Source organism: Mirounga angustirostris, unplaced genomic scaffold, assembly GCF_029215605.1.
Source record: "Mirounga angustirostris isolate CCGP_5_RB_7025 unplaced genomic scaffold, mMirAng1.0.hap1 SCAF_1, whole genome shotgun sequence".
Lineage (NCBI taxonomy): Eukaryota > Metazoa > Chordata > Mammalia > Carnivora > Phocidae > Mirounga > Mirounga angustirostris.
The window spans coordinates 162,558,065-162,676,958 of record NW_026991709.1 but is presented as its reverse complement, the minus strand read 5'-3'; the positions used below and the strand labels follow the sequence as shown (position 1 = coordinate 162,676,958).

Here is a 118,894-nt window from a genome sequence, read left to right as displayed (position 1 = left end):
CTTGTGCTTCATTTTGGTTTCATCATCGAAGTGTGCATCCATAGACACTATGGTTGAGTCTTAGCCATTTAAACATTTTTGTTCTGTATTTTAAGTTTTGGTTCCTTTTCCTTCCTCTGATTTTTCTTATCATGTATCTGTGAAGCATCCAAATCATTGGACCTGTAGCGTCTCCCACAGTCTGTTGCCGACTGCTTACTCAAGGTTTAGTTCAACACACTGCTGGGCCCTCTGTACAGCCTTCAAAGTTCCAGCTGGTTCCAGAGACTGGATCAGACTTAGGTCCTATGCTCTTGGCAAGACCATGGCTGGTAATGTGTTCTCTCATCAGAAGCACATCAAGTCTGGTCTTCACTCTTTTTTTATGTTAGTCCCCATTATTCTCAGTGCTTAGAGATCCATTCATTCACTGGCAGTGGTACAGTGATGATATTCTAAGTCCATCATGTTGTTTTCATACATTAGTTGGAATAACAGTATGAGGAGACACTTCCCCTGAGCTATTACTTACTTACACAGTGGTGCAGGCATACTGGAAGGATTGGATATGTGCCTGATTCTTTATTCACATTTCAAGATAATGAGGACATCTCTGACATACTCAGAAAGTGCCCAGTTGGTTTCATATCTGTTTTACTCTAATGCCGCTTAATGAACTCCTAGGTGTGAACATATTAGCTAGATTTCAACCCACTGTGGTTTTTATTCTTGTCAAAGCTCAGATTGTCCCATTTTGACCTCTTCAATTGGCTCCTGAGTCCTTTTCACATGAACCTACTAGTCACTGTTGATTTCCTTATTATCTAGTCCTTCGAGATGTTCCGGGTTCATCTCAGACCTTTCCCAAACCCAGACCTGGAATCGGCCATTTCTCCAAGAAGCCCTGATTTCTTTTTTTCAGTGGGAAATGGTATTTCAAGAGTACAGTCTGCCCACTAAGGATATTTATTGGTTATTTCTCCACCTTTTCAGTAAGCAGAGCAGGGTAAAAAAAAGTACACACTTGCATGCCCACACATGAAGATAAAACACTTCATGAGTTCATATGGCTATTTCTAATTCAAATTCAGGACTACAGGGTTTTTACGTATGGTCTTCTACATTACATATGCATCTCTTTTCTTCCACACTGAAAATTTTCGTTCTCAACGATACAGGGGATTATGGAATTAGAATGTTCCATAATTAATCATTTGCTTAATCCCACTTTACATATACAGTAGTCTCAGGGTAAGAATAGTAATACCACGCCTCCAATTATGATTACTAAATAGAGTTAAACATTGTGTTTGCATGTACTCTCCTCACCTTCTCTATTTAAAGGGTTGTTCTATATCTTCATTGTCAGAGCATCTACCATTGTAAATAATAATCCCTTCAATCCTCACTGAGGATTAGCTTTACACACAAACTTATATTTAATGGTCACTACTTGTCTTTCCCTCACTCTCTAGTAATTATGGTTGTCTGAAGTTCATCCTCTAGAAAATTCCTTAGGGCTTATAGGAAGAATATTCCCTGAGTTGTTGCATGTTGATAACAATTTCTCTCTGTCCTTTATACTTGGAAGGTCAGTTTTGCTGGATGTAAAGTCCTTGGCTGCCATTTTCTTTAATGTGTCATTCCATTTTCTTCTGGCATAAAGAACTGCTGTCCAGAAGCCTAATGACAAACTAATATTCTTTCTCTCATAAGTCATGTGTTCTTTTTTTTTTTTTAAGATTTTATTTATTTACTTGACAGAGAGAGAGACGGAGGGAGAGTGCACAAGTAGGGGGGAGGGCAGAAAGAGGGAGAAGCAGACTCCCTGCTGAGCAGGAAGCCTGATGCGGGGCTGGATCCCAGGACCCCAGGACCATGAACTGAACCAAAAGCAGACACCCAACTGACTGAGCCACCCAAGCGTCCCCCCATGTGTTTTTTTTGCCAATATGGCCAGATGATTTGTTTCTTTCTTAAGATTCTATTTATTTGAGAGAGTGAGAAAGAGAGCGCAAGTGGGGGGAGGGGCAGAGGGAGAGGCAGAAGCGGGCTCCCTGCGGGGCTCAATCCCAGGACCCTGAGATCATGACCTGAGCCAAAGGCAGAGACACTTAACCTACTGAGCCACCCAGGTGCCCCAATTTTTTCTTTCTTTTTAAGATCAATACTTTTATCACAGTATGTCTTGATGTTGGTTATTTGACATTGATTTACTCAGGTTTGTGATGTGTGCTTTGAATATGTAGTTTCACATCATTTTTATTTCAGGAAATTTTTCATAAATTGTAATTTTGAGTATTTTTTCTGTTTTCTTTGTTCTGACTTTCTTCAAGAAATTCTATTATCTATGTGTTGGATCCTTTGCCTAGCTTTGGTATTTCTCACTTCTTCTAAAAATGGAGGTAAAATATACACATCATAAAACACCTATTTAAAGTGTACAGTTCAGTGATTTGTATCTAATCTAAGTTTAGAACATTTGCATCACCACCAAAAATAAAGCTCCTGCCTATTTGCAGTCATTCTCTACCCCTCACTCCCCACAGCTCCTGGCAACCATTAGTCTGCTTTCTGTCTATGGATCTATCTGGACATTTCATATAAATGGAATCGTACAATATGTGGTCTTTTATATCTGACTTCTTTCACTTAGTATCAAGTTTTCAAAGTTCATCCATGTTGTAGCATGTATCAGTTTTTTATAATAGTACATTGTATGTATAGACTACATTTTTTTTTAAGGATTTTATTTATTTTTAGAGAGAGGAGAAGAGAGTGTGAGTGGGGGGCGGGGCAGAGGGAGAGGAGATAATCCCAAGCAGACTCCCAACTGAGTGCAGAGCCCAAGGTGGGGCTTAATCCCACAATCTCAATATCATGACCTGAGCCGAAATCAAAAGTCAGACTCTTAACTAACTGAGCCACCCAGGGGCCCCTGTGTAGACCACATTGTATATATCCATTCATCAGTTGATGGGTTGTTTGGGTTGTTTCTGCTTTTGGCTATTATGAATAATGCTGCTATAAACATTTCATATTCATGTAAAAGTTTTTATGTGGATATATGTTTTCAGTTACCTTGATTATATACCTAGGAGGGATTTCTGGTTCACATAGTAATTCTATGTTTAACATTTTGAGAAACTACCAAGCTTTTTTTCAAAGTGGCTGCATCATTTTGCATTCCCACCAGCAATTTATGAGGGTTCCAATTTCTCCACATCACCAACACTTGTTATTGTCTGTATTTCTTATTTTCATCATCTTAGTGTTTTTCAAGTGGTACCTTTTCAGCTAATGCCTAATGATGACTAATGATGCTGAACATCATTTCACGTGCCTATTGGCCATTTGTAGGTCTTTAGAGTAGGGTTTATGCAAATCCTGTGCCCATTTTTTAAATTGCATTATTTGTCTTTTTATTTTTGAGTTGTAAGATTTCTTTATATATCCTGGATATACATCCTATATATTTTAGATACTGTCTTTTGGGGGCACCTGGGTGGCTCTCTCTATATAATAAACAAATAAAATCTTTAAAAAAAAAAAAAAGTAAAATACTGTCTTTTCATTTTCCTGATGGTGTTACTTAAAAAAAATTTTTTTTTTTGTTAAAGTAGAATTTATCTGTTTTTCTTCTTTTTTTGCTTATGCTTTTGGTGTCCCATCTAAAATTTCACTGCCTAATCCAAGGTCATGAAGATTTATGCCTTTGTTTTCTTTTAAGTTTTATAGTGTTAGCTCTTACATTTAGGTCCCTGGTGATCCATTTTGAGTTAATTTTTGTTTATTTGAGAGAGAGAGAGAGAGAGAGCACGAGTGGGGGTAGGGACAGAGGGAGAAGCAGACTCCCCCCTGAGCAGGAAGCCTGATGCAGGGCTCAATCCCAGGACCCTGAGATCATGACCTGAGCTGAAGGCAGACACTCAACCAACTGAGCCACCCCATTGCCCCAAATTTGAGTTAATTTTTATATATGGTCTAACTTATTCTCTTGCACATGGATATCCTGTTTTTCCTGCACGATTTGGTGAAAATACTATTCTTTCACTGTTGAACTGATTTGGCACCCTTTCCAAAAATTAATTGAAAAGCAACATGCAGAATGTGAGAAAGTATTTGCAAATCATATATCTAATAACAGGTTAATATCCAGAGTATATAAAGAACTCCTACAACTCAATAGCAAACAAAAACAAACCAAAAAAACCACGAAACAATCCAATTTAAAAACAGGCAGAAGAACTGAATAGACATTTTTCCAAAGAAACATGCCAACAGGTACATGATAAGGTGCTTAACATCACTAATCATCAGGGAAATGCAAATCAAAACCACAATGAGTTATCACTTCACACCTGTTAGAATGGCTGTCATCAAAAAGACAAGAGATGATTGTTGACAAAGATGTAGAGAAGAGAATCCTTGTGTAAGTTGGTGCAGCCACTATGAAAAACAGTATGGAGGTCCCTCCAAAAATTAAAAATACAACCACTGTATGATCAAGGAGTCCTGCTTTCTGGGTATATAGCTAAAGGAAATGAAAACAGGATATCAAGGTGTTATTTTCTGCCTGAGTGGCTCAGTCGATTAAGCGTCTGCCTTCAGCTCAGGTCATGATCCCAGGACCCTGGGATCAAGCCCCACGTCGGGCTCCCTGCTCAGTGGGGAGTCTGCTTCTCCCTCTCACTCTCCCTCTGTGCTCTCTCTCTCTCAAATAAATAAATAAAATATTTTTTAAAAAATTAAAAAATAAAAATAAGAAAAGTTACCTTCACTGCCATGTTAATTACAGCATTATTTACTATAGCCAAGTTATAGAAACATCTTAAGTGTCAATCAACAGATAAATGGATATAGACGATGTGGTATATAGATATACAATGGACTATTATTCAGCCCTGAGAAAGAGAAAGAAGGACATCTTGCCATGTGTAACAACACGGATGGAGCTTGAAGGCATTATGCTAAGTGAAATAAACCAGATGGAAAAAGACAAATACTGCATGTTATCACTTGTATGTGAAATCTAAAAAAAAAAGTCAAACTCACAGAAACAAAGAGTAGAGAAAGTGGTTGTGGTTGCAGTGAGGAGGATGGATGGGGGAGATAGGGAGAGGTTGGTAAAAGGATACAAACTTTCAGCTATAAGATGAACGAGGTCTCTGGGTGCCTGGGTGGCTCAGTTGGCTAAGCGACTGCCTTCGGCTCAGGTCGTGATCCTGGAGTCCTGGGATCAAGTCCTGCATCGGGCTCCCTGCTCAGCTGGGGGTCTGCTTCTCCCTCTGACCCTCTTCCCTCTCGTGCTGTCTGTCTCTCATTCTCTCTCTCTCAAATAAATAAATAAAATCTTTAAAAAAAAAAAAGATGAACGAGGTCTGGGGATGTAATGTAAATCATGGTGATTATACATTGTTATCAACAATGTATTATATACCTAATATTTCCTAACAGAATAGAACTAAAATGTTCTCACACAGAAACAAAAGGTAAAAATGTGTGGTGAGGTGACAGATGTGTTAATTAAATAGATGATAGAAACCCTTTCACAATGTATACATATATCAAATTACCATGATGTACACTTTAAATACCTTACACTTTTGTCAATCATACATCAATAAAGCAGGGGGAAAAAAAACACAAAAATTAACTAACCACAATGTGAGGGTTTATTTCTGGACTCTCAAATCTATTTCATTAATCTCTGTGTCTATCTGTATGCCAGTACCACAGTCTTTAATAATGTAGCTTTCTAGTAAGTTTTAAAATTGGGATGTGTGAATCCTCCAAATTTATTTTTCTTATTCAAGAGCTTGTTTGGGTCCCTTGCATTTCCATATAAATGTTATGGTCAACTTCTCAATTCATGCAAAGAAGCTAGTGGGAAATTTGATGGGATTGCATTGAATTTGTACCATCAACTGGGGAGTACTACAGTCTTAACAAGTGTAGATCTTCCAATTTGTTTATTTATTCAGGTCTTCTTTAATTTCTTTTGATGATTTTTTTTTCCTTTTCAGTGTCTAAATCTCACACCCTTTGTTAATTTTTTTCCTAAATATTTTATTATTTTCGATGTTACTATAAATTGGAACTATTTTCTTAATTTCTTCTTCAGGTTATTCATTGCTAGTGTATAGAAATACAATTGATTTTTGTGTATTGATCTTGTTTCCTGCAACCTCGCTGAACTAATTTCTTTAATGTTTTTTGTGGATTCCTTAAGATTTCCTATATACAAGATCATGTCATCTGCAAATAAGTATACAAGATCATCTCATCTTCCTTTCCAATGGAAACCTTTTATTTCTTTTTCTTGCCTACTTGCTGTAGCTGGAAACTCTAGTACAGTGTTGAACAGAAGTGACAAGAGTGAACATCCTTACCCTGTTCCTGATTTTAGAAGGAAAACTTCCAGTCTTTAACCATTAAGTCCAATATTAACTGTGAGTTTCTGGTAGATGATCTTATCATGTTGAGCAAGTTCCCTTCTTTTCCTAATTTTTTGAGTGTTTTTGTCATAGAAAGGTATTGGATTTTTTTCAAATGCTCTTCCCACATCTACTGAAATGACCATATGATTTTTTCTTATTCTATTTACCTGATGAATTACATTGATATATTTATTTTTTTAAGATTTTATTTATTTGACAGAGAGAGTACAAGCAGGGGGAGTGGCAAGCAGAGGGAGAGGGAGAAGCAGGCTCCCTGCAGAGCAGGGAGCCCAATGCAGGGCTTGATCCCAGGACCCTGGGATTATGACCTGGGCCAAAGGCAGACACTTAACCTACTGAGCCACCCAGGCGCTCCTACACTGATAGATTTTTGTATGTTGAACCAATCTTGCATTCCTGGGATAAATCCCACACGGTCATGGTGTATAATCCTTTTTATATGCTGCTGGATTTGGTTTGCTAGTATTTTGTTGAGGATTTTTATGTTTTCATTATTAAAGTATACTGATCTATAGTTTTCTTTGGCCTCAAAGAATGAGATGGGAAGTGTTTCTTCTTCCAGTTTTGTTATTGTTGTTGTTGTTGTTTGTTTGTTGGTTTGGTTTGGTTTGGTTTGGTTTGCAAGAATTTGTAAAAGATTAGTGGTAATTCTTATTTAAATGTTCAGTAAAGGGGCACCTGGGTGGCTCGGTCAATTAAGCATCTGCCTTCTCTCTCACTCTCACTCTCTCTCAAACAAATAAATAAAATAAATGTTCAGTAAAATTCAACAGTGAAGCTATCAGGTCTGGGCTTTTCTTTGGGGGAAGTTTTTTGATTACTAATTCAATCTCTTGACTTGTTCAAGGTCTATTCATATTTTCTATTTCTTTATTTTTAATGTTAGTCTTTCACATTTATCTTATTTTATTTCAGAGAGAGAGAAAGCACTTATGAGCAGTGGGAGAAGGGTGAGGGAGAGAGAGAATCCAATACACAGGGTTATCTGTTATATGAGATCACAGCCTGAGACAAAATCAAGGGCCAGATGCTTAAACAACTGAGCCACCCAGGTGCCCCTTTCTATTTCTTCTTGAATCAGTTTCACTAGTTTGTGTCTCTCTAGAATTTGTCCATTTCATCTAAGTCTAATTTGTTGGCATACAAATGCTCATAATATTAGCTTATAACTTATTTTTGTAAGGTTGGTAGTAATATCCCCTTTTTCATGCCTGATGTTAATAATTTGAGTCTTCTCCATTTTTTTCCTTGGCATTCTAACTAGTTTGTCAATTTTGTTGATTTTTTCAAAGAACCAAGTTTTTGTTTTATTGATTTTCACTATTGTGTCTTTATACTCTATTTCATTTCTTTATGCACAGACCTTTATTATTTTCTTACTTCTGCTTATTTTATGTTTAGTTCCCTCTTCTAGTGTCTTACAGTAGAAGATTACATTATTGACTTAAGATATTTCTTTTTTTTTTAGTTTTTATTTAAATTCCAGGTAGTTAACATAATGTGCAATGTTAGTTTCAGGTATACAGTATAGTGATTCAACACTTCCATACATCACCAGTGCTTATCACAAGTGCACTCCTTAATCCCCACCACTTATTTAAATCATCTCCTCACCCACCTCCCTTCTAATAACCATCAGTTCGTTTTCTGCAGTTAAGAGTCTCTTTCAATGAATAAAATCTTCCAAAAAAAAAAAAAAAGTCTCTTTCTTGGTTTCTCTCTTTCTCCCCTTTGCTCATCTCATTTGTCTTATTTCTTAAATTCCACACAGGAGGGAAATCATATGGTATTTGTCTTTCTCTGACTGACTTATTTCACGTATCATAATACTGTCTAGCTCCATCCACCTCGTTGCAAATGGCAAGATTTCATTCTTTTTTATGGCTGCGTAATATTCCATTGTATATATATACCACATCTTCTTTACCATTCATCAATCGATGGACCCTTGGGCTGTTTCCATAATTAGGCTATTGGGGATAATGCTGCTATAAACATCAGTGCGCACATATCCCTTTGAATTAGTATTTTTGTGTTCTTTGGGTAAATACCTAGTGGTGCAACTGCTGGATGGTAGGGTAGTTTTATTTTTAACTTTTTGAGGAATGTCCATACTGTTTTCTAGAGTGGCTACACCAGTTTGCATTCCCACTAACAGTGCAAGAAGGTTCCCCTTTCTCTGCATCTTCACCAACACCTGTTGTTCCTTGTGTTGTTGATTTTAGCCATTCTGACTATTGTGAGGTAATATTTCATTGTAGTTTTGATTTGCATTTCCCTGATGATAAGTGATGTTGAGCATCTTTTCATGTTTTATTTTTGTTTTTTTTTTTAAGATTTTATTTATTTGAGAGAGAGAGAATGAGAGACAGAGAGCATGAGAGGGAGGAGAGTCAAAGGGAGAAGCAGACTCCCTGCTGAGCAGGGAGCCCGATGCGGGACTCAATCCCGGGACTCCAGGATCATGAGCTGAGCCGAAGGCAGTCGCTTAACCGACTGAGCCACCCAGGTGCCCCTTATTTTTTATTTTTAACAGAGGCATTTGCAGCTATAAATTTCCCTCTAAGCACTGCTTTCAATGCATGCTCTATGTTTTGGTATGTTGTATTTTTATTTTTATTCATCCCAAAATATTTTCTAATTTCCCATGTAATTTCTTATTTGAACCATTGGTTATTTCTGGAGTGTGTTGTTCAGTTTCCATGTATCTGTGAATTTTCCAAATTTTCTTTTATAATTGATTTGTAGTTTTATTTCATGTTCATCTGAGAAAATATTTTGTATGATTTCAATCCTTTCACATTTATTGAGACTTGTTTTATAGACTTATATATGGCCTATCCTGGAGATTGTTCCATGTGCAGTTCAAAAGAATGTCTATTCTGTTTTTGTTGGGTTGGAAGTTCTATAGATATTTGTTAGGTCTAGTTGGTTTATAGCATTGTTCCTATATTCTGTTTATCTTTTATATAGTTTTTCTATCCATTATTGAAGATGGAACATTGAAGTCTTCAAATACTGTGATCTATTTTTCCCTCCATTCTGTAAGTTTTTGCTGCTTCTGTTTTGGGTGCAAATATACCTCTAATTGTTATATTAATGGATTGACATTTTTATCATTCTAAAAGCTTTGTTTTTAGTAAAAAATTTTGTCATACATCTATTTTATCTGATATTAGTTCTAGCCACTCCATTTCTTTTTTGGTAACTCTTTGTATCGTATATCTTCACCATCCTTTTACTTTCCGTGTATTTGTATTCCTACAAATTAGGTTTGTTGTAAACAGCATGCAGTCAGATCATAGTTGTTATCTTTCATTCTGCCAACTCCTGCCTTTTAATTAAAGATTAATCCATTTACATTTAATGTAGTTACTGATGAGATAAGATTTATGTTTGTTGTTTGTGTTCAATATGTCTTATGTCTTTTTTTGTTCCTCTTTTCCTCCATTACTGCTGTCTTTTGTGTGGAATATATGTTTTTTCTAAGTACCATTTTATTTCCCTTGTTATTTCTTTTACTGTATTTTTTGAAATTTATTTTCTCAGTGGTTTCTATAGAAATTACAATTTTTTTAAAGATTTTATTTATTTATTTGACAGAGAGAGAGAGCAAGAGCAGGAACACAAACAGGGAGAGTGGGAGAGGGAGAAGCAGGCATCCCGCCGAGCAGGGAGCCCGATGATGCAGGGCTCAATCCCAGGACCCTGGGATCATGACCTGAGCCAAAGGCAGACGCTTAATGACTGAGCCACCCAGGAGCCCCTGGAAATTACAATTAACAAATTATAAACAATATAGGTCAGGTTAATACCAGTTTAATTTCAGTAGCATACAAAAACGTTGCTTCTATATTGTGCCATTCCCTTCCCCATCCTTTGTTGTCATACAAGTTATATCTTTATATATGTGTGCCCATCAACACAGATTTTTTAATTCTTTTTTTGTTTTATCATAATGTTTATTTATTTATTTTTAATTATTGTTAACATATAATGTATTATTTTTTTCAGGGGTACAGGTCTGTGATTCATCAGTCTTAAACAATACACAGCGCTCACCACAACACATACCCTCCCCAATGTCCATCACCCAGCCACCCCATCCCTCCCATCTTCCTCCTCTCCAGTGATCCTCAGTTTGTTTCCTGAGATTAAGAGTCTCTTATGGTTATATGTCTCCCTCTCTGGTTTCGTCTTGTTTGGGATCTTTTGTGGTTCCATACAAATTTTAGGATTATTTGTTCCATTTCTGTGAAAAAAGTTGATGGTATTTTTATAGGGATTGCATTGAATGTGTAGATTTCTCTAAGTAAAATAGATATTTTAACTATTTATTCTTCCAATCCATGAACATGGAACGTTTTTCCATTTCCTTGTGTCTTCCTCAATTTCTTTCATGAATATTCTATAGTTTTCTGAGTACAGATTCTTTGCCTCTTTGGTTAGATTTATTCCTAGGTATCTTGTGGTTTTGTGTGCAATTGTAAATGGGATCAAGTCCTTGATTTCTCTTTCTTCTGTCTCGTTGTTGGTGTATGGAAATGCAACTGATTTCTGTGCATTGATTTTATATCCTGCTACTTTACTGAATTCCTGTATGAGTTCTAGCAGTTTTGGGGTGGAGTCTTTTGGGTTTTCCACATAAAGTATCATATTGTCTGCAAAGAGTGAGAGTTTGACTTCTTCTTTGCCAATTTGAATGCCTTTATTTCTTTTTGTTGGCTGATTGCTGAGGCTAGGACTTCTAGTACTGTGTTGAACAGCAGTGGTGATAGTGGACATCCCTGCCATGTTCCTGACCTTAGGGGAAAAGCTCTCAGTTTTTCCCCATTGGGAATGATACTCACTATGGATTTTTCATAGATGGCTTTTATGATATTGAGGTATGTTCCCTCTATCCCTACACTGTGAAGAGTTTTAATCAAGAAAGGATGCTGTACTTTGTCAAATGCTTTTTCTGCATCTATTGAGAGTATCATATGGTTCTTGTCCTTTCTTTTATTAATGTAGTGTATCACATAGATTGGTTTGTGGATGTTGAACCAAACTTGCAGCCCAGGAAAAAATCCCACTTGGTCATGATGAATAATCCTTTTAATGTACTGTTGGATCCTATTGGCTAGTATCTTGGTGAGAATTTTTGCATCCATGTTCATCAGGAATATTGGTCTGTAGTTCTCCTTTTTGGTGGGGTCTTTGTCTGGTTTTGGGATCAAGGTAATGCTGGCCTCATAAAATGAGTTTGGAAGTTTTCTTTCCATTTCTATTTGCTGTGACCAAGCATTTCTATCTCAGGCACACAGTCCTGTTTGGAGTCTCCAAACCCAGCAGATTCCTGCACTGCACTCCCATGCCGCTCCTCCCAGGGGAAGAAGGGGAGTCTCCCCAGATCTGCTGCTTGTTGGGTCCCTGCAGATCACAGTTTATGGCAACCCCGAGCTGAGAGCCCACTCCTCGGCTCACTCTTTGCAAACAACTTCCCCCACTCCAATACCTGGGAGCTCTGCTGCACTCAGGCACCCCCCAGTCTTTCTGTGACCCCGAGGGTCCTGAGACCACACTGTCCCAGAGAGGGTTCCACCCCCCCACCCCTGCTTAGCCACCAGAGCAACATCCCTCACCAGAGCAGACTTCTAAAAGTTCTGATTTTGTGCTCCTCTTCTCTATCACTTGCCGGTGCCAGCTGATGGAGGCTCCCTCCCCCCACGGTCTATCTTCCCATATATCGCCTCTGATTCACTTCTCTGTACCTCCTATCTTGCAGAAAGTCATCACTTCTCTGTTCATAGAGTTGCTGCTATTCTTTTCTTCGATCTCCTGTTGAGTTTGTAGGTGTTCAAAATGGATAGCTATCTAGCTGAATTCCTGGGACTAGAGGAGATTAAAGTCTCCTACTCCTCCTCCATCTTGGACCACACCCCCAGATTTATAATTATTAATGTAGATGTCTTTCTTTTTTTTTTTTTTAAAGATTTTATTTATTTATTTGACAGAGAGAGAGACACAGCGAGAGAGGAAACACAAGCAGGGGGAGTGGGAGAGGGAGAAGCAGGCCTCCCGCAGAGCAGGGAGCCCGATGCGGGGCTCGATCCCAGGACCCTGGGATCATGACCTGAGCTAAAGGCAGACGCTTAGCGACTGAGCCACCCAGGCGCCCCTAATGTAGATGTCTTTCAAGCCAGATGGGATACATTTTTTTAAAAGTTATAAACAAAAATACGTATTTATGTTGCCTTTTATATTTATCTATGTAGTTACCTTTACTTGCTCTCTTTATTTCTTCATGTGAATTCAAGTTACTGTGTAGTCCATTTTCACTTCTGCCTGAAGGACTCCTCTTAGTATTTCTTGTAGGGCATGTTTTCAAGTGAGGAATTCTTGCAATTTTGTTTATCTGGGAAGTTCTTATGTTTTCTTTCATTTTTGAAGGAAAGTTTTGCTGGATATAGAATTCTTTGTTGATAATCTTTCTCCTTCAGATCTTTGAATATGTCTTTTCATGCCATATGGCCTGTATGCTTTCTGATGAGAAATCAACTGTTAATTTTATTGAGAATCCCTATACATGATAAGTTACTTATGTTTTGCTACTTTCAAAATTCTTTGTCTTTCATCAGTTTTATTATGCTGTATCTACATATGGATCTCTTTGAGTTTGTTCTATTTGTAGTTTGTTGAGCTTCTTGGATGTGTAGATTAATATTTTTCATCAAATGGGGTAAGTTTTCTTGCCATTATTTCTTTAAATACTCTCCATGCCTCTTTCTCTGTCTCCTCTCTTTGGGACTCCCATATGTTGGTATGCCTGAATGTTCCAGAGCTCTCTGAGGCTCTGTTTCGGTTTTTTGTTTTTTGTCTTGTTTTGTTTTTCTTAACAGGTTTATTGAGGTATGGTTGAACTACAAAACAGTGCACACATTTAATATATAATTTACATATAATATATACATATGTACGTATAAATTATATACATACTTTACATAAATTATAATACATAAATAAACATTTAATATATACAATTTGATGAGTTTGGACATATGTATACACACATGAAGCCATCACCACAATCAAAGTAATAGTTATAGCCATCACTGCTAAAAGTTTCCTTGTGCCTTTTTGTTTTTTTATTGTTGTGTTGTTTTGTGGTAAGAACACTTACCATGAGATTTACTATCTTAAAAAAAATTTAAGTGTACAATACAGTATTACTAACTATCAGCACTATGTTGTACTGCAGATATCTAAAACTTACTCATCTTGTATGACTGAAATTTTATATCCATTGAATCTGTTCATTTTTTTTTTTAAGATTTTATTTATTTATTTGACAGAGAAAGACACAGCAAGAGAGGGGAACACAAACGGGGAGTGGGAGAGGGAGAAGCAGACTCCCTGCCGAGCAGGGAGCCCGATGCGGGACTCGATCCCGGGACTCCAGGATCATGACCTGAGCCAAAGGCAGTCGCTTAACAAACTGAGCCACCCAGGCGCCCCGAATCTGTTCATTTTTATTTACTCTTTTTTCATTATGTTCCTCAGACTAGATAATCTCAGTTGACTCATATTTCAGGTTCACTGCTGACTCTTTTTCTGTCTGCTCAGATTTACTGTTAAGCTCCTCTAGTAAAATTTCCATTTCAGTTATTGTATTTTCAACCTCAGAATTTCTACTTAGTTCTTTTTTTTTTTTTTAAGATTTTATTTATTTATTTGAGACAGAGAGAATGAGAGAGAGAGAGCACATGAGAGGGGGGAGGGTCAGAGGGAGAAGCAGGCTTCCTGCCGAGCAGGGAGCCCGATGCAGGACTCGATCCCGGGACTCCAGGATCATGACCTGAGCCGAAGGCAGTCGCTTAACCAACTGAGCCATCCAGGCACCCCTACTTGGTTCTTTTTTATACTTTCTATCATTTGATATTTTCTATTTGAAGAAAAATAATTCTCATACTTTCCCGTAGTTCTTTAGACATGGTTCCTTTTTAGTTCCTTGAATATATTTAAAATAGCTGACTTTTAAATCTTTGTTAAGTAAATCCAAGATCTGGGCTTCTTCAGGGAGAGTTTCTGTTGTTTTCCATATTTTCTTGTTTCCTTGAATGTTTTGTAATTTTTATTGACAGCTGGGCATTTTAAATAATATAATGTGACAATTCTGGAAGTCAGATTCTCTCCATTCCCTGTTTGTTAGGTGCTATGTGCTATTCTAGAACTTCTTAAAACCTCTGAAAAGCATCTAGAGAAAAGGAACACTTTGCTTCAGGGATGTAAATATAAGATTGATGGATGCCTTATAACAAAAAATTGAGGCCAGAAGACTAGGAAATGACATTTTATTTTATTATTTTTTAAAGATTTTATTTATTTAATTATTTATTCATGAGAGAGAGAGAGAGAGAGAGGCAGAGAGAGAACCAGGCTCCCCATGGAGGAGGGAGCCCAATGCGGGACTCGATCCCAGGACCCTGGGATCATGACCTGAGCTGAAGGCAGACATGTAGCCAAATGAGCCACCCAGGTGCCCCAGGAAATGACATTTTAAAGTGTTTAGGGGAGAAAGTATCATCCCAGGGCTATATATCCAGGAAAAATATCCTTCAAAAACAAAATGGATACATGAATTAGTACACACACACATATATTTGCTTGCTTTGTCAGCTGAGATGGCTGAGAAGCAATGACATCCCAGTAGCAATGAATATACCCAGCACCTGGATCTTGGTTTTGAATAACATTCTCCAAAAGAAGTAACTTGGCTTGAAACAATGGCTGATTCTAGAATTGAAGTAGGTGATATACAAGATGAGCCTGGAACATCTTGTAGTCCCAGATAGTGCTGAAGTCCTCAAAAAAGAATAAAACTCAAGGGAGTATTTTCAAGAGCCAACTGAAAAAACTCCCAGTGGCCAGAGACAGAACAATTTGAACAATAAAGTAAATAAATTAGTATTAGGTTATAAGCCAAAGTATAAGATAAATATCCATGAGTCCATATTGATATACATAAATTACTAAATAAATAGGGGAGCAATGGATAAATCTCCCATGCAGAAAAACACCACATAACTTATGGAGATACTCCACTGTCAAGGAGTTGGAGCATAACTCCCCACTCCTTAAATGTGGGCTGTGCATAGTGACTTCCTTTGAGAGAGGACAGTATGGAAACAAGGAAACTTTACAGTTCAAAAACCTGACAAACACTACCTCATCCAGGTGACCAAGATTAACATCACTAGTGATAAGGTATCTTGATCATATGTACCCTTTATTATTTTAAAGATTTTATTTATTTATTTATTTGAGAGTGAGAGAGAGAGAGCATGAGCACAAGCACAAGAGAGAGAGCACAAGGGGCAGAGGGAGAGAGAGAAGCAGACTCCCTGATGAGCAGGGAGCCTGATGTGGGGCTTGATCCCAGGACCCCGGGATCATGACCTGAGATGAAGGCAGATGCTTAATGGACTGAGCCACCCAGGTGCCCCTGTTCATTTATTTATTTAAGTAATCTCCATACCGAATGTGGGACTCAAACTCACTACCCCAAGATCAAGAATCATATGCTCTACCAACTGAGTCAGCCAGGCACCCCTAAAAGAATAATTTTTAAAATGTATACTTAGGGCGCCTGGGTGGCTCAGATGGTTAAGCGTCTGCCTTCGGCTCAGGTCATGATCTCAGGGTCCTGGAATCGAGTCCCGCATCGGGCTCCCCGCTCAGCAGGAAGCCTGCTTCTCCCTCTGCCTCTCTCTCTCTCTCTCTCTCTGTCTCTCATGAATAAATAAATAAAATCTTAAAAAAATAAAATAAAATAAAATGTATACTTAAAAGTGTGTAACCAATGAAGAAAAATGTAGAATAATGGAAAATACTTAATCTAAAGGAATACAAGAAAGAAAAAATAAAGAACAAATAACAGATGATATAAATGGAAAATTAATAACAAGATGGTAGATTTAAATATAACTATATTACATATAATGTAAGTGGACTAAATAATTCAAAAACAAAGATTATCCAACTTGAAAATTAATCAACTATATGCCATTTATAAGAAATATAGTATAGATATAAAAACACCCAGTAAGTTGAAAATAAAAGTATGGAAAAAGATATACCACACAAACACTGTCTGAAAGAAAGTTAGTATGATTATGTTAATATCAGACAAAGTACACTTTAAGATAAGAATTTCTTGACATTTCCTTTTTAAACTAGCACTCTCAGGAACATCTTTTATACATGTGTCTTCACACAGTGTATTACATGCATTATAGTGTGGTTGACACATTCTTTCACTGAAAACAGTACCCTGATGCAACAAACTACTAGCATTCTTAGAAACACCTTTTATACACATGTCTTACATGTACAGTACTGTAGTGAATACTGATGTAGCACTGTCCTTATTCACATGTGCAACTAGCACAAAGAGGGACATTTCTTAGTCATATGTGTTGGCCAAACAGAAAATATAGCAGTCTTACATTTGTTTGAACCTAAAAACATAGCTTCAAAATATATAAATCAAATGTTGACCAAACTAAAAGAAGAATAGACAATTCCACAGTGGGATTATACTAGAAATGAAAATGAATCAATAAGAAAAAGATAACTAGAAAATCTTCAGTAGTTTAGAAATTAAACAACATACTTCTTTTTTTTTTTTTAAAGATTTTATTTATTTATTTGACAGAGAGAGACATAGCGAGAGAAGGAACACAAGCAGGGGGAGTGGGAGAGGGAGAAGCAGGCTTCCCGCTGAGCAGGGAGCCCGATGTGGGGCTCGATCCCAGGAACCTGAGATCATGACCTGAGCCAAAGGCAGACGCTTAACGACTGAGCCACCCAGGCGCCCCTAAACAACATACTTCTAAATAACTTATGGGTCAAAGAATAAATAACAGTGGGAATTAAAAATATTTTGAACCAAGTGATAAGGAAAATATGACATAAAAATTTGTGGAATACAACTAAAAGTTGCTTAGAGAGAATATTATAGCTTTAAATACATAAAAAAGAAGAGCTTTTGAAAATTTGTAATCTAAACTTCCATCTCAAGAAGGTAGAAAATGAGCAATTTGAATGCAAAAACACAGAAAAAGGAAATAGTAAATATAAAGCAGAAATCAGTGAAATAGAAGATGCATGTACAATAGTGAAAATGAACAAGGCCAAAAGGTTGTTTATTGAAAAGATTAATAAAATTGATAAACACCTAGTCTGATTTTTAAAAAAGAGATAAAACATTAATATTAATATCAATACTGAAAAGGAGACATTGTTACAGATCTAATGGACATTTTTTTAAAAGAAGATATGAACAACTCTGTGAAAATAAATTCAACAATTTAGATGAAATGGACTAATTTGTCTGGGGGCAAGGGGAGAAGTTTTCCAAACCTGCCACACTAAGAGAGACTCTGGAGTCCTATATATAATACATCAATTAAATGTTTAATTAAATATCTTCCTATAAAGTAAACTGCAGGCTGAGATGGCTTCAGTGGTAAATTCTTCCAAATATTTAAGGAAAAAATTAATACATATATTACACAGACTTTTCCAGAGATGAGAAAAGAGGGAGGCAACCGAATTCCTTTTATGCATATCTCAAATACCAAAACCTGACATGGACATTACTAGAAAGGAACATTACAGACCAACTTTATCTCTCAAAAAAGGATGCAGAACTCCTAAACACAATATTAACAAATAAAATCTGATGATTTATAGAAAGAATAATATGCCAAGTGGGGTATGTCTGAGGAATTCAAGGTTGATTTAACATTAAAAAATTAATATAATTTACACAGAAGACAGAATAAAACTATGTTTTCTCAATAGATGGGAGAAAAAAAGAATTTGATTTAAAGCAGAGACACATTCATGATTTAAAAAAAAAAAAAAACACTCTAAGAAAACTTGAAAGAGAAAGAACTTCCTTAATTTGAAAATGGCTTCAAAAACCCTTGGGCTAACATTTTAATTAATGGTGAAATATTAAAACTTTCCCAGGATTCAGGAACAAGACAAGGATGTCCACTATTACCACTTCTATTTAAGGTTACACTGAAGGTTCTCAACAGTGCCCTAAGGCAAGAAAAAGAAATATAAGATATAAAGATTGAAAACTGTCATTCTTTGCTGATGACATGATTGTGTGTGTAGAAAATCCAAAACAGTGAACAACACACTAGAATTAATATATGAATTTAGTATGGGGCAAGCAACAAATGACTAGGACATTTAAAAAAATAATTTAAGGGCACCCGGGTGGCTCAGTCCTTAAGCATCTGCCTTCGGCTCAGGTCATGATCCCAGGGTCCTGGGATCGAGCCCCACATCGGGCTCCCTGCTCAGCAGGAAGCCTGCTTCTCCCTCTCCCACTCCCCCTGCTTGTGTTCCTGCTCTCACTATCTCTGTCAAATAAATAAATCATTTTTAAAAATCCATTAAAATAGAATCAAAAAACTCATCTAGATACCTAGGAATAAATCTAATAAAAGTCGTTGAAGACCTATACACTGAAATACTAATTTTCCAATATACTTCCTAAATTTCTGAGAGAATTTCAAGTTTGAAGTAACTCGAAGTTTATACTATGCTCATTCATTGGAAAATTTAATCGAAGCGAAAGAAAGACTAACATACAGCTACATACAACAACACGGATAGATCTCATAGACATAATGTTGGCCAAAAGAAGACAGACGAAAGAGTACATATTGAATGATATCATTTTATATCAAGGTCAAGAACAATCGAAACTAATTTGTGGTGACAGGTGAAAACAAGCAGTTACCTTTGGGAGGTATTGACTGGGAAAGGGCGTTAAGTGAGCCCTCTGGGGTGTGGATAATGTTCTTCACCCTCATCTGGTGATGATTTTATGAGTGTATACACAGGTAAAAAGCTCACAGAGGCATGTATGTGTTTTGTATATTTTAGACTGTTATTTCCCAACGTTTAAAAAATTTAAAAAGAATATTTTTAAAAAGCAACGGGAAACCACTGAAAGGGTTAAAGGAGGTGAATGACATGATCCTGTTCATGTTTTAAAAATACGTTTTGGTGATAACCTACTGGAAGAGGGCGGGAGCAGAAACAGGAAAACCAGGTAAGAGGCTATATTGCACGGGTCTAGGCAAGACGTAATGGTTGCTTCGACTGGAGCCTTGACGATGGAAACCAGAGGACGCACTGGAGAGAAGTGTGGGAGCAGATCTGAAGGATATAGAGAAGCAGAGGTAAGTGTCACGAGTATCTTTTTGGGTATCCACCCTAGGAAATGGAAGACAAACAGCAGCGGAGTGCCGGAGGGGGGGAAACGGAACTAAAACTTGGGGTGGGAGTAGACCTCTTGAAAAAGATCAGCTGGGGGCCCCTGGGTGGCTCAGTTGGTTAAGCGACTGCCTTCGGCTCAGGTCCTGATCCTGGAGTCCCGGGATCGAGTCCCGCGTCGGGCTCCCTGCTCGGCAGGGAGTCTGCTTCTCCCTCTGACCCTAACCCCTCTCATGTGCTCTCTCTCATTCTCTCTCTCAAATAAATAAATAAAATCTTAAAAAAAAAAACCATTAAAACATCGCCCATATGGGGCGCCTGGGTGGCTCAGTTGGTTAAGCGACTGCCTTCGGCTCAGGTCATGATCCTGGAGTCCCGGGATCGAGTCCCACATCGGGCTCCCTGCTCAGCAGGGAGTCTGCTTCTCCCTCTGACCCTAACCCCTCTCATGTGCTCTCTCTCATTCTCTCTCTCAAATAAATAAATAAAATCTTTAAAAAAAAAAAAGAAAAAGATCAGTTGGGAGGGAGCTAAGGAATTCCTAAAGTGGGAGGCGAGGTCTGTCGGGGACAGCTGAGGCGGGGCCTGAGAAAGGGGCCTAACGGGTGCAAGTTTGGATAAGAAAAAGCTCTTGGGATTAGGGCGCGGACTGGAGAGGCGGGAACTTGGCCTCGTGAGGAGTGAGGCGATTGTAAGGACCCGACGGGGGAAGACGGCGAGGGCTAGGGTGCCAGCCGGGCACTGCCCGGGAAGCTCGGAAATGCCTGGCCTGGAGCGCGGGGGTGGGGGCGGGGGTGGGGGCGGGGGCGTCGGCCCGGCCTCAGCCCCCAGGCGGAACCAATTATGACGGCGACGAGGTTTCCCACCGGCGCTACAAAAGTGCCACACGGGAGGGGCGGCGTGCGCCGGCGTGACGCGGCCTCGCGGGATGGGCAGGGCCGAGGCTGAGGCGGCGACGGCGGCGGCGAGTGCTAGAGGCGGCGGCACGACGAGGGCCCTCAAGCCCGACCACCATGAGCACCAAGCAGGTCACCTGCAGGTCAGTGCGCGGCGCCGCGGGGGCCGGGAGCGTCAGGCCTCTTCGCTTCCCCTCGGCCCCCCCAACCTCCCCCGGGCCCCTGGCGGCCGGTGCACCCCAGCCCCACCGCCAGGGATACTGAGGCTGGAGCGGATTCCTGAGAAGTTGCTCAGCTGTTCGCGGTCCCGCTTTTCTGCGTGGAGCTCGCGCTGCGGCCGGAGCCGGGCACCCGGCGTGTGGGTGGCGGTGTGTTGCGGCCGAGCCCCCGGGCGACGCCAGCGCGGGGGCCTGTGGGCTGGAAGGGCGTCCTAGCCAGGGCGGTGCGGGGCGCTGGGGCCCGGGGGTGGGGGTGGGGCCTTTGGAACTTAGAGTTTAGCTGGAAAAGGAGATTTGGGTAAAGGGAAGCTGAGTGGTCGTTTACTGATGGGGATATCACGCAGGAATAGGTTGTTGATCGATGATAAGGGCCTCGAGGAAGCTGGGGTCCCGAAAGCGGGCTTCGTTTCCTAAGAGTTTTTAGAACTCCTGTGCAGCCTGAACTTGCGGAGTCGGCAAGTAAGAATTGTGCGGAAAATAATGGCGGGTAGCATTTACTGGAAGTTGGTGAAGTGCTTCGCATATTTCCAAGTGCTGTATATTCATTGTCACTACGCTTCATAGTAACGCTACTAGGCAGAAATGATGCCCATTTTACAGTGCAGGGCATTCAGCCTGAAAGAGATTACGTGATACTCTTACTGAGACACCCATTTACGTGGAGAAATACAACGGTAATGGATGGATGGTGTAGAAAATCCAAAACCGGATGCTGCGCTGTGACTGCTCCTGTGAGGCAGAACGAGCTTGGTTGTGTAACACCCTCGTTCCTTGGCGAACCTGTGGCTTAGCGGTACTGGGTGCCTAGTCTTACTGAACTGATACTTGGAGAGTGCAAATTTTATTTTAATAATTCGTTTCAGGAAAAACTGTGTGGGAAACATTGCCCCCAAAAATCAGTCGTATGGTTTGATTATGTAATAAACAGTTTAAGTATCATCTGTGTTGTTACTGTTCTTCATTAGCATGAATAATTGACTATGTAAAAAGTTTTCTGTTAGTATTAGTATATATTAACTGTTCAAACAGTTTATCCAAAGCCCAGTTGGCATATATGAAGCAGTTGTCAGAAATTTGCTCTTAGTGTCTATAGGAAATAGTTTTACTTGGTATTTGTGCTAGAAGAGCTTTTGTGAAGACCTGTGTGTGTTCATTTTTATTTGTATGAAGCAAGTATTCTAAGTAATTGTACAGCACATTCTGGTTACTCCTCTTAAGATGTGTCCACAAAAAAGTACACATTTATATAATGCTTTATAATTGAATCTCAACTCTGTGTAGTATCTAGTTTTATAGACAAATCTCGTGTTCAGAAGGACTTGAGACTGGCCCCTAACTTCACATCTAAATGCAGGAGCAAAAATTTAAATCAGGATCATCTTGGCTTTTTCCTTCTGCACTGGGAGATGGCCTAACCTGGAAGCTTTAATTCTGTGTTTCCCAAACAGAGGCATCCTGCAGGATGTCATTGCATATTAAGTCAAGAGTGGGTTGGAATGTTGGAGAGGGATCACTTCTGTTTAAGTACTAACTTGTTTGTTGGGGCCCGTACAATGTGCTGGGTGCTCTTTGAGGTGCTCTACCAGCCATATCACATGTAACCCAGCAACCCTCACTGTTCTACAGATTGTGAAATGGAGTCTCAGCAGTGAAGTGATTGCCCCAGGTCATTCAGCTTCTAAGTGGCCAAGGTGTGGCATCAGAGTCTATACTTTGATTGACTGGATGGCCTCCAAATAAATTTGGGAGATGCTAAAGTTTCTTCACTGCAGGAATTTTTAAAGCTTTTCACATGTGCATTTGAAAGGAAAATGCATGCAGAAACATAGAAAGTAAAAAAAAGTTTACTTGCAAAAGGGTCTGAAGGAGTCAGATCTCACAAGGATTGCCTCACCAAATAAAAAACAGAACACTTTTTTTTTTTTTTTTAAGATTTACTTATTTGAGAGAGAGCGAGAGCATGTGAGCGTGTGTGAGCATGAGCAGGGACAGGGGCTGAGGGAGAGAATCTGAAGCAGATCCCTGCTGAGTTCAGAGCCTGACATGGGGCTTGAATCCAGGACCCTGAGATCATGACCTGAGCTGAAACCAAGAGCCCCAAGAGGCGAACGCTTAACCAACCGAGCCACCTGGGCGCCCCCAAAACAGAAGACATTTAAATGAAAAAAACTGCAATATTACCTAGAGTACCAAGTTTACATTAATATTTCATGGTGGAAAAGCTTTTCTCACTTTATTATCTTATTCACTAAAGTCTTACTTCCAGACATTGGTAACTCACAGGAAATATTCAAGATATGATTTATTTTCGGGACCGGACCTTAACAGGGTGCTCAGCTGGTGCAGATTGGTTCTTTGGTTTGTTTTCCTGGCTGTGGGATGTGATGTACATGCTTATTCTGAGTAGCAGCAACACGAAGTGTTAGTTTTGCTTCTATTCTGATACACAGATGTTTCTCCAAGAGATGGATGTGAAATGCTAGGATTCCCAAATTTAACGACAAAGACATTCCACATATTTATTGCTTGGAATGGCAAGAATGGCTACTCACACAGTTGTGCTGTCAGTCAGCTCTCCTGATATCTCAGCATGCCACTCTAACTAGAATCTCAAGTTGGGGGTTATTTTTTGCTGATTCTTCTTGCTAACCATGTCCCTGTGTCTTCCAATCTGTTTTCAAAGCGCTGGTGAAGGCCTTTATGCCTGCTTTCTTTTCTTCCTCCTCTTGTGATAGAGGTCTCTTTGTCTTATCATCACTAGGTGAAGACCTAGAACTTGTTTCCTTAGACCATCAAGCTTAGAGCTTTTAAATCTCTGGAAGTCACAAAACATAAAGGACCTTATCAGCTAGTAAGTGGTAGAAGAGCTTGAGTTCTGGAGTTGGGCAGTTCTGGATTCTGATCCTGGTACCACCTGTGCCACAACTTCCTCATCTGTAAAATGGACTTGGTAATGCCTAACTAACAGGGTTGGCTAACAGATTAGACAGTAATGACAAATGATCGCATTTGTGTGGTAGGCTAAGCACTTACGTGCATTGTCTCAGCCAAACCTTAGAGTAGTCTACCACAGCAGTCTATGAAGTACAATTATTATATTATGGATGGGGAAATTGGAAATTTAAATAACTTGCTCAAGGTCATATAGCAAGTTCTCTGATTTCAGAGTGTTAACCACTACACTGTACTTCATCCCTACCTCTCATACATTTATTTCAGGTCTACCACTGGGTCCAGCATTAACGCCTTTCCCCCTCAGTAGATCTGTTATCACATGCAGTACAGCCATAAAATTTAAGTCTGAAAATATGTAGAGAAATATAAAGAAAAGTGACACTGAGAATGCAAATTACCCATATACTCAGATATGATTTGCAGAAGCATTTCGCTAGAGATATGCCCTGTTGAAAGGCATGTAAGAAACTAGATTGATTTTGACTCAACCCTCAGCTGCAGCTAGAGCTGCTAGTGGTTCTGTGGCTAGAAGTGAACCCAGTGTCCTTTGCAACATATAATAGCTACACTGTCTGAAACAGTCCTTTGGGGGTCACCTAGCATAAAAGGCCCTTTTGGAGTGTCCCCCAGAAATCTCCTGACTCTGGGTCTCCAGCTATGCACTTCCCCCTTCATTCTGTGCACCGCCCCCACCCCAATTCATGTTTCATTCTTCTCTAGGAAGATAGAAGGGATGGTTTGACCATCATGAAGATTGAGCTGTCGGAAGTTCATTACAGGGTGCTATATGAAAGAGGCCTGGATTAAGCTTAGTGTAACATAGATGAGGAGGGATATCTCTAAGCGGTTGACAAAATGCCCTAAAGGACAAGCAAGGTATGTTCAAGCTAGTTTTGTGTTTGTCACTGGGGAGTGGAAATGATGACCTATACTACAAAAATAGGACTGGGCTGGTTTCATCTCTTATATAACGCTTGTTTCATGCTCCCCTTTCTTGAAGGCACTGATGGTGGTCTAGAAGTTTTTTTGTTTTTTTTTTTTAAAGATTTTATTTATTTATTTGACGGAGAGACAGTGAGAGAGGGAACACAAGCAGGGGGAGTGGAGAGGGAGAAGCAGACTCCCCGCTGAGCAGGGAGCCCGATGCGGGGCTCGATCCCAGGACCCCGGGATCATGACCTGAGCCGAAGGCAGACACTTAAATGACTGAGCCACCCAGGCGCCCCTCTAGAAGTTATTTTTGAAGCTGTTTAAATTTCAGCTTAATCACTTAAAGAAGTGAAATGCCTTGCATGAAGTCACCAGCTTATAGGTGGCAAAACTAACTAGAAGCTCTAGTTGATGGTTAAATATTTGTTTTCTTAATGAGAAAGATAGTAGAGTTTGAAAGGCAGGTTGTCTGAATAGGACTTAGGGGAGGCGGTAGAATTATAAAAGGCACCCTTGAAGGACCACCACTAAGAATCTGTCCTTTTGCATGCTTGGTTAACAAATAGTGTTTGGTAAAGAACCTGTGGTAGTCTCCTACCCCCACCCTCCCCCACACTTTTAAGGAACTATTCTTGTTTAGTTTCCCCAAAATAAACTATTAATGAAGTATTTGTTAGATCTTACTTTTGTGGAGCTGTTCATATAGCCACTTTGAGCCTGTTCTCTTCCAGTATTTATGAGTTTACTAATCCTGATACCCTTTGCCATTCAGAGTTGGCTCTTGGTGCTGAATGTTTTTTTGCACTTTTATACCTTCAAAGATTGCCATATTTAAGGATTATTGAAATAATGTAGTCTTACAGCATTTCTCAGAAGAATTATTCAACTCTGTAGAAGTATAATATATTTTTGTGCCCAGGATTCCCCAGGACCCACCCCTACGTCCAGAGATTGGCTAGAAAGACTCACAGGACTCAGCGTGTATAGTTGTACTGCTGGCTAAGATTTACTACAGTGATACAGTAAGAAGTCGTGGCTAGATCATATGGGAAAAAGGCACAGGTAGCATCTGGAGGAACCTATGTGCAGGCTTCCTACCTTCACTCCTTCCCATAAAAGATCACATAGCATACTCTTCCCCCAGCAACAAAAATGCAGCAACATGTGCCCAAAGAAGCCCATTAAAGATTCAGTGCCCAGGCTGGTGACCCTCTGCTTAGCATCTACCGAAATTCCAGACGCCCAGAAGGAAAGCAGATGTTCAGCATGAACCATATATAGAGTTTAAGGACAGTGAGCCATTCTTATCACTTTGGGAAATTCTCTAACCATGTAGCAAACTATTAATCAGTCAAGCTCCAGAGGCTAGGCAGGGGCCAGCTTGTAAATAGGCTTTTCTAAGGATAACAGGCTCAGACTTGCTGTGTTAACTCTTTTCTGCACACTTTTAAAGTCAGTACTGTGAATAAAAATATCCTTTTGGTATAGGCCTTTTTTTTTTTTAAGTTCCTTTTAAGTTTCTAAAAAAAAAATACTCTTTTGTATAGTTTGTCAGGTTTTGTGCCCTTTTTTTTTTCTTTAGTTAACCTACAGCCACCTTAAAGCAAGTTACTGTATAACCTTTGACCTAGTGGAAGACCCCCAAGGGGGTGTTACCTGGAAAAAACCTAGCTGATCACCTAGGAAAAACCCTATAGGATGGCGCCTCTATATAGTCGCTTAAGTCATAGGGTCCTGTTCTCATCTTTGTAGGCTCAGAAGTTTGATTCTGTTGGTGTACTTGGAGGTGGCTCCACTAGCTAAACTCAAGAGAGACCTAAAAACTAGATACCCTTGTCCCATTTTCCTGAGAGAAAAGGAACTGTTAGGGGGCCTGGCCAATACTTCCTCCGCTTTTGGGAAGATGAACAGGTAAGGAAAGTTGGAAGTATGTTTAGTGAGTAAGGAGGGATTGAAGGTCTTCAAATCTTGTGGCCTCCAGCTGAGGCAGCCTCCCAGGCCCATCGCAGAGGCTGAAGTACAGCATGAATTGTCACTTGTGTTATCTGGCATCCTTTCTCTGGAAAGGGCAGTCTGGGTCTCTCAGGCCTTCCTGACTTACCTTAGAGACCATTGCCTGCCTTCCGTTGCTAAGCCTGTCTCCAGTTCCAGACACAGCCAGGTAATTGGTTAGGTTTAGGCTTTCTGTGTTCAGTCACATTTAGTGATGTTCCAGCTGTGCCTTCCTGAAGCTGTTCCCAGGCTTTCTTCACTAGAGACCAGATGTTCCTGACCGTATGTTTAAGAGCACTAGCTCTCTCTGGTCAGAGGCCTCGGACTGGGAAGCACCATAGTGTGTGCCTGCCACTAGTGAGTCTTCTGGGTTGAAGGGGCGACAGTGCACAGTAGGCTGGAGGGTGAGAAGTCTTCCTGGGCTGGTCCACGAAGGAAGGCGGCTTCTAACAATTCAGTGCACTGAAAGATGGGGTGCAGTGTTTTTGACAGGGGCCACAGCATGGGCAAAGGCAGAGTGACAGGGAAGTCAGTTGTGGTGGGAGAAGGTCAGGCCTATCTGGGAAGCCTAGAGTTGGGGTCCCCATCCTAGCATTTGACCTTCTGTATTTAAGTCATCGCTCCTCTTTGAGCCTCAGCATGGGACATCTTGAGAGTTCATTCTGCCCTTTAGTTTACTTTTGTATATGTTTGAGATTTTCCGTAATATGTTTTTTTAAATAAAGTTAAAACATAGGTTCACAGATAAAGTTCCTTTACAAAGCAACCTCCTAATAGGCTCTTCCCACTACACTTTCAGCCCTCCCCAAATCTGTCTTCCACCCTGCAGCTCAAGTGGCTTTTTCTGAAAAAAGCATGGGAAAGGGTGTATGTAATAACTATATAGCCACGCTTCCGAAGTGCACGTTCGGTTCCAGGCCACCTCGATGTAGCAAATTCTGCAATAAAATGAGTCCGATGAACTTATTTGGTCTCCTAGTGCATATAAAAGTTAACGTTTATACTGTAGTCTACTAAGTGTGCAATAGCATTATGTCTAAAACCATGCACATACCTTAATTTAAAAATACTTTCTTGCTAAATTCTAACCATCATCTGAGCTTTCAGCAAGTTGTAATCCTTTTGCTGGTGGAGGGTGTGGCCTCGATGTTGTTGGCTGATGGATCACGGATCACAGCGGTGGCTGCTGAAGGCCGGGGTGGCTGCAGCAGTTTCTCTAAATAAGACAGTAAAAGTTGCCACATTGATTGACTCTTCCTTTCACAAACAATTTCTCTGTAGCCTGCGATCCTGTTTGATAGCTTTCGACCCACGGTAGAGCTTCTTTCAAAATTGGAGTCTATCCTCTCAAACCCCGCACTGCTTTATCAACTGAGTTTGTCGTATTCTAGATCCTTTGTTGTCATTTCAACAGTCTTCACAACATCTCCACCAGGAGCAGATCTCACAAAACCACTTTCTTGGCTCATCCATAAGAAGCCACTCCTCATCCGTTCAAGTTTGATCATGAGTTCACAGCAATTCTGTCACGTCTTCAGGCCCCACTTCTGATTATAGGTCTTTTGCTGTTTTCACCACATCTGCAGTTGCTCCCTCCAGGGAAGTCCCGAACCCCTTAATGTTCTCCATGAGAGTCAGAATCAGCTTCTTCCAAACTCCTATTAATGTTGATATTTTGACTTTTTCCCACAAATCACGAATGTTCTTAATGGATCTAGAATGGGGAATCCTTACTGGAAGGTTCTCAATTGACTTTGCCCAGCTCCACCGGAGGAATCATTATCTATGGCAGCTATAGCTTTACACAGTGTATTTCTTAAATAAGAAGACTTGAAAATTGAAATCACTCCCTGATCTGGCTGCAGAATGGATGTTGTGGTAGCAGGCATGAAAACAACATTAATCTCGTACATCTCCACCAAAATTCTTGGGTGACCAGGTGCATTGTCAGTGGGCAATAATATTTTGAAAGGAATCTTTTTTTCTGAGCAGCAGGTCTCAACGGTGGACTTAAAATAGTCAATATACCATGTTATAAACAGATGTGCTCTCATCCAGGCTTTGTTGTTCCAGTTACAAAGCATAGGCAGAGTAGATTTAGCATAATTCTTAAGGGCCCTAGGATTTTCAGAGAGTAAATGAGCACTGGCTTCAACTTCAACTTCAAGTCACCAGCTGCATTAGGTCCTAACAAGAGAGTCAGCCTGTCCTTTGAAGCTTGGAAGCCAGGCACTGACGTCTCTTTTCTAAGCTATGAAAGTCCTAGATGGCGTCTTCTTCCACTAGAAGGCTGTTTCGTCTGCATTGAAAATCTGTTGTCTAGTGTAACCACCTTCATTAATGATCTCAGCACGATCTCCTGGATAACGTGCTGCAGCTTCTACATCAACACTTGCTTCTTCCCTTTGCTCTTTTATATTATGGAGACGGCTTCTTTCCTTCACCTCAAGAACCACCTCTGCTAGCTTCACACTTCCCTTCTGCAGCTTCCTCACCTCTCTCCACCTTCACAGAATTAGAGAGAGTTAGGGCCTTGCTCCCCATTAGGCTCTGGCTAAGGGAATGTTGTGGCTGGTGTTCTCTTCTCTCCAGACCTTCTCCTGCCTTCTCCATATCAGCATTCAGGTTGTTACACTCTCTTATCATTTGTGTGTTCACTGGAGTAGCACTTTTCATTTCCTTCAAGAACTTTTCCTTTGCATTCACAACTTGGCTAACTGTTCAGTGCAAGAGCTTTTGGTCTGTCTCAGTTTGCGACATGCCTTCCTCACTAGTGAGAGGCTTGTGACTCTTTGTTTCACTTGAACAGCTAGAGGCCACTGTCGGGTTATTAATTGGCTTGATTTCAATATGATTGTGTGTCGGAATGGGGAGCCACCCGAGGAGAGAGAAGAGAGATGGGGAACGGCCTGTTGGTGGGGCGGTCAGAACACACATTTATTGGTTAAATTCTCCGTCGTATATGGACAGGGTTCATGGTACCCCAAAACAATTAAAATAGCCACATCAGAGATCAGATTACAGATCACCATAACAAATATAATAATAATGAAAAAGTTTAAAGTATTGCAAGAATTACCAAAATGTTACACAGAGACATGATGTGGGTAAATGCTACAAACTCCGATTTATAAAACGTAGTAGCTGCAAAGCCCAATAAAACAAAGTATGCCTGTAAACAGTTTTCTTTATGACAGGACTCTCAAAACCTTTCCTCTGCTACTGTCTTTCGTAAATCTCTGAGAAAGACTAGACTGCCATTTCCTAAGTTGACTTGACTACGGGCCCTTTGTTATCCCTTGTTTTAAGATACACTCATATAAGCATGTCAGCGGACACCAGGGTAATTTGGAGCACAATTAAATGATACGCCAGCCTCATCCCTCGGCAGGCCTGTTTGCACTCCCTCCCAGTGCCTCCCTTCTCTGCATTTTTCTTGCTGTCTTCTCTGTCCTCTGTCCCATTGGCACCCCCATCACTTTGCAGACTGTGCTTGGGCCTGACCTCCTCTGGGATGTTGCCCTCTCTCAGTTCATGGTATGTGTCTCCTCAGCACTCTGCCTGCTTTGTGATAAGGCACGGGTCCCTTTTGTAATGGTCAGCTTAATTGCCATTGTGCTTTACTGGACTTTAATAAGAGCTGAACTTTCGGGGGTACCTACTGTGAGATAGGTACTGAGCTGAGCATTTTATTTTTTTTAACCATACCTTCACCAGTATGTGTATTTTTTTAAAACTAAAATCATTTATTATTCCAAAAGCGGTGTATGTTCATGGTGGAAATGTTAGAATGTACAGGTCAGCAAAAATAAGAAAATAAAATTACCATATACTTTACCCACAAGGATTGCCTTTCTTAACGTGCAATTATATATCATTCTAGATTTTTAAAACTCATGTATGTATGTGTGTATGCATTTTTAAAAATTGGTTTTTCCAAAGTGAGAATGTAATGTGTTCTTTTCAGAGTTTTTAATTGTGGTAAAATATACATAACAAATTTACCATCTTAACAATTTTTTAGTGTACAATTCAGTAGTATTAAATATATTCACACTGCTGTGGAACCATCATCGTCTGTCTCCAGAACTTTTTCATCTTCCCAAGCTGAAACTTTGTCCCCATTAAACACTAACTCCCCAACCTCATCACAGCCCCTGGCAGCCACCATGCTGCTTCTGTCTCTAGGAATCTGACTCCTGTAGGAACCTTACATAAGAGAGATCATACAGTATATGTCCTTTGGTGTCTGACTTATTTTACTTAGCACATTGTCCTCAAGGTTCATCCATGCTGTAAAATGTGTCAGTTTCCTTCCTTTTTAAGGCAGAATAATCCATTGTATGTATGTGCTACGTTTTGTCTCTCCATTAATCCATCGATGGACACTTGGTTGTTCCTACCTTTTGGCTACTGTGAATAATGCTGCTAGGAACATGGGTGTGCAAGTACTTAAGTCCTTGCTTTTGGGGTTTTTTGTATATGTATCCCAAAGTGGAATTGCTGGGTCATATGGTAATTCTATTTTTAATTTTTTGAGGAACCACTGTACTGTTTTCCATAGTGACTGCACTATTTTACTGTAAATGCTGTTTTATAATCTGCTTTTTTCAGTTAATCTTTTAACTTCCCATGTCAATAAGTTTTCATTTTATCTAATGCCCAGTTCATATTCAGATTTTCCCATTTGTTCCAAAAATGTCTTTTCATCTGGTTTGTTCAAACCAGGATATAATCCTGGACTAAATATTGCACCTGGTTATTATGTACCTTATGTAATGTCTACTAACCTAGCACAGCTCCCTCCTTTTTAAATTTTTCTTTTTTCTTTTTTTTAAGATTTATTCCTTTGAGAGAGTTCGAGGGGAAGGCAGAGAGAGAGAGGGAGGGAGAGAGAAGCAGACTCCCTGCTGAGTGTGGAGCCAGATAGGGAGCTTGATCTCACACCCCTGAGATCATGACCTGAGCCGAAATCAGGAGTCAGACACTTAACTGACCGAGCCACCGCAGGTGCCCCTAAATTTTTCTCAACAGCTTTATGGAAGTAGAATTTATATACCATAAAATTCACCCATTTTAAGCATACAAGTAAAAGATTTTTAGTAAATTTAGAGTTGTACAACACCACACTTAAATTTTAGAACATTTTCATCACCCCAAAGTGACCCCTTGTGCCCATTCACAGTCATTCCCCATTACCCCTTCTCCCAGTCTGGGGAACCACTTATCTACTTTTTGTCCCTACAGATTTGCCTCCACCCCCACCGCCCTTTTAATGTAAGCTCTACACCCATCGTGGGGCTTGAACTCACCACCCCAAGATCAGGAATCGTGTGCTCTACTGACTGAGCCAGCCAGGTGCTTCTGCCCCCTTTTTTGACATTACATATAAATGGAATCATACGAAATGTGGTCTTTTGTGTCTGGGTCATTTCACTTACCATAATGTATTTGAGGTTCATCCATGTTATCGCATGCATTAGTACTTCATTCCTTTCTATTGCCAAATGATATCCCATTGTATGGCTATATTACATTTTACTTACCCATTCACCAGTTGATGGAATTGTACAAGTTGTCCCTTTCTGGCCATTATGAATGATGCTTATATGAACATTCATGTACAAGTATTTGTATGAACATATGTTTTTATTTTTCTTGGGTAAACACCCAGGAGTGGAATTGTTGAGTCGTATGGTAAATTTAAGTTTTTAAAAAAACACCCATCTGTTTTCCAAACTCAGGTTCCCCTCCCCACCTTCCATGACACTTGTTAAAGAAACCTGGTCCACATCCCACCTCTTCTTTTGTATTTATCTGATTGCTTTCTCATGATGGCTTTTAGCTTGTTCCCAAACTGTGAGTTAGATCTGGATTTTCGTTGGATTTGAGTTAAATGTTTTTGGCTAGAATGTATCACAGGCTATGTTTTATACTTAATTCATATTGGATCACATCAGCAGACACATAATATAATGTTTGAGCTTCGTTTTTTTTCCATGTGGATACTGCAGTGGTCCAGCATTTGTTGTTGAAAAGTCTATTCTTTCCCCTATTAAATTACCCAGACACGTTTATCAAAAGTCTATTGATTGTGTGTCTGTGACTATTTACAAGCTCTATATAGAGCTTACCTCAGCCTCCTTGAACTCCAGTCTGTCTCTTCAGCTCAGCAAGACTGCTGTGCTCTGCTCAGGGTTCACCTCCTTGCATCAAGGTCCAGAATACACCTCCCAGCAGAAACCAGGCTGAACCTGGGCTCACATCCCTTGTTTCCCTTCTCTCAAAGACTGGTCTTGTGTTGTCTTTTGTCTCTGTCTCAGAGCAGCTTTTTCATATATATTGTTCTGTTTTCCAGTTGTTTGGTTTTGTTTTTTGTTTTTTTTTTACCTTGAAGGGCGAGTTCCATGCTCCTTCATAGCTAGAAGCAAAAATCTGTCCTTTTTCTTTCTTCCTCTCTGTGCTTCAGTTTGAGTAGTTTCTATTGCTGTGTCTTCAGGTCTTCTGAGATTTTCTTTTGTCCTGTCTAATTTACAGTAAGTTTGTCCAGTGTAGTCTTCATTTTAGATATTGTACTTTTCATTTCTGGAAGTTCCATTTGGTTCTTTTTTATATTTTCCATTTCTCTTCATGCTTAGCATAATTGAACATACTTATAATAGCTGTTTTTAAAGTCCTGTCTAATGATTCCATCATCTGTCATTCCTGTAATGGACTAATTTTTCTCCTGGTCATGGGTCACATTTGTCTGCTTTTTGGCATAGCTGCTAATTTTTTATTGGATGCCATTGTGAGTGTTTTTGAGCATTTGGATTTTATTGTCTTCCTTCAAAGAGTGCTAAAGTATGTTTTGGCTGACAGTAAGTTATTTGCTATCTGCTTGATCCTTTTGAAACTTGTTTTTAAGCTTTGTTATGGTGAGTCTAAAAATACTCTTCAGGCCTCTTTACCCTTAATACCCAGGCATGTGCCTTTGAAATCTCTCTGCTGTTTGCTCTGAGTATTCAGCCAGGTTTCTCTACTCTAGCTGGACAGAATCAGAATGCCTCCCAGTTATTTCTTCAGGATCAGAACTTGACACCTCAGTGGAACATTCTTACGTATATCTTTTGGTGTTGCACTATCTAATTTGATCCTCACCACAACCCAGTAAAGTAGATAATGTAATTTTCATTTTATAGATGAAGGTAATGAGGCATAGGGAAGTTTGTTTTGTGACTTGCTCTTATATGGCAGGGCTGGATCTTGGGCCCAGGTCTCTTGATTCCTTTACAACCATACCCTTTAAGCTCCATGAGAACAGAACAGTTTTTCAGAGTATTTTCTCAGTTTTGAGTCTCACATTTACATATGTAACATCTCAAATCAAGAGGGTATATCTTAAAACAGAAATTTATGGGATTTTTCTTCCAGAAAACTGTCGTTGAATTAGTTGTGATGTATCAAAAATCACTATGGCTTAGAAAGGAAATAATGTGTGTATCTCCAGTGCCTAATAGAGCCTTGATACATAATCCATGCATAATAAGCATTTGTATGCTAGATTCAAGAATATGGTGATTTTTATAAAGCAAAGTGTGCCTCTAAAAGTTTTATGCCTCTGCTTGTCTCTTCAGGTACTTTATGCATGGTGTGTGTCGGGAAGGAAACCAGTGCCTGTTCTCACATGACTTGGCGAACAGCAAGCCATCCACCATCTGCAAATACTATCAGAAGGGCTACTGCGCCTATGGGACTCGTTGCAGGCAAGAGCCCCACAGCTGCCCCCAGCTGTTCTATCAGCTTAAATACTCTCGGGGACTCAGAGCCTTCATTTGGAGCATGCATGGGTGTCAATGAAGGGAACTCTTTTCTTTAAAGATTTTATTTCTATTAGAGAGAGAGCGTGGGGGGTAAGGGGCAGAGGGGGAGGGAGAAAGAGATTCCCAAACAGGCTCCACGCCCAGTGCAGAGCCCAAAGCAGGGCTCAATCTCACGACCCTGAGATCATGACCTCAGCTGAAATCAAGAGTCAGACGCTTAACCGACTGAGCCACCCAGGCACCCCAATGAGGGGAAAATTCTAATTTGAAAGTAATTAACAATAAAAAGTACAGCAGATCGTTTTGAAATCTCAGTTTCATTACAATAAAAGTAATTTTAATTTTTCAAAACACTTTTCAGACCTTATTCTTATGAGTCTTTTACAAAATTGCACTCACAGTATATATATCTTGCTTTTTTCCTCACTTAACATGTCACAAGTTTTTCCCTAAGCAGCTACTTTACTTCCTAACTGTAGTTTTATGTTTCATAATGTTAACATACCATCATTTTATTAACTATTCCTCTCTTAGATAGTTAAGTGGTTTCCAGTTTGGTTTTTGTTTGTTTGTTTGTTTGTTTTTTGCTATGAGTACCCTTGCAGTGAACATTTATATGCATATAGAGTCTGCCTTTTTCCCACTCACATCTATAGGCAAGTTTTGTAAATTCTAAACAGGAAAACATCCCAAAAACCTGTTCAAGCGCTTTTATAGTGAAGGGCTGGTATGTTCTTTCCTGTGCTGACTGGAGGCTGTAGAAGTTGCCCGCCCCCCGCCCCGCCAGTGCGTGCCCCAGAGAGACAGTCCAGGAAAGGCCGGTCTACGGCTCTTACACTGGCCATCATTAACTTTTGGGGGACTCCTGCCAGAAGAGCACTGGCTTCGGTCTCAGGAGATTTCACTTCCAACATCTGGCTGGAATGTTCAGGATTTCTGTACTCTGTCCCACTCACGTCCCTCAAGGACACTGAAGTGTGCTGCTAGACGGCATTGTACCTACCACTCACTCTGAATTACCAGGCATTTCTTACTAACTGATAAGCCTTCTATCATTTAAAATATGGAAAGTGGAGCAGAGGAAAAGATGGTCCACGTCTAGGGAGTGTGGGAGGCACTCAAGGTAGTGTTTCCCTAATGCATTTGCTGTGCGCTTTGTTTAGATACGATCACACGAGGCCTTCTGCTGCAGCTGGTGGTGCCATGGGCACCATGCCCCACGGTGTGCCCTCCCCGGGTTTCCACAGTCCTCACCCTGCTTCCGACCTCACTGCATCTATTGTGAAAACGAACTTACATGAGCCTGGGAAACGTGAAAAGAGAACATTGGTACTTAGAGACCGAAGTGAGTGAGCAGAGTCATTTCATTGCCTCTTTTGGAATAGCAGTCCTGTTTGTTCGTGATGTTCCTTTCTGGCCCCTTTTATCATGGGAGTCCCTAACCTAGTCCCCCTGCCAGGTGTTCGAGTGTAGACACCAGACCTGTCCTGAGGACAGCTTCATTTGGCTGCAGAGCATTCAGGTGATGTGTTCTGCCTGCAGGCTAGGCTCACTGCCAAGTTTGGCCTGACAAGACATGCAGAGGTACCTTTTGTCAGCGTGTAATTGCTGTCTCCACGGGGTGGTTCCCCAATGCTGAGAAGCACCAGGTGACTCATTTCAAAGCTACATATTTTAATAAAGAGCATGTTTCACTGTTTTACTTCTAGGTCAGTTCATAGTCTTAGTTATTATGCTTAGCCAGTTTGGTATTTCCAGTAGCAGCTTTGGTAATAGAGCAGTATATTGGGGTTTGGGGAGTGGTTTGTACCCTGGAACAGGGTTTGGGGAGGAAGTAGGCTACAGATCATAAAAGTTATTTTTATTGGCTGGTCCTCAGCAAGTAAAGGGATTTCTGGGTCTTAGAATTGTGTGGGATAAGATAGGTAGAGTCCATCCTAAGCAAACAAGTAATCGTGTCCTCTCTAAAAAGGCCGTAAGTGCATGCGGCGGGAGGGCTGTAGGGGAGAAGGGGGCCATAGAGGGGTTCAACACTGGCCTTGGGACCCAAAGACTCACTAGATTTTCATTCTAGTTTACTTTATAATGATCGGTATCTTTACTAATATAAAGGAAAGCACTGTATTTTATTGACTTCATTTTCCCATTGACTTATATTTTGGTGTTTAAAAAAAACTATCATTATTACCATTTTTTTAGTGTTTATTGGTCCACGGGTTGACATTTCCGTATTTGTCATTTTTAAACAGCAACTTTACTGTTCTTTTGTATATCGTGGTCTGTTTTTGTGAATTTCCTGTGTTGCCAATTATGTTTTTTCCTTTTTAAAACAAAATCATGATTATAGTAATGTCACTGTGAGCATTTTATACTATTCCTTCTGTTTTTCCCTCTTGGCCTATTTTTTTCCTATATGGAAAGAGTGGAATTTCCAAGGTCAGAGTTACTTAATTTGTTAGGTTTTCACTAACTGCTTACCAGAAAGTTTGGGCCAAGTTTTCTTTTATGTGTGTGCTATGTGTTTTGTATTAAGATCTCTCTGGCCTGGCTGACGAAAAGACTTCCCCAAGTCTTGTGAGTAATGCAGGAGGCTGCAGTGAGCCCCAGAGTAGCCCAGAGATGAAGCCGCACTCTTACCTCGATGCGATCAGGAGTGGCCTTGATGACGTGGAAGCCGGCAGCTCCTACAGCAGTGAGCGGCAGCTGTGCCCCTACGCAGCGGCTGGGGAGTGCCGATTCGGGGACGCTTGTGTCTACTTGCATGGAGAAGTGTGTGAGATCTGTAGGTTACGAGTCCTGCATCCCTTCGACCCAGAGCAAAGGAAAGCTCACGAGAAGGTAAAATTGCAAGCCTTTGTGTGAACTTATTTTAAGAAATGCACTAAGTGACAAAATTGTTGGTGTTCCTGTAATCATCTCTCTGCGCATAATGTCCTCAATATGTACCTGGCATGTTTATAATCCTATTTTCAAGTCCTTTTTCCTGTTGTCATTTTGAGAATTTTTGATTATTTAGAATAAAGAAAAAGGGAAGAGGCATTGGAAACATAAAGCAGTGCAAAGTTCAGAGAATGAATAACTCAGGAGTGGTGTGTGTTTGTGTGTGTGTGTGTGTGTGTGTGTAAGAGAGACACACACACACACATCCTCCGTAGGTTTACTTATCCTTGTGCCTGGGGTCCAGCCAGGCCAAGTTCTAGAGAATTTGAGGAGCCAAGTATTGGAAGGGACCTTTCAGGCCATTAGGTCCCCGGTGTTTATGGAGGCGCCGCATCACGCTAGGCTCTGTGCTTGGTATGAAGATGGGTAAGAGAGACCGAAAGGAGCCCACAGCCTCAGTGTCAGAGCTCATGATGATGAGCAGGCCATGGTGTGTGAAGGCTGAGTCTCCACTCTCCATTGTCTTCCCGGGGGTGTTCAGGTGAGCGCAGAATGAGAGCTTTCCTCTGCACCCAGGTGCATTGAGGTCTTTGTGCTGTACGTGTTGGTTTGTCTCGCATCTGTATCCATCGTGAGCTCCCAACGGCAGAGCCTGGGTCTTCAGGCTCTTCGCATTGACACTCATGCCTGATACATGGTGCTTCACCTGGGAGTATTGAGCACCTGCTTACTGAATGAATACATTCATTAAATAACTTACTCTTTTGAGAAGTAGTGCTGCTTCCCTCTGACTCGTGACGACCAGCCTAATGTTTCAAGTTAAGGATTGTCCAGCATTTCTGATATTGATGTAGTTCAGAGTGGGGAAAGAGTGCCCAGAAGAGCCAGGAGACTGGGATTGCAGGTTCTGGGAATTCTGTGATTCCACATGGGTCCTCGAATCTTTTGGGACCTCCATAGTCTCAGCTCTAAACTGGAGGTGACCATACCATGCTAGGAAAGCAAAGGGCTGGGCAGGTGATGGTGTGAAGTCCTTTCTGTGGTCTGAGAGAGCTTTGTGTCCAGCAGCCCAGAACCTAACAGTGTGGCCCTCCTTTCTCTCCGTACTTTAGATCTGCATGTCGACATTCGAACATGAGATGGAAAAGGCCTTTGCCTTCCAAGCAAGTCAGGACAAAGTGTGCAGTATCTGCATGGAAGTGGTCCTTGAGAAGGCATCTGCTTCTGAGAGGAGATTTGGGATTCTCTCCAACTGCAATCACACATACTGCTTGTCCTGCATCCGGCAATGGAGATGTGCCAAACAGTTTGAGAACCCAATCATTAAGTAAGTCCAGCTAGAGGGTCTCAGCTGTGGAAGCTGGGGAGAGCGTTAGATTGGGGGCCTTCTTCTATTTACTCTTAATCCCTCCCCTTGTCCTCCAGTGTGAAGATAACTAGTGAGTCCAAGCCCATGATTGCAGGAGCCTGGGCACATCAAGTAGCCTTCTTGAGCCCAAGTACTTTTCCTTTAAAAAAAAGTAGGTAACAACTCCTGCCAACCATCAGGATGTTTGGGGACACTCAGCGGGGATCATCTGTATGAGAAAGTGTTCATGGCACTGGCCTATTTGACTCCAGCACTATCTGTAAAATAGGGTTGTTTGAGGATTAAATGGAATACATCTAACACATTTCACATAATGTATGATACACAGCTTGTGCTCCATGGAGCCAACACAGGATTCTTTTTGTCCCCAGCTTTATTGAGATATCCTTGACATATAACAACACAGGGTTCTTAAATTCTTCAGAGGGACGGGGTAAGAGCTTACTCATACTGAAAAGTGAATGTGTGCTGTGTACTGTTAGAAACTCTTCACACACATTAACTCATAATTCTCTCAGACCCAGTGACCATTCTCATTTACAGATAAGAAAACTGGGGTAGAGTGAAGTCAAGTAATGTGCCTGAAGTCACACATTTGGGTGGTAAAATAGCAGGTTTATTGAGATAAAAGTGTGCAGTTCAGTGGTTTTTAGTCCTTTCACAGTTGCTGCCACCGTTACTTCAGTCTAATTCTAGAACATTTTTATCATCCCAAAAAGAAACCTCTGTGTACATTCACTGCCCATTTCCTCCCTGCTCCTTCCAGCTCCCGGCAGCCACTCCTCTACTTTCTAGCCTCTGGCTTTGCCTGTCCTGGTCCTTGATTGTAAATGGAGTCCTACAACACATAGCCTTTCTAGGCCCAGCTGCTTCCCCCGAGCTTCCCCCCAGCTGACGGCTCTCAGCCTTGGCCCGTGCTCGCGGGCCCATGCAGAGACCTGAGGAGCATGGCCCCGGGTGGATGTCCACAGTTAGTGGGGTCCTTGGTTGACAGGCATTTGGATTGTTTCCTTCTTTTGGTTATTATGAATAATGCTGCTGTGAATACTCATGGACAAGTTGTCTTGTGGCCTGTATTTATTTCTTTTGTGTAGATAGCTAGGTGTGGGATTCCTGGGCCTTATGGTAACTGTTCAGCATTTTGAGGAACTGCCAGGCTGCTTTCCACAGTGGCCACACCAGCAACGTAGGAGGGGTCCAGTTGCTCCCCAACCTTATCAACTCTTGTTACTGTATTTCTGATTGTAGGTGTGAAGTGGTATCTTCTTATGGTTTTGATTTGCATTTCCCTGATAACTAATGATCTTGAGCATCTTTTTTATGCTTTTTGGCCATTTTGCAGAAATGCCTACTCGAATCTTTTGCTCATTTTAAAATTGGGCTGGTTTGTTTGTTTTAAAAATTTTATTTTTAAGTAATCTCTACACCCAGTGGGGGCTCATACTCACAACCCCAAGATCAGGAGTTGCGTGCTCCACCAACTGAGCCAGCCAAGTGCCCCAAATTGGGTTGTCTTCTTATTGTTGAAAAGAACATGTTTTTAACAGTAAGTAAGATTCTACACCTGAGACAAATATTATACTATATGTTAACTAACTGGAATTTAAATAAAAACTTAAAACAGTAAAGAAGGTTCTTAGAGGATTGTTATTGTACCTTGTGGAATTTTTGGTTAGGAAACATTTGGAGTGCTTATGCATTTGAACAAGGGGTTTGGTGGTGCAGTGTGCACAGGATTTATAACTACATCTCTCCCATACTAACCTTGATTCTAATTTCAGGTCTTGTCCAGAATGCCGTGTGATATCAGAGTTTGTAATTCCAAGTGTGTATTGGGTAGAAGATCAGAATAAAAAGAACGAGTTGATTGAAGCTTTCAAACAGGGAATGGGGTAAGTACTTTGAGTTCAGATAGGATTCTGGTGCCTGCCTGGCAAATGCATTATATTTACATACCTTTGAACCCGACAAAGTAATGTAATTTTTAAAATTTCAGCTTTGAGGTATAATTAACAAATAAAATTATAAGATATTTGAAGTGTCATCATGGTGATTTGATCTACATTGTGAGAGGATACTCCCATCGTGGTAATTAACATCCATCACTTTATTTTTTATTTATTTATTCATTTATTTTTTGGTGAGAACCTCCAAGTTCTTCTATTAGCAAATTCCAGTTTTATGAAGTGTTATCACCTGTAGTCACCATGTTTTACACGAGATACTTACTCATCATATAGCTGAAGGTTGGTACCCTTTCATCAACTTTTCCTTATTTACCCTCTCCCTTAGCCTCTGGCAACACTTTTTTTTACTAAATGAGTTTGACTGTTTATGTTTGTTTGGGTTTGTTTTTAGATACCACATGAGTGATCTCATACAGCATTTGTTTTTCTCTGGCTTATTTCATTTTTTTTTTAAGTTTTTTTTTTTTAAGATTTTATTTATTTATTTGACAGAGACACAGCGAGAGAGGGAACACAAGCAAGGGGGAGTGTGAGAGGGAAAAGCAGGCTTCCTGTGGAGGAAGGAGCCCGATGCGGGGCTCGATCCCAGGACCCTGGGATCATGACGTGAGCCAAAGGCAGCCGCTTAACCAACTGAGCCACCCAGGCACCCCTCTCTGGCTTATTTCACTTAGCATAATGCCCTCAAGGTCCATCCATGTTGTCACAAATGGTAGGATTTCCTTTTTTGTCATGGCTGAGTAATATTCCATTGTATGTATATTCCACATCTTCTTTATCCATTCATCTGTTGACAGACCCTGAGTTATTTCTGTGTCTTGGCTATTATGACTAATGTTACAGCAAACATGGAAGTGTAGATAATCTCTTCTAACAGGCATGAGGTGCTATCTCATTGTGGTTGTGATTTGCATTTCCCTGATGATTAGTGATGCTGAGTGCCTTTTCATGTGCCCGTTGGACATTTGGATGTCTTCTTTGGGAAAATGTGTATTCAGTTCCTCTGCCCATTTTTAAATGGAATGTGGTGGTTGTTTTTGTTCTTATATAAATTCTTTATGTATTTTGGATATTACCCCCTTATCCAGATAGATGATTTACAAATATTTTCTCCCATTTAGTAGGTTGCCTTTTCATTTTGTTTGGTTTCCTTTGCTGTGCAGAAACTTTTTGGTTTGATGTAGTCCCACTTTATTTTTGCTTTTGTTGCCTTCGTTTTTGGTGGCAAATCCACGAAGAGCATTGCCAAGACCATTGCCCAGGAGCTTAACCCCTTGTGTTTTCTTCTAGGAATTTTTATGGTTTTAGGGCTTACGTTCAGGTCTTCAATTTTGAGCTGTTTTTGTGTATGGTGTAAGACAGTGGCCCAGTTTCCCCAGCATCCTTTATTGGAGAGATTGTCTTTTCCCCGTTGAATATCCCTGGCCCCATTGTTGTAAATTGACCATACCTGCATGGGCCTATTTCTGGGCCCTCTATTCTGTCTGCTGATCTATGTGTCTGTTTTTCTGCTAGTACTATACTGTTTGGATTACTGTAGCTTTGTAGTACAACTTGAAATCAGGAAATGTCTCCAGCTTTGTTCTTTCTCAGGATTGCTTTGGCTATTTGGGGTCTTTTATAGTTCTATACAATTTTAGAATTGTTTGTCCTATTTCTTTGAAATATGCCATTGGGATTTTGATAGGATTGCTTTCATTCTGCAGATTGCTTTGGGTAGTGTGGACATCTTTACAGCATTCTTCCAATCCATGAGCATGGGATACTTTCCATTTATTTATGCCTTTCATTTCTTTGAGCATATCTTATAGTTTTAGCGTACCAGTCTGTTTCACCTCCTCTGCTAAATTTAGCCCTGCTAGTTTATTCTTTTTGATACAATTGTAAATGGGGTTGTTTTCTTAATTTCTCTTTCTGGTGGTTCATTGTTGGTCTGTAGCAAAGCAACTGATTTTTTATATATTGATTTTGTATCCTGCAACTTTACTGTTATTAAGACATTGATATAATATTTACATACATTAGAACCCAGCAAGGTAGGGCGCCTGGGTGGCTCAGATGGTTAAGTGTCTGCCTTTGGCTCAGGTCATGATCCTGGGGTCCTGGGATCGAGTCCCGCATCAGGCTCCCTGCTCCTTGGGAGCCTGCTTCTCCCTCTGCCTCTCTCTCTCTCATGAAGAAAATAAATAAATCTTAAAAAAAAAAAAAAAAGAACCCAGCAAGGTAAATACTATGATTTTTTTTTTTTTAAAGAGGAAAAAAAAGTTTGTATTTACTAAGATATTCGCTATTTCCAGTGCTCTTTGATTTGGTATATAATTCCTTCCAGTTGGTATAATTTACCTTCAGCCTCAAGAACTGCCTTTAACGTTTATTGATCTGCTGGTGATGAACTCTTTTCTTTTTAGCAGAAATAGCTTTTCTTCTCATTCTTAAAGGATATTTTCATTAAATATACTGCACTAATCAGTTCTATTTACATCTTTGTCTCCTTTTTCAGTGAATACAATTCTGGGTTATAGTTCATTTCTTTATTTTCTTTTAGTATTTTGTGAATGTTGTTCCACCATAGTCTGGCCTCTAGTTTCTGAGAAGTCAGTGGTAATTTAGATTGTAGTAGGTCATTTTTCTGCTGTCAAGATTGTCTCTTTATCTTGGTTTTCAGCAGTTTGCTACTTTGCCTGGGAGTGGTTTTCTTGGAATCTGTAAGGTTTTGTCATCCCCAAATTTAGGGAAATTTTGGCCATCCAGTTTTTTTCCTGCCCCGTTTTTTCTTATCCTGGGACTCTTCATAACATGTAATAGACTTTTTGTTACTGCCACACGGGCATTGGGGTCTGTTCATCTGTTCATTTCTTTCCGATTTTTTTCCCCCTCACTGTTCATCTTCCCCAGGAGTAGCTGCTTTCAACTCCTTGTCATCTTGAAGTTGGTGTCTAAGTCACGTTTTCCTGATTCTTTGTATGTTGAATCATTTTGAATCATAGCCTAGACACTGCCAGTGTTATCTTGTCCAGATCCTGGATTCTCTTAAGTCAAACAATAAAGCGTTGATGTTTTTATATGCAGGTAAAGTCTTTAAATTTTAGCTCTTGGGCAGCAGTTCGAATCTGTTTGGTTTCTTATCCTCAGCTAAGTGGCCGTGAGCTTTTGCTGCACTGATGTCCGGGCCAGCCCTTTGGGCTGAATTAGTACATAGTATTTGGAGTTCTCCCTCTCGGGCCCTTCTCTGCGGGGACTGCTCAGGGACTGCTTCCCCGCTTTCCAGTGGGTGCTTCCCTCCGAACCCTGTTGTCCTTCAGGCCAGGGAGACTGTGGATTTGCCCCTGGAGTTTTAGACACCTGACTTTGGCTTGCTCTAGGCTAAAAGCTATTTTTTCTGAGAAAGATAACTCCCTTCTTGCCATTCTGTTCTTCCCAGTGTCTTAATTTCTTGAGGAATCCTCCTGCTGTTCATTCTCCAGTGCCTTCGGGTCTTTTAAAAATTAGTATTGCTAGTTAACTGCCAGAGGGTCGGCTCTGGGAGAAGTGTGCTTGGCCGTACTAAAGGGCACTGCATGTCACCTTTTTTAATGGTTCCTTGAGATTGCCTGTGAGCAGTTAATAAAGGCTTAATACTTTCCTGGTTTACCCGGTCCCCTCCTGCACGTGGTGGAATGTGTCCACCAGAGGGCAGGAGTGGCAAGGCAGAGGGGCCAGCCTGTAGGAAGCAGCTGTGCTGGCGTGGTCTGGAAATTCTCATGTTCTTTCTGTTTGGGTCTTTCCTGGCCTTAGTTTTCATTGATGATGGTGCTTTTAGGCATTTCACACACATTTAATGCACGCCTACTTTGGGCTTGGCGCTTTCAAACTAAGCACCAGTGGGGGACATAGAGTATAGATTAGTAAGATAATTTCAAGGGAAATTGCAAAAGGGCAATTACGATCCATGTTTTCTGGTGACAGATTCTTCCTGAGAGGCCCAAGCCACATGTCCCAACAGAGAAAGCACTTGGATCCACCTGGGAGCATCAGGGAAAGCAGCATGGGGACCCTGAGCCATGAAGCATGAACAGCTGTGTGTGTGTGTTGGAAGTGAGGGGGAATGGAATGGCTTGGGTGCAGAATGGTACAGATGTTGTGTGTGGGGAGCAGTGGGAGTGGCCCTGGGGTTAAACGAGGTGTGTGGAAGGATGTGGTAGGACCTATAGGATAGACTGGAGTGAAATCTAAGGGGGCAGAATAAGTGACACACTTCGGCAGGCTCCCCAGTCGTAGTGTGAAGAGGCTGGAAGCCGGTGGGAAGGCCAATTAAGAAATGACTGTGGCAGGCAGGTAGCCGGGGACAGTACCCACGTGGCTTCAGCAGTGTGGGGACGGAAGGGACTGGGTGACTGGGGAGGTGCTCTGTAAGCAGGAGTTAACAGTCGCATGGGAGAGCTGAGAACAAGGAGGCAGTCTGTGTGCACCGGAGGCTTTTGTCCTTGGTGACCAGGTAAGGCTGGGGAAGGAAAAAGCAAGTTATTTGGGAGGCAGGACTAGAGAATGATTTCTTGAACCTGTTGAAGTTTATTAAAGCCAGTGTCCAGCAGTCTGCTGAGACCTCCCCGCTTGAGCAGTCATTTGGGAACTTCTGCTCAGAGCCTCAGGGGTGGAGGCCATGACGGGTGGACACACACAGCTCTGCTTGGACCCACTCCCCAGCCGGCGCCAGGGTCAGACCTGGTGGGAGCAGGCGCCCGGGCAAGCACGGTGCTCCTTCCTGCAGTGGACGGTTGTGAGGGAACTTGGTCAGAGCCCCCTCATCACCGGTCTCTGCCATCCACTTGTCTGAGAAGACAGGAAAAACAGTGGCATCAAGGAGTCCCCCTTCCTTGTCATCTGTCACTGTCACATACCCCAGCTGCCCCTGGTAGCAGCCTGCCCTTTCTGCTGCGATTTGGCTTTCGCGGTGCATCTTCCCTTCCTCAGCACTCCCAGATGCGCTCTTGCCTTCTTGGGCATCTCCACCTCTTCTTCACCATGGGACCATTTACGATTGTAGAAGTCAAATTTCATTTAAGTAAAAAGAAGCAGGAATTTTCTATTTGGTTGTGTTTTTCCTCAGGAGCAGGGGTTAACATAGGGGTCTATGAGTAGAATTTGAAGATAGGCCTAAAAAACACAGCAAAAAGTTAATTTTTTTGCCCTATGTGTTTTATTTTATCCATTTAAAAAACACTGCTCTGAGAAGGGGTCCACAGTTAAGAAGCCCTGCGGTAGATCTAGAGGGTGGAGACCAAGGAAAATTGGAATGAGACCTGTAACTTTGGGCAGCTGCTAATATTCACCGCTTTTCTGTGCCTCCGAAGTCAAGGCTCCCCCTCCCTCGACATCATTGCTGGCCAGGAGGAAGGGAAATTTCCCTGGGGGGGGCTCCTACTGGGACTTCTAGCTGAGGCAAGGAGCCCAGCTCCAGAACCCTGGAGCCCGGACAGCCGGCCCAGAGGAGCTGCCAGGCCTGTGCTCTCCTGAAGGCCTCTTTGGAGCCCTGCGAGCTCAAAAGACTGGAGTCCCCCATGCAGGTTCAAGTCTGTGTGAGGCTGCATGTCACCATGGCAGTATGATTCAGCTTGGAAATCATCCTGACCTCGCTGAGCCTCAGCTTCCCCACATAGAAAGTAAGGCTCATCTAACTCGGGCATCACAGGCAGGGATGGAGGAAGGCCTTGGTCCTTCTGGGCCCCAGGTTCTCCCACCATCCTCCTGACCTTTTCTTTCTACTTTTCAGGAAAAAAGCTTGTAAGTACTTTGAGCAAGGCAAGGGGACCTGCCCATTTGGAAATAAATGCCTTTACCGCCACGCTTATCCTGACGGGCGGCTGGCAGAGCCTGAAAAACCTCGGAAGCAGCTCAGTTCGGAGGGCACCGTGAGGGTAAGGATTTTGCCATCTCTGTCAAGGACACTCACTTGGTGGCATTTCAGGTACTGCTCCTGGCCCCTTGTCTGATAGCTTTGGCAGCAGGGAATGGGGTAAGCAAGAGAAAAATAAACTGGCCTTCATGTTGCTGTTAATAATAACCAGGCATATCTGCTGGCTGTTTTTGCAGTTCTTTAATTCAGTACGGCTCTGGGATTTCATTGAGAATCGAGAAAGCCGGCATGTCCCCAACACTGAAGATGTCGACATGACAGAGCTTGGGGACCTCTTCATGCACCTGTCTGGAGTGGAGTCGTCAGAACCCTAAGGAGTAGACGGTTCCCTCTGCATCTTGGGCTCTGCCGGCCGAGCCTTCCCAAGCTAGGGTGTGCAGAGCTTCCTTTACTGCAACCCGACGTGGCATGTGGCTTGGACTTGATTGGGGTTGTACTTAACATTGGTCTCATCCCCTCTCCATTATTACAGCCATGGGAGGAGTGAAGGATATAAAATAACCTACTAAGTATATGGAATCGCTAATTTCCTAGTTGCTCTCTTTAGGTGCACCTCAGGCTCCTTAGGGGGACCAGCTAACCAACCTGGCTCCTGTCCTTGAGCTTTAGCTCCCTAGAAACAGTCACCTTGCAACTGCCCTTAAAGCAGAGTTTTCTTGACAAAGGCTTCTTCACCCCTGTGGGACGATCCCTCTAGTGCATTTCCCCTCACGTACTTCGTGTGTCGCCAAAAGCTGTTTCTCGAAAAGCTCCATGTAAATCAAATCAACGTACAGTGGGGGCACCGACCGCACACCTTAGCATAGAACTTGTAGTGCTCTTCGCGGCCCCATCAGAGCAGGGGCCCTGTTGCCCGTGTGTTCGGCGAACAGAGTGTGAACCTCCCTCCCTGTACGGGCGGCGGCTCTGGGCGCAGCAGAGGTACAGCCCCTCGTTTCTGGTTGGTGTCGGGGCCACACGCTCCGGGGAAGCCCATCCCTGGCTGTCACCTGTGGGCTCTCCTTGCGCTCAAGCCCCAAGGGTCATTTTACTGAGGGTCCAGCACACGCATGCTCTTACCGTGTGCCCCTGCTCAAAGCCACTCATTCAATCTGTAAAGCCTGGCTTTGATTTCAAATTTTGTAAAAAGTTAATGGCACCCAACAAAGTTTCTAGTTCTGACCCAGCAATGGTCCTAAAAAAAACAAGTCCTCTGTCCTAAGTTGTGACTTTAATCGAAGGACCCTAACATTGTGAATCAGAACTCACCCCAAGCCTGAATTAATCTATTTTTATAAACTGTTATAGATACCAAATATTTTATAAAATGCATTGAAGTGTGGGTAGAAAAAGGTCTGCTCTTACCTGAGTTGAGAGTGCTTTTTGCATAATTTTTATAGTTAATGCTTTAGTGAAGGGTGACAGTACAAAGGCTGATTTAGACTCTCTCCCAGCAGAGGCTCTGGGCCCATTTCCTGCTGCTTGAGTTCTTGCTCCAGAGGGATGAACAGATGGGGGAGAGTTCAAGCTGTGAGCTCAGTAGAAGGAAGAAACAGCCATTAAACCTACATTTAATTTATTTTATTAAAATAACATAATTGAGGAACCATCAGATAACTGTATTTTGTCAGGCGCAATAAAAACAAAATTAAAACCCAAATCATCAAGAAAACCTGTATTCCTGGCTTCCTTGCATCCGCATGATGTGACTGAAGAGAAAGGCTGGCCCGGCGGCCCCGCCCCACAGGGGCAGCTCCTGGAAGACAGATTCAGTGAGATGGAAGACTGCTCCCTGACAGGGCAGGAGGAGACGGGCAGGGGTGGGCCGAGCGCCTCTTCTGGAAAACCGTCCCAATGCCCTGGAGGCCTCCAAGGAGAGGAAGTGTCCCCAGAAGTCAAGGTCCCTAGTACCAACGCCCCTTCAGGCGGCCGTGGTCTCTCGACAGTCCTGGGCTGTTTGGTGTGTTATGTGCAAAACTCCGTGTCTGACGCCACACCACTCTCTGAAGAGCAGTCCTTCCCATAAGCATTCCCCTAGGAGCGGATACCCACATGTCCACGTCAGGGCTCATTTGTCTGCTACCTTCATTTCCCCTCTGAGTGCTTGTTTTTGCCCTAAAAAAAAATACTCATTCAGCCAACAGCTGGGGCCCCAGATCACGGATTGGCATCCGGCAGCCGCAGGCGCATCTGGAGAAGGCTCTCGGCTCAGGAGCACAGGGGCTGCAGGGAGGGCGCAGGACAAATCAGCGTTTCCAATGGCTTCCTTCTCCCAGGGCCAGAAAGGGTAGAAAAGAAGGCAACATGAAGTTAAGGCCCTTGAGTAGTCTAGAAGGTCCTTAGCAGCAGCTTCTCTGAAAACGAGCTCTCCGCCTCCATCAAAGGGGAGCGAAAGCTGGTGCCTGCTGGTGCCTGCTGACTTCCCTTCCCGCCCCGGCGGCCTGAGTGCAGGTGCAAAGTCCGCTAGAAGACAGGCAGTCGAGGGGACGTGGTCAGTGTGCAGGCGTTGATGTCCTCAGTGTGGGCCGCCCGGTGCAGGGATGGCTCCGAAGCGCTCCGGTTGATCTTCGGCAGAGAGTGTTGGAGCAGCTCGATGGAAGACAGGATCTGCAACAACGCAGTGTCATTAGGTGGCCTTGGTGTCACAGCAGGAGCTGCAGCTTTGGGGGAGGAGCCCAAACGCAGGCCCTTCCCACCCCGCCTGCCGCACCTGGTGGAGACCCGGAGCCCACCTCCCTGCTCCTTTCCATTTAGGAACTCCTCCTGGAAGCCGGCCCTGCGCCCCTGCGCCAAGTCTCACCTGGGGGAAGAGAGGCCTCTCCTCCTTGACCTTCTTGACGCAGTCGGCCACGAGCCTCTTCATCGCCTTGGGGCAGTTCTTATAGAGCTTACTGAGGTCTGGGGAGGCATACCCTCGGCCCACCATAAAGATGATCTAAGAGCAAGCACACAGTCGGGGGACTGGGGGGAGGAACAAAGCAGACAGCGGCGGCTCCCACAGCGCCGTCCGGCCCTCGCACGCCAGTCTGCACCAGGGCACGTACCTGATCGCGGTTATTGATGTGGGAGTAAGGAAGCTCCCCCGTCATGAGCTCATAGAGCACAATGCCGTACGAGTAGACATCAGACTGGAAGCTGAACGGGTTGTTATCCTGCATTCGGATCACCTCAGGGGCCTACGGGGACAAAATGCATTCACTCGTCACCATCTGGGCCCCACAGACATCCAAGCGCCAGGCTGTCCCTCCCCCTGGGCAGGAGAGGCCCTTCCTCAGTTCTCCACTCTTCCCCGCTCGGGCTCAGGCTAACACAGGCTCAGGAAGCCTAGTCTCTGGGACGCAGCCCCTATGCCTCCGCCTGGTTCTGATCACCAGCTCCCGGGAAGCCCACGTCTGCCTCAGGCTGTCTGATGTCCCTCAAGGCCTCACTGAGGTATCTGAACGTTGGGGAGACGTCAAACGCTCTAAGTGTGCACACACACCTCCAGGCACCCCTTCTGCCCTGCACCCTGCCAGTGGGAGCCTCGCCTCTTTCTCACCATCCACAAGACAGAGCCAGTGGGTTGTTCAACCTGCTGAGAACCGCTCCAGCGCGACTTCACTGTTGCCAAACCAAAATCTCCAATTTTCACCGTCAGGCCTTCATGGAGAAATATATCTCAATGCTTGTTAAGGACTCTGGTTTCAAAAGAATGGTCAAGTTTATTTTGAAACACTTCCCCCAGGTCTTAAGAGCACAGCATCTCTCGGCCTCCTGTCTGTCCCCAGCCTTCTCTGCACTGGTTTGCTTGGATTGCTGAAGTTTTAAGAAGTGCTTCCTCCAGGAGGCACGCAGCCATTGTGCTCAGGGTGCCACGTTATTTGGCTCCAGCCCCAAATCAGGCAGTTTCCCCATGCTGCTGCTCCCCGTTGCCACTTCTAGGTGCCAGGTCCCTGGCCTTCTGACCTTCCCATCTGACACAGGTGCCTTAACCCCCAAGATTTCTAAGAGCACAGCGTGCCATCTGCAAGGAGCGGGCCTGGCCCGTGATGGCTTACATTTGTTTCTGCCTGCTTTGTGCCCTCAAATGCCTGAAACATGTGAAGAGCAAATGGCACATCCCTCACTGAGCACTGTCCTGTGAGACTTCTTACTAGAATAGGGACCGCTTGGTGACTTCAAATCAGGACCAAACTCACCTCATTTCTGGATAAAGAAGTCAGGCAGTTTAAGGCCGACTTGGGATCTGCCAATGCCCAGTAACACATACCGCCTTCAAATCTGTGGGCTCTGCTCTCATGACGGGACGTGTCACTCCCAAAAACGTAGTGGCCCAAATAGGCCGCATCCCACAATCTGACTCAGCCCAACTGTGGCTCCTCTCACTGGCCACGAAGCAGAGTAGGGCCGTAACGCCATCCACACTCCTCTGAGAGGCAGAAAGGCTGCAGGCGGGAGGCACATGGACAAGGGTTACATTTCCTGCCCTACAGCACGAAAACTCTGTGTTTAGTCCCCTTCTGCAGGAACAGTCTCAGAAAGGGGAAGGGCTGGTTCCGAGAGTGACCTCTAAAGAAACCACTTCTGTACACTGAAGTAAGACAATTTTTAGTCATCACTTTGACAATCTTGAAACATCTGGCCTGCAGCTACTTTCTGACCAGGCACACGCTGTCCCACGCGCTGGACATACACATGAAAGACAAAAGCCCCATCCCTCCAAGTTAAATTTAGTAACGAAGAGCATAATAAAACGTTCAAGCATAACCCAAACATGTATCGCAAATCTTTCCAAAGTCACTTTTGCTGGGATAAACTAAAAAGTCTCCTTTGTTTTTCTAAATTTAGAACTGAACAGTCAAACAAAACCACCGTCAAAGGATACTGTTGGATTTCATGTCTCTGTGGATGATGTTCTTAGCATGCAAATAGCTGTGAAGGAAAAATAAATCATTAAAAACAGTCTGAGGGACATGGGTAGAAAGCAGCGTCAAATAGTGGCTAGGAAGGAAGCCACCTGAGCGCCTGTCGCCCAGTGAGGGGCTACAGGTGGGGCCTGGCCAGGCGCTGATGCAGGCTGGACCACATCGTGCCTTACCTGGAAGTGAGGCCACAGTGCCCGAAGCATCACTTCTACTCAAAAAGTAATTCTGACCACCCAAATGTCCACCCACCAATGGCCGCATAAATAAAATGTGGCCTACCCATACTATGAAATACTGTTCAGCTGCAGAAAAGAATGAGGTACTGACACGTGCTACAGCATGAACGAACCTCCCAAACCCGTTAATGCTAAGCTGAGCCAGACAAAAGACCTCATCTTCTATTTGAGAGAGTGAGTGAACAAGGGGGGCAGGAACAGAGGGAGGACAAGCAGACTCTGTGTTGAGTGCAGAGCTGGACCCGGGGCTCAATCCCAGGGCCCCGAGTTCATGACCTGAGCTGAAACGACGAGTCAGACGCTCAACCAATGAAGCCACCCAGATGCCCCAACCTCATCTTCTATCATGACAAATGTTCTACAATTAGACAGCGGTGACGTCTGCACAACTCTGTGAATGTACTAAAAACCATTAAGTTGTATGCGTTTAAAGGGTGAATTTTATAATATGTGGATTATAGCCGTAATTTTTTCTAAAAAGTAATTCTATTTTTTTTTTTTTTAAGATTTTATTTGAGATAGAGAGCAGGGACAGAGGGAGAAGAGAAGCAGGCTCCTCGCTAAGCAAGGAGCCTCGATGGGATCATGACCTGAAGGCAGACACTTAACTGACTGACCCACCCAGGCGCCCCTGGCTAGTTTATTTCTTAAAATGTATAGAATGTAAATTCCGTATGAATTTTAAAAGTAGAATGTTGAGATTTTACATAGCACTTGCAAGCACAGCTCGGGCTATGAGGAATTGCCGCTCTTCCACGTAAGAGGTACCGCAGAGGAGAAGTGTGACTCACACACACACCACATCACACACACCCCTTTCACAGAGAAACGTGTTCAAGCACAGAGACTCAAACGGGTGGTGTTCCGTGCACGTGCTAGGGAGGACTCGGGCATTCTCCAAAAGGAAAATGAATTATCCAAAACCAGCCCCTCCTGTGGAACAAGCACACGTGCTGGTGGGCCACGGCTCAGAGCACACATTCCTGCAGAGGCCAGTGCCACGGCTGTCCAAGCAGAAGGTCTGGAGGCCACACTACACTCTTCGGCATCTGGGTGAATTCTGAGGGCAGTGGCTCCGACCTGAATCTAAGCCCCACGGCAGGTGGCCTCAGCCTGGGCGAGGAACCTGGAGTTCTCCCTCCCTCAGCCCACCACTTAGCAGACTTGGCTTTCTCCTAACCCAGGTCCCGATGGAGGGCAAGTTGATGCCTGGACCCCAGACTCTCCAGTCGTCAAGCCATCTACTCACTCCATTCCCTGAGCAGTCTGGCGGGCGATGTCAATCAACTGGAACATCTGGAATTTAGTCTCCTGGACATGCAGGTGTTTGTAGAGGCTGCTGCCTTCGCACCACTGGGTCACAATCGCCAGGTTATCCTTCGTCATGTACCCCATGAAGAGCAGGATGTTCACGTGCCGTGTTTTGCTGGAGGGGGTGGGGGGAAGAGAAAAAAGGCCCCGATTCTTCAGTTGCTGCAGAACAGAGAGATCTACCCTGCTTTCCCACTGACGCCGGATCCTATGTGTCCCTGACGCCACCGTGCTTACAATCTGGGTGGCTGGCAAAGCAAACACGCAGGATTGCTGATCATCAAGTTGGTGTTGTGACAAGGAACCCCACTGTTATTCGCCTCAGTGCTGGCCTTCAGAGAGAGGACACTCTCTCCAATCAACTTGCACTCGTGATTCCTCCCACAGGGGTCACGGGACCCCAGATCTGTGGGATCCACCATTATTCACCTTATTCTTACAAGTCTAAATAATGACTCAAGGACTTAGAAGCTGAAGGTTTTGAAGTCCAGAATAAGGCAAACTGGCCATAAAAAGAGCTCTTGGAAATAAATGCGAAAAGAGAACCTGTTTCTCCCTATCTCAAACCAAAACCCAGAGAAGAACCGCTCTTCTGTTGAGCGTAGTGCGCCCACAGGCCTGGAGGAGTGGAAGGGGGGTGTGCTCATCACAGGCGGCTTCTAGAGATGTGACAACCAGGTGAGCTGGAAGGAAACCTTCCACACCCTTTCACTTGTAAGGAAAGAGTTCCAGCCACAGGACTCCGCAGTGAACACTAAGCACCAGTCCCAGCCGTGGGCCCTCGGAGACCTGTGCACATGCCCTGCATGCCCGTGCCCCACCAGCCGCGCCCACCCCTGCCACTCCGGGGAGGCTGGACAGGCTGGCGCCCTACTCACCGGAGGACAGCCACCTCGTTCCTGAAGGCCTGGAACTGCTCTGGTGTGGGGTCGACAACCTTTAGGATTTTTACTGCAACATCTCCTGCAAATTAGTTTGTAGTCAGTGCAATCAGTTGAATGACCTTATTTTGTTGTTTTTCACATACCCTAGTTTTGAGAAAGATAGCGAATCACTTATTCAGATATCACGTTACCTGCACATATAGAACAAATACACAAATTTCTAAATTGCCCAAGTGGCTGAAAAAAGTTAAATATGTTCTACTACTATCCTTTAAATAACACCACACAGGCCTTGAACAGGTTTGGTTTCAACTCTTCCTATGAAGCCTGGCCTCCCCAGCGGCGAGGTCACACGTCTGAAGGGTCGAAGCCAGAACTGTGAGGGAGGCAGTGGTGGGCAGACACAGAGGGGGCCAGCAGACACAGCGTCTTTTGGGCCAGGAGACCGGCCATTTAGCAAGCAGGTGATACCAAACTCAGCAGCCACATTTTTTTTCTTTTTTGGTTCCAATGGATTTTTTTTTTTTTTTTTTTTAAGATTTTATTTGACAGCGAGAGAGAGCACAAGTAGGCAGAGCAGCAGGCAGAGGGAGAGGGAGCAGCAGGCTCTCTGCTGAGCGAGGAGCTCGCTGCGGGGCTCGATCCCAGAACCCTGGGATCAGGACCTGAGCCGAAGGCAGATGTTTAACCGTCTGAGCCACCCAGGCGCCCCTCAGCAGCCACATTTTAGTGAGCCCTGAGATGGTGCCTTATACAACTTCATTAAGCTGCTTTGCCTTTAATACCATGAAGCTCTAACCCTAGTGATCCACACCGCCTGCTGACTGTGCCCTGGGACGGCGTGTGTCCTCGCCGGCACTGTCGCCTTCAGGCCTCCTAGCTGCCCTATGACATAAGGGCCGTCATGTCACCCTCAGTTCACAAGCAACACAGAAGCTCAGTCCCCATCCAAGGTCATACAGCCTCAAACCAGAAGTGCCGGAGCCGGGATCAGAACCCCAGTCTGACTCCAGTGGCTGACCTTCTAACTTCCACACTGACCACAGACTGTGCCACACTGCGAGCCTCTTTACATAACCTCAGAAACATCCAGAGATCGAGTCTACTTTACGTGTGCTACACTTTCTGAAGTGTTTCTATGCTGTATTTAGCATAGTAATTATAATAAATGACACAAAGCCCTATAAGGACCTCAGATTTTCTTGGCAAATGAATTTTACTAGAACACAGACTTCTGAGGATCAAACAAAGTAGGAGCTGGCTGATGGCACCTCGGAGGTAACAGAATTCCCCCACTTACCAAACACGCCCCCTCGGCAGGGCCCCCTTGCAAGCAGCCTCCGTGGGAACATTCCTCACTTCACTTGAGAACTGGTAAAGAGATGGTTCTTAGGACAGGTCCCAAACTGTTGCCCTGTGGTCTCTGGTTTTATCATCTGAAGCTGAAGTCCCCACTTAATAGCAGGAGCTCATCCAATTCACTAGCACATGGGTTTACCGAGGGCCCAGAGCTGCCCTCTATCCAGGAAGACAGAGCTGGTAAACCATGCAGCCCCACCTAAAGTTCCTTATGACTGAGGAGGAGGATAAGAGTCTCCTGCAGAATTGCTCATTCTGGAGCAGTCTGAGCCAAGATGAGAATGCTGGGGGCAGGTGACAGGAGAGTAAGACAGGAGAGTAAATCTGTTTGCAGAGAGGATGTAGAAAGGTTTTCTGAAACAAACAGGATATAAGCCAAGGGAAGGATTTAACTAAATGGGACAGGCTGTCCCAAACTAGATATACCAGGAATAAAGGGAAGGAAAGGGGGATGAAAAAAAACATGAGTATGTTTAGGGAACTCTAGTGTGTGATCTGGGCCCCTGCAGACTAGGACAGAGGCCAGGGAGGAGTCTTGCCCCAAGAGCCTCGCATCTGCAGACAAGATACAGGCAACAGCAGTGACACTAGTGACAGAAAGGAAGGCTGGAGGCAAGAAACCCCAGGAAGGTGGGCTGGTCTGATATGGCTGAGGGTGGGGCCAGGAAAGGACAATGCTGGTGGCCCAGGCACTAGGCAGGGTTTTAAAGGGATAGGCCAGGGTGGGTAGAGGAAGGCTTGGGGAGATGCTGGATGGGCCCTCAGGAGGGGGTGCTCCTTGGGACCTTTCCCTTTTTACAGCTCTCGCAGGGGCGCACTTCAGTTGTCACCAAACTCACCTTCTGTGTCACCCATTTTGGACCTGATCATAATGTAACCTCAGAGCTCAGAAGACTCACCAGCAGCCAAAGCCCGCTTATAGTGACTCTCTGACCTTGCAGTCAGACGAACATCTCCACCTCCGGCCTCTACTTCTTGGCAGAGTGAGCAGGACTTACTTTCCCTGCTCAGAGTTCATAATCTCTTTGTTCCATCACCAGAGCCAGTTCAAATTCTCTCACCTTTCTAAACTCTATTACCCAAATCTGCACTATGGCTCCGTGTAAGTCATCTGCTGTCTCTACCTGTGACTTCACACAAGTCACTGGTGGGAAGACTGAACAGGGTCAAACCAAAGACAGAAGAGCCCCTATGGCGCCTACAAGGACCCATCCTGCCTGCCAGCTCACGGTTTGTAGTTAACAGATTATATGCAATTTTTTACTGAAACCCAGAGACTGTATACTATATAGCATTCCTTCATTTTCATGCAAATACTCCAAGCATTGCCGTAACAGGAATTCAATCTGCTAGGAGCAATGGGCAAACATTATAGGAAAATGGATTTCAACTCCTATAAAGAACGAACGGTTTTGTACGGGTAGGACTGCCCCGAACTAGAATGAGTTCTCTGGTAATAAGCTCCCCAGTATTCTGAATTTCAGGCCAAGGCTCACCCAAGCCTCCTGAAGGTCTTGCATAATCTGACTTCCAACATCTTTTCAAACAGTCAGGCGAGTGGACCACTTCAAACCCCGTGTTGCTGCTTCCTCAGGAATCTGCCCGCCCCTGCAAGTGCTGCTTGCATCATCCAAGTGCTGCTTCCTCAGCAGAGTCCTTCCCTATTAACCCACCAAAACTGCACGGGGCCTGACATTCCATACCAGCTTTCCTCCATTTTCTTCTCTTTAGCACTTATTACACACTTTCTACTTTACTTCGCTTAGTTATTGTCCCCACCAGAACAGAAAACCCATAAGAGAAAGAATTTTTATCTGTTTTGTTCACTGCTTCACTCGTAGCCCCTAGAAGAATGCTTGATACTAGAAGAATGTTCAGGAAACAGCGGATAAAGAAATGAATGAATTCTAAGGTGCAACTGCCCGCAAGGGCTGTTATGAATGGACAAGCTGTCCGAAGTTCTGGCGTGGTCTGTGTGGACAGCCGCTGACACGGAATACTAGGGACCCAGCCGCTCACAGCACAGGTCAGGAGTCCGTTTCTGGCGGGGAAGCTGAGACTCGGTGCCCAGCTGGAGGCCCCCAGGTGCACACAATCAGGTCTGGACCTCCAACAAAGGCTGTTCTCCAACCTGCCGTGGAAGTCCTCAGGGCCAAGCACACCACCCAAGTCCACCTCTCCAGCATTCCATGCAACAGATATTTAGTAATACTGCTTATTGCTAATCTCTTTCTTTTGAACATGTTTCTAAGATGACTAGAAAATTGTATAGTATTAACATTTCTTTTCCTTCTGGAATTATCCACACACCCTTATAGTTGGCAATCTTGCAACATCTAAAGGATGGTACTTCCTTCCTTTAGCAAGTAATATGTAAAATGACCAAGGTAAATGACCAGGGAACATGTTATAGAGGGTAGCTCAAAACAACTGCGGGAAGTAGTTACTTTTCCTGACACCAGGGCTCCTTACTTTCCCTTAACAGTGAAATCAGAGGCAAATGTACTACAAACGAGTTATGACACATTCCTATTGATTTTATGTTTTTGGTAAGATACTGGTATCTCATTCAGCTACCACTGAAGAAGGAAGAGCTATTATCAGTTGGTAAATATGGTATGTTTTACCTTTTTTAAACACCCATTTCCTGTTTTAAACATTTAGGGTTACCTAAAACCTATTAGGTACACCCCTGCTTTCTAGAACAGAATAGAATGAACACCACTCCGGCTCTTCTTACTGATTCAAAAATTATAAAGCTCAGCGCTAGGCTGGGATGGGGACCTGGACATGGGCTCCACGAGGCTGGTGGCCTCAACACTAACGCAGCCCAAGACTGAGGGCTTTGCTGTCTTCTCCTCAGGCCATCTGTGACAGCCCCGGCTACCATCAGTACTGCTGGCTGCATCCCTTTGACTGTATCGTTTATCATCTGCAGAGGCTGGCAAATCAGATCCCAAACTTAGGCTCTGTGTGTAAGCCTAAGGACAGCTTCTTACACGAAATAAGTGAGCTTTAGTTCATGGATCTGAGGCCTCCATCTTGGCTGCTCTGAGGCTCTGTCTACTTTCACAGTTCCTAGGTAGAATCAAAAATTTTTTAAATCACCACCACAACTGTAATTTTTAAGAAACTGAATAAACATTTTATTGTATACAGGAACCAGAAAAACAGCAACAACAACAAAACACACAAAGAAGGAAGTATAGCACAAACAATCCAGAAATTATGGTTTCCCTGGCCCTCTTGTTTTATTTCATTCACAGACCACGGCTTGCTTTCTGAGGGGCTGACATAAAAGCCCACTGCTCCTTGTTCCTCTGACTTTTGAAACTTAAAAAAAAACTAGAATCTTAAAAGTATTAGACATGTTGGGGCACCTGGGTGGCTCAGTCGTTAAGCATCTGCCTGCGGCTCAGGTCATGATCCCAGGGTCCTGGGATCGAGCCCCGCGTCGGGCTCCCTGCTCAGTGGGGAGCCTGCTTCTCCCTCTCCCGCTCCCCCTGCTTGTGTTCCCTCTCTCGCTGTGTCTCTTTATGTCAAATAAATAAATAAATAATCTTAAATAAATAAATAAATCTTTTGGGGCACCTGGGTGGCTCAGTGGATGCCTCTGGCTCAGGTCATGATCCCAGGGTCCTGGGATCGAGCCCGCGTCAGGCTCCCTGCTCAGCGGGAAGCCTGCTTCTCCCTCTCCCTCTGCCTCTGCCTGCCGCTCCACCTACTTGTGCTCTATCTCTCTGTCAAATAAATAAATAAAATCTTAAAAAAAAAAAGTATTAGACATGTTATCTACATTCTAACAGAAGTCTTTCTGGAAGTAACACTGTAACAAATACATCCCCTTACCATAGTCCAAAAGCTTACAGAATTAAGAGAAAACACAAGCTCACAGGCAGTAGTGTGGCAAATGTAACTAATGCTTTGAAAAATTATGAATCCCCCCAAATAAAAATGCTCAAGAAGAGGAAACTTAAATTTGAGCACCACTTAACTACACATCTACTGGCTTTCAGCTGATGCTTTAAAAATGTGGTATAAAAATTATTAAGTGCAGGGGCGCCTGGGTGGCTCAGTTGGTTAAGCATCTAACTCAGGTCATGATCTCAGGGTCCTGGGATTGAGCCCCACATCAGGCTCCATGCTGAGCACGGAGTCTGTTGGGGATTCTCTCTCCCCCTCTGCCCCTCCCTGCTCTCTCTCTAAAATAAATAAATCTTTTATAAAAATGATTAAGTGCTCCTAATGGAAGCATTAAAAGCAATATGTACTGCTCTACCTCCTATAATTACTAACAGCCTTGTCTCAGATACAAGCACTTCATCCCACAAGATTACATTCTTTTTCCATGGGACTATACCAAAATAAAAGCGTTTGCACAGCCAAGTAAACCATCAACAAAAACAAAAAGAAAACCTACTGAATGGGAGAAGGTATTGGCAAATGATTTATGTAATAAGGGATTAATGTCCAAAATATATGAAGAACTCACACAACACCAAAGACAATCTGATTTAAAAATGGACAGAGGTTCTAAAGAGACATTTTTCCAAAGAAATACAAAAGGCTAACAGGTACATGAAAAGGTGATCAATATCACTAATTATCAGGGAAATGTAGATAAAAACTCAAAACTACAATGGGACATCACCTCACACCTGTCAGAATGGCTAGTATCAAAGACAAGAAATAACAAGATCTGGAGAGGATGTGGAATAAAAGGAAACCCTGTGCACTGTTTATAGGAATGTAAATTGGTGCAGACACTGTGGAAAACAGTACAGAAGTTCCTCAATAGATTAAAAATAGAACTATCATAAGATCCAGTAACTATACTGCTAGGTGTTTACCCAAAGAAAACGAAAACGCTAACTTGAAAAGATATCTGCGCCCCCACATTCACAGCAGCATTATTTACAATAACCAAGATATGGAAGCAACTTAAGTGTCCATCCATAAATGAATAAAGAAAGATGTGATATATATACACAATGGAATATTACTCAGTCATAAAAAAAAAAAGAGAGAGATCTTGCCATTTGCAACAACATGGATGGACTTAGAAGGTATTATGCTAAGTGAAATAAATCCGTGAAAGAAAAATATCATATGGTTTCACTTACATGTGGAATCTAAAATATAAAACAAGGGAACAATCAACAAAAAGGGCAGAAACAGACTCACGAATACAGAGAACTGGTGGTGCTGGAGAGGAGAGGAGTAGGGGGATGGGCCAAACAGGTGATGGGGATTAAGAGGTACAAACCTCCAGTTATAAAAGAAATAAGTCACAGGAACTAAAAGTACAGTACTGGGAATACAGTCAATAATACCATAACACTGTACGGTGACAGAGATGGCAGCTACACTCCGTGTGGTGAGCATGATGTACAGGACTGTCAAATCATTATGTTGTACACTTGAAACTAAATGAACACCGTATGTCAACTATACTTCAATAGTAAAAAAAAAATTAATTGTTTTCCTTTCTAAGGGAATTGCCAAGACATTTATGACATCTATTTGGGAAATACCCTGCAAGAGCATAAACTCTCTGTGACCCGGGGAGGCAGGCCGGTAGTACACTAGATACAATCTTCAAAGGAAAAGGAATCACATATTCAGTCCTGTGCCAGTTTCCTTAAAGAACAAGACATTTATCAGACGATTAGCTAGCTACAAGTGGCAAACCCATATATTTATTAACATAAGGTACTCAGAAGACTGGAGATGTTTCTCAGTTTTCAACACCTTGATTTTAATGCTCTGTTCATTTGATGTTCTTAACTTCTCTCAATCTCTGCCCCTGTATGTATAAAGATAAACATGAAACCATCCAAACTAGAAATATAGCTAGGCACTTTAGGCTATTTTTTTCTTCATTAAAATGTGAATTCAGAAGGACAACTTTTGGGGAACATGGAGCATTTTCAAACAAATGTTCCCTATATTTGCTAACATCCTAAAGCCAGAGGCATTAAAAATCTGAGGGAAAAATGTTAAGTATGTTGCCAAAATACATAAGCTGTGTCCACAGATTTTAAAATTGTACCTTTCTTCCAAGTGACAAAGTGTTTCCATTACAATAAGAACACTAACACTCCACATAGATTCAAGAATGAAATCTGTGCGTTCCCTGCTTGATGGGGGTTCCCCACAACCGAGCCAGGGCAGCGCAAGAGAACCTGCTTCATGAGGCTCCAGGCTTTCCTAAGCCCAGCTGTTTGACCATGGGCATGTTAGTTCCCCTCTTGGGACCTCAGTTTTCTACATGCCAATCTCTAAGGTTTTTTCCAGCTTTCTGTTTTAGAATCCATGCCCCCCTCATAGCAGTGGACTCTTACTCATCTAAGGAACTTGAAAGCACATCCCCCGTGCAGCCTAGATTTAATCAGTTCCTGACACTTGACTAGAGGGCTCAACTCTTGTTCACCAATTTCTAGGTTCACCTGGAAACCATACCATACCAATTACAGCATCACTGAATCTAAGACCAATGCTGTGAAATGTCACTGAGATATGAAGTTCAAGCTTCAGATGTAATCAGTTGTCCCTGGAGAGCATGACCGCGAGCGGCACAACACAGTGAATCGACAGGACCCCCTCCTTGGCCCTCTGTGGGCCTTGCGGTAGAAGGCGTGCCCCAAACATACCGTGCCACTTGCCCTTATACACCGTGCCAAAGGAGCCTGACCCAATCCGAGTGGACAGCATCACTTCACTGGCTTCTATTTCCCAGTAATAGCTTGAATCTCTCTGTCCACGAGGCCTCTGAAACCAGCAGAGATCATTAACACACTCCATGCAATGGTAAAGCTCTGTTTAATGAGGGTGTCAGAGAAAAGAGCAACCCAAATCCACCCATTCTCCTATCTTTTAAAGGTGGACACTACCTGTACTTCCAATTTTGATATTTTGAAAAAAATAGCATTTTAGTTCTGCCCTGCCTTACAACAAGCCACCAAATTCTTCAACACGAGCAGGCCAAAAACGGCACTGATGTTTATGATACCCTTCATTAAGTGTTTTTTTATTAGAGCCCCCACCCTACCCCAATTAAAAGTACTCTCAATCCTGACTAGGTTTTTCTTAGTAAATCCTCACACACAGGAGGTACTGTAAGCCATACTCACAATTTTGTTTTTCTCCTGGGTCCCAGATCCTGGTGCCCGCTCTCTCTGTGCTGGCACAGGGGTTTTGGGCTGTGACCAGCCTGTTGGGCTCAGGTTGTTAGGGCTGCTGGACAAGGCTGAAGGTGAGGCTTAATAGACAAGACAAACAGAATACACACATGGATAAGCCAACAGAAGATACATAGCATAAAGAGAAAAAGCCCATTATTATTTGCTAAGTAACTTTGGACAAGTACCTGATTCACTGTGGCTTCGAATTGCATCCTGAAATAGAAAAGGAAAGCTGGTCAATCTCTGCACCAGAAAAGATGTTCTCTGGGGGAAGGAAAGGGGAGGAGGAGAATTTACAGAAACAAAGTAGATTATAAAACCTCTAAAATACAAAAGGTCTAATTATATATTCTAACATTCCTTTGATTAAATTTACCAAATGTCAGTAGCCAATTATCTCCAAGATTATCACCAATTATTTGGAGAACTGATGTTAGCTTTTTCATATACCACATTCACTTGGAATGGAAACTACATTCCTTTTCTCAGGAGAAAGCAATGCATATAGCAAAGTGACACTCCTGCAGGAACACTAGCAAAGTTACTATCAGCTGAGATCTTTCCAATGATTGAGGATCTTGCTCCACTGAGGCTCAAACAAAACGAAACAAAAACAGAACTTGGGGATTAGGTGGCAAGCTCACTCTTACTCTTCTAGGAATTCAGGGCACATTGACCAGAAGTTGGATTGGATAAGGGTAAAGCACCATGACTACATTACTGTACCCCAGCCTAAAATCATGAAACGCTGGAAGGACCATAAATCCCCCAGTCCAAAACCTACATTTTACATATAAGAAAACATATATAAACAGATAAAGAGATTTGACCAGGATCACACAGCCAGTAGGTGGCAGAAATAGAACCCAAAACCATCACGCATGGATCTCAGCCCTGAGCTCATTCACCACAAAATGCTCCTGGAGACCTTATGGGTAAGCTCTGAAATTAGTTACATTCTACTTAGGTGAGAAGTCAAAGACTACCTTTAGAACTTATTAGAAACTGTTTGGGTAGAACAGTTTAAATCACAAGGCCTTCCATAAGACCTAAATTCCCATTTTATAAATCCTCACTTGGAATATAGAAATAATTATTATATAAAACCATTTGGCCTCCATATCCTCAAAAAGGTATTTTTCTAGGAACCCCAACTCTGTTTTCTTTGTGTAACCACAATAAAGATACTTTTTTCACAGAACTATTAATGGAATGTTTCCACTCCATAACATTTTTACAAGATAAAAGGAATCATAAACCAAGCTGCCCCTGGCAGCCCCACCCAAGCAATAAAGCCTGGACCTGGGGTTCCCAAACCTGGCCAGTCTTTAGAATCACCTGGAGAGGTGTTTAAGAATACCGATTCCTCCTCCCCTCAACTAGGACTGATTAAGTATTTCTGGGAGGGAAGCTGGGAAGCCCAGGAATCTCTATTTTTAAGTAGACAGGATGACTGCCGGGTAGACAAAACACTGGCCAAAAATAACGTGAATTTCAACAGAATATTCAGCAGCTATAGCTTTATTGTCCAACTAATCCACTCTGTTTTTAGTCAAAGCATGGCACAATGTATTTTTACTGACCAGAATTATATTACTATGCACTAGGATTTTTTTCTTAATGTCACAGTAATTTTCTGCCCTGTATCCATTATATACCTCGTATTTTATTCTGAGCTAATTTCTACAGTTGGATTTATCCTAGAAAGAATTTTTTTTAAGATTTTATTTATTTATTTATTTGACAAAGAGACAGAGAGCACAAGTAGGCAGAGAGGCAGGCAGAGGGAGAGGGAGAAGGAGGCTCCCCGCCAAGCAGGGAGCCTGATGCGGGGACTCGATCCCAGGACCCTGGGATCATGACCCGAGCCAAAGGCAGCCCCTTAACCAACTGAGCCATCCAGGTGCCCTAGAAAGAACTTTTCAATCATCTTGTAATCTAAATATTAAAGAGAACAACAAATGGTTTAAACAAAGAATGTATACTTTAAAAAGCTGAATCATGTGATTAAAAAAAAAAAATCAAAATTTGCTCTGCCTCTAAATTAGGCTTAGAAAGAATTAATACAATAGTGCTAGTTACTTTTTAATAAAAATTCAAGAATTTTCACTTTTAATGTCCCCTCTCATAATTAGGGTGTTTACACAGAAATAAATCATATAACAGAAATCACTAGTATATCATTTTATTATCAGGATTAATCATGATAGAAGTAACAAAATTCATACCTTGCATACACATGACCTCCTCACAATAATCTTGTGCTATTCAAAGTGCCCCCTCAAATGGCCAGTTCAGGCCCACATGCAGAAGCCAACATTTTTGTTGAGTCCCTGCCACCTCTGACTGGTAGGACAGGCATTTGGAAAGTGATTTGAGGTCTGAGATACAGTTGTACCTGAAGTGGCAGGTGTCCCTGAGATTTTTCAAGGACAATTCATGATGCAGGGAGAACATAGTTGTCACTGATAAGCTTTTAGCAAAAGATTTTCAGGGCATATCAACCAAATAGACATGTCCTGTTTCTAAAAGAGGTATAAATACCAACAGTGATGCTCTGAGCACCAACTAAATAAATCTAGCATTAGTCTTTGGTTGGAATTAATTTTTTTAAAAACATTTTAATGTCCTTGGCTCAAAATCTCACTTGAGAATTTATTTCACCTGTCAGCAATCCCACATTTTTTTTTTTTAAAACTCCTATGTACTCTATTGTCAAAAAAGAAAACGGGAAAACAAGTCTGGCAAGAAATATAAAATTTAACTTAGTGACTGTTTCATTTTTGATAGGCTACTGTCCAAGTCTTAGCAATCCTGTTAATTTACAAGAAAGCAAAGGCATGAAGAAGAATACCTACTCTTCCCCTCAAACAAAATCGTCTGGACCACGCCCTGGGAGAAGCATTCAGGCTGTTATTCTAGTCCAAAGCAATGAGAAATAAAGAAGAATAAAGAACAAAGGAAGTATTTAAGTGTATTCAGTTGTTATTAAAGATGAATTAGAAAGCAAACCAAATAGAACACACCAAAAAGCCAAGAAAAGAAAAAGCAGTTTGAAAACGCTAGCTTTGGGTACTTTTACATCTCCCTAAATAACCTGCTTAGTAATCCAATGACTCCACCCTTCTATTTCTAAATAAAATCACTTAAGAGTCTCTCAGAGGGCTTGTAGTTCTCCATCACTATTATTTTCTTTCCCACACCAAACTACTCTTTATATAGCTCATTCACTAGTTCACTCAAGTCCTATTCAAAACTAAAATGGAAAGAACGAGTTCAAATGTTAATAACATTTCTTCAGGAAATTTCAGTTCTCCACTTGAATGATATTCCAGTCGGATTATCCAGCCAGTGTACAGATATAATGGTTAAAAAATAAATTCACAAAATCCAGGGTCCTGAGAAAATGCAGCAACATTCTTTATCAGGTTTGAAACCCAAAACTCGGGGCGCTTGGGTGGCGTTAAGCATCTCCCTTCGGCTCAGGTCACGATCCCAGCGTTCTGGGATCGAGCCCCACATCAGGCTCCCTGCTCGGCAGGAAGCCTGCTTCTCCCTCTCCCACTTCCCCTGCTTGTGTTCCCTCTCTCACTGTCTTTGCCTGTCAAATAAATAAAATCTTTAGAAAAATAAAATAAAAAATAAATTAAAAAAAAGAAACCCAAAACTCTCTGACACAACAGTCAACCCCACCCCAATAACAAACTGATACTTCTCACCACCCACAAGGGGCCCTATTACCTCAATCATTCTGCTGTCCACAGGCAGGGTGGTGCTGACCATGTGGACATTAGGTGTGGACGTCGACCTCTGCCTCTGGGAGAGGGAACCTTCAGAGGAAGGGCTGGAGGAGTTGAATGTGAAGGCGTGGGGTGTGGAGTATCTGTGCTGGGAACTAGACAAGGAGGAAAAAGAAAACTCCATGAATGACACTCAGCCCTCCCCACTAGTGAAGTCTTTCAACTATTTACTTCATTAAGATACTCAGGGACAAATCCTACTTGTACTAAAACCTTGGACAAAATGTTCCCTTCTTTCAACAGGCACCACTTAAAAAATTTCTTCTGTCTAGGTGCTTTTGCATGCCAATTTTTAAAAAGGAAAGAATACATGTGCTTGGAATTCACATGAAAACAACAATACATTTTAAGTTGTCTTCTATTTAATAAATCACCTTGACAGAATATACAAAATTTTCAGACCATCTCTAGGAGAGAATAGATTAGCATTTGCCAACCATGCTACCACCAACCAAGCGAGTTGGCACTTGCCCAGACTGATTTAGAGAGCTTGAAGGAAGAGTCTTAGATTTAAGACAGACTATTTGAGCATCTCTGCAAAAAAGCCAGCATTTTAGCCACTATGCACCCTCTCCCCACTTAACCAGCTTTCAAAGTCAGTTAATGTGAATTCAGTTTTCAAGATGCCAATGCGCAACTGTGAAATAATCACTGGCCTCTTCCAGCCAACCCCACTCCCCCATCAACCACAGTGGGAACATGCAGTAAGTATAACATTTTCATTATTTGCTCTACAGATTATTTTGAGTTTTGTTCAGATTCAAGTAACACTATGCATGAATTCAAGGAAAAAAAGGCTAGTTTTTCTAAGAGAAATTGTTCTACTGCCCTGAAAAATTGCCTTCTCAGGTAAGTGCATGTTTAGGCCCTCAGAAGCTTATCTTCTAGTATGAAATTTTCAGAAGCATGTAAAATTTTGGTCAGACTTGCTTTTCAAATTATCAAGAAAAATAAAAGTCATACACAAATGTATATCCAGATATCATTTCAATACAAATTCCTTGTTCTGAGATCTGCTGCCTTTAAAAATTTCCATGGTAGTTTTTAAAAGGTCATTAAATGTTATTCAATTATATATACATTCAAGTCAGATATTTTGACGAAGATGCAGATTTTATTTTAGGTTCCAAATTCATATGTAACACTGAACAAGACAAGTGAACTCAACAAAGCTCTGACTTTAAAGGTGGAGATCAGAATAAAAACAAGTTATGTCCAAACTCACAGGCACATCAGAAAGGATATTCATATTAAAAATCTAATTCGAGGGCGCCTGGGTGACTCAGTCCTTAAGTGTCTGCCTTCGACTCAGGTCATGATCCTGGAGTCCCGGCATCGAGTCCCACATCGGGGGCTCCCTGCTCAGCGGGGAATCTGCTTCTCCTTCTGACTCTCATCCCACTTGTGCTCTCTCTCTCTCAAATAAATAAATAAAATCTTTATGAAAATTTAAAAAATCTAATTCGACTCTTTTTAAAGATCACAGTCTATTAAATACCATGGTTTTTAGCAATGCAAGGCCATAATTAGCATTCCAAAGTTAGGAGTTTTATTTTTATTGGATCATTGTATATAGTTTTGGGACCCTTCCCTTGAGGTACAACTTGCTACCATACGGAGGGAGGCAAAATCTGAAGCTCTTTAAAATGTGATGAGCTATAAAGGGACATGCTATGATAATAGAAGAAAACTGCAGTCACAGTCACTTTCCAAAATGTAAAAGCTACAGGACCACATTTTGCTTTAACACCAGTATTAAGTCCCGCAGTAGTAAAGGGTTTACACAGGGAGAGAAGGAAATGCAAAGGAACTCCAGTCTTTTGTATTCAGGCTTTTAATCCCACCCACCCCAATAGAATTTTCCAAAGAAAAGCTGTAAGTAAAAAAATTACCTAACAGGCATCCGAGAAACAGACTCTCGCATCCGACGCATTGTCAAAGAAGGCAGTGCTGGGACCCCACTATCACCAATAGTAGAATTTGGAAACAATCTACATGAAATCAGAGGAAGAATTGCAGTAATTTTACAGGGTCAGACTGCCTTGCCTTGCTACTCTTGCTAACAGCTACTCAAACTAAACATCTTCTAGTCACATTTTGCTCGACCATTTTAGGCTACCCAGAGCAAAAGGGACCACCAACCCAAATGACTGGGTTTGAATGAGTACAGAATGTGAACAATACTGACCTGCCAATGAACATATAGGCTCTAGTGTGCATTTCTAAAAAAAGAATACTGGTCCAGTATCCAGTTTTAACACTATCGCAGGGTACATGATAAGCTAAATCACATAGAACTTTTCTGGAAATATTCTGTCTTGGAAACACACTTATAAAAAGACCGAATATGAAAAATGTCATTCAGCACCAAAAATCATAAATAAAAGTGATTAGCATTAACTGGCATCTTCTTTCAATGAGATGAACACTTGTGCCCAGCAATTTCACAGGTGCTACCTCACTAAATCCTCACGGGAACCCTGCAAGGAGGGTTTTCTTCAGATGAGTGCACCTTTTCTACCCTTTTCTTCAGATGAGTGCACTTGAGGCTCAGCGGTGATTAGTTAGTTAATGGTAACGTCAAGGTTCTCACCCATGTCTGCCAAACTCCAAGCCTGTGCCACTCAGGCTACACAAGCAAAAGCAATGTGACTGCCGGGAAAGCAAAAGAGGCATTCCCATCGTGGTTTAATGACAACACTCCCTTTGTTTTTCTAGGACTCTCAAAAAGGGATAAAATTTTGACTTTTCATACCCCCATTAACAGTTCTTAAAAGGCAATTTGGAACATGTAGTTTCAACTTAAACCTCACTAAACACAAGTATCTTCTGAAGTTTTACATCACTTTAAAACTAATGTTTTCTCCAGTTAGAGGTGAAGAAAATAACACCAACCATGCTTTCTGCCCCTTCTCAATAACAAAGGTCTGTTTAGCATATTTAACAAAATAAAGAGTAGTGTTTACTAGCAACCGAATAGATGATACTGCTGAGAGAGGATAGCCAAGAAAGTCTTTGGTTTTCACATCCTTTTGTTCTTTGCTTTACTGAATCACAGCACATCAATCTCTATTTGACAGATAACAGTCCTATAACCTGCTAGTTTTAGAGAGCTATGCCACACTAAAACTCGCGGGCTTCAGAACTGTCATGTTTCTAAAGGAGATGGTTTCCAGATCATGCTAATTCATTTAATAAGTCTAAAACCCAGACTTGTCAGTCAAATATACAATAAGCACCTTCAAAAGAGTTTATACCTTCCCACCCACTTATATTCTTTGAAATAAGAACAATGCCTTACAAGAGCTGTCTGATATTACTCCAGTCCACACACATAGTAGGTACTTTGGTGCTACAGTGCTCGTGAAATTTGTAGCCACAAGTCTGACAACGAAATCCATTTAGCAGGAACTTCTGACAGATGTCACAGAAGGCAAGCTTCAGGAAGGTCTTCCGTGCCTAGAACAAGAACACAGGTGTAAATTATGTTGAATAAATGAAAGACAACAAAAGACAAAGTAATTTCCGTCTTGGTCTCCAAGAGGTCTTAAAACAGAATGAAGAATCGTACTTCCAACATTTGTAAAATTCATGTATTATCTGTGGCTAATTAAACCTAAACTGCCTTACTGTAAACAATGGCATAATGGCAGTTTTGAACAATCCAACAATATATATGCCTCGTACCTCTGAGAAAGTCCTATTATGCCAGCCAAAGCACCCAACATGCCACAAAAAGAGAAGAACTCTGTAACTTACAAAGTTGTGTGTTGTAAGGGGAACGTGATCCAGGAAATCTACTTGAAGTTCTTCTCCAATCAATGAGGCGGCATCAGTATTCCAATCTAAACGTGCTTTTTTACTGCAGGGGATTTTTAAAAACATAATATAAAAGGGAAATGTTTAAACAAGCTAAGAGTTCAAGGCCAATAAACAACAATGGCTACCATTTATCTCTTACTATATAAACATAAAACTTAATCCCATATAACACTAGCTTATTTAATTCACACAACAAACCTATCAAGTATGCATTATTATCCCCATCTTTAAAATGAGAGAATGGGGGCCCTAACAAGGCCACACAGTGAGTGTAAAGGCCTATGTTGGAATCCAGCTCAGCTGGACTCTAAAGCTTGTGCTCTTAGAATAAAGGTTATTTTAAAATAACGAACTACACAACGGGGCTCCTGGATGGCTCAGCCGGTTACGCATCTGGACTCTTGATTTCAGCTCAGGTCATGATCTCGGGATTGTGGGATCCAGCCAAGTCAGTCTCTGTGCTCAGCAGGGAGTCTGCTTGGGATTCTCTCCTTTCGCTCTCCTTCTGCCCCACCCCTCCCTTTCTCTTAAAAAAAAAAGTATTAAAAGAATGAACTATAATGATCTCACGATAAAGTAAATATGTAATACATTGGACTTTGTGATATTAAAATCCTATAAAAATTCTAAAATCCTAAAATTGGGTATAAATATTGCTGTAAAAGCAAAATTTAATCTTCTGTAGCCTACTTCAGTCAGGCAGATACATAAATACAAAAGAATTGCAAATGAAATGCACTTTTCTATTAATAATAGGCTCACATATGTAGAGTTGTTTGCAGGGTCTATAAATATAAGTTGATAGTGGACTTCACTGTCTTAACATTTACCCTGCCACCATTCTTTCTATGCCTAGACAACACAGAAAAACAGATACAACGAAGTAAAAAGCTTCAAAAAAAAAGAAACTTTCTCATGTCTTGTGTTGTTAGTTCATCAGGCCCACTTCCTGAAGGAAGAATATTCTAAAGTAGGGAGAAAACAACACATATATAGCACAATTCAAACTTCTCCCTTTGCTTACCAGAAGCCTATTCCAGCCATTTTTCTGGTTATCCAATAGCAAATAATCCATTCCTTAATATAATTCCCTATACAAGGACTCCAAAGTACTATTTTACCCTAAAGAAAGGGGGGGGGGCAGCCCTATGTTCTCATCAGTCTTCAGGTGCTATCTGTCCAAGAGAAAAGCGACGGTAGCTCTAAACCAATGTGGCCTTAGATGAGAGTGGACAAGCCCCTCACTGTCCCAGAATCCCTCTAGTCCTTAAGGAGCACTACAGATTAGCTTGAGACCAACCTGGGGCCTACATTCAGATAAAGCTGACATCTGCTTCAAAGATCTGCACTTCAAAAAACTGCCTCCTAAGCTGAGAGGAAGAGCATAGTGGAATTTAAGATGGCCCTTTTGAGTTGACTCATTCCCTAGGCTATTCTCTCAAACTGTGGAACTCCTTGAAACAGAAAAGATGTAAGCTGAAGATCAGTAACAGAACTAGCATTTTCCAAGAAGAAAGTAAAGATTACTTCCCCCAAATTGGGGGGGATAATAATAGATAATGGATAAGTATGGAAGCTATGGGTTATTACTCCTAGCCTTTGATCGGATACCTCTATCTTGCCACCACCATTAGAAAGAAGATTAACTATGGATCTTCCTTGAAGCAGACAATCTCCTGCATCTTTTAGTCCTATGTCTGCCCAACTGCAGGGATTCAATAAACATTAACTGTATAAAAAATGAATAAATAAGGGGTGTCTGGCTGGCTCAGTCAGAAGAACATGTAACTCTAGATCTCAGGGTCCTGAGTTCAAGGCCCCACACTGAGTGTAGAGATTACTTAAATAAAAACTTAAAAAAAAAAATGAATGAATTACAAAAGAGTTAATCTCTTGAGGATAAGATTCTTTAACTATAAAAATGCAAACATTTTCTGAGTACCCATTCTTCCACTGCATTCCAGGAAACACAAAAATTTTTGCTCTCAAGAAACACATCACCTGACACTACCGTTTCCATCTATGGAACACTATCAACACCTAATATGTATTCTTTTTTCAATGCAATGTTCAAGCAATAATTTCAAGTTCTTAGTATTTTATTTTTCTGAGTTGTCTATGAACAAGGGCATATAAACACATAATATTCTATAGGAAGCTAGTATACTTTTTAAGAAATGGGAACTGTTATTATTTGAAGCCATCAGCTCCTTACTAGTATGAAAAAGGAGCTGACTTTTGAGCTCTTACCCTTTATGTTCATGGAGAAGTCTGAACACGGCACAGCACTCCGGCTGTAGGCCCCTCACCTTGAGCGCTTTCATAAGGCAATCATGCAAGCTCATTCCATTCCGCACATTGACCTATAAACAAAAGACCATCTTTAGAACCAACAAAGGCTGCACATCCCTTAGTGAGCACAGAAATAAATGCATCATTCTGTAGGGATATATGTAGATTTATGACAGCATTGTCTGTAATGGTAAATACATACACATGCAGGAAATACCTGGAATGTCCAGCAATAGGTGAGTGCTTGAATAAAGCCTAGAGTATCTTTATATGTCACTGCCACTACTATATTATTTATAATGACCTAGAGAGAGGGGTATCCATGATATGTTAATTGTGGGAAAATATTTTTCACAATAACAGAGTCAGATTATTCAAAGGGTGGGAAACCCATGTATGTTTATATATGTTGCATGAGTGTGAAAAGATACGCCTCTAGCTATTAACATGAGGGGAGTGGCTGAGAGAGATAAAATGATCAAACTTCTCTTGACACAGCTCTAATTTGTTTAACTCGCTGAAATGTACATGCAAGCATGAACATCCACCAGAAAGGAAAATAAACCAATCTGTTCTATAAGCAAACAAGAGTTTTTCTGGCCAAAATTTGTATTTCAACCTGTTTTCAACAAAATGGTTTATCCTCCTAAGAAAAATTCCATTTCATATACACTTCACACCTGTAAGGGCAAGCAAGAAGAGGAAACAGAGCTCCTGTCCTGCTACAAAGACAAACACCACGAGTTTAAATAAATGCGCACACCATTCCAGGTAGCCTTAGTTTATGTCCCTCCACATTCTCCTGTACCCAATCCTCAAAAGCTAGGCAGGCACTCAGAGGCCTAGTAGAAGTGTGAATACTCGGGATGCTAATAATGGCAGCTATATAAAAAGACCTCGGGGCACCTGGGTGGCTCAGTCATTGGGCGTCTGCCTTTGGCTCAGGTCATGATCCCAGGTTCCTGGGATCGAGCCCCACATCGGGCTCCCTGCTCAGCGGGAAGCCTGCTTCTCCCTCTCCCACTCCCCCCTGCTTGTGGTTCCCTCTCTCGCTGTGTCTCTCTGTCAAATAAATGAATAAAGTCTTAAAAAAAAAATCTTTAAAAAAAAAAGATCTTAAACTAATGATGTAATGTATGGTTAACATAAGAAAAAAAAGAAAAAAAAACCTTAAGAGTTTTGATAAAGGCCCCATATATTTTGTTTTTATTTTATTTTTTAGAGAGAGTCGCACACAACAGGGGGTAGAGGAGAGGGAGGGAGGGGCAGAGGGAGAGAGAGAATCCCAAGCAAGCTCCACACTCAGCACTGAGCCCAACACAGGGCTCAATCGCACAACCCCGAGATCATGACCTGAACCAAAATCAGGAGTCGGATGCTCAACCAACCAAACCACCCAGGCACCCCCCATACATTTTGTTTTCAAAGCCAATAAAGTTAATTAAAAGTGAGGCAACTAGAGTCAGATTGGCCAGTAAGGAGAACAGAATGTAGATCTGCGGGGTTTCTGCAGTGCTCTCAGTGGAGTTCCTGTGTTCAGTGAAAGTGTGAGAGCGGACAGTGGCCGACCCAGTCCCTTCCCAGAGGAAGGTGAGTGTGTGCTTGGATCTATTTGAAAAGTCTGAAGTATTTATTTAAAATGTTCCATAGCAAGTTTATTTTAGAATTCTTGAAGCAGTTATGCCCTTAGAAAGATCCACTAACTTCTAGCTTTTCAGAAACAAAACTAAGTGAAAGTGAGATATACTGATCTGAACTATGAAGACAAGACACCAAGAATGAGGACAATGAAGAGTAAAACACACACTAACAATCATTACTTGCATCAAATACTGTGTAATGGGGCTCTGAAAAATATAAAGTGCTATCTGCTCTATCATTAACCTTCATTAAAAGTTACAGACTCAGGAACGTGGGTGGCTCAGTCAGTTATGCATCTGCCTTTGGCTCAGGGTCATGATCCCAGGGTCCTACGACTGAGTCCCACGTCGGGCTCCCTGCCCAGCAGGGAGTCTGCTTCTCCCTCTGCGCCCCGCCCCACCCCCGCTCATGCTTGCTCTAATAAATGAATAAAATCTTTTAAAAAAAAATAAATAAATAAATAAAAGACATATAGCCTCTAAGAGCTAGACAGTTTAAATATTCTCTAATCCAGTGGGGTTCCCAAATGTGACTGGCATTAGAATCAGCCAAGGAGCTTTTGTAAATATAGATTCCCAGCCTCCCCACTCCAACACATCCAAGGATTCTGATTCACTTGATCTTGAATTAAGCCCAGGAATCTGTATTTTAACCCATGTCAGGTGATTCTAATGGTAAATTAATGGTCCTCAGCTACGGTCCAATCACCCATCCAGTAAACAGGCAGCGACAGACACACACACGTACAAAATGACAAGAAAGAGGTTGTTTTCCAATCAACTACCAAGTATACTTCTACAATTAATTAAATCATATATGTATCCTTTCAGTCATTCTCCTCTCTACAACTCCCCATGGATACATGTTGAAATTAGTTAAGTCTGACTAATTTCTGGAGCCCACTAAGTGATTATGAGAGTCATTCTGGGTTCCAAGCAGTGAAACAACCTGGGGATGATTAGAAACTGCTGACTCATCATGCTGACCACGAGCAAGTGACTCCTTCCAGTGGTCCCCTAAAGATGGGTGCCTGCTGAAAGAAGACGGTTCTTCCAGAGAGTGATGGTCCATCTCTGGTCAAAGAATTAGGAGAAACTAACTTTCTCTGCTAGAGCCTTCTCATAAGCTGTATGAGAATCAAGCTTCCAAATCACTGGTTTCCAAACACCAGCTGTGCTAAACCGAAAGCTGTCAGGGGCTACACAGATGTAGAAAAAACTCAATCATAGCTACCACTTTCTTATAAACTAGCTACTGTATTCAGCATGCGCCTCATTTCATTAAGGTCAGGAAACAGAGGCTCAAAATATTATGTAACTTGTCTAGATGATACAGCTAATAAAAGGCAATACAGGGATTTAAATTGGGGCCTGGTTGTCTTAAAGGCCCATACACTTAATCATTATGCCAAACTAAGTTTCCCAGTTTTCAGGCAATCTGGTAGTAGAGAATAGGGAAGACCGGCACGGTAACACCCTGAAGCAGTACTATATGGTCTTCAGCTTCCCATTACATTCACACTCCCCATCTGGGTTCTCCATTTAAGGTTAGAAAGAAAATTAATGAGCAATAGTAGGTAAAAATCATCTTGCAAATGAAAGGCCACTGTTGAAATATAAGGAGGTTATTACTATTTATTTTGCCAGCCATTAAACTTTTATTTTTAGGAAGGGGAACAAAAATAAATTTACTCAAACTATTTAAATACCTTTTGAGTTTTGCCTTCAGTTCAAAACGTACATAAATGTACAATACTGTAACTGGGAGGCTCCTGAAGTTCACAAAAGAAGTACAACGGAATTTATTAGTAAACTGGGGAGAGGAGAGCAGAACTGTCAGAAACAAACAGAAAATTCTGGACCGAGCTTCCTAACCTCAGAACTTTGTCTCACATAGGTACACAGAAAAAAAGACAATGCACTGATTTTACTCAAAAATGGGGGTGGGAAAGGAGGAGGTGTGGAAGTTTTGAACTAAAGGTTTTTTCCAAATGTTCCACCAAGCAAAATTAGCACAACTTCACTTTCCTGTTTTAACCAGGTAGGGTTTTTTCACCCAGAATAGTAAGAAACTGTTTTGAACAGTAATTTCTTGGAAAAGTTGGGATTCTATGTCAGAAAACTGAGAGGCAGTTTCTAAGTTGCTGTACTTTCTAAGCTACCTTCAGCTTTGCCTGGGGCCTACAAAATTTACCAAAATAATTTTTTCTAGGTAATTTTATTTTCTTCTATATATGTGACTGTAATGTCCAAAAAATTTAGTAAGCATTTTAATATCCATAACACATACATACATAAAAATCAGCTGGAAAGGTCTAAGGGAGCGTCAAAAGAAAAGTCTTTTCAAGAAACCCCCCCAACACGGGGCGCCTGGGTGGCTCAGTCGTTAAGCGTCTGCCTTCGGCTCAGGTCATAATTCCGGGGTCCTGGGATCGAGCCCCGCATCGGGCTCCCTGCTCTGCAGGAAGCCTGCTTCTCCCTCTCCACTCCCCCTGCTTGTGTTCCCCTCTCTCGCTGTGTCTCTCTCTGTCAAATAAATAAAATCTCTAAAAAAAAAGAAACCCCCCCACAAAAACATACTATTTGTTTGAATGAAGTGGCAGAAGATATTCCAGGCAAGAGTAATAATAAAAGGAAGGCCAAGGAGTGGGAGGAAAGTAGGGGAGGGGATGTGGAAGGAACACAGCAATATAAAGTAATAAAATCTACAACTGGAAAGCCAATTAATAAAGACACTAAGTGACAGTGAAGATTTTGCCCATCTTCAAGGTGAGTAAAATTATCCAAAATGCTTTTTTATAGGCAGATGGACCGCGAAATTTTCTGAAAGGAAACATTTACATACCACTGTTCTTTGCTTGTTTGGCAAGAAAACACGGATAGTGTTGCTTGTCTTAGACGAGTCCGTAAGTTTGCCATCATCTGATGCCCGACGCTGAAAGCCAAACGGCTGAACTATTGTAGGGGAGATGCAGCTGGGGCCGTCAAACACTGTGTCTTTGAATCCAAAACCGTTGCTGATCGTCTTCCAGGCCCCCTGTATGTGCTCCATTGATGCAGCTTACACAATACTTAAACCTAATTAAGATTTAAAAAAAAAAAAAAAACACAATTCTAGAACAAAAGGAACTAACTCAACAACACAGTATCTACTTAGAAAATAGTAGTATGTGGACTTTCTCTTAAGTGACACCTTCTGCTTAAATAAATCAGAAAACTTCTATATTAGTCTATTTCCATAAAATATTTCATAGACAACTAAAAAATGAGCAAAATCAGGGCTAGAGATCAAAAGACTCATCAAGGGTTATACCACCAGTTAAAAGCCAACCTGGACCATGGGCCCAGGTCTCCTGGCTTCTAATATTTTTTTAAATTACATTTCTCTTCTTCTTTAGTTATTGTATATTAAGTGCAAGTGACTACCCTTGGGTATCAGTAACATGTAAGTACTATGAGAAGTGAAATTTTAAAAAAGAACTGTAAAAGTCATAATTTTCTGCCTTAAAGGAAGGAAATTAGTATTTCTAGGATGTGTATTAGACACTTGATATATAAATGATCTCACTTAATGTGTATAAGGATCTCAAAGCCTTTAAATCCCATCCTCCATTTACCCTTTAAACAAATGAGGCACAGAAAAATCACACTACTTGCCCCAAAATACCCAAATGATAGGTAAAATAACCAGATTCCATGGATGTTTAAATTTAAAGTTCATGAACTTTCCACCATAACATTCACAGTTCAGTTTTGGTACAAAAACGAACTTATAAACAGGAGCAAGCAGAGATAGTCACCTAACCAAAAATAACCAAATGTTTTAAGTAGGCAACAAGAAAACTGCAATAGAAATCTACAGACAGTCACAGAATGACGATAAAGTTAGATACTGTGCAGTTTGGACACACCATGCCCTGGGATTGACTGGGAGTCAGCAATCATGCAGAAGTGAGGTTTATCTCCTTCTTTAGAAAATGGTGATGTTGACAGGGAATCCCATCCTTCTCACACCTTCTTCCCTTAGAAACTTACTTGGTCTTATTATTAATAATACCTACCATCTACTAAGTGCCTACTATTATGAGGAAGTATATACTGCATACATCCCATTCATATTATCCAACCTAATCCTTAGAGAAATATTCTAGGTAGGACTTACATCCCCATTTTGCAGCTGAGAAAATTTAAAGACTGACCTAGTAATTCAATTGCACTCTTTAGGAATTTATCCTACACAAGTATAAGGCAAGTGTATAAAGATATATACAAATGAGCACAGAGAAAAAAAGAGAGAGGGGGGCAAACCAAGAAACAGACCCTTAACTACAGAGAATAAACTGATGGCTACCAGAGGGGAGGTGGGTAGGGGGATGAGTTAATTAGGTGATGGGGATTAAGGAGTGCACTTGTGATGAGCACTGGGTGATGTATGTATGTGCTTAACCATTAAATTGTACACCTGAAACTAGTATTACACTGAATGTTAACTGGAATTCAAATAAAAACTTAAAAAAGAGAAAAGATATATGTACAAGCATCTTCGTTATAGCATTATTCACAGCCTTAAAAACTGGGAAAGACCAATACCTAACAGGGAACTAAACATAATGTTAATATCTATGTGGTAAATGAAGTAATCTGTATGTGCAGATGGAGAAAAGCCATCTAAGACAAAAAATGAAAAATATAGTTTGAACCTCTTTTTATATTAGTCTAGAAAGAGGAAAATCTAGAATCATAAAGAGGTGAGAAAATCTAGAATAATAAAGTATTAACAGTGATTATTTCAGCAGGATTGTGAGGAATTTTTACTTCCTATATATTATCTATCTACTTTTTGGTTTTTTGTGTTTTACTATTACAACTAAATTTCTATGAAGCCTATTGTATTTGTGTAAGGGGGAGAGGCAGGACAAGACATCACAGCCTTCAAGTGGCAGGGCCATGACACACTGCCTTCCCCTCTGGCACCTAAACCTGAGCCCCTTCACACTCCTAATTCTAACCCTTCACTACCATAAGGTCACTTCTTAGGGGCACCCACAGCTCTTTTCCCTAGATCTTTTTTCCCAACTAAAAAAGGAAGAGATGAAGAAGTTTAGAACCAGATGAGAGAAAAAGATGAGGAAAGAGGGTTCATCTGAGCATCTCACTAGCCTGAAATGATATGGTTCCCTTGATCTAGAAATACAGAGCAACCAGAGCAATCTTAAAGATGCAACTCAACATATCCCTCCCCTATTTGAGACTCAGAATATAAGCCAAACTCCTTCTTTCTGAACAAACATGTCAAGCTTAAAGTCACAGGACTTTTGAATTTCTTCTTCCCTCCACCTGGAAGGCTGACACCTTCAGACACAAACAAGCTGACCTTTTCACATCAACTCTGCAGAAACTCTGCAGTCCAGAAAGAGTGGCACGATATGTTCACAGTGCTGAAAGAAAAGAAAACTACAACGAAGAATACTCAACCCAGCATGGTTATCACTCACAACTGAAGAAGAGTTTCCTAGACAAACAAAAGTTAGAGTTCATCACCACTAAACTGGCCTTACAAGAAATGTTAAAGGGACTTCTTTAAGTGGAAAAAAATAGGCTGGTAAGAAAATTACGAAAGAAAAAAAGTTTCACTGCTAAAATCAAACATATAGGGGAGCCTGAGTGGCTCAGTTAAGAGTCTGCCTTCGGCTCAGGTCATGATCCCAGGGTCCTGGGATCGAGCCCTGTATCAAGCTCCCTGCTCAGTGGAGAAACCTGCTTTTCCCTCCCCCATCCCCCCTGCTTGTGCTCTCCCTCTCTCTCTGTCAAAAAAAAAAAAAAAAAAAGCAAACATATAGTAAAGAGATCAATCACTTATAAAGCTAGTATGAAGGCTAAAAGACAAAAATAATAAAATCAATCATGTCTACAATAATTACTTAAGGGATACACAAAAGATGTAAAATGTGACCTCATATACATAAAACATGGAGGGAGGGGGGTGCCTGGGTGGCACAGTTGGTTAACCGTCTAACTCTTGGTTTCAGCTCAATCCTGATCTCAGGGTTGTGAGAGACTGAGCCCTGTGTTGGGCTCTGTGCTTAGCACAGAGTCTGCTTGAGATTCTCTTCCCCTCTCCCTTTGCCCTTCCTGCTCGTTCTCGTTCTCTTTCTCACACACACAAATTAAAAAAAAAAAAAAAACATGGAGGGAGTAAAAATGTAGTGTTTTTAGAATATATGAACTTAAGTGACCATCAACTTAAAACAGACTGCTATATACATAAGACATTATATATGAACCTTATGGTAACCACAAGCCAAAAACCTGTAATAGACACAAAAAAAAATTAAGAGAAAGGGACTCAAGCGTAACACTAAAAAAGTCACCAAAACACAAGGAAAGAAAGAAAAGGAAAAGGGAACAGAGAACTACAAAACAACAAGAAAAGAATTAACAAAATGGCAATAAGTATACACCTATACCACAATAATTATTTTAAATGTAAATGACCTAAACACTAATCAAAAGACATAGGGTGAATGAATGAATGGATTAAAAAAAACAAAACCCGGGGCGCCTGGGTGGCTCAGTCAGTTAAGCGGCTGCCTTCGGCTCAGGTCATGATCCCAGAGTCCTGGGATCAAGCCCCCAGTTGGGCTCCCTGCTCAGCAGGGAGTCTGCTTCTCCCCTGCCTGCCATTCCCCCTGCTTGTGCCCTCTCCCTCCCCCTCTCTCTGTGTCAAATAAATATTTAAAAAAAAAACCCAACTATATGATGCCTATTAGACTCACTTCAGACCTAAAGACACATACAGACTGAACGTGAATGGATAAAAAAAGGTATTTTGTGCAAATGGAAATTAAAAAAAAAAAATGGGGCAGCAACACCTGTATCTGACAAAAAGACTTTAAAACAAAAGACTGTAACAAGACAAAGAAGGGCATTACATGATGATAGAGGGATCAATCCAACAAGAAGATAAAACAACTGTAAATATCGATGCACTCAACATAGGAGCACCTAAATATATAAAGCAAATATTAAGCATAAAGAAAGACGTTGGCAGGAGCACCTGGCTAGCTCAGTCAGTAGAGCATGTGACTCTTTATTTCAAGGTCATGAGTTCAAACCCCATGTTGGGCATAGAGAGGAAGGACGGAAGGACAGAAGGAAATTAACTGACAGTAATACAATAATAACAGGAGACTTTAACACCCATTTACATCAATGATAGATCATACAGACCAAAAAATCAGTAAAGAAACATGGCTTTAAATGACACATTACCAGATGGACTTAACATATATACACACAGAAAATTCCAAAGTCAACAATATATTAAAAGGATCATTCACCACGATCAAGTGGGATTTATTTCAGGCAGACAAGGATGGTTCAATATCTGCAACTATCTGATACACCACATTAATCAACCAATGATAAAAATCATATGATCATTTCAATAGATGCAGAAAAGGGATTTAACAATTCAACATCCATTATGATTAAAAATAAAAAAAAAACTCTTAAAGTGGGTACAGAGGAAATATACTGTAACATAATAAAGGCCATATATGACACCCACTCCTGATACTCAACAGTAAAAAGCTGAAAGTTTTTCTTCTAAGATCAGGAACAAGACTAGGATGTCCACTCTAATCACTTTTTATTCAACATTGTACTGCAAGTCCTCGCCACAGCAATCAGACAAGAAATAAAAGGCATCCAAATTGCTAAAGAAGTAAAATTGTCACTATTTGCAAATGACATGATACTATCTATATATAGAAAACCCTAAAGACCACCCAAAAAAAAAAATTTAGAATGAATTCAGTAAAGCAAGCTAGCAGAAAGAGAAATTAGGAAAATAATCCCATTTACAACTGCATTAAAAAGAAAATACCCAGAGGTGCACCTGGGTGGTTCAGTTGGTTGAGCATCCAACTCTTGGTTTTGGCTCAGGTCATGGTTTCAGGGCCATGGGATTGAGCCCTGCATCAGGCTCCATGCTGAGCGATTGTCTCCATGCTCGGAGATTCTCTCCCTCTCTTTCTGCTCATGCGCACCCTAATTCTGTAAATCGTTTTTAAAAATGATTTTAAGAATATAATACCTAGAGGGGCGCCTGGGTGGCTCAGTTGGTTAAGCGACTGCCTTGAGCTCAGGTCATGATCCCAGGGTCCTGGGATTGAGTCCCGCATCGGGCTCCCTGCTCTGCAGGGAGCCTGCTTCTCCCTCTCCCACTCCCCCACTTGTGCTCCTCTCTCGCTGTGTCTCTCTCTGTCAAATAAATAAATAAAAATCTTTAAAAAAAAAAAAAAAGAATATAATACCTAGAAATAAATTTAATCAAGGGGTGAAAGACCTGTACTCTGAAAACTATTAAGACACTGAAGAAAGAAAATGAAGACAATTAATAAATGAAAAAATACACCATGCTCATAGATTGGAAGAATATTGTTAAAATGCCCATATTACCCAAAGCAATCTACAGATTCAGTGCAATTCCTAACAAAGTATCAATAGGATTTTTCACAGAACCAGAACAAATAATCCTACAATTTATATGAAACCACAAAAGATTCCAAATAGCCAAAGCAATCTTGAGAAAGAAAAGGCTGGAAGGATCACAAACCTAGAAGGATCACAATCCTAGATTCCAAACTATACTACAAAGGTATAATAATCAAAACTGTATGGCACTGGCACAACACACACACACACACGCACTCTCTCTCTCTCTTTACAATGGAACAGAACAGAACGCCCAGAAATAAACCCACACTTATACTGGCAATTAATCTACAACAAAAGAAGCAAGAATATACAATAGTGAAAAGACAGTCTCCTCATAGTGCTGGGAAAACTGGACAGCTATATGCAGAAGAGTGAAGTAACTTTCTTTTACCACATGCACACATACACACAAAAACTCAAATTGGATTAAAGACCTGAATACAAGCCCTGAAACTACAGAACTTCTAAAAGAAAACATATGCAGTAGATTTTTGGACATTGGTCTTAGCAATATTTTTTGGATCTGTCTCCTCAGGCAAGGGCAACAAAAGCAAAAAATAAACAATAGGGTCATATCAAACTAACATGTTTTTGCATAGCCAAGGAAAATACCAACAAAATGAAAAGGCAAACTACTAAATGGGAGAAGATATTTGCAAACAATATATCCAATAGGGGGTCAATATCCAAAATACATAAAGAACTCATGGGGCGCCTGGGCAGCTCAGTCATTGGGCATCTGCCTTAGCCTCGGGTTGTGATCCTGGGATCGAGCCCCACATCCGGCTCCCTGCTCACCAGGAGGCCTGCTTCTCCCTCTCCCACTCCCCCTGCTTGTATTCCCTCTCTGGCTGTCTCTCTAATAAATAAATAAAATCTTAAAAAAAAAAAAAAAACTCATAGAACTCAACAGCAAAAAAACACCCAAACAATCTGATTAAAAGATGAGCAGAGGACCTGAAGACACTTCTTAAAAAAAAAAAAAAAAAAAAAAAAGGCAAAAACAAAAAAACACCATACAGCCAATGGACACATGAACAGCCAATGGACACATGAAAAGATGGTCAACATCACTAATCACCAGAGAAACGCAAATCACAACCACAGTGAGATTATCACCTCAAACCTGTCAGAATGGCTGGTGTACATATAAAAAACCATATATATACACACATATGTGTATATATATATATATAATAGCAAGTGTTGGTGAGACTATGAAGAAAAGAGAACCCTTGTGCACTGTTGGTGGGAATGTAAACTGGTGCAGCCACTATGGAAACAGTATGGAAGTTCCTCAACACAGTAAAATCAGATGATGATCCACATGATCCAGTAATTCCACTTCTGGGCATTTATCCAAAGAAAACAAAAGTGCTAATTTGAAAAGATAAACGCACCCCTATATTCACTGCATTTACAACAGCCAAGATACGAAAGCAACCCAAGTGTCCACAGAAGATGAAAGGATAAAGAAAATGTGGTGTGGGTACACGCACACGCGCACACACACACACACACGACTACTCAGCCATAAAAAAAAGAGATCTTGCCATTTGTGACAACATGGACGCATGGATGGACCTCAAGGGTATTAGGTTAAATGAGGTAAGTCAGAGAAAGACTAATACTGTACGATTTCACTTAAATATGGAATCTAAAAAACAAAACAAAAACAGAAACAGATTCTATATACAGAAAACAAACTGGTGGTTTCCAGAGGGGAGGGGAGTGGTAGAATGGGCCAAATAGGTGAAGGGCATTAAGAGGTTAAAAACTTCGTTATAAAATAAGTCACAGGAAAGAAAAGTACAACACTAGGAAATATAGTCAATAATATTATATTAACTTTGGTGAGAGGTGGTAACTACACTTACCATGGTAAACATTTTGTAATGTATATAAATGTCCATTCACTGTGCTGTACACCTGAAACTAAAACATTCTTATGTCAGTTACACTTCAATTAAAAATTTAAAAATTTTAAAAATGAAGAATATTTAACCAGACATTTTTATCTACGAAAAACACTATGAAAAGTTATGAAAAATCCTACTTTGTTTTGCCTGAGAAAGCTTTTTTTTTTTTTAAAGATTTTATTTATTTGACAGAGAGAGACACAGCGAGAGAGGGAACACAAGCAGGGGGAGTGGGAGAGGGAGAAGCAGGCTTCCCGCTGAGCAGGGAGCCCGATGTGGGCTTGATCCCAGGACCCTGGGATCATGACCTGAGCCGACAGCAGACACTTAACGACTGAGCCACCCAGGCGCCCCCTGGGAAAGCTTTTTAAAAAGAAAACTTCTAAGTTTTACATAGGGAGTATTTTATACACTTTTACATTTAAGGGGCAAAAAAAACTACTGGGTTTCACTGCTAAAATGGTAAACTGTTTTCCATAATGTCAGAATGAGGCCAATGTCACGTTATCTGTCAGCAATAAATTTTTTAAACACTTTAAAGGACTATAAGGGCACCTGGGTGGCTCAGTTGGTTGAGCATCTGACTCTTGATTTTGGCTCGGATCATGATCTTGGGGTCATGGGATCAAGCCCCACATCAGGCTCCTCACTCAGCAGGGAGTCTGCTGGAGATTCTCTCTCTCTGTCCCTCTCCAAAACAAACTTAAGAAAATAAAGGACTATACATGTTGTGTAGTGTCAAAAGTAAACATCAAAAAAAAAAAATTAATTAAAACTGTTCACAATGTATTTCTTGGTATTTATGCAAACTTTTCAACTCTTACATAAAAGTATATTGTTTAAGAGTATTAAGTACACCATTTGAAGATAACTTTGGTAACAAAGAGTTTATATGGAATCTAATTTTAAAAGCTCATTTCTGTCCAATGATAAAAAAAAAAAGTTTTTTTAGATAACTCTCTTCATATGGACAAAATAGTAGCTTTTTTTATCACAAAAGTTCCCTGACCTTAAACATTTGTTTGGTGAAACAGCCTGAGCCCTTTTTGTGGTATAACTAAAATAGCACCAATATGGTTTCAAAAAGGGACAGAATCAGTACTTTTTAAAGACTTTTTATTTTTAAGTAATCTCTACACCCAACGTGGGGCTCGAACCCACAACCCCGAGATCAGGAGTCAGATGCTCTACTTACTGAGCCAGCCAGACGCCCCCAAGAATCAGTACCTTAATAGCCAGATTCTTCAGAGAAGAGACTTAAAAAGCTGAAGTCTCTTTCTTTCCTAGAGTGTAACTCAGTACTTTTTTCAAACTATGGGGTATTTTCCTTCAGTTGTCAGGAAATCATTTTGGTGAGTTATGACCAGCTTTCTTCAAAAATAAGATAGAACAGAATGTATCACACATCGTACAGATAAGTATTATTTTGAGAAGTCTTTGATTCAGATACACATACATTATAAAAATGTACATTTTGAGGTGCCTGGCTGGCTCAGCCAGAGGAGCAGGCAATTCCTGACCTCGGGGTCGTGAATTCAAGCCCCACATGGGGTGTAGTGATTACTTTAATCTTTTTTTTTTTTTTTAAGTACTGTTTAGTGTGGACCACTAAGTTTGAAAGCCCAGAATCCCTAGACCACCTTACATCGATTTCTCCAAATGCATTAACCCATATAAAATACACCTTCTTACCCTTGAATGATCACTTTTTTAAAGGATCCATATAGTCCTAAAGTGTCTTTCTTATCCCTCCCAATGAACTCTGTGTATGCTAATTCTACCTTACATTTAGAAATAGTCAGCTCTCCTACTTCATGTAATTCTTCCTGTTTTCATATACTTCATTGCTATGTGTACTCAAAAAACTCACTATATTAAATTTTCATTCTTTTCTCAGTTTTAGTTATTTTGTGACTTTATTTATCATTCAAATTTACTGTGAAGTTTTGGCATGTGGCAAAGTACTTTAATGGATATAAACTAATGGATACACTGACAGCAATCTGAGACCATTCTCCAATGCTGACTGGGTTACATGGCTGACTAACTTTTAATATGCCATTTGGGGGAGGGGGAGGGGCAGGGGGAAAGAGAATTCCAAGCAGGCTCCACGCCCAGTGTGGAGCCCAATGTGGGGCTCAATTTCACAACCCTGAGATCATGATCTGAGTGGAAACCAAGAGTCAGGCACTTAACCAACTGAGCCACTCAGGCACCCCAATAATATGCCATTTTGAAGGCATGGAAATGGTATATATCCATGGTTCTTACACTATATAGTCTTATTTACTAAATTAATTATTGAATTTCTAATATTCATCTCTCTCTAAAAATAGCCCTTCTTCTACTTTCTCATTTATCACTTCTTATAATGATCTTTGTTGCCATGAGGCCTTCCATTTCCTGCCTGCTGAGATGATGTTCTTTTCAGCTTTCAAAGAAGATACCAGAGGGTGGTGTTAACTATTTCACTGAATTTACTGTAGATGCCTTCCCTAATTTAAATCCTTCTCCAAAGCACATACAACAAAGATTATACTTATTTACAATCTTGCAATTAAAAAAAAAAAGTCTCTTCTGAATTGTTTCAGGGACTGCAGCCCTTGTACAGTATGAAAACCTTAAAATGTACAAAGTTGGTTTCCAGAAGTCTTTCTTTGAGGGCATCCGCTCAGTAGAATTTTGTATGCCTCTACTGAGGCTTTGGGTCCATAATGTTCTTTAGGCAAAGCACCTGAAATTCTCCCTCATAAAGCCTCCCTTCTTTGCTCCCTAATCATAAAGAATTTACTACTCCGTACTTTTTTTCATAGTCATATTATTTAAATATATATTAACAGCACTTTCCACCTTTTATTACACTTATTTACATGTCTGCCTCCCTGACTACCTGTAAGCTCCTTAAGGATAGAGTGCATGCCTTCTTCATTCTCCCAGAACTTTGTAGGACACCTGACCCACAAAAGTTACTCAACCAAGACTTCAAAACCAATGGATGGTAGTTATAGAATCTAAAATTTATGTAAATTGTTAAGAAAACAATGGTTATTTGTAAGATATAACATAAAATTAGAACAAAAAACAAGCATCCATGAAAAATACATATATTTAGCAAAGCCTGTTATAGCTATCTGAATAATAACAGTATTAGTTTGCTCTCTACTTTGCCACGTGCCAAAACTCACTAAGTAACAAGATACATCAAATATTTCTAAAATTTCTAAAAATTCTGTACCAAATAAGCAGCAGCAATAAAGATAATGATGATACTGGCTAATAGCTATTGAGTTCTTTACATTTCAGTGTGTACACTATTAAGAACCTACATTATGTATAATAATATGTAGCTCTTTACATTTCAATATGTACGTAATAAGTATCAGTTCTTTACATACCATATCATTAATCCTCCCAACAACTCTGAGAGAGACTTATTATCCTGATTTTGAAGGACCAAAAAGGTTAAATGAAATTGTCCAAGGTTACACAGAGTGCCAAGAGTACTCAAAAAATATCTAAGATCAAAAGCACTCACAACTTTTACCAGGACTTTATCACACCATCATTCTTTATTCTTAAGGCAGATAAGATCAGTGCATTTGTAAGACAAGCTCTTCCTCAGATGCAGTGCCAGATTTCAACCTTGTGGCTGCCTGCTCTAGCTTCCTGATAGCTGGCTTTTTCCTTCTACTCTGGTAACTTATTTTTTAATTATGCTTTTATTTAAAATAGGACATAATAAAAATTAAATTTGGGGAGGGAGGATAAAAGAAAAAAGTTATTCATAATCTTACTCATCCTAACACATTCTTTGGATATTATCTTCTAATAGTAGAAACAAAACACATAAATATCAGTTCAAAATCTACCTCCACCTTTTATTAGCTGTGTGGACTTTTGCCAAAATGCTTAACTTCTCCCACACCGTTTTCACTCAATCATTCAATGCAATAAACATTACTGAACACCCACTATGTACCAGGTGCTGCTCTAGTTGCTTAGGTTACCTCAGTGAATGAGAGACAAAGACCCTGGTATTAGAAGTACATCTTCCAGCAGAGAGACACACAGTAAAATAAATTAGGTAAGATGACAGTGGGTTATCACTGCTAGGGCATAGAGGCAAGCTGCAATTTATAATGGTCAGAGTAGGCCTCAATGAGGAGGTACAGCTGAGCCAAGACTTGGAAGTCAGGGAGTTTGATTTGCAGATAGCTAGAAGAATATTCAAGGCACAAGGAACAGCCAGAGAAAACCCTAAATTCTGTGCACAAAGAACAGCAAAGATATCACAAAATTCAGTGAAGTCAAAGTACAGTTGAGGGGAGGGGGGGCAATGCAGATAACATACTGCCTTATAGTTCACTGTAAGGACTTTACCTTTTACTAAGTGAAATGGAAAGCCATTGAAAGGTTCTGAGCAGAGAAGACACACAATCTGTCTTAGGTGTTAAAAGGACTACTCCAGCTGCTATATTGCAAATTAACTACACAAGCAGTAGGTTCATAATTATGGAGTTCAGAAGATGCCTGAGCTGAAGAATTAACTGTAAAGGCAGATAACACTTCACTGAGATATGAAAATTGTCCAATCTTTGTAAAGCACTTAACAGTGTGCCTTACATATAGTAAATGATAGTTATAGCTTCTGCCTTACACAAGGATACCCAGCATAGGAAATCAGAGAGCGCAGAAATTCAGCCATGCTTCACTTGCTAAGCAATGTGCCTGGTACTCAGCATCAGCCTAGAGGAAGGGGATTCTCCTAATTCATACGAAGGAGGCAGCCCTGCTATCTGAGCTATGGACCTTTTGCTATTTAGCAATGGTGCCTTGGAGCTAGTAATGGCCTTAATCCTTGTCCATATATATGCACAATTGCATTTTTGATCCAAATGCTGTGCTACATTATTCTCTTTCCAATTTAATTTTAAATATTTGATAATCATTTCTGTAATGATACTCCATTGTGTTGGCTGTAATTCTTACTATTTTTAAGTCACAAATTTTTTCAAATTTAGAATCTCTGAAATCAGAACCCCTCTTACAAATAATAACGTACTCTATTTGTCCTAACCGACAACTTGAAATAAACACCTTCAGATATATAGGTATTTTGCCTAACACCCTAGGAATGGAATTACTAAGTAAAAAAGAATTATGTAAGAGTGCTGCTACTTTCATATTTTTAATATTTTAAAACTGGCCTTGAGTGACTTTGTTTTTAAGCTAAGTTTATTTTCTGAAGTGATTGGCCACTATCTATTTTTTCTGATCTTTTTTTTTTTTTTGGTGGGGGAGGTTTAACCCGGAAAAGGAGGGTTGTGATGCTACTTCAACTTCTTAGAAGTAACAAAAGCTTCTAGCATATGAGCTGCCGAAGCGAGCACGTGACAAAAGCTTCTAAAGGTTTAGAAAGGGTAAAGATACAGATTGATAAAGCCAACATCAGTAGGTGAAATATTTGTAAGAATTTCATACTAGGTCAGCTTTCCATCAGCAGGTTAAGTATTGAGTGAGATTATTTTGTGTTTTTTATACTCATTCAAAGAAAAGTTGAACTCAATAATAACCTAGTCCCCAAAGAGTTCTCTGAATCCCTTCTAATAAGACGGGTTTATTCCTGTAAAAGGTAAAATGGAAGGTCTCTAGAGTGGGAGATGCCAGGTACAGGTGAAAGCATTCATGCCATTCTGAAAACAATGCTAACTGAATGCAGAGACCAACAGTTTCTTCCATAGCTGGGCAACCAGGCCCAATGAAACTGACATGAGTTCCCCTGCCTTACACTGAAATTCAAAGACACAAGCCTAACCTACTGCGCTCAAAGATTCCAATCAGCTGTTTAATCCTATCCTTTTAAAAATAAAAATACAGATTGCTAAGGATTACCAGACATTTCAGGAAAGCCTCTAACATGGATGATAAAGACCAAAACACACAGAGAAAAAAACCACAACTAAATGACTCTCAGATTAACTGGAGTTATCAGAAGAGAGCCCATCAAATGCCTAGCACATTAAATTTTACAATGGAAGACCAGAAGATCCTATAAACTTCCAAAGAAAAAATACAAAGGATCAGGAATAAGAATGGCTTCAGGGGAGCCTGACTGGCTCAGTCAGACTCTTGATCTTGGGGTCGTGGGTTCAAGCCGCATGTTGGGTGTAGAGATTACTTAAAAATAAAGTCTTTTATTTATTTTTTTAAAGATTTTATTTACTTTTGCAAGGGAGAGAAAGAGTGTGCGTGAGAGAAAGAGGGAGAAACCGACTCCCCAACAAGCCGGGAGCCTGATCTGGGACTCAACCCCAGGACCCTGGGATCCTGACCTGAGCTGAAGGCAGACACTTAACTGACTGAGCCACAAGGCGCCCTAAAATCTTTTTAAAAACGAAAAAAAGAATAGCTTCAAATTTCCCAACACTGGAAGACACAATGTAGCAAAGCCTCTAAATTCTAAAGAAAAATTATCTCCAACTTAGAATAATCAGCCAAACTATCAATAAAGGTAGAAGAGAGCTATTTTCAGACATTCAAAATTACAAAATGTTTATTCTTCATGATCCTTTTCGCAAGGAATTTGTTAGATGAGTAACAGTAAATCAACAAAAGAGAAAAGGTTGAGATCTAGGAAATGGCATCCACACAGGAAAGCAAATGGAATCCCCAAGAGGCCAGCGGAGGGAAATCCCTAGATAACAATTGTGCATCAGGGACAAGAAGCCATAATTACGGAGTGCCTGGGTAGTTTAGTCGGTTAAGCATCTGCCTTCAGCTCAGGTCATGATCTCAGGGTCCTGGGATGTAGCCCCACATCAGGCTCCCTGCTCAACGGGGATCTGTTTCTCCCTCTCCCTCTGCGCCACCCCCCGACTCATGCTCACTCTCTCAAATAAATAAAATCTTAAAAAAAAAAAAAAAGCCATAATTACATGATTAGCAACCTCAAACTACCACCACCAGCAATCATCCACACAATGGCTTTTTCTTTTCTTCAGAGAATTGAGAGAGAAAAAGTAGGGGAAAGTTCACATTTTTAAAGTTTTACATGATCCTATATCCCTTTAAGTAGACTCTTGTAGAGGAGGTAGTGAGACCTGGGTCTTGAGAAACTCTAGGTAGTTGAACAACATGAATAAAAGGGTCTTAACAGCATAGGGTTTCCCAAAGCATGGGATATTATATATTATATATATATTACTCATGGTTTATAAAATGATTTTAGGAAACTTGTGGACATGACATAAAATAACACCCCATAAAGATCATGGTAAGGAAAAAGTTTGTTTGGTATCTTTAATACTTCTTTAGCACTTCCTAATTTTTTTTAATAAAAAAGAATTAAAAAAAAAAAGATTTCCAACTCAAAGCCACTGACCATAATATCTAACTAAAAATCAATACTATTGTTTCGTTAAAACAGCAGCAAAGGAATCTAGTACTACATGTGATTATTCCTATTCTCCTAGCAACTTCTTCTGGGTTCATTTTGACTATGTATTTTGAAAAGTGCTTTTAACATGGTTCTCCCCATTTTTGCAAAAAAGAAATCAACATGTGATACTGAGTCACATCCATTCACCCTCAATACATCACTACATCTCCAGCAAAGAAACTTGTACCTGCTTTGCCTCTGCATTCAGGATGATGTTATCATTCAGCCCTAAACTCTGTGATTCAAAGTTCTTAAAAAAAAAAAAGTTAAAGTTCTATATTTACTATGGTATATATTTATTAAGAATTTAAACTGTCGCGGGGTGCCTGGGTGGCTCAGTCGTTAAGCGTCTGCCTTCGGCTCTCATGGTCCCAGGATCCTGGGATAGAGCCCCACATCGGGCTCCCTGCATCGGGCTCCCTGCTTGGCGGGAAGGCTGCTTCTCCCTCTCCCACTCCCCCTGCTTGTGTTCCCTCTCTCACTGTGTCTCTGTCAAATAAATAAATAAAATCTTAAAGAAAAAAAGAATTTAAACTGTATTTTGAACTATGCTAATATTTATGTTAGAATTTACATTTATATTAGGAGTCTTAAATTGAATAGATTTAGGTGGTCTGTCCTCATTTTACCTACAAGCCCTGTTATTTTTGGTGTATAAATCAATTTGACAAAATGTATGTATTTTCAGGAACATTTATCACATTGTGGCAGGAATGCCTATATTGGTTTTCTATATATGGTAGTGTTTTAAAGTTTCCTTTAAAAAATAAATGTACTATAAATGTACTTAATTTTAAACATGAGCTATTTAAAATATTAAACAAGTAATACAATAGATGATTCTCTGTTCTAGTAAAAGGAAGGTAGTATGTAAATAAAGTTGGTGAAACACTAGTCTAGCAAAGGCAATATATTTTGTTTATTGAAGTATATTTGACATACAATATTAATTTCAGGTATACAACATAGTAATTCATTATTTATATACATTAGGAAATGATCACTGTATAAGACTACTTACAGTCTGTCACCATTCATAGTTTTTACAGTATTACTAACTATATTCTCTATGCTATACATTACATCCCATATCTTATTTATAACTGAAAGTTTGTACCTCTTAATCCCCTTCATCTATTTGGTCCATTCCCCCACTCCCCTTCCCTCCAGAAACCATCAGTTTGTTCTTTATATCTATGAATCTATTTCTGTTGTTTCGTTTGTTCATTTGTTTTGCTTTTTATATTCCACATGTAAGTGAAATCATATGGTATCTGTCTTTCTCTGCCCGACCTATTTTACTTAACACCCCCTAGGTCCATCCATGTTGTCATGAATGGCAAGATTTCATTCCTTTTTATGGCTGTGTAATATAATACCTCTGTGTGTGAGTGCACATGCACATGCCACATCTTCCTTATCTATTCATCTGCTGATGGACACTCAGGTTGCTTCCATTATCTTGGCTATTGTGTAAACAATGCTGCAATGAACATAAGGGTGCATGTCATTTTTTTTTTTTAAGATTTTTTATTTATTTGAGAGAGAGAGACACACACAGTGAGAGAGGGAACACAAGCAGGGGGAGTGGGAGAGGGAGAAGCAGGCTTCCCACGGAGCAGGGAGCCCAATGCGGGGCTCGATCCCAATCAGGACCTAAGCCAAAGGCAGACACTTAATGACTGAGCCACCCAGGTGCCCTGCATGTCTTTCCAAATTAGTGTTTTCATTTTCTTCGGATAAATACCCAGAAGTGGTATTGCTGAATCATTTGGTAGTTCTATCTTTAATTTTTTAAAGAACCTCCATACTATTTTCCATTCCCACCAATTTACATTCCCACCAACAAAGTATGAGGGCTCCCTTTTCTCCACATCCTCACCCTACACTTGTTAATTCATGTCTTTTTGATAACAGCCATTCTGATGGCTGTGAGGTGATAAAAAAAAAAAAACCCACAATGAGATTAAGATTTTATTTATTCACTTGAGAGAGAGTGAGAGAGGGAGGGAAAGAGAGTGCGAGTGCGCACCAGCCAGGGTGGTGGGGCGCAGAGGGAGAGGGAGAAGCAGAGTCCCCCTGAGCAGGGAGCCCGATATGGGACTTGATCCTAGGACCCTGGAATCATGACTTGAGCCGAAGGCAGATGCTTAATGACTGAGCCACCCAGGCGCCCTCTTTCTGTGGTTTAGATGTGCATTTCTCTGATGGTTATATCGAACATCTTTGTCTAAAACAGGCAATACATTCTTTAAATACATGAGCTTGTACTTTGCCATTACTTATCTGTCAGGCTTTTAAGCAAGTCTGATCATCAATAAAATCCTAGCAATCAAATCTAGAGCTTTTCTCAGCCTAATGCTCCTTCTTCTGCCTTCTTCCTGAAGAGCCTTTCATTCCAGTTATGGAATGAGTAAGTCACGAGGATAAAAGGTATAGCATAGGGAATATAGTCAATGGTATTATAGTATCATTGTATGGTGACAGATGGTAGCTACCCTTGTGGTGAACATAGCATGACATATAATCACTATGTTGTACATCAGAAAATAATGTAACATTGTGTGTCAACTATACTTCAATAAAGAAAAAAAGAAAATTTAAAGACAGAGACAGACAGACAGACTTCCATTATACTGCACTTCCAGGGGTTTCTTCTGTCTCCAATTGTATCTCTGAAGAGCTATCTGCTTTACTGGCTTCTATTCTTCCTCCTGCCTCAACCATGGATGTACCGCAAGGTTCTATTCCACTATACTTTCCACAGCCTTTCTACCCTGAATTACTGCCTTCATTAGTGAAAAGTGTGCTGGACAACTCTATGTTGTTTCTCAAACCTACACTCCTCTTTTGAGAACTTCCTTCCTTCACCCACAGGAATAAACCCAGAGCAGCAACATTTCCTCATTCATATTCATGATCCTGTCCCTCTAGGCCCCACTACAACTGAATGTAGCAAGGATCCAAGCTGGGGACTTGATATGAAATTCAGAGACTAGACAGAATGGTCCTCTGAATTGAAAACATGTAAACTCGGGCACCCGGGTGCTCAGTCATTAGGTGTCTGCCTTCGGCTCTGGTCCTGATCCCAGGGTCCTGGGATCGAGCCCCGCATCGGGCTCCCTGCTCCGCGGGAGGCCTGCTTCTCAAACCTCTCCCACTCCCCCTGCTTGTGTTCCCTCTCTCACAGTGTCTCTCTCTGTCAAATAAATAAATAAAATCTTTAAAAATATATATATATATAAAAAAATAATAATTTAAAAAAAGAAAACGTGTAAACTCAGGAGCTAAAAGATAAGAATGTTGGTCCATGTAGGTTCAAAACAGTAAGAGCCAGTTTACTGTTGAGATGGCAGTATTCTCTAAACTTATCTATAGATTCAACACAATTCCTACCAGAATACGCTTCTTCATAAAAATCGACAAGCTAACCCTAAAATTCAAATGGAAACTCAAGGGATCCAGGATAGCCAAAACAATCTTGAAAAAGAAGAACAAAGCTGAAGGACTCACACTTCAATTTCACAACTTATTACAAAGCTACCATAATCAAGACCGTGTGGTACTGGCATAGAATAGACATACAGATAAGTGGAATAGAACTGAGAAAGGTGCCAAATAATTCAATGGTCGCAGCAACTGGATATCCACCTGCAGAAGAATAAAGGTGGGCCCCTACTCCACAGCATATACAAAAATTAACCCAATGGTTCAAGACCTAAATGTAAGAGCTAAAACTCTGAAACTATAAAACACATAGGAGAAAAGACAGGAATAAATTCATGATCTTGGATTTCGCAGTGGCTTCTTAAGATACAACACCAAAAGCACAAGCAACAAAAGAAAAAATAAATAAATTGGACTTCATCAAAATTAAAAACTTTTGTGCTTCAAAAGACACCATAAAGAAAGTGAAAGACAACCCACAGAATGGGAGAAAATATTTGCAAATAATATATCTGACAAGGGATTTGCATATACAATATGAATATTCTATCAAATATAGAATTCCTACAACTCAGTAATTTAAAAGACAACCAAATTTAAAAATTAGGCAAAGAATCTGAATAGACATTTTGTCAAAGAAGATACAGAAACAGCCAAAAAGAACACAAAAAGATCACTAATCAGGGAAATGCAAATCAAAACCACAAAATACCACTTCACACCTATTAGAACAGCTATTACCCAGAAAGACAAAAAGAAGTGTTGACAAGGATGTGGAGAAATTGGAACCCTCTCGCAGCACTGCTGGTAGGAATGTAAAATGGTGCGGCCACCAAGGAAAACAGTACGGCAGTTCCTCAAAAAATTAAAAATAGAATTACTCTATGATTCAGGAAGTCTACTTCTGGATAGAACCATAAGAACTAAAAGCAAAATATACATACCCCCATGTTCACAGCAGCATTAATTCTAATAGCCAAAAGCTGGAAACAATTCAAGTGTTCAAAACAAAACAAAAAACAATTCAAGTGTTCACAAGACCCATAAATGAATAAAATGTAGTACATCCAAATAATAGGATATTACTTAGTCATAAAAAAGAAATGAAGTGGGGCGCCTGGGTGGCTCAGTCGGTTAAGCGACTGCCTTCGGCTCAGGTCATGATCCTGGAGTCCCGGGATCGAGTCCCGCATCGGGCTCCCTGCTCAGTGGGGAGTCTGCTTCTCCCTCTGACCCTCTTCCCTCTCGTGCTCTCTGCCTCTCATTCTCTCTCTCGCAAGTAAATAAATAAAATCTTTAAAAAAAAAAAAAAAAAGAAATGAAGTACTAATACATGCAACTCTTGATCTCAGGGTCATGAGTTCAAACCCCACATTGGATTTAAAGCTTACTTAAAAAATAAATAATAAAAATAAAAATAAAAATAAACAGATATTGTATGACTCCACTTACATTACATACCTAGTCAAATTCATAGAAACAGAAAGTAGAATTGTAGTTGCCAGGGGCAGCAAGGGGAGGTAGTACTGGGGAGTTCAATGAGTGTGGAGTTTCAGTCTGGGATGATAAAGAAGGTCTGGAGATAGTGGTGGATGGTTGCAGAGTGTGTATGCACTTAATGTCACTGAACTATATACACAATAATGGTTAAGGTAGTACATTTATGTTATAAGGGGCGCCTGGGTGGCTCAGTCGTTGGGCATCTGCCTTTGGCTCGGGTCATGATCCCAGGGTCCTGGGATCGAGTCCCACATTGGGCTCCCTGCTCTGTGGGAAGCCTGCTTCTCCCTCTCTCACTCCCCCGCTGGTGTTCCCTCTCTCACTCCCTCTGTCAAATAAATAAAAATCTTTAAAAAAAAAAAAAGTATCCTCTTGTTACTTTCAATATTTCCAAATAAAACCCAATAAAAATTATTCTTTTCTCTTCCAAAAGACTGCCCAGAGCAATAAAAAACATCAGGCTTCTCTCTTTCCAACAGACTGGAATTACAGGCCTTTAAGTTGCACTTGTAGGTTATTAGAACCTTAGCAGCATTACTCCTAATAGCAAAAACGCCCAATCAATGGAGGAATGGATATCTAAATGATGCAATATTACTTAGTCATTAAAAAGAATGAAGTACTTATACATGCCTCAACATGGATGATGAAATAAGTCGATCATAAAAATCCGTAATACGTGATTCCATTCATATAAAAGTCCAGAACAGGTAAGCACATAGAGATAGAAAGTTGTCTAGGGCTGGGGAGATAGAGAGGTTTGGAGGGTTATAGCTAAGGGGTTTCTTTATGGGGGTGATGGAAATGTTCTAAATTTGACTGTAGTAATGGTTGTGGCAACTGTTAATATATCCCCAAAAAACACTCAATTATATACTTTAAATGGGTGAATTGCATGATATGTAAATGATATCTCAATACAGCTGTTACCTAACAAAAAGGCAGGTCTGCAATAACTCGTAGTGGCCATCTGGGTTTCTGAACTATTTCCTGACTCCACTCTCTCATACATCCTGCAACTTTTCTTGCCCCAAACCCCAGTAGGCACCCACAAGATTCACTACTATATTTAATCTAGTTTGAAAAGGACACTGTTCCTTGCACCTAAAAGTTCTAAGAAAAAACATTTCTATCCTTAAGAAGTAAAAGTATGAAGAGCAGTCACTCAAAAAAATATTTGCTAAATAAATGAACAGCAGCAGCAATAATTTGATTGCTTACTACATTCTGGGGACCAAACTAAGCACTTTCTATCAATTACTTAAGCAGGAAAGGTACTGGGTTTGAAATCCAACTTTACGGGGCACCTGGGTGGCTCAGTCGTTGGGCGTCTGCCTTCTGCTTGGGTCATGATCCCAGACCCGCATCGGGCTCCCTGCTCCGCGGAAAGCCTGCTTCTCCCTCTCCCACTCCCCCTGCTTGTGTTCCCTCTCTCGCTGTGTCTCTCTCTGTCAAATAAATAAATAAAATCTTTAACAGCTCAAGTATATCTACCCCTTATACTTAACAAATGAGGTGGGGGATACATTACATATTATTTAACTGTAGTAAAACTATACACTCTACTGCAAGGTAGAAGTATTACAATAAAGAGATACAAATGAGACAGAGCAGCACATTCTAAAACAAAGAAAACTGAAACAATGGTGGGGAGAAGCTTATTTCAAGAAAAAAGACACTTAACTATTACTCCTCTAAACTGTAAGTTCCCCGAGAGCAGGAACCAATCTTCAGCTCCTTCACCTAGCATGGGGTCTGGCAGAGTAGGTGCTCAAACATCAACTGAATAAATGAATAGATGAACAGCTCAATCAGTACTTGCTGACAAATTTAATTCACCTGGCAGCATACACTTTGACCTGATTTTCCTAAGTACAGGCTCCCAGATATTTGAAGTGAATTATAGGTGGTTTAGGGGTAAGCTGGGTGCTATTACTTAAAAGTTTGAGTTGCAAGTAACAGAAAACCCAACTCAAACTGCATAAATAAAAATAATTTACTGGGTCATTTAACTAACAAGACCAAAAGTAGAATGGCTTCAGGAAAGCCCGGTCCAAAGATACCACTAAAGATCTAGTTTCTTCTGCTTTCTTCTCTCTGCCTTCCTTGGTGTTTGTTTTGTTCTAAGGCTAGCACTCCCCCACCCCAAACCATAAGTATCAGTGACTACAAGCAGATTCTGAGAGCTACAGGCATTCTCATCTAAGTCTAGGAGGTAAATAGCATTTCTCAAGGAAGCTCTCTGGAATGAGGAACTCCCTAACATGACTTCACATCTCATTGACCTTCAGAGAGTCACTGAGCAAATCATTATGTCCAAATGGCTGGGCTTTACTGATTGCTTTAAGCTAATCAAACTCTCCCCTAAACCTAAAGATGAGGTCAATGTCATTAAAACTAAATGGCTGTGGGGCACTTGAGTGTCTCAGTAAGTTAAAGTGTCCATCCAACTCCTGGTTTCAGCTCAGGTCACAATCTCGTGGGTCATGAGCCCTCATCTGGCTCAGAAGGGAGTCTGCTTGAGATTCTCTCCCTCTGCTGCTTTTTCTCACTTGTGAGTGCTCAAGTGCACATGCTCTCTCAAATGAATAAATCTTAAAAAAAAAAAAAAACTGAATGGCTATGTAATAGGGAATAAAGGTTGACAGCTCCTCAGAGAAAAATATAGGATACCATTACCATGAAGGGGGGGCGATGTGAAAGAAACAAACAAGTGGTCTACTTCAGTAGTTTACAGGTGGCAATTACTGAAATCAAGGGATTAAAGGAGGGAATTTAGAGAAATATCCTTAAACTGGCCTACTGGGCATATTCTTAAATGCTACAACCAAGGGGTGCGTGGGTGGCTCAGTTGACTAAGCATCTGCCTTTGGCTCAGGTCACGATCCCAGGGTCCTGGGATGGAGCCCCACATCAGGCTCCCTGCTCAGCAGGGTGTCTGCTTCTCCCTCTGCCCCTCCCCCTACTCATGCTTGCACTCTCTTGCTCTCTGAAATAAATAAAATTTTAAAAACAAAAACAGTGTCTAGCATACAGCAGCAGGTCCTTAAGACATTTCCTGAATAACAAATGCTGGCAACTGGGTCCAGTGAGTGCTGAGTTCTAACAAATCATCAGTGCAGTCATTTATGAATCACACTATGCTAAGGGGCTACACTCTTAAGACTACAACACTGACAATTGTGGAATTCTGCAACTGTAGAATATGCACAATACAACCGTTGACTGGCAGTCAGCTAAAGTCATATAAGAGCTCATCATACAGATTCCAAAGAGACAAAAACCAGCTGTTAACACGCAACTGAAGTCATTATGGAATTCTATAATGCTGGAGTTATTTCCAAAGTTTGATTTACTAGTGTTGTTTGGCATTTCTCTTCACAGTTGTTTTATTTTAAAAATAAAACCAAGCACCATTCTTTTCACCTGCTCTGGTACACGGAATTAAACATTTCCACCTACACATATATCCAATTTGTTCACCTGCTCTGGCACACAGAATTAAACATTTCCACCTACACACATATCCAATTTGTCCTAAACACACACCACTGAAATTAAAAAGTGATTTTAAACCACAGTGCCCCTACTAAAGAAATGCAGAACTGTGTTTTTAAACATGCAGAAGATCACGTAGAATGCAAAAGAATGTCTAGAAAGAGAAGGACTTCAGATGTGGGAGTGGGAAGAGTTCAGCTTAAAGAAAATACAATAATCCCCACATATACTGGGTATATGTCCCCAAAAAAGAATGCTTTCTTAAGCATAACCATACAATGCTAGTTATAGTTTCGATTCTTGGATGTTAATTTAACATGTTCTTCATATACATATGCTGTCAACCACAAAACCAACCATTCAGTAAAATTAAGAAAACATAAACAATTCCCAGAACATGCAAAAGCTAAAATTTGGGGAAGCTGATATATTTTCACATCATGCTTACAAATGATTCTATAATCAGATAGCAGTCACTACTTTCTCTGTATTTGCTATGGCTCAAAGAGCATAGGCCATAACAGGAGTCCTAAGAATAATTCTTCTTCATTTTAGTAAAGGGATAAAACCAATTTTTCTGTGAATAAAAACAAGGGACTGTTGAATGTCAACAGTTTTATCGGCTGGAGCTAATTAGCTGATTTCTATAACTCATCATAAATTTCTCAAACTCCTTCTTGAATAATTAAAAAATATAGGAATGTTAAGAAAAACTTAACTTTTACAGTAAATTCATATTTTTTTTAAATCAGGAATACAGGGGCACCTGGGTGGCTCAGCTAGTTATAAGTATCTGCCTTCAGCTAAGGTCATGATCCCAGAGTCTCAGGATCGAGCCCCAAATCGGGCTCCCTGCTCAGCAGAGCCTGCTTCTCCCCCGCCCCTCACACTGCTCGTGCTCTCTTGTGCTCTCTCTCTCAAATAAATAAATAAATAAATAAATAAATAAATAAATAAATAAATAAATAAATAAAATCTTTAAAAAAAAATAAAACCAGGAATACATTCCTGAGGGTTTCCATGAACACACACCAGTATAGCCAATGAGTTTTCTACTATATGCTAAGTAGAAACCTCTGAAGACAACGTGATTTTCATCTCCTTACACTTTCCAGAAATAAGATTAACTTTTTAAACATCTACATGTTCGTAAGGCAAGGTATAAGTTCTCTCCATAATATTGTACTTCTGACCTCAGGCAAGAAATCAAATGGCTATTAACAGTATAGTACCTACCACTCACCACCCGCACCGCCCCCCACCCTTCTTCAGCTCTGTTGACAAAGGCAAAAAGCTGTACTATATTTCCAGAGAGTCTGCAGAGTTCTGAGAACTGATCCCACAATCCTCATGCCCCAATCTACACAAAGCACCACATAGCTGAGAAACCGGTTACAGCAGGTAACACTCTGGATATGTAAACATGTTAAGGATCAAAGTAAGAGGGTAGTAAATATAGGGGCCATACTATGTTTGTGAAAAATTTTTAAGAAATCAAATTATTTCCTAGTACAATTCCTAATAAACTGTTGAGAAGTGATCTTAGAAAAAACACTTGTATAATTTATTCTGATGCTCATAATCCAGGAGAACACCAGGTTGTGATAAAGGCATTTTAATTTTAAACTCAACACATTCAACACAGCCTTCTCACCCTGTGGCCCAGCTCCAACAATAATTTCAGTGAACTGCTGCATTCAGAGGTATTTCCAAAAATCAATAAATCGTGCCAGATTAATAAAACATAAGTCAGAAAACTAAACTTTTCAAAAGCCCTCGTTTTTGCATTTTGAGTTTAGCAGATGGTATAAAAAATGTTTTGAAAACAAGACTATGTTTAAGGCGCAAGATTATTAGGGAACAACAAAGTACTTTTAAGTAGCCTCGGGACAAGTCAAATCTGAAAAGACTACAATTATGAAAATGTAACTACCAGTACTTAGGGTATAATTTTAAGTGATTTGAGTCCTCTGCTTCAAGGTCCATCTCCCACATTAAAGCCTAAGCTGAGGCATAAATGTTCGTCTGGAAATGCTACTCTACCAACTTCTGGAGATAGAGAACACTTCTCAATGATTATCTTATCACAGCTCCTCTCCTGAAAGATGGGATTAGATTCCTTTGAACCATGGTGAGAAAAAATTTTAACAATCCTGATTAACCAGGAAGCTTTTCAGGAGCATACAAGAATCAAAAAGAGCGCCTGGGTGGCTCAGTCAGTTAAGCATCTGCCCCTTTGGATCAGGTCATTATCACGAGGCGAGTTGGGCTCTCTGCTCAGTGCGGAGTCCGCTTCTCCCTCTTCCTCTATGCACATCCCCCCACCCCAGCTCATGCTCACTCTCTCTCTCTCTCATCTCAAATAAATAAATAAAATCTTAAAAAAAAAAAAAAAAAGAATCACAAAGTCCTAAAACTTCTGCCTAAAAGAGTCAAGAAACAGTTGGGCAAACTCGGGGTTAAAGCTGACTTTGTTTTACCCTCTCCCTACCTCAGCCAAGCCAATGTGCCAAATAAATCTTACTATTGCCTTTCTGAGGAGAACACACTCACACACCCCAAACAATGTAAATACTTCATCCACATTTTAAATTTTCTTCTAGAATAAGACATTCTGAAAAATCTCATTTTTGAGTTCTTCTTCAAATACTTACATTTCACTTAAAAATATTAAAGTGGTAGAGCAAACATACCTAAAGCAGCCAGCATGTTGATGTAAAATGAGGTTTTAAGAACTTCTTAAGCAATCTACCTTAAAGCTACTTTCTGAGAACAGAGCAATGCATTCTGCATGGTTGAGATTGATTTCAAAAAGTCTACTTCAATCAAGAGAACTTACAATTTGACAAGCTTCACAGTTTATTCAGCTCTCCTCTCCATTACCTCAAAGGATTGTTAGGCTAAAGCAGGTACTATTCCTATCTCTTTTTTAGATGAAGAAAATGTGAAATTCAAAAGGCTTAGCCACAATTTAAAAGCAAAACAAAAAAATTTTCAAATCCTCAGACTGTAAATCCCAGCTCTATTACAACACACTGATTTAAAAAATAAAAAATACTTAGGGGTCCCTGGGTGGCTCAGTGGGTTAAGCATCTGCCTTCGGCTCAGGTCATGATCTCTAGGTCCTGCGAAAGAGCCCCTATCAGGCTCCCTACTCAGCGGGAGGCCTGCTTCTCCCTCTCCCACTGCCCTGCTTGTGTTCCCTCTTTTGCTCTCTGTCAAATAAATAAGTAAATAATCTTAAAAAAAAAAAAAAAAAGAGAGAGGGGCGCCTGGGTGGCTCAGTTGGTTAAGCGACTGCCTTGGGCTCAGGTCATGATCTCTAGGTCCTGCGATAGAGCCCCTATCAGGCTCCCTAGTCAGCGGGAGGCCTGCTTCTCCCTCTCCCACTGCCCTGCTTGTGTTCCCTCTTTCGCTCTCTGTCAAATAAGTAAATAATCTTTAAAAAAAAAAAAGAGAGAGAGAGGGGCACCTGGGTGGCTCAGTTGGTTAAGCGACTGCCTTCGGCTCAGGTCATGATCCTGGAGTCCCTGCATCGAGTCCCCATCGGGCTCCCTGCTCGGCAGGGAGTCTGCTTCTCCCTCTGACCCTCCTCCGTCTCATGCTCTCTGTCTCTCATTCTCTCTCTCTCAAATAAATTTAAAAAAAAAAAAAAGAGAGAGAGAGAGAAAATAAGCCATGTACAACTTACAGTGACTTGATGCGTAAGAAAAATATAAAATATCCCAACTCACTGCTCTTTAAGTAAAATACAGGTAAAAGTAGTTCTTTTAACACTATATGATACACAGTTGTATTTGAAGTATATGTCAGTTTATATTTTAACCAGTAAACTAATTCAAGTATTCTAACACTTAAATATCTTTCTGATAAATCAGAAAATTAGAAAATAGATTGGGAATATAAAGCAGGAGAAATGGTAATAATGAAACAAAGTAGTTCATAATTTTTAAAGCCACTAATAGCCATTCTGATCATAATACAATTCCAAAGATGTGTCTCTACTCAGCTTTAATTAATTGTATAATGAGGCTTTAAAATAAAAGCCAATAAATCATTTTAGATATCTTCCCACTATGCTCACTTTTCAGAGAATTATCTATTACATAAAACTCCAAGCATCTTTTTAAATTCTTTTCGATATATTTTATTTGACAGAGAGAGAGAGAAAGAGAGCACGTGCGCATGCAGGCACATGGAGAGGGAGAAGCAGGCTCCCCTCAGAGCAGGGAGCCCGATGCGGGGCTCAGTCCCAGGACCCTGGGATCATGGCCTGAGCTGAAGGCAGCCACTTAACCGACTGAGCCACCCAGGTGCCCCAGGAATCTTTTTTAAAGATTTTATGTATTTACTTATTTATTGAGAGAGAGACGCACAGGGGGAGGGGAAAAGGAAGGAGAGAATCTCAAGCGGACACCACGCCCACCTTAGAGGCCAACCTGGGGCTCAATCTCACGACCCTGAGATTATGACCTGAGCCGAAACCCAGAGTCGGACGCCCAACTGAGCCACCCATTCCAAGCATTTTAAACACTCTCATAAAAATTGGGAAAATTAGCACAGAAAACTTTCCAAAAAGAGAAGTCCCTCCATTAAGTATCAGGTGAGTAACCCCAATCATTCTAAGCTTTAGATTAAAGGCTTCAGTGTAAGCTCACAATCCTCACCCTGTGCTTGCAATAAACTGGTATGCTTTACACATAAGTGATAGGATGTTTCCTAGAAGTTTATGAAACACTGTTTAGTGGGGAAAGAAAACATTTTAGAAAGAATTTTTCCAAAAGTGTTATTTTGAACTAAATCCCTACATCAAATATTGAAGTGTTCACATATAAAGTATTAGCAAAATGATTATCATCTTACAGAAAAAAAGAATAATGGAAATAAGTGTTTCCATTTAGGTTAACAAAAGTTAAGGAAAAAAACCTCTTTTCAAAGCTATCTCTGAGGGTTCTATGAAAAATAAGTACTTGGATCTTGGGTTTAAGACCCAGATCCCTGCCTTCAATAACTTCAGAATTTAGTTTAGAACAATACAGGGATTAGGAGGGGTCAATAATATATGGCTTGTAAGAAGGAAATAAAACTACCATGGATTATAAAGAGAATTAAGAAGTGGAAGGCATTCCCAGAATTCTAACAAAAACACTAAATCTGCATCATACATAGGGGCTAAATTCTAGGGTGAAGATAGGGTGTAGGACAGAGTCGAAATTACCCTAGAAAATCCCTTTAATCTCTCCCTAAATAGATGGGCTGTATTTAGGGTATTTACTCTATGTCTCTCTCTTCCTCTTTAAAATGAAGATCATAATTTACCTGTATCATCAGGCTGTTGGGAAGATTAAATGAATTAAGGGCAGCTCTTAAAAGAACACGGCAGGCAGTAGTCAACAAAGGTAAGCTATAGGTCTTTTTTGTTGTTGTTTTTAATTATCTTTAGACAAAAAAGAATCATACTCAACTGTGCCACAAACTATAAGGCTTGTGAGAATTGAGAATAACAAAATAGATCAGTTTTCTCAAATGCAATAAAAAATCTCTTAAGAACAAATACTCAGAATGAGTAATGGTGGCTGAAATTGCCTGCACTATTAAAAAACTTTTTATTTTTTTGGCAGAGTGAAAACATAATTGAATACTTATATTTTAAAGTGCTTATGATGCAACTTCACTGTTCACTTCTCCTTTAAGCTCATTCCTTTCTTCAGTCAAGCCTTGGTCCACCTGAGAGATCGGGTGATCAATTTCTCATGATTTCCCCAAGCTTCCTTTAGGAAGTGTTTTGTTCTTTTATCATTATTATTATTATTCAGTTGGTCACACAACACTGGAAAAAATCACTCTCACCCAGAAAAAGTTTCTGCTGACGGACATGCTCCAATACTTAAAAAATCAAATGTCATTTCATCCAAGCTAGGAAATAATATGTCTAGTTTGGAAAAGGCTTAGGTTACAGTTTTCCAACCAGTCCAAAAGGGCACCCTGATGCACTGCAAGGTGGTGTGTGTGTCAATATTTTGAGTTTCCTCACTCCTCTTTCTCAATTTCTGACCACAAACTGGCAACCTCATTAGATGACTGGGCAGCATAAAGGCACATGAGGAAATGTGACACTTTACCCTTCTAAAAGTTAGCAAGCCAAGGCTGCCCAAGTTTACAAAAGATTCTAACTTTTTAAAAAGTAATTGGTTTAAAAATACAAGTTAAAAATCAGCTAGTTCAAAACGATATGTTAAAGCAATCAGCTCCACAGTAAAAGACCTCTAGGAACAATTTCATTTTTAACTCTTGCCACAAATTAGTTTTTCATTATTTTTAATTTAAAGTCACTTTATCTTGAACTCTTTCAGCCCAAGTTTTACTTTTCATTTCCAAACCTGTCAGTTTCTTTATTTAGGCAGTAACTGCTAATTTAAAAATGAACAGACCCATTTACAAAGTATACCATTAACAAAAGTACCAAATATACAACGTACAAATAAAATCTGGTTTAGGGATGAACATTCTCATGGCCAGGTAATAATGAGGCAGTAAGATGGCTGCACAAAGGGGAAGGAAGGGAAACAAAAACCACCCAGATATCTGAGCCTGCTAATACCTGGAAACACTGACTTAACCTTTTATCATTAAATTATTTATTTACTTAGAATTTTTTAAAATGTAACCTCTATGCCCAGTGTGGGGCTTGAACTCACAAACCTCAGATCAAGAGCTGCATGCTCTACCAACTGAGCCAGCCAGGCAACCCTGTACCGCTAATTTCTATTCCACATAAAAGGCATGATTTTTAGTGGCAAATCTTGCATAATCAACAAGGACTTAAAAAATAGCATTTTGCCTTCCTCAAGAATAAAGACATGAAATATAAAATAAATAAATCCACTATTCTGCACACTGGCACAGGCAGACACTGGAATTTATCCTTGAGATAGGAGGTAGTCCTTCATGTTTACCACTTGGCAGAACTATTTCAAGAAGTAACCGCCTGATTCAGTCAAATCTCCTATCATTCCTTCCAGAGTCAATCGCTCTCATATAGAAAAGATTTCCTTAGTCTTTAGTGGTATCCCCAAAGGTACCCACCTTGCTTGCTTTAAGAATTTTGTAGAATTACAAGAAGGCACCTGTAAAAATCTATAGCATCTTTTTTTTTTCAGAAAATATTTTAAATCAACTTTTCAAGAGTAATTTTCTTAAAACAAGGACATGTGCACAAGTTTTCCCTGTAATTAGACCATTAACTCATTAAAGCTCTAAATTATACCCAGATACTTTGCCAAGGGATTAAAAAAACATGAAAATGTAACCTATGTAATTATATACCAAAGTATGAATGCCTTAAGGAAAAGAACTATATTTCTTACATCTTGTTATACTCCATCATCCAGTATAGTACACCTTACATAAAATTAGGTGCTCAAGTATCTGAATAAGATACTAATGGAGAAAAGATAGAATCACAATATTTATCTTAACGTTTTTTCACCAATACTAAATCACTATCTACCACATAAAAATATTAATATATAATCTAAGGAACCAGATGCTTTTGTATATACTGCACCCAGGCATAGAATTGAGAGGAAAAAAAGAATAAGGAGCACTATTCATTCAACAATTTCTAAGAATCTACTTTTAACTGCTAGCTGCTTTGAAGAATATAAAATTCAGACATTGCCCCTTTCCTTCCAGAAGCTTTTGAAGTAGAAGAAAACCATCATTTACTAAAGACTAACTATGTGCTAGGCATTGTGCTAAGAACTTTCAGGATAACAAGCAGTCCTACAAAATGTGGCAGTCTTTTGGGGGGGGGGGGTGACTTTTTTAAAGATTTATTTATCTGAAAGAGAGAGCGGGAATCTGAAGCTGACTCCTCACTGAACTCCATCTCACGACCCTGAGATCACAACCTAAACCGAAACCAAGTCTGAAATTCGGAGTGTGGAAAGGTTACTTCTGGCTTGAGTGGAGAAAGAGATGGACTGTTAAGGATGACTTCACTATAGTACTTGAACTAGAAGGGGTAGCATTTCAATAGATAGACGCAGAGGTAAAATAAAAGCCAAAGTGTATCCAGGGAGTAGAGTAGAGGAAAAGTTTGGAAACAAGTCTGATGAAGAACAGTACCGTCTTTTACTTTTTACACAACTTTGTTTTCCTTTTATTTTAAATCTTCGTATTTAGTAACTTTACAAACACACCCAATATAAATAGCAACCCCTCCTCATCCTCAGTACCCTCTAAAATTGTTACTCTGCTTTTTCTATAGCATCTAAATGTTTTTTTAAATCCCTTCTTTGCTTTACCCTTCCCTTTCTTCCCCCATCTAACCCCACCAAGTAACCTATGTTAACCTCCTATTACCTTTTTGGTATTTTCTCCATGCTTATAATCCCATACAGATGTCATATGCACATGCATACATAGGTTTTTTGTAATAATTTATATGTTCCAATAATTACAGGGGCACCTCAATGGCTCAGTCCATTAAAGCAACCAACTCTTGATTTTGGCTCAGGTCATGATTTCAGGGTCCTGGGATTGAGATCCATGTGGGGCTCCACACTCAGCAAGGGGTCTGCTTCAGGATTCTCTCCCTCTGTCCCACCCCACCCCATCCCCCGTGCTCATGCACAAGTGCTCTAAAAAATCTTTAAAAAAAACAAAAAACACTAATTACAGAATACATGTTCATGGGAGCGGTCTGAATAATACAAAAGATAATAACCTATAGATGGCCCTTGCCGACATTCGTGGATATATGTATCTAATCTTTTCTATGCATAAATATACACTTGTAGGGGCGCCTGGGTGGCTCAGTCAGTTAAGCATCTGCCTTCGGCTCAGGTCATGATCCCAGGGTTCTGGGATCAAGCCCCACATCAGGCTCCCTGCTCAGCGGAGAGCCTGCTTCTCCCTCTCCCTCTGCCTGCCTCCCTGCCTACTTGTACTCTCTCTCTGTCAAATAAATAATAAAATCTTTAAAAATATATATATACACTTGTAAATATTTTTCTTTATAAAGATGAGATCTTTGTGTATTAATTTTTGTACTCTACTTTTTTCACTTAATAGATCCTATCTCACAGGATTAACTGAAATCATCTTTCACTAGTTGACAGAATACACTTTAGGGTAAAAGGATATAGGGCATAAAGAAACTACACCAACTACATGCTTCTCAAAAAAGTTTATTCTTTTCAAAAAAGATGAGTCATTAGTTGTGTGATACCTCTTTGAAGAGCATTATGTACAAATACATTTATAAGGGTGAAAAAAATCCATCAGCTGCAAATATAGCCAACTTCTAAGTTTGTTTGCTCATTAGATTTAATTAGCAGTAAGAAAAAAGCCTAGCACCACTTCACATCCATTAGGATAGTTATTATTTAAAAAAAAAAAAAAAAGGAAAGTAACAAGCGTTGACAAGGATGTAAAGAAATTGGAACCCTCATGTATTGCTGGTGGAAATGTAAAATGGTGCAGTTTCTGTGTAAAACAGTTTGGCAGTTCTTCAAAAAGTTAAAACCAAATTACCAAATGATCCAGCAATTCCACTCCTAGGCACACACTCAAAAGAATTGAAAGCAGAGACTCAAACAGATACTCGTAAACGAATATTCATAGCAGCATTATTCACAACAGCCAAAAGGTGGAAACAACCCAAGAATCCATCAACAGATGAATGGATAAACAAAATACCTTACACACACCCACACCCACAGGAATATTATTCATCCATAAAAAGGAATGAAATTTTGATACATGGTACAATAAGGATGGGCCTTGGAAAAACATTAAGTAAAATAAACCAGATGCAATATCACAAATTCTGCATGATTTTCCCTTATATGAGGTACTTGGAATGAGTGAATTCATAGAGAGAAAGTAGAATTTACCAAAGATAAATAGAAAGGAATGGCGAGTTTTGTTTAATAGGTACAGGTTCTGTTTGGGATGATGGAAATGTTCTGGAAATAGGTATTGGTGATGGTTGCACAATGCTGTGAATGTACTTAATGCCACTGAATAGTACACTCAAATATGTTAAAATGGTAAATTTTATGTATAGCTTACCTGTCCTCCTCCAAAAAAGCCTAAGGGGCCCATTTCACACTGTCAGCTAAATATGAGTCATGAAGGTCATGCATGATCTCTACTCTCACAATTCACAATTGCACTCTAATTCCAGTCCAGACTAACATGAAGGAAGGTGGAATATCACGTACCCCCTCACATTCTCTCTGGTTAAAATTCTCTTCCATGTATAAAGCCTATGAACACAGAAGGAAATAGCCAGCATGACAAGAGTGCTTGGGCCAGTGAATCAGGGAGCTGCTAAAGCAGGCAAACGTCCTCATGGAGCTGGCAGTGAGAACCCAGAGCAATCTACAAATAATGCCCCATAGAGGGAGAGGATAATAAGCAAGATGACTCCTTCAACAGATATCCTAAGTTACAAAATTCTGAGTTTGAGTTTAGTAAGTATATCCTCTTAATAGTAAGCATTTGTGTGTTTGTGATGGACAGCAGGAAGGAACTAAGTCCACAGGTGATTAACCTCCGAATCTCCACTCATTCAGTTAATGTTCGTTACATAATCAAGACAAAGTTTTAAGAACTGGAGATTTATAAACAAGAGTAAGATATGCCCCACCTTTAAGGAAGTTAAGTCTAGCCAGAGTTGTAGGATATCTATACAAAAAATTCAATTCAATTAACACTACTTAGCACCTTACACTCAACAAATTGGCTGCATTCAGGTATCAGCCATTATGCTAAACTCTGGGTAGTCAAAGGTGATTAAGGTACACTCTTCTAAGGAAAGAAGTAAACAAATACTTTCATATATGTCACAATACATACATATAAAATCTATAGTGCATAGTACAAAAAAAAAGAAATCATTTAAGTTTAAATAGAAGGTCTTATAAAACCTAGTATTAAGTGTTGGAATGTAGACTCAACACTTTCACTGAAGCACACAAACATGGTCCCTCAGCCTCTCAAAGTTTTTTACAAATATCAATAAATAAGGAACTGCATACAGAGTAGGAAGCATTAATTTCAGTTTATGATCTAATGGGATAGTAAACTCAGAAATGATTACATGATAAAGGCCATAAGAAAAATAAATGCAAAGTTTAAAGGTGGGGCTCAAGGAAGGAAACAAAATAATGAGTGAGAACAGGAAAAAAAGATCAGGAAATGATATTTAGAAGATGGTGTTCAAAATGGCTCGTAAAAGAGGAACAGATAAAAGTGAGGAAATTGTGTCAATCTCTCCTCATTAGATAAGGTAGCTGAAGGCAGGAACTTGCCTCATTCACCCTGCACTAAGCACACTAGCCCGCCCGCACCTACATAAGTGCTTAAAAAGGGGGGGGGGGGGGGGAAGCCTTTGCATTCCACCAAAGATAGTATGAGGAATCTACATTAAGCAAGAAGTATGTTTAGTCTGATAAGCAATGGAGACTCTTGGAAGATTTGCGAACAGAAGTAAGGCCAGTACATCTACATTTGAATATTCTTGCTAACACCCCAAAATAGGATAAAGAGCGCCTGGGTGGCTCAGTCGGTTCAGGGTTTGCCTTTAGCTCAGGTCTGCCTTCAGCTCAGGTCTGCCTTCAGCTCAGGTCCTGATCCCCTGGGATTGAACCCCATGCTGGGCTCTCTGCTCAGCAGGGAGCCTACTTCTCCCTCTCCCTCTAGCTCCCTCTGCTTGTGTGCTCACACACTCTCTGTCAAATAAATAAAATCTTAAAAAAAAGATACATAAAAACCCCATTATTTCCCTCCCTGAAAGAAAGCTGGGTAGCTGGGAAACAAAGGGGGAGGTAGAATTACTCTGCACAACTTTACTCTTCTTAAATTTCTGTATCATGTGAATTTTGTGGCATGTGAAACTATTATCTATTCAAAAAAAATTAATAAAATTTAATTTTTAAGAATCCGCACAGTAAGAGTGAATCTGACAGCAGTGTGGAGAAAACACAGCCATGGGAAGAAATAAGAAAAAAGAGTTCACTCCAGAGGTTCTAACAATAGTCAAGGCAAATAGTAAGAAAAGCCTGACAATCTGGAGAAAAAAGAAAAAGGCTGAAAGAAGCTCAAAAATATAGTTGTCAATGGAATCTAACAGCTACTGAATGTTTGGGGTAACAAAGATCCACACCATGAATACAATTAATTAACTTTCTTAAATGCATTTTTCTATTATAAAAGCAACACATTCAGAGACTACAGACAGTACAAAGAACATTATCCTTATTTCTACTGTTTAACAACCACTGTTAACATCTACATGTATTTTAGTCCTATGAGTAGGTTTTGAGATTTTTTTAAACAGCCTGAGATATAATTCACATACCATACAACTCACCCACTGGAAGTGTGCAATTCAATGATTTTTATTATATTCAGAGTTGCGAATCCATCTCCACAATCAATTTGAGAACATTTTCATCACTCCCCAAAAAAACCCCTATCACAGTCGCTACCCATTCCCCACTCCCTCCACAGCTCCTGGCAACCACTAACCTACATTCGGTCTCTGTGGACTAGCTTATTCTGGACATTTCATACAAATGGAATCATACAATATGTGGTCTTTTATGACTGGCTTCTTTCATTTAATATAATGTTTGCAAGGTTTATATATGTTGGAGAATATATCAGTACACCATTTCTTTTTATTACTGAACAATATTCCACTGTATTTTTTATACAACTGTAATCATTCCAGATACATAATTTTGTGTTCAGCATTTTCCATGTCATCAATGCTTCATATAATCCGTATTTAATGACAAGTACAGTGCCCCATCAAGTAGCTGTACCACCATTTACTTAATCATTTCACTATTGTTGGACATTTGAACTCTTTCCAGTCTTTTCTATTGTAAACAAATTCTCTTAAATGCAAATGATAGCTCCTTTCTGAATGATCTTCTGGATCCAGAGAAATGCCCCTCATAGAAACTCTGAGCTTCCGGGGCGCCTGGGTGCCTCAGTCGTTAAGCGTCTGCCTTCGGCCCAGGTCATAATCCCAATTGAGCCCCACATCGGGCTCCCTGCTCAGCTGGAAGCCTGCTTCTCCCTCTCCCACTCCCCCTGCTTGTGTTCCCTCTCTCACTGTGTCTTTCTCTGTCAAATAAATAAATCTTTTATTAAAAAAAGAAAAAAGAAAAAGAAACTCTGAGCTTCCTAATGAGATTTGCCACAGAGAACAAAAGTCATATTCTTCCAGGGAAAATGCAGGATTTCATCTATCCCAAACCCAGGTAATGGACAGATGTTAAAAGCTATCCGTGGTTGAAAAGGATCCCTCAGAAATACCTAGATTAAGACCTGGCTGGCTCAGTCGGTAGAGCACGCGACTCTTGATCTCCAGGTTGTAAATTCGAGCCCCACGTTGGGTGTAGAGATTACTTAAAAAAAAAGAAAAGGAAAGGAAAGGAAAAAGGAATGAAAACTCAATTTTAAAGACATATTAACACAGTTAAACAATAACTAGCCTGACTCTTCCATCAGAAATGTACATGGATGAAAAAAAGTAAACACTGTCCAAATGTGATGCCTAGTATTAAGTAGCTTCAAAGAAGTTAAGACCACTTTTGTTTTCCATAGCAGGATTGTAGAAAATAAATAGAAGATCTTGATTCCAACAGTAAAAATGTGCTTATGCTTGTTATTATATGACAATCAATGGAATCCAACAGGTAGAAAGAGGAGGAAGAGGACACCAGTAAAATCCACAAGGTCCTCACCAGCATTTAAACATACTGGGACCCCTAAAACATTGATTGTCATTGCCTGCTGCTTTCCATTCATTAACCAAAAATACCAACAATCTCAAAATCACAAAGATTTTAAAATTTGAAACTAGCTTTAGGATTGTTAATCCCCACCCCATAAACTCCCTTAGAATCTGGTCTAAAAATAAAACTATGTATCAAGTGTTCCTCAAGAAAAACTATGTACACTGATTGGAATGTGAAGCAATTAACACACTTTGTGAGTGATTTGCCAAAGAGACTTGAGATAGCCTGGGCCAAAACCAGTAACAAAGAAACAACACCCACTTGACATTTTCCTTGGTTAAAAACTGAGATTTTAGGAGCAATTTTAGAAGAAAGGCTAAAAGCTCTGAAGTTAACCAGGAAAATCATTGAGAGCTACACAAGTATTCCGGGAGAAATGGAGGAACAAAATGATTCAGCCACTGTAAAATGAAAGATGAAAACTTTAATAGAAAATTAAGGAATTTTTACTCCATTTTCAAAAAAAATTTTTTTATGAATTTATTTATTTGACAGAGAGAGAGACAGTGCGAGAAGGAATACAAGCAGGGGGAATGGGAGAGGGAGAAGCAGGCTTCCCGCTGAGCAGGGAGCCCAATGGGGGACTGGAGCCCAATGGGGGGCTCGATCCCAGGACCCTGGGACCTGAGCCTAAGGCAGACGCTTAACAACTGGGCCACCCAGGCACCCCAAATTTTTACTCCACTTTTAAGGCAAGAATAAAATACCCAACCATTACTATCATGAAGATGATAGGCAAGGTAGTTTAGCCCTATACCGGAAATACTAACTAAACTGTAACACAAACATCTAGTGTTACATTTAGCACTAGTCAATTTAGCAAATAGGAATTCTTAACCATCCATACACATACACACACACACACACAATATGACAACTTCTAACTCTACACAACCTCATCGTAAATAAACCCAGTGTTCCTTGGTTTGCCAATTAATTTAGTCAAGGTGAGCAATTTTCCAACTACAGTTTTAAGAAATGACTTCCATGACCTGTACAATTTGAAAAACAAAAAACCTTTGCAAGCTCGATTTTGTGGTTTCATAAAACCCCTACTGTCACACAGTCCACTGCCTTTCAAAAGCAATATTTAAAATTCTCTTCTGCAAGTCAACATTAAGGCATGCTGTTTGGCTAACAAGCTCCTCCCAAGACCAGGATTATTATGTATGGCCTATTATGTTCCTAACATGCAAACAAAAGCATTCCCTCATGTAACATTTTTCTATTTTTAGGCAGGTTACTAACAAAGTTTTATGTGAAATTAAAATGTAGTAGAATCATACATCTACTACTAACAAACGACTTGAAACAGAAATTTAAAGTTATTAATTGTATTTTCCATTTAATAAGTAACCTAGTACTTCTGGAAAACTCAAATTTAACTTCCAAGAAGTTGTTGTTTAATCTTCAGAGCAAACCACCTACTCTGGATTTCACAAATGGCATGTTTTAAACTAAACACAACTAGTTTCAGAGCACTTGTAATACAATACTTGATGTTTAATCATTCTCCATTTCATCTTTTAGCTCCTTTTCATCACAAATGACCAGCTTAATCTGTTTCCCTGTTTTCTTCTGCTAACCCAAATCCCTTAAAATATGTTCTAATGTATTTCACTCAAACCTTCTACTTTGAAGGCTTACACTTTTCAAATACTGACAAAAGTTTTAAAAAGGCTAAGCAACCCCACTATAATTTTTAATCACAAACACCACATACCTAAAAGATAAGCTTTTCCATCAGAAACACTAGCAGGTTTATTTTCCCAAGTATCCAGTGTTCAACTGGGTCAAATGTTTCTGTTGCATTTTAAACAGCTTAGCCCTTGAAGTGATAAGGGTGAAAACAAGCCAAAAGTATCTTAATGTTCTTTAGTGGCATATAACCATCATAAACCAAGAAAAACTCAGGAACTGCTAGCTGAAGTCCGTTAAGACCATAATAATCACTTTAGCATAAGCATTAATCACAACAATACAGCGATTTGGGGTAAATTATGTTTATAGAGCTAAAGACTTTATAACAAAATTGTAAACCACAGAATCAATGCAAAGAAAGTTTACTATATACAACACACTTAATAAATTAAAAATACTTTCAGCTGTTTCATATAATCTCCCAATTTCTACATGACTGGGCAGCGTGGTTTTTATTGCCAACAGCCATTTAAAATGCAGTATTAGCAGCGTGCACTACATGCATAAAGTCAACATTTTGGTGAGCAAGTAAAACCTTAGAAAAATCTTTTACAACACCTAGGAATACGAAGTTCAGTTCATTCACCACTGTGTAAGTGCAAAACATCTGACATAAAGCACTTATCAAAAATGTTCTTAAGGGGCGCCTGGGTGGCTCAGTTGGTTAAGCGACTGCCTTCGGCTCAGGTCATGATCCTGGAGTCCTGGGATTCCCCTGCATCGGGCTCCCTGCTCGGCAGGGGGTCTGCTTCTCCCTCTGACCCTCCCCCCTCTCATGCTCTCTGTCTCTCATTCTCTCTCAAATAAATAAATAAAATCTTTAAAAAAAAAAAGTTCTTAAGTGGGTTTAACACAGTAAATCTTTTCAATTACTATCAGCTTCAACATCATCAAGGGGAAAATTAGTTATCAGCAAGAAAAAATTAGAATACTCATTTAAAATAATCCAAATTAAATCAACTAGTTCACTCCCTCCAATAAAGATCCTTCACAACTTTTCTTTTAGACCCTCATCTCTCACCATTTCCTTCCTGCACCCCAAATTCATCCCAACTCCTGCATGTCTCTATGCCTTTGTACCAGCGGTTCCTTCAGCTTATAATGCTCTCCCCTCCTCCTCACCGGGTAAGCACTTACTCATCAGTCCAAAACTGGCCGCAAAAGTTCCCTCCAGTGTTCAAGCTTCCTCAACTCCTCCAGGCAAAACTAGCTGTTCCAAATTCCCACAACACTTTGCTAAGTCCATCCTTATCGTAGCGCATTGTTTTCACGCCTTGGTGGAAAGAAAGAGCAGGTTCCCTCCGCTCAGCCCACAGGGGACGGAGCAGGCAGAAATACTCCATGAACGTGAGCTGAATTCGTCCCTACTTAGATTAAACGACCCTCTAGAACCTGGTCACATCTCAAGGAGACATAGGGGATCCTAACATTCTTCCCACAAGAGAAATGAATACCAGAGGGCACACCCAGAGCCCTGAAAAAAGAACAATGAATGAACACAGCCGCCTCTCCTCTCATGATGTCCAAACTCCTCTTTCTGGGCATCGACTAGCTCTGCAGAACCTCTGCAGCTGCAGAACAGAAGCGTCCTGGCGGCTCTCACTTTACACAAAAGACAGCCTTGGATCTTCATTCTAAAGGATCCCAGGGCCAAACCTCAGTATACGCATCCCAAACCTTTCATTAGTAACCCACAGAGTCCCGAAACCCAAGGCGAGGCCCCTATGCCTTTGTGGTGGGGCACTGACCCACTTCCTCCTCTCGTCCTCAATTCTTCTCGTTCTCCCTGTAAGGGTGTCACTTGAGTGACGGACTCTGAGATAAAATGCAAGACCGGGACCCCCTCCGCGACCAGAAAGAAATTAATCCACCTGAATGACAACATAGATACGGGGCAATTCTGGGCAGATTTTCCCATTGCCAAAATATAAGGAATGTGCACCGAGTACAGGGGTGGCGCTAGCACGTTTCCCCGAAACACAAGGAAATTTGAGTGGGAATGTGGAAACTCGGCTGGCCGGCCATGACACCGGGCCCCAGGGCTCCCGCCCGCCCAGCGCCACCCGAGGTGACAGCGGCCTGGCCCGGGCCCTCACCCGGCAGCCGCGGAGTCGCTCCATCAATGCCGCCCAGGCCCTGACGCCGGGAACTCTGCCCCTTCAGCCCCGCCGCCCGGATCCCCCGGCAGCCAGGGCCGGCCCTGCCGCCTACCTGAAGGAGCCGAGCCGCCTCCGTGTCCCGTCGTCCGGCGGCGGCGTCTGGTCCGCTCCTCCTCCCCGCGGCGGGTGAGGGAGCGGGAGGCGGTCACATTCGGCGCGTCCCTAGCCCAGGGGACGGGGCCCCAGGCAGTCCCCGCATCGTCGCACTCGCGCTCCGCGCCTCGGGGCACACGCCCCAAAGCCGGGCCAGCTGGCCCTCTTCCGGGCCCAAGGAGAGCGGCAGGAAAGCCTTCCTGTCTCACGCTCGCCCTCGTCTTACTCCCGCCATCTAAGATGGCGGCCCCAACGCCCGCGACGAAGAGACTCTCGGGCGGCCCCGGCAAACGAGCCCTCCACTCGGTGCTCCTCCTCCCGACCTGCGGCGCCACCGGCTCTCTGCTTCTGCGCGAACCCTCCTGGCTGCGGACTTCAAACTTGGTTCGGGCATCTTTCACTCTAGCCTGAACTCAGGCCCCGCCCCTAGAGAGAAGGCGTGGCTTCGTGCTGTCGACGGTCGCCATTTCGGAGCCGTGGAGGCTGTGGGACCGGTGTTTGCCGGCGCCCGGCAGAGGGGGTCGGCGGTTGAGAAGGGCGAGGGTTCGCGGCGAGAGGAGCGCAAGCCTGCCAGCATCACAAGGCCCGGAGATAACCAGACTTAGCGGAGGACACAGTGTACTGTATCTAGCTTTGGCGCGTCCTAGCCTTAGGCATGTCGGAATTCGAACCGCCACTCAGCCATTTACGGGTTGTGTAGGAAAGTCCCTAAAGTTTTCCTTTCTTTTTTTAAGTTTAAGTAAGTAGTCTCTACACCAGACGTGGGGCTCGAAC

At 40.9% G+C, this 118,894-nt stretch overlaps 2 protein-coding genes across 9 annotated transcripts; one reads left to right on the top strand and one right to left on the bottom strand.

The window, feature by feature from the left end:
• The first annotated feature begins 20,610 nt into the window (after positions 1 to 20,610).
• MKRN2 (makorin ring finger protein 2) lies at positions 20,611 to 48,277 on the top strand. Its single transcript, XM_045861804.3, has 8 exons — positions 20,611 to 20,763; positions 34,332 to 34,460; positions 35,681 to 35,862; positions 37,051 to 37,355; positions 38,510 to 38,724; positions 40,548 to 40,658; positions 46,483 to 46,627; positions 46,803 to 48,277. Exons 1-8 carry the CDS (start codon positions 20,738 to 20,740, stop codon positions 46,938 to 46,940), a joined length of 1,251 nt encoding a protein of 416 aa, XP_045717760.1. The 5' UTR covers positions 20,611 to 20,737; the 3' UTR covers positions 46,941 to 48,277.
• RAF1 (Raf-1 proto-oncogene, serine/threonine kinase) lies at positions 48,172 to 118,458 on the bottom strand. 8 transcript variants are annotated; one of them, XM_054504580.2, is made up of 20 exons: positions 118,080 to 118,457; positions 113,683 to 113,774; positions 84,417 to 84,474; positions 76,883 to 77,115; positions 72,356 to 72,468; positions 70,043 to 70,145; positions 69,585 to 69,742; positions 68,176 to 68,274; positions 66,225 to 66,378; positions 65,342 to 65,401; positions 62,669 to 62,696; positions 62,433 to 62,560; positions 61,953 to 62,070; positions 53,935 to 54,019; positions 52,995 to 53,171; positions 51,470 to 51,516; positions 50,144 to 50,262; positions 49,650 to 49,781; positions 49,406 to 49,540; positions 48,172 to 49,212 (listed from the first exon to the last, which is right to left on the bottom strand). In XM_054504580.2, exons 4-20 carry the CDS (start codon positions 77,087 to 77,089, stop codon positions 49,069 to 49,071), a joined length of 2,007 nt encoding a protein of 668 aa, XP_054360555.1. In that variant the 5' UTR covers positions 77,090 to 77,115; positions 84,417 to 84,474; positions 113,683 to 113,774; positions 118,080 to 118,457; the 3' UTR covers positions 48,172 to 49,068. The 8 variants fall into 8 exon arrangements, with proteins under 8 accessions (XP_054360555.1, XP_054360557.1, XP_054360556.1 ...); XM_054504582.2 differs by lacking the exon at positions 84,417 to 84,474; XM_054504581.2 differs by lacking the exon at positions 113,683 to 113,774.
• Between the last annotated feature and the right edge of the window lie 436 nt (positions 118,459 to 118,894).

What these genes read in the sequence shown, in the direction of transcription:
- MKRN2 (XM_045861804.3), top strand. Translation starts at nt 20,738, where the DNA reads ATGAGCACCAAGCAGGTCACCTGCAG. An exon ending in AAAGGAAAGCTCACGAGAAG is followed by an intron (nt 37,356 to 38,509) that starts GTAAAATTGCAA and finishes TCCGTACTTTAG; the next exon opens with ATCTGCATGTCGACATTCGA. An exon ending in GTTCGGAGGGCACCGTGAGG is followed by an intron (nt 46,628 to 46,802) that starts GTAAGGATTTTG and finishes CTGTTTTTGCAG; the next exon opens with TTCTTTAATTCAGTACGGCT.
- RAF1 (XM_054504580.2), bottom strand. Translation starts at nt 77,089, where the DNA reads ATGGAGCACATACAGGGGGCCTGGAAGACGATCAGCAACGGTTTTGGA. An exon ending in TGGACAGCAGAATGATTGAG is followed by an intron (nt 65,402 to 66,224) that starts GTAATAGGGCCC and finishes GCTTTGGACTAG; the next exon opens with AATAACAGCCTGAATGCTTC. An exon ending in CAGACTGCTCAGGGAATGGA is followed by an intron (nt 51,517 to 52,994) that starts GTGAGTAGATGG and finishes TTTCCTTCACAG; the next exon opens with CTATTTGCATGCTAAGAACA.